Genomic DNA, 102,397 nt, shown 5'->3' with positions numbered 1-102,397 from the left:
AACATCTGTGAAACTGTCACCCAGCTAAAGAACTAGAAATCATGAGTCATGTGCTTCTCTGATTTCCACCTCCCTGCTTCCTCTCTAAAAGTCACCTCTGAGTTTTGTCTTTACTTCTCCTTTGTCTTTTATAAAATTGTGCACGTGTTTGTGTGTGTGTGTGTGTGTATACATAATACATTGGTCAGCTTTGCATGGTGGTGGTTCCTTTCCAACTTTATAGAAATAGTATCTTAGTATACAGTTATTTTCTGATTTTATTTTTCATTCAGTATTTTGGTTTGACTTATCCATATCATTACTTATTGTGTTTTATTCTTTTTCACCGTTGTATAGTATTCCATCATGTGCCTATGCCACAATTTATTTGCCCATCTCTCTTGATGGACATTTGGGTTATTTGCATCTATATTATATAGAATAATAATAGCATAGAATAGCAGTGGTGCTATGAAGAGTCTTTCATATGTCTCCTAGTACATATTTTAAATTTCTCTAGGTTATGTACATATAGAAGTACTCAAGTATGGATGTCTTTAAGTTGAAATTATGTTAAGAATTCGTCTTGTATCCTGAAATCATAAAGACAGTCTCCTAAATGTTATTCTAAAAGCTTAAAAACTTTGCCTTTCCTTTCTGAGTCACCTGGAGCAACTTTAAGGTGGTTGTTATCTATATTTGGAATGAGGTAGAGATCAACGTCCACTTTTTCCCCCCAATTGATCTAAATGTCTCCTGTGTCCTACATCAAGTTTTCATTTATATCCAGATCTGTTCCATTAAATAACTTATCTATCTCTGTGGAAATGCTGCATGTTCTTGATTATTTGTCTTTTTAAATTTTAATACTTGGGGAGGCAAGTCCTCTTACGTTGTTATTCATCAAGATTGTCTTAAGTTATTATAGAAGTTACTTCATCAAACTCCTGGGAAAATCACTTGGGACTGCCTTGAATCCATAGATCATTTTGAATATCTACATCTTTACAATTTAGTGTCTTCTAGTCCATACATGGGAGAAGGCGATGGCACTCTACTCCAGTACTCTTGCCTGGAAAATCCCATGGCGGGAGGAGCCTGGTAGGCTGCAGTCCATGGGGTCGTGAAGAGTTGGACACGACTGAGCGACTTCCCTTTCGCTTTTCATTTTCATGCACTGGAGAAGGAAATGGCAACCCACTCCAGTGCTCTTGCCTGCAGAATCCCAGGGACGGAGGAGCCTGGTGGGCTGCCGTCTATGGGGTCGCACAGAGTCGGACACGACTGAAGCGACTTAGCAGCAGCAGCAGTCCATACATGATGTATCACTTCTTTAGGCTGTCTTTTCTAAGTTTCTTTCCATAAGATACAACAGATACTTGGTCACATGTATTTCTAAGTATCTTTAATTTTGCTTTCATACAAAATTTGATGGCATTCTGTGTGTCTGTGTGTGTGATAAAATGTACAAAATAAAACTTTTATACTTTTAACAGATTTTAGGTGTACAGGTCTGTGGCAATGGTATTACCATTTTTCAGTGACATTTTCTCACTGTTGTTGCTGGTATATAAAATGCAGTTGATTTTCATGTACTCTGATTATACCTAGATTTCCTACTAAACTCATTAATTTTAATACCTTTTACATACTTCTGGATTTTTCTATATAATCCTCCTAACTGCAAATAATAGCAATTTGCTTTCTCCTTTCCAATATTCATAGCTTTCATTTCTGTTTCTTGTCTTACTGTACAGGAACTATGGTATAATACTGAATAGAAACTTAAGCAAAAGGACCAAAACATAAGCAAAAGAAGATTAAGACCTTTTATTTTGTTAAAATTAAGAGTTTTTGTTCATCAGATGATAACACAAAGAAAATGAAAAGAGAAGCCACATTCTGGGAAGAAGGTATCTACTATGGCTATTACCAGGGACACCTAAAAATCAATAAGTAAACAACAGTCAAATAGGAATTTAAAAAAGGTAAAATACATCAACAGACATACTGAAGAAGATTCGTGACTGGCCAGTAAAATATGAGATAATATTCAATTGTATTAATAATCAAAAAGTGAAAATTTAGGGCACATATGACATTTTTAGACTCAATGGCAAAATTTTAAACTTGTATTAGTTACAATACCAATTGACCAATTGAGGGTATGAGCAATGGGAGCTTTCAAATACTTGATAATGGTGGTAGTGAAAATTGATAAAATCACTTTGGAAACACAGTAAAGATGAAGATTACCAAATTTCATGACTTTTGAATGCATAACCTAGATTGTCAAACCTAGAGAAATCTCTGAGTGCCTCAGGAGACAGGTATCAAAATATTCACAGAAAAATTATTTATAATAACACAACAAGAAGCAGAAACTAGAAACCACTCAAATATCAATCAAGAGAAGAAGGGATACATTGCAGCATATTCTCACTGAGAAATACTGCACTGAAAATTAAGGAAACACATGGAATTAACCACAGAATCAGAATATTAAGTGAAAAAATCAAGTGGCAAAAAGATATTAAAAATATTACACTGTTTATATAAAGTTCCTATGGTTTAGGAATTTGCACACCTTTTAAAACTATTAAGAAAGCAAGAATGAGTAATCATAAAACTCAGGATTACCATTCTTTGCACTGGGATGGGAGAGATTAGAAATGGGGTTAGAAAAGTACATAAAAGAATCTTTGAGACGTCCATGGTGGTCCAGCAGCTAAGACTCCACACTGCCAATTCAGGGGTTACAAGTTGGATCTATGATCAGGAAACTAAGATTTCACATGCCATGTGGCAATGCCAAAAAAAAAAAAAAAAGACCTTCCAATTTTGCCTTTGATATCAATTTCTCAAATTCTCCTTGGTGGTCATTTTATGATTATGCTTAATAATTTATGTAAATGGAAATGGCAACCCACTCCAGTATTCTTGCCTGGAAAATTCCATGGACAGAGGAGTCTGGTGGGCTACAGTCCATGGGATGGCAAAGAGTCAAGCACGACTGAGCAACTAGCACGTGTAAGTTTATTAAATTTTTATTTTGAAATAAATGTAGACATTCAGAAAAACTGTAAAATTTCTACAGAGCATTCCTGAATACGCTGTCCAGCTTCCCCTAATATTATTCTCTTGCATAACCACTGTACAATAATCAACTAATAAATTAATAATCATACATTATTAGCGAACTACAGATGGTGTGGGGTAGGCAGAATTTTAGCAGTTTTTCCCACCTTCCATCCAACAATATTCCCATTCCCTGGTTATTTAAACACTAATTGTAAGTACTGCTGTGAAGGGATTTTCAGGTCTAATTAAAGTTCCACATTAGCTGACTTTAAGAAACAGGGATTACCGGACTCAAATAAGAGCCCTTAAAAGCAGAAGCTTTCTCTGGCTGATGGAAGAAAGCAGAAGGAGAAGTCCTACAGATCGAGGGTATTAGAAGGACTAGCCTCAGCAATGCTGCTGCCTTAATCTGAAGGAACTGAGGGTGATCCCTGGCTGACAGCAAGGAAACAGGAATCTAGGATCTACGGTCAGGAGGAACTGGATTCTTGCAATAACAGGAAAGAGTTTGGAAGCCGATGCTCCCCGAATGCTCCAGATAAAAGCCTAAGCTGGACAATTCCTTAACTTCTGCATTGTGAGATTAAGGAGAGACTCAGTCAAGCCCATGCAGGTTTCCGACCTATAGAATTGCCAGATAAAAATTTGTATTGTTTTAAGCTTCTAAACTTGTACGTGGTAATTTGTTACAGTGGAGAAGGAAATGGCAACCCACTCCAGTATTCTTGCCTGGAAAATCCCATGTACAGAGGAGCCTGGCAGGCTACAGTTCATGGGATTAGAAGAGTCAGACAGGACTGCGAGACTGAGCAACAGTTTGTCACACAGCAACAGAAAACAAATAGCCTTTGTATTGTATCTATTTATCTACTAATGTCCTTTTCTGTTGTAAAGTCTCACACTGCATTTAGTTGTCATGTCTCATTAGTTGCCCCCAATCTGTAATATTTTGTCAATCTTTGCTTGTCCTTCATGGTGTTGACAGTCTTGAAAAGTCTGTCAATTCTTCAAGAAAAAATATTTTTTTTAAATTGCAATTTGAGTTTCTCTGATGTCTTCTCGGGGTTAGACTGAGTTATGCATTTTGGAATGGGATATGATAGCAGCAATGTAACCTTGCCAGTGCAGTCTATCAATAGTTTATCAGTTCACGTCAACATGTCACATTACTGCTAATTTTGACTGCTTAGCTGAGATGGTGTCTGGTGGATTTCATTGTAAAGTTATTATTTTTCTCCATAATTAATAAATATCTTAGGGGAGATACTTTGAAATTATGCCACTATCCTATTTCTTAAGGTTTGCTCACTAATTTTAGCATTAATTGGTGGATCTTGTCTGCAGCAATTATTCTAATAGTGGTTTTCTATTCCCTGTATTCCTTCTATGCTTATTAATTAGAATTCTTCTGTAAGAGCTATCCTTTCCCCCTTATTTGCTTATTCAATTATTTATTTATGTAAGTATTGACTCATTATTTTACTTTAAAGGCTGTATAATACTATTGTTATTTATTTTGTTGCTCAAACTATTCCCCCTTTGGTCCCTGGGAGATCTTTCAGCTAGACTCCTGTGTCCTTTTGGCAAGTCCCTATCATTTTAAAAGTACTTTGCTGCTGCTGCTGCTAAGTCGCTTCAGTCGTGTCCGACTCTGTGCGACCCCATAGACGGCAGCCCACCAGGCTCCCCCGTCCCTGGGATTCTCAAGGCAAGAACACTGGAGTGGGTTGCCGTTTCCTTCTCCAATGCATGAAAGTGAAAAGTGAAAGTGAAGTCACTCAGTCGTGTCCGACTCTTCGAGACCCCATAGACTGCAGCCCACCAGGCTCCTCCGTCCATGGGATTTTCCAGGCAAGAGTACTGGAGTGGGGTGCCATTGCCTTCTCCGCAAGTTTCTCTAGGCTCATGTATTATTTTTATTTCTGCAGCCCTAGAATCAATGACTTCTCTGTGGAGTCCTGGTTCCTTTTATTGGGGACTGATATTTAGTAACTAAAATGTTGGTAAAGTTAATGGGGTGTCATTGGCTCTCTCAGCAGACAAAACTTAGAAATACAAGTATACATAGCAACCATACATACCAACCAATGCCTATACACATATCTATATCTAATTCTGCTATATTGTACCTCTCTCTCTCTATATATATGTATACACTGTAAATCAATTATACTTCAATAAAATACATATGTACATGTATATGTAAGATAATACCATGAGATGAAAAACAGAAAAAATCTGACAAGAATTGAAAGAATGAGGAGAAAAATAAAATTATATAATTTTAAAACATAAAAATAGAAAGGAATCAAACCACTACTATAGAAATCTGAATTATGGTTGGAGAAAATAGGCTTGAGAAGTTTTACAGAAAGTAAAGGAAAAACAGAAACATGACACTAAAGAATAAATATGGAAATGATCAGAGATCCAATAAATAACTAGTTAGCAATGCTAAGGAAGAAAACAGACAAAGTGAAAGTGAAAAGTTGCTCAGTCTTATCTGACTCTTTGCAACTATATAGTCCATGGAATTCTCTAGGTCAGAATACTGGAGTGGGTAGCCTTCCCCTTCTCCAGAGGATCTTCCCAACCCAGGAATCAAACCAGGGTCTCCTGCATTGCAGGCAGATTCTTTACCAACTCAGCTATGAGGGAAACCTAATAAATATTGAAATGATCAGAGATCCAATAAATAACTAATTAGCAATGCTAAGGAAGAAAACAAAGCTTAACATAAATTTAAAACAAAATTTCAAAATCAAAAGAAAGACTGTCTCTGCAAGGAACAACGTGTTTCACGTATTTATTTAATAAGATAGTCACTGGTTACTACGTGGGAGGCATTGTTCCAGTTGTTAAGAATACATCAGCAAACACACACAAGTATCACTGCCTTAATGCTTTTACATTTTAGTGGAGGGAGACAAACAATGAATAAAACAAGTAGGTTATGTATGTCAGATTAAGGAGAAAAATAAAGCAGGGAGGAGAAGAAATAACAGGGGTGAGCATGATATCCAGTTTCAAGTAAGAGTGGCCCAGAAAGGTCTTACTGGGAAAATTACATGCAAGGAAGGCTATGAAGGATTCTAGAAATGAAGGAGCAAACCATGCGGGGGAAGAGCGTTCCAGGAAGAGTGAACAACAAGTATAAAGGACTCTGAGATGGGAACCTGCCTGGTCCCAACTAGGAACAACCAACCTAACGTTCAAGAAAGAGTTCTAGGCTAGAGAAATTTGGTACTCTTCAGGCTATAGATGATATTTAAAACCCTAAGACGTATCAAGAGAGTGAGTATAGGAAAAGAAGGTCAAAGGCTGGGTCTTGAAATATTTGAAAGCTGTTAAGGCAGAACCAGGCAAGAAGATGGGAGTGACCAGAGACAAAAAACGTAACAAAAATGCAGTTTCCTGAGAACCAAGTGAAGAAAGTGTATCAAGGAAGAAAGTCAAAGTCACAGTCACTCAGTTGTGTCCCCCTCTTCGCAACCCCATGCACTGTATCGTCCACGGAATTCTCCAGGCTGAAGTGGATCCCCTTCTCCAGAGGATCTTTCCAACCCAGGGATGGAACGCAGGTTTTCCACGTTGCAGGCGGATTCTTTACCAACTGAGCCGCCAGGGAAGCCCATCAAGGAAGAGGGAACAGCCAACTACTGCTGATGGTTTGATTTAGATGGGGTCTGAGAACTGCCCATTAGACTGATTCTAGAAAAATCAAAGACTTAAAGACGTAGCCTAAATAATTATCTAAATTTCAAAGATGAAGAAAAGCTCTTCTAAGGATCAGTCTTTTCCATCACAGTTATACGATGCTGAAGGAAAGTAGGGCTATAGTTACAGTGTTCCTGACTCAATAGTTCTTCATCTACTGAAGTTTTACCTTAGATAAGTGATGGAATATATAGACTCGGGAAACCACTCAAGGTTCCTTCTAAAAAAAATCTTGAAAATTTATTCTTCTAACTGAAAGATGATTAAAAAACACAACACTGTCAATTATTTCTAAATAATGTGATGATTATTTTTTTAAAAAAATTTATTTTGCTGCACTGCATCTTCGCTGCAGCATGCCGACCCTTAGCTGTCCTCATGTGGGATCTAGTCTCCTTACCAGGGACTGAATGCAGCCCCCTGGTTGGGAACCCAGAGTCTCAGGGTAGAGAGTAGATTGTCCCAGTTGTACCAGTTTTAAGGACAAAAGCTCAGTGCTTAAGGGCAATGATTCTTTAAAGAGGGTAGTGATTATCACTCAAATTGTTCTCTGGCCTTGTCTCAGACTCATGCCTAAATCTCAAAGGACTTTCTCAGAATAAAAATGGAAAGGTCTGTTTTATTAAAAACTCTGAGTGACACTGGGACCTCGGTGATATAGTATGACAAAAGGAAAATTATTCTTGAAAATCCACAGCAACTTCAACATGGGCTGGCACGTGCCACTACCGGTCAGGGACTGAAGACAGCACCTTCAGCACAAATGCTCAAGTCCTCTGGACTGGTCTTACTCGGCGCTTCACATGGAAATGACTACATCAGGGCCAGGGATGCGCTCAGGAAAATGGGTACAACTCACGATGGCAGAGAGGTCAGTGAGTAGGTGGGAAACACTTTCAAGTCTCTTCCTCGAACAGTTGAGAAGGACTTTGAAGGAAGGCGCATCATTCAACAGATTGGGCAGAGTCTGTCAGACTCAGTGTGTGTCAGCTATTATAACCTAGTCTGACTACCAAGTTGATAGCACCTGAAAAATATGAATTATACACCTATACATTTTCCTTCAGCCTCTGAAGTTTGCTATTGGCATTAACTATTGAACAAATAACATGTATTTAAGGGAACACTTGGCAATTTTTTTTGTTTTATTTTTGAAATAATTATAGATTCACAGTAAGTTTTAAAAGAAGTACCAAGAGGTGCCAGAAACTCTTCACCCAGTTTCTACCATTGGTAACGTCTTAATAATTGTAACAAAGTCAGGAAATTGACATTGGTACAATCCATAAATCTCACTCAGATTTTACTGGTTTTACATGCACTGTGTGTGTCTAAAGCTCGATGCCATTTTATCATGTGTAGGTTTGTACAACCTCACAATCAAGACTTGCACCATCACCACAAACATCCCCCCTGCTATCCTCCCTTATAGTCACACCCGTCTCCTTCTCCTTCTGTATCTTCCCTCACCACCACCCTGCCGTCCCCCTTCTAACCCTTGGCAACCAGTAATCTGCTGTCTATCTCTGTCATTTTGTCATTTTGAGACTGTTATATAAATGGAATCAGACAGTTTATAGCCTTTTAAGTTTAGCTTTATTTCACTCAGTATAATTTCACGTTTGTATTTTAGTGTATATATGTCAGCAATTATGATTCTGTATTTGTCAGGGGATAAAATGATATTAAAATGTCTCCCTCCTAGATTCATCAAATGGCTGGTCTTATCTCTGACTTAAATTGGGATCTTTTTATTTTTCTATCTTAAGTATTATATTTATATCTTAAGTAATCTTACCTATAAACATGAATAGGGTAATGTGTGTGTGCTAAGTTGCTTCAGTCATGTCAGACTCTGTGACCCCATGGACCACAGTCTGCAGGCTCCTTTGTCCATGGGATACTCCAGGCAAGAGTACTGGAGAGGGCTGCCATGCCCTTCTCCAGGGGATCTTCCCCATCCAGGCATCGAATCCACGCCTCTTATATATGTCTCCTGCAGAGAGGCCCTTTCTTTAGCACCAGCGCCACGTGGGAGGCCCAAGCAGGGTAATAACGTAGGTTAAATGTTAACTCCACTGCATACTGCAATGTTTTAAGGCAAATGTTCAAAGGTTACATTTTGTCCAAACATTATAATTGAGGGAGTAGGGAGTCTCATTTGATGAAAGTGTTTCAGGGCACTTTCTTACAATAAAAATTAGAATAAAAACAAAAGAAGGTAAAGTGTTAGAAAATTTAAACTAAATTATTTTAACTGTCTTACTTTTCAAAAGTATAGAGCAATTAGCAAATAAAGACTGTGTTATCCTCTTCATCATCAGGAAGCCAGTATACAGAACATATAGCTCTTTATGTCAAGCCAGGTCACGTGGGTGATTATCTGATTGTTCCAGAAACTCAGAAACTTGTTAGGCCACAGCTTTCTAATGCCATATGGATTACAGGAATAGCTAGTATTCTAAAAGTGGTCATAGAAGAACTAAATTCTATTCTATATATTGCTTTTGAATCAGAGAAACTCACAAACCTATGGCACTCAATCCATGAAAAATCTTTTAAACTTACGACCAAGAGGCAGGGGAGGGGGCAAGGTTTCACCTTGTGTTCTGTCCTGAGTTCTTTTCTTACTATCTAGGCTTCTGTTGTAAAACTGGATGTGAGTGGTCTAGGAAATGCCATACAGCTCTGTTCATTTCAGTCAAGTACACTTTACACTGGAGACCTTTCAGAGTTATTGTTGGTACTATGGACAGGGAGTGTGAGACAGACTTCACATTTATTTTTTAATCCTGAAATCTGCTAGCTATCATAAGGCATTGGCTAAGAGAAATACAACTTTTAAAAGTATAAACTGGTTCAGCTTTTGGGAATAATTTTGTCAATATCTATGAATCTGAGAATGCTTATGCCTTTTGTCCTGCAATTCTGCTTCTAGGAATCTATTCCTTGATACAATCATATACAAGCAAAGATGCTCATACACATATGATGTTCTTTGCAGTACTGTTAATTATTTTGAATAATTAGAAACAAGGTAAATTTCCACTATTTTGGAAAAGCTTAAATAAAATTATGGCACATGAAACTGAAATAATAGGCAGTATTAAAAAGAATTAAGTAGATGAGAAAAATCTCTAGGATTTTTAAGTGGAAAAAGGAAAAAATGGTGAGGGTCTTGGAAGTATGCATGCACAACTGTTAAGTGGCTATCATGGGCAGGGGTAGCTTGTGAAGAAAAATAATAACTTTTTATATTTAATATTGTTTTGAATTTTCCAAAATGAGCATGTATGTATATTATTACTTGCATAGCTTAAAAAAAATCAAGGCAATTTTATCAACAGAATATATCCCTCAAACAACAGGAAGACCTCATCAGCTACTTATCTTGCTGGTATTTTTAATACCCATCTGGCAATGTAGGGTGGCAATGTTTACAACTGCAACTTCATATTTAGATTTAACATAAGAATCAAAGTATATTTGACCTTTTGAAAAGTGGGATTTAGGTTAGATACAGTATTTTTAAAATGACCTTTCTTAATAAGATACCTGAGCTATTCAAAAATTGTGTTTTGTCAACAAACAAATAATACACTAAGGGAGGAATGCATGCAACCGTCAAGACTGGAACCTGATTTTCTTGGTCAGCCCTGCAGTGCTCGGCAAATAGTAAGCAACAAATATTGACTGAACGATGGGTGAATCAACCGTTTAAATCTTTTCAGTAGCACCCACTTTTTAAAAAGCAGGATAGTAGCAAGGATAGATGATGGAGCTTCTAGTTACTGGCTTTTCAAATGAGGCTGAGAAGGAGCTGTCCCCTCTTTCTACCCAGGAAGTTAAGAATTTGGTGGAGGACAGTGTTCAGTGGCTCACGTCTTGGCGATCTGTGAATCGAAAAATCATTCAATTTCAGAACCAAACAGAATATGAGGGGAAACAACTGAGTTGCCACTAGTTATACTCTTATAATTTTGCTCAGACTAAAAGGAAAGGGTTTCGGTGGGTGTCAAACTGTCGGCAAATCACTTATGTCTAAATTTTCATCTGAAAAACGAGAATAAGCACTTTCATAGGTTTCTGTTGTTTATTTTTTAATAGGGAAAATGTGTAAACTTTAATAAAATGCTACCAATATAGTGGCCATTCCATACAGTGCAATGAATGTTTCCTATAAATTTAATGTCAGACTGAGTGGAAAAGCACTCAGCGACTAAAGCTGTATATTCTCAAAGTTCGGGGTAATCTCATTCACCTCTTTCATCTTCATCCCAACCTCATCTACCGAGCCGGTGCGGGTCACCAGGCGGACGACCGGCGCTTCCCTGGGCTGCCAGGCCGGGGGAAGACCACAGCCGGCGCCTGGCCTCGGTGCTCGGGGCCGAGCCGACAGTCTCGCCCACCCGGGGCAATTTCGCGGCGGTTCTGGGGCTCTCGTGGGACACTCCTACCTACTGTCCGGAGTCGGGTCCCCAACGTTTTCCCCGCTGGTAGAGGGAGGTGTCCAAGCTAGGGAGCCCCGGGGCGGAGAAGCCGGAAGGCAGGCGAAGCCCGCGGGGGCACGGGGCGGAGGGCGGGTGGGAGGCGGAGAAGCGGGAAGCACAAGGCGCGCGCTCCCGCGAGCACAGGCGGCGGGCGGGGACGGGGGGCGCGCGCCGGGGCGGGGCACCCGGAGGCGGGGTCTCTAGGGCGGCAGCAGGAAGAGGGCGCCCTGGAGCCGAGCCGGAGGGCGGCTGAGGGCGGGGCCCAGGGAGGGCGTCGACGCTGAGGGGCGGGGTGAGGCGAGGCGGGGACGCGCTCGGGGGGTGGGGAAGGCGGGGGCGCGGCGGTGGCGGGAGCGTCCCTGGTCTCCGCCCCTGTTTCCCACTCTCTCTCCACCTCCGACCGGCCCGGGCTCCGGAGAGGCGCCGTTTGCCGGTTCCCGGAGCCGCCCTGTTGCCGCCGCCTCCTTCCTCCGCTCGCGGTGAGCCCCTCAGTCCCCGCACTGTGCTCGCCTCCGTCTGGGCCATGGATGGGTAAGTGCTCGGCGGCGCGGTGGTCACCGGGCTGCGCTCGTCCTCTTTTCCGCAGCTCTCGGCCGGACGCGCCGGAGCTGGGAAGCCGGGCGCGGCGCCGGCGACCAGAGGAGCGGCCCCGGCCGAGCCCGACGGCGGGGCTTCCGGGCGCCTCCTTTGGGGAGCCCCGAATCGCGGAGAGGCGGCCCGCTGCAGCCTCTCTTTCCCCCTCGGAGCGCCCCCCGACCCCGTTCTGCCGCCCCTGTACACCCTCGCCCCGGGAAGCGGCGGAAAGCCCGGTGCAGCGCCCGGGTTCCGAGGTCCGCCCTCCGCCCGAGAGTCGGGGGAGCCCGGCCCGGCCTCCCGACACTTCCTCTCAGAAAATGGTGCGCGGCGCTGGGGGAGGCGGAGGCGGCGCTCGGGGCGGGCGTCCTCCCGCTCGGGGAGTTGGTGTTTACCGGTGAGGTGGGGCGAGCGCTGGAGCTTCCCCTGGCGGGGAGACGAGTGGCGGCGGAGTGGCGGACGGCGAGGGCACGCGGCGGTAAACGTCTGGGCGGCGACCCGGTCCCGGAGCCGGGCCCCACGCGGTCTCCGGGCTTGTGCTGGGAGCTGGTTACGATTACGGTACTCCGGGCGTCTGGACTCGGTGAACGGGGATGCGTCCCCTTACCAGCCCCACCTCCGCCCCCAAGGAACTTCGTGAATTCCCTGCGCTGTATGCAAAAAAAAAAAAAAAGTGCGATTTTCCGGGCACTTTGAAACGCTCTAAAAGTGAATGAAGTCTGTGGCCAAAATAAAGATTTGGGATCATCGGTGTAAATATTTCTCTGGGGACCCAGGCTCCTTGGGTGGGACCAAACCAATATTTGAATGATTAAGAAAATAACTAGATTAAGATCTTAGTGAATTAGTTGAAGATCCTAGTCCGTCAAGGTTAAAAAAAAAAATCTCCTGCTGTCTTAGAGCCTGCAGATCCACTTACTTATTTTCATTATGCACTTGAGATTTTGGTTGCCTGTTACTTGATTTTGATGGCAAGATTTCTGTAAACCTTTTGGTTGTAGAATATATGGAACTTGCATGTACAGTAAAATCACGTATATGTTGCCATGTAGTTGACTGTTGTCATGCTGTGTTAAAGACCTTCCTGTGTAAAAGGATCTTCGAACAATTTTTCCCTTCATTAGATTTCATTTATCCTAGTTTTATAAATTATAAGTATATTTGAATGCAGATTGCACACTATTACAGACGTTAGGCAGAGTGCAGTTTTAGATTTCGCTTATTGTGATGTTCTCAAGTATTTTTAAGATTTAACTGAAGCTGTTTTTATTGTTTAATTGAAGCTTTTCTGAGAGCATTGTTCAAAACTCATTTTACTTCACCTTTTTTCAACTACACTTTCTATGGGTGCAAAATTTTGCTATCTTAAGTATTTGTGTGAGTATGCCAGTATTTCAGTTGAGGAAGGCTGTGAAAGTAGTATTTCATTATGTGTAGTGAATTGTCTGGACTAGTGGTTTGACGTGAGACGTGGAAGCAGGCTAGCTTTTTGTATTGGAAACTTTACAGTGTTATAAAGAGGACTCTTGGATTATGCATCTTGGCTGTTAAACTCTTGAGCAACTGTGAAGTGCAAACTTACTCTTTTGGGTAGTGTTTAAGAAATTAACTTTTTCTTCCTCCTAAATGTGGTTTGAAAGCTAAGAATGAGTTTATTGGTTTAAGTATATGAGGCAATAAGAAATACTGAAAGGTAAGTTCATTTGGGAGTTCAAGTAGAAGCATGCTCTTTGTATCCAGACCAATACTGTGGTATACCTTACACAATCTAATTTTTTATGTGCAGATGTCAGAGATATCACATTTAAATTTAAAACAAACCAAATTCGAGTTTCCAAAGTGTATAAGAAAAATTTTTAATCTATATCGTTATTGTTTAAAACAAATTTGCATCATTAGACAAATATAAATTTATTTCTAGTAAGTAATGATATAGGTTATTAACAATATATAGAATTTTATTAGAGCTTTCTTTTAGAAGATATTGAGACAAACTTAATTGAAAACAGTTTCTTTTGGGTTAGAAGAGATAGATTTTTGTTTGGCAGAACTATATAGGGTTTTTTACATCTTGATGTTAAGGGATATGGTTTTTAACTCAGTGAGCTTATGCTTTCAGGAAGCTAATTAAATTTCTACATTTTTCCATAGCCTGAAAAAAGGTCCTTTTTCATTATTTTGGATAGTTAAAAAGACAACAAACCTCCAGTCAACATATCTTTCTAGTTCCACCTCAGATGCCAACTGTCCTTGTGTGTGTGTATGTGTGTGTATGTTCATTTCTTTCTGAGGTAATTTAATCACAGACATGGTGTGGTAGGACTTTTTTAAAAGCAAATCTTTGACAATTTTGATGTCTTAAGTTTGGTGTTTGTAATTATTTCAGTTCTAAGGCTGTCTTAGCTATATTTTGGTGAGCCATTTGGGTGGTGGATGCAAATTTTCAAGATATTTTCTATTTCTATAAAATCCACTCACTGATTTTGTTTCATTTAAAACTTGAAGTATGGTTACTCATGCCAGTGATTTAAAAGAATGAACTTTGGTGATTATAAGGCTTGGCTGGATTTGTTAAATAGAGGTGAATGGATAAACCCATTTTCATTTTACTGAAACAATTATTTTTCTAAATCCTGAAAGCAAATTTGATTTATTGTTTCTTACATTGCTGTTGAAGCTTTGCTTTTACACTCTGTTGGCTAGACTGTCCCATCGCTTTTCTTTGTACTAACATTTCACAACTTGTCACATTCTTATTTTTATTATTTATTATAATATTTTTCTTTTTTCTTTATCTTATCTCTGTCTTTTAAAAACTTGTTTCTAACTTTGTTTTCCATTTTCTCTTTTTACTTTTTCCATACAGTGTTGTTACAGATCTTATAGCAGTCGGTTTAAAGGTAGGAGTCTTTTAATATCCTTCCATAAGCATTTAAAAATCTTAGTTTTGGCATTTTTTTTCCAATGGTGAAATCATCTCACCTGTTCATAAAATTACCTGTTTTACTGTATGGTAATAATCTTTAGTCTTTATTTAGCTCCACCATTAGTAGATCTGTAGGTTTTATGTGTGTATAAAAAGTGGTGACAATATTAGCTTGTTTCTATAAAATGTGAACAAAAAGTTTCACTTGAACTGTCAGTGTATTTGTTTTTGTCTTGTTTTAACAGTTACATGTAACCTTGGCTCTGATTTATTTTCCTGTCATGTCCCTCCTTTTATCTTCTCTTGGATACATTTCTGAGTAATAAAATAAAAATAGCAGCTAAAGTTTCTTCAGTTCCTATTATATGCAAGCTGCTTTACATATATCTCACTAATCATTAAAATATTTATTCAAATTAGGTATTAATATTCCCATTTTAGAGATGAAAAAAATAGGTTCAGAAAGTTTATGTTTAAGGCATGGTGCCTCGGAGTTCAAACCCATGTCTTTGTGGTTCCAAAACCAGACTTTTTTTTTTCCTTTATTTTTACCTCACTGCCAGTAATGAGGAGGGTACTGCCTACAAGATGAACAGCAGGAGAGCTGGATTATTAATATTTTACAATAATGATTCTTCTAAGTTACACGTCATTTCAGTTTTATCAAAGTCGTTTCATTTATTGGATTCTGAAATATAAATCAAGTTCGTTAATATGAGACTGTTAAAATATAGATGGAAGTTTAAGATTTCTTTTTAGCAATTTGGTATTTGATATACCTGAATTGAAAATCTAGTTCTAAAGGCCACTGACAGTTCAGATTACTGTAAAAAATAGAAACAGTTCATGTGTACATTGCATGTGTTTTATGTAAAGCTGTTCTGCTTTCTGTCCATCAGCTCTTGCTAACCATTTCAGTACTTTTGCATTTGGGCTTATTAGATCTGATGGTGGTGCTCATATTCTTAAAACATCTAAAGATATAAGCATACATATAGTGAACAGCGTTTTAGTTAACAATAGGTTGCTCAAGATAAGCGTAATTGGGAACTACTATTTATATTGTCTTTTGAAGTTGAATGGTGTTAGCTTACTTTAACAAACTTTGAATGTATTTTATGAGTTGAAAATAAATGGAGAAGCCGCTTTTGGTGGGATATACATTTTTTTTTGGTAGATCCTTAGGTCAGTTTGTTTGGGAGTGAATACTCCTAGATTAGAAACTGCAGGCTTACATTTTTGATCCCTTTTGGTGTTTCGGTAGGGGCCTATGAAGGAAGGGATATTTAAAGTGAGCGTTGCTTTGGTCTTAACAGAAATGTAATTTGTGATTCTAGAGTTCATCTGGGAAAAATGAATACATGAGACATTTTAAAAATTTACCACTTGGGAATTGAGGAGTTATGCTTGAAGGACTGGCATGCCTGTTTTGTTGTGGGGAAAATATATATCTTGATGATAAATAAAAGAAAAATTTATATGCAGGGCGCAAGGGACTAGATTTGAATATACAATTTGGATTTCTGAGTACCTGTGTTGCAGCAAGCACTTTGGAAAGAAAGATCAAATCCTACTATGAAGAAAAGATGAGCTGATTAGTTGGTTCACCAGGCAGTACTGGAAATGTCTGTAAAATTATTCATTATATGAAGAACATTCTCATAAGGTTGTTCTGCTGCTTTCTTGGATCCCATCCAAGGAAGTTTAGCTACCAAGTAATAGGCCAATAAGGCTCATATTTCCTCTAAATTTTATAAACCAAAATTAGCGAATTTAAAATAAGTCCTTCAAGAATGTCTGTTACTTTTTTTTTTTTTTTTTTTAATTTGCTCTCTGAATATGGTGACACAGGAAAGAGTTTTAACCAGTTAAAGAGTGGATTTCAGGTGGTACTCTGTCAGTTGCTTTCCTGGATGCAGGAAAGTAATATGCATCTTATTTTAGGGACTTGAAAATACCCTTAAATATGAAATCCATTATCTTAGAGAAAGAAAACTAAATTGTTTTTAGAGATTAAGTGACTCACTGGAATGTGTCATGAGGGCAGGAATTTTTGATATTTCCTTCACTACTGTGTTTCCAGTGTCTGGCACATACTAAGCTCTCAGAAATGCTTGATGAATGATGAGTGGATGCCAGATTCTCACACAGCCAATTAGGTGGCAAACTTATACTGGAACCCAAGCCTCCTAATTTTGCTGGTGTTTCTTCTAATAGGTATATACCATGGTGAGAGAGGATTAAGTTCATTTTTTAGATTGGGATTTTCTTGAAGATGGCTAAACATTTTCAGGCAGCTTATGTGTGCCATGTTTGAGATTTACTTATACCTAGTTGTGTACCCTGGATGTTCTTTGCAAGATACCAATTTTTGAAGTGAAGTGAAGCCGCTTAGTCGTGTCTGACTCTTCACGACCCCACAGACTGTAGCCTACCAGGTTCCTCCATCCATGGGATTTTCCAGGCAAGAATACTGAAGTGGGTTGCCATTTTCCTTCTCCAGGAGATCTTCCCGACCCAGGGATTGAACCCAGGTCTTCCACATTGTAGGCAGACCTTTACCATCTGAGCCACCAGAGAAGCTCAATTTTTGAGCCTTGTCTAAATTAGGCAAGGAAATTACTTCTCAGAAAATGCTTGCTTTATTTCCCTTCTTTTTTTAGTTTTCTGAAATGCTTTTTAAAACATCAAGAAGGGATTGCTGTTCTTAATTTTCAATTCTTTTAAATAAAGAACGAACCAGGTGGTTATGAGTGATACTGAATGTTTCAAAAACTTTATTATACCAGATAAAGCATCACCACTGTGGGTAACAAAGCTTTTAATGTGTGTACCTAAGTATATTTTAAATTTCCAGTTCATACTTTAATTATTACTACCTAGTTTATCTTAAATATTTTTCATATTCCTAGATAATTTTTCAGGATACTATTATAGCTGTTAAATGATTTTCTAAAATGATAATCTTGCGTATCAACCATATTAGGGATTTTCTGGTTTGTCTTTCTATTTTAAAATGATTCCATGAGTGTAGAAAAACAAGTTTAGGAAGGATTATAATAGGCTTCTAATAATTATCATTGCCTGTCACCATATAGGAAAGAACAATGCATCGTATTTAAATTAATTTTTTTTAACTTGACTCTGAATTAGAAATTAACCTAAATTAATTTTGAAGATCAATTTTCTGTTTGCTCCACCAGGAGTTAGCAGACTACATACAGCCTGTGGACCAAATCCAGCTTGCCGCCTGTTTTTGTAAATAGTTTTAGTGGAACACCGCCATGAGATAGTTTTAGTGGAACACCGCCATGCTCGTTAGTTTGCATATTGTCTGGGTACTTTGATACAATGACAGAGGGGTTAGATCAGCCACCGTATGACACCAAATTCTAAAAGATTTACTTTCTGACCCTTTGGACAAAAAAAATTCATCTGCTACTTGTTGTGCTTCAACTACAGAAAATACTGAAGGCCAGGAATTTTTTTTTTCTTTTAAACTGAACTTAATTTACATAGAGTGAAATGCACGGATCTTAAGGGTACAGTGCAGTAAATTTGACAAACTTATCCCCCTGTTTCCTGTTGCCCTCTTCCAGACCCAGTCTAGGCAACTCTTTTGATTTCTGTCACCACAGATTAATTTTGCATGTTTTGAACTTCATATAAATGGAATAAAATATTCATGCGGCGTATATACAGTATGATCTTCCCTGATGGCCCAGTGGTAAACAGTCTGCCAGCCTATGCAGGAGACTCAGGTTCCATCCCTGGGTCGGGAAGATCCCCTGGAGAAGGAAATGGCAACCCACTCCAGTGTTCTTGCCTAGAAAATGTCTTGGACAAAGGAGCCTGAAGGGCTATAGTCCAAGGGGTCGCAGAAGAGTTGGACATGACTTAGTGCTAAAACAAAGATACACAGCATAAGCTCTTTGATGTCTGGCTTTTACTCGGCAAAATGGATTTTTAGATTTATTGATATCTATGTTTTATGTATCAGTATGTTTTTCTTCTTTCTTAATGAGAGTATTCCATTGTGTGAATATGTCATGATATTTAAAAATCCATCCTCATGTTGATAGGCATTTAGATTCTTTTCAAATTGGAGCTATTACGAATAAAGCTACTATAATAAACATTTGTGTATGTCTTTGCGTAGATGTTTGTTTCATTGTACACCATGCCTCAGAGTAAAACTGGGTGTGTGTATATTTAACTTGGTTATTTTGCAAAATGTTGCACCACTTTACATTCTGACCAGCTTTGTATTACAGTTCAGGTTGCTTCACGTCCTTGCCAAGACTTTACTGTTAGCCATGCTAGTAAGTATAACTAGAAGGGCCAGTAGTGTCTTACTGTAGTTTTAATTTCCATTGACCTGATGCCGGGTAGTAGTGTGTACCCTTCCATGTGCTTTTTAGCCATTCACTCACCTTCTTTTATGAATGTTAACTTTTTTGCTCGTTCCTTTAAAGTGGATTTCTTATAGACCACATACAGTTAGGTCTTTTTTTTTTTAAACCCACTCTGAACAGTGTCTTTTAATTGGTATATGTAGACCATTACCTTTCATACTTCAAGGGATGATTAAGAGGGGTGAATTAATAAGTATCTTCACTGACTTGTTCTTTGTTTTTATTTTTTCTCCTCTCATTTTTTTTGCCTTCTCTGGTTTTAGTTGAGCATTTTCTGTGATTCCTTTATCTCCTTGTAGTCTCTCCTCATAAGGAAAGGAAGACTACTGAAGAAGGAATTAGTGAAGGTATTTTATACTTCTTATTCTTAATTTATCTAAAAGATTTTATTTAAAGTAATAGTAACAATATATTGGGTGATTATAGCATTTAGTCTCTCATAGTTTAAAAGCATTTTTAGTGGTTGCAGTCTGCATTTACAACTTTAAGTCCACCTCCAAATAATACTATACTGCTTCATGTGTAGTGCAGGTAGCTTAAACAGTGAAAGTGAAATCACTCGGTCGTGTCCGATTCTTTGTGACCCCATGGACTGTAGCCTACCAGGCTCCTCCATCCATGGGATTTTCCAGGCAAGAATACCAGAGTGGCTTGCCATTTCCTTCTCCAGGAGATCTTCCCCACCCAGGGATCGAACCTGGGTCTCCCACATTGTAGACAGATGCTTTACCATCTGAGCCACCAGGGAAGCTTAAACAGAGCATTCCCAATTTGTCCTTCCAGTCCGTTAGGACATTGTTATCTTTCCTTTTCTAAAAAAGTATTTATGTGTTTGGATCTTCATTGCTGAGTGGGATTTTCTGTAGTTGTGGTGAGTGGGGGCTGCTCTCCACTTGTGTTGCAGGGACCTCTTATTGCGGCGGCTCCTCTTGTTGGAAAGCACAGGTTCTAGGCGTACACGCTTCCGTAGTTGTGTCTCCCGGGCTCTAGAGGCTCAGTAGTGGTGGAGTGTGGTCTTAGTTGTCCCATGGCATATGGGATCTTCCCAGACCAAGGGTGGAACCCATGTCTCCTGCATTGGCAAGTGGATTCTTCACCACTGGGCCATCAAAGAAGCCCTCATCTTTCATTTTACTTAATTATATGCTGTAATCACCCAATATATTGTTACTGTTATTACTTTAAATAAAGTCTTTTAGATAAATTAAGAATAAGAAGTATAAAATACCTTCACTAATTCCTTCTTCAGTAGTCTTCCTTTCCTTATGTAGGTCTGAGTTCTGATCTGTTTAATTTTTCTTCTTCCCAAAGACCTTCTTTTAATATTTTTTTGCAGAGGGGGTCTACTAACAGTACATTTCCTTGGTTTTTGTGTGAGGAAGTCTTTTTCTTCTTTACTCTTCATATAGAAATTCTAGATTGGTGTTTTTTTCTTTTTTTCCTTCTCTATTAACACTTTAAATATTCCACTTTTCTTTCCTCTTTCTTCCATGGTTCTGATGAGAAAGTAACCTCTGTAATTCTTATCCTTACTTCTCTGTTAAGTAAGATGTTTTCCTCTTTTTTTTTTTCCTCCAATATTTTCTCTTTGTTTTTGGTTTTCTGCAGTTTGAATGATACGCTGAAGTACGTATTTTTTGGCATTATCCTGTTGGTGTTCTCTGAGATCCTGGTTTTGTGGTTTGGTGTCTATCATTGATTATAGAAAGCTCTTAGTCATTCATTATTTTCAGATTTTTTTTTTCTTCACTCTCTCCTTTTCTTTCTGCACCACCCCCCATTCTTTTTTTCTTCTTGCATTTCAGTTTGGGAGGTTTCTATTGGAATTAACCTTCAAGCTCATAATTCTTCCTCAGCCATGTCAGTCTGTTGATGAGAATTATATAAGATTGGTATTATTTCTTTCTTAAATGTTCAATAGAATTAATCAGTGTAGAATTAATCAGTGTAGCTATCTGTGGATGATTTTCTTTGTGGGAAGGTTTCTAATTATGAATTCAGCTTTAAAAATAGATATTGAGCTACTCAGGTTTTTTTCTTTCTTTAGTTATATCCCACAGAATTTGGTATACTGGGTTTTAATTTTTACTTAGTATAAAGTATTTTCTACTCTTCCTGTGATTCTCTTTTTACCTATGATTATTTATAAGTACATGATTTAACTTCTGAATATTTGGGAGTTTAATTTCTAAATATTTGGTTTCCAACCCAAATCTTGGAATTTCTACTTTTTTAAAAAAAAATGCTGCTTTGAGTAGAGAAAATGCTCTGTACCGTTTCAGCCCTTTACATTTCCTGAGATTTGTTCTAATGTCAAGCTATGGTCTGTCTTTGTGAATGTTCTATGTAGACTTGAAAAAATGTATAGTTTACTTTTGTTGGGTGTAGTGCCTCCTTATAAATGTTGGTAGGATAAACTGGTTGAAGTTGCAAGTCTTCTGTAATCTTCCTGATTTTCTTTCTCTTCTGTTCATTATCAAAAGAAGAGAGGGATATTGGAATTTTCATCCACAGTTGTGGTTTTCTTAAATTTTTTCTATAGTTCTGTCCGTTTTTGCTTTATATATTTTAAAGTTCAATTACTCTAGTGGTAAAGAACCCACCTGCCAATGCAGGAGACGTAAGAGGCCTGGGTTGGGAAGATCCCCTGGAGGGAGGGCATGGAAACCCACTCCAGTATTCTTGCCTGGAGCATGGACAGAGAAGCCTGGCAGGCTCCAGTCCATGGGGTCACACAGATTTGGACATGACTGAAGCAAAGATGCATTCACATTTAGGAATGTTATATTTTCTTGATGAATTAACCTTTTAAAAAATCATTTGTGATATACATCTTTACCTAGTAATAGTTCCTGTCCCCAAATCTACTTTGTCTTATAGTAATAAAGTCATTCTAGTTGTTCCATTTTTCTTAGGATTAATATTTGTGTGGTATATCTTTTCTTCCTGTTCCCCCTTTTTTTCCCTTTTAATTTGTCTGTTTTTAAGATAGATTAAAGGGTGGATGAACCAGAGATAGTAAGGAGCAAGATGGTAGTCTTAAATCTGCTTGAAGGATTAGTTTCCAAAAGACTGGCTTCTCTTGCTTTCTCTGATGAAAATGAGCTACCTTATGGAGAGGCCCGTTTACAGACTGAACCCTGCCAGCAATCACTGGAGTGAATGCGGAAGCAGGGCCTCCGTTTCCTCTGTTGAGCCTTGAGATATTCTAGTCTGTGAGAGACCCTGAACCAGAGAATGGAACTAAGCCATGCCTAGATTCCTGGCTCTCAGAAATTGAGTTTAAAAAAAAAATTTTTTTTTTTTTTTTTTTTTGAGAACTTGCCTAGTGGTCCAGTGGTTTAAACTCTGTGCTCCCAATGCAGGGGGCAAGGGTTTGATCCTTGGTCACAGAACTAAGATCTCGCATGCCACATACCAAAAATAAAAAGAAAAAAATTTAAAAACTTTAAGTTACTAGATTTTGGGATAATTTGTTAGGTATCCATGTATACCTAATATAACTAACTACCAGTAGTGAATAAATATTGAAAGATGAGTAATAAAATAGCTTATTAATGTCTAAGGTTTCCCTGGTGGCTTAGTGGTAAAGAATCTGCCTGTAGTGCAGGAGACACAGGTTCAATCCCTGGATTGGAAAGATCCCCTGGAGGAGGGCATGGCAATCCACCTCAGTATTCTTGCCTGGAGAATCCCATGAACAGAGGAGCCTGGCAGGCCACAAACCATAGGTCATAAAGAATTGGACATGACTGAAACAACTTAAAATGCACGCAAGATTATAAAAAATGCAAGTGCTTTTTTGGTTGTAAATCACTGTGCATATGACTTTTTATATTACCGCATTCTCTCTTCTCTGATAGCTTACTGTAGTTTGTACATATGATTTTTACTTTATATTTTCTTTTTTCTTATTGTACTGATGTGGTGAATTTCATTGATACCTTATTTTTTAAAACTTGAATACAAACTTACAGAAAGGTTGCAGAGTACTATTAAAAAAAACTTATATAATCATTAACCAGGCAATTCACATTTGCTCCATTGTTTTTTCATTTATAGTCTTTTCTCTATATATATCTATATGTTACTTTCTGCAGATACATGTATATCTATTTTCCTTTTTTATCCTTCTGAATCATCATTTGGTTAGCATGATTTTCAGCCCAGCTCTCCACTATATTAAGTTATTAATTTTCCCTTCTTAATTGTATGTCAAGGAGATTCCTTGCAACTTCATTGATATATTATTTTACTTTATTCTTTAACCCCTAAATACTTTAGAGTATATCATCTAAAAACAAAGACATTTGACATTACTGTAGCATAATTATCAAAATCTGGAAATTAATCTGAAGTGTTGCTTCAGTCTTTTTGACTCATGATATTTACATTTTAAAAGAATATAGGCATGTTATTGTGTAGGATATCCCATACTTTGAGTGTATATGTTTCTTTTAACTAGATTTAAGTGAATACCACAGAAGCTATGTTGTTCTTAGTGTATTTTTTCAGAAGGCAAAGGATGTTGATTTGTCCTGTTACTTGTAATGTGTTAACTTTGATCGCTTTAGGTTGTATTTGCCAGATTTTCCACTGTAAATTTACTGTTTCTCTCTTTGCAACTAGTTAGTATTTTGGGGAGTGATACTTTGAGGCCACACTAATATTATTTTAATTCTCAAGCTTTAACATACTGGTTTTAACATCTATTTTGATGATTCTTGCCTGAAATTGTTATTACAATGATAGTTGTAAAGTGATGATTTTCTAATTTTACTTTTGGAATCAAGATTTCATTCACTAGCTGCTTCAAATGAACTGAGAAACTCTCATTCTTTTGCTGTTTTGTGGAATAAATGTTTTCTTACCTCACTTGTGAAGTCATCTGGACCTGGATCAGTAGTGGGGAGTAGGGATGTCTTTGTATATTATCTCACTATCTTTAATCCTTATGGTCAATTCAGATACTTTATTCCTCTCACACTAATTTTGGGATTTGGATTTGCTCTGTTGTTTTGTTTTTTTTTTCAGTCAGATTATTAACTCACATATTTTAAAATCTGCTGTTTCCTCATAAATGTATTTTCAACTATAAATTTATCTTTTAAGTGCTAAAGGTGGATCCCACAAGTTTTCGATTTGTGTTTTTCATTTTCATTATATCCAAATGTTTGTTTGTTTTCCTTATGATTTCAAAAATTTTATTTATTTATTTTTAAAGTACAGTTGAGTTACAGTGTTGTGTTTGTGATGCACAGCAAAGTGATTCATTTACATATATATGTATATTTATATATGTGTACATATATCCTCTTTTTCAGATTGTTTTCCATTATAGTTTATTACAAGATATTCCCTGAGCTGTACAGTAGTTTATCTATTTTATATATATATATATATATAGCAATTTGTATCTGCTTATTCCAAACTCTTAATTTATCCCTCCCTCTTTTACCTTTGATAACCTATGTCTGTTTGATAACAAACCTAAGTTTGTTTCCTATGTCTCTGAATCTGTTTCTGTTTTGTGCATAAGTTCATTTATATCATATTTGAGATTCCACATGGAAGTGATATCGTATGATACTTCTGTTTCTCTTTCTGACTTCCTTCGTTTAATACGGTAATCTGTAGGTCCATCTGTGTTACTGCAGATGGATAATTTCATTCTTTTTTAAGTGGCTGAGTAATATTCATGTGTGTGTGTATCTTACAACTTCTTTATCCACTCATCTGTTGATGGACATTTAGATTGTGCCCACCTCTTGGCTATTGTAAATAGGACTGCTAGGAACATTGTGGTACATGTATCATTTTGGAAAAGTTGCCATTTTAACTCCAGGATTATTTAGTAGCTTTAAAAGTTTAGTTGTCAAACATTAGCTATTCTTTTCTTATCATTTCTAATTTTATTATAGAAACCATAGTATGTTCAGTATATTCCTTTGAATTGTATTGAAACTTCTTTTATGAACTAAAATGGGAATTGGCAACTATTGTCCAAGGACTAAACAGGGCTCACTGCCATCTATATTTATACATCCTTTACTAAAATGGTCTTTATACTTCCAAGTGCTTGAAAGAAATCCAATGATTAATATTTTGTAACAGGTGAAAAATAGATAAGATTCAAATCTCAGTGTCTATAAATAAAATTATATTGAAACACAGCCATGCTCATTCATTTTCACATTGTCTGTGATTGCTTTTGTGAATTGTGACAGAGACTGTATGGCCTACAAAGTCTAAAATATCTTACTATTGGCCCTTTACATATAAAGTTTGCCAATCTGGCACAGTGTCTGTTTTTATAAATGTTTATTCTTAGCTGGCTGTCTGGTTCTGCATTCAGTGTATCTGTTAGCTCACGTTATTGATTGTTTTATTTGTTTTTTCTGGTCATATTTTATGTGTTTAGTCTATTGGTTTCTAAGAGAAATATATTAAAATTTCAATTCAGCTGTTGATTTGTCTTTTTTCACTTATATTTCATCAAGGCTTTCCTTTCATTAGTTTGGTTCCAGAGATTCACACATCCCCTTAGCTTCTGCAGCTTCTCCATGGTTGGAGATGGGAGTTAACAGTTTATGCTAACTTCAGACTTCCAACTAACTTATTGCTTAATACAGAGAATGCAAAGGACAGTGGTAGTCTCCGGCTTCAGACCCACCTGTTTATCACCTAGTACAGCAAGTACAAAGCATTATAACTTAGATATGTTATTGTGAAATTTTAGAATTCCACGGGTGGAGAGATGATTCAGAAAACTTCCAGGCAGAGGAAGAAAAGAAGTCAGTTTTAAAGAAATGAATGTCAGACTGGCATCTAATACTGTATGCTAGATGAAAATGGGACTGTGTTTACAATTTTCTTAAGAAAAGTAATTTTTAACCCAGAATTCTTTACTGTCAAATGATTAATTATGAGGATAGGGTTTTTAGACATGCATGGACCCATAAAGTTTAACTTGGTGTCTACCGTCATTTAGGTAGTTATTTAAGGTTGCAGCAAAATAATGTGAACCAAGGACACGGAAGACAGAAGTTCAGGAAAAAGTTAAGTCAACCCAGATGAAAATGAAAAGAAGGCTTAAGTTAATGACTGTTCAGAAGTCCTAGAAAGCAGTCATTCAAGATTGAAGCAAGAGAAAAGAGGCTTTTAGGTGGGAGATCTTAGGAAGGAAAGTGAGAACTATATAGAATGAGTGGTATCATGAAAGGTTTGGGGAAAATTTGATGATATAAAGGATAATAGTGTCAGAAAAGTAAATACAGTTTTAAAATGTCATGGGAAGCAAAATGAATGAATGAGTGAATGAATGAATAAATAAACAAAGATGTCTAACTGTGAACCAAATTAGAATATATTGTGGTGTTAAGAAATTGATAGAGTGTAATACAGAATCCGTTTAATCTTGATTCTGAGAACAGTGTTTTTCAAGTGGTTCTAAGGTTGTGACGTTAGACATGGAGAGTAAGAAGCTAAGTGTGCCAGGATTATGTTTCCTTGTACAGTATTTACATAGTAATAAAAATATAAATATTGTTTATTGATACTCAATTTCGAGTCATCCTTTGGACAGGACAGAAATGGGCAAAGCCAAGAATGCTATTGTTGGAGGGCAGAATATAACAACTATATCAATAAAAGTAAAAGTGAAGCTGACAGAGAGGGAAGGAAGGGGAGGAACAGGTTACTAGTCCCAAAAGCTTTCTTTCAAAATGGAGAATCAAGAGATAATGTCACCTGTGTTCAATTCCTGGTCAAGGAATTAAGATCCCACATGCTGTGCAGCACGGCCAAAATAAAAAAAATCGAAAAGAATGAATGTATGTATAACTGAATCACTTTGCTGTACACCTGAAACTAACACAACATTGTAACTCAACTATACTCCAATAAAATTAAAATGTTTTTAAATAATAAAAAATAAGAGAATAAGATCTAACATTTCAAAATACATACAAAAAGAGATAACGTCAAGTTGACAAGCAATAAAGATATGTTTAGTATTTAAAGTTCAAAGATACTTAAACAAGAATTAAAACTAATAGCATGTATTTCAAACATTGAGAGAACAGAAAAGGGAGGAATTTTAGAGATAAATTCTTAAGGTTTCATATTAGAGGTCAGTCAGTTTATTTTCAAGTTGATAACTTATAACTAGTAATATAAACATGTTGTCTACTAGTGTTGTAGTGGCAACCATTAGAATAAGAACTGTTTAAAGACTGGGTTTGAGTGCTGAGATCTGCTTTTACCATATAAACTCTTTTGTAATATTTGTTCTAGTACACATATTTGATAAAAGTAAAAATTAAATTCATAAAACAAAAGAACAGAAGTATTTCAACAAATTCAACTGTGTACGTGTGGAGAACTCTTATTCAGTGTTGCCCCTCTTCTTGTCTTTTCCATAAAGACAACAATTTTATTAGCTTTTTCTTTACCCTTCCAATACCTTTCTAATGCATATATAGGGCTTCCCTGGTGGCTCAGACAGTAAAGAATCTGCCTGTAATGCAGGAGACCTGAGTTCCATGCCTGGGTCAGGAAGATCCCCTGGAGAAAGGAATGGCTACCCCACCAGTATTCTTGCCTGGAGAATCCCATGAACAGAAGAGCCTGGTGGGCCACAGTCTATGGGGTCGCAAAGAGTCAGACATGACTGAGCAACTAACACTGCACCAGAGACAACTATCCATATTTTTTCTTCCTCTTCTAATACATTATCAGTAATCTCAGATATGCAGATGACACCACCCTTATGGCAGAAGGTGAAGAGGAAACTGGAGAGGAACTGAAGAGCCTCTTGATGAAGGTGAAAGGGGAGAGTGAAAAAGGTGGCTTAAAACTCAACATTCAAAAAAACTAAGATCATGGCATCCAGTCACATCACTTGATGGCAAATAGCTGGGGAAACAATGGAAACAGTGATACACTTTATTTCATTATTTTTCTTTCTTTCCAAAACTTGGCCTGTCTGTTGTAGTTTTAATCTAATTATACAGAAGAACAAACCTATGGTGTTAACTATAAGCTAATACCTTAGAGCAAACCTAGTACCTAATAAAAAAAGATAGTTCTAGTATCATGGAAAATAATGAGTTTTTTTGATAGCTTATTTTTTATGATCATAGTACCTTGATAGACGAAAATAAATATCTTATTCTTGAATTTCACATGCATTTAGGTATGATCTGAAATTTAACCATAAGCTAATTAATGGTTTATTTTCAGAATCTTCCTTACCTGTTATTTTATTGGCTGATTTGCAGTTGTGTGGATTGCCTTTTGTCATATTAATAATCTCACTTTAATGCTAAACAGAACCACTTCCCATCAAATTGATAATAAAACACTTTGTTTGTGGTGCTTAATTGCAGTATTCCTTTGCTTTGTTGGCCCTGTGTATTTAATTATTCTTAAGCAGGAGAGAGCTTCAATAATTGATACTTGAGGCAGTAAAGCTGATTGGTGTGTTGACTTAACCAGAAAGCTAACAAGTCCGCAGAAAAACTGTTGCACTTTTATAAATTTACTGTGTGTTTCTAAGGAGACTGTTGAGCAAGTATTGTTCCTGCTCCACCCTCACCCCATGATGTCTTCATTATTTGATTTGTTAAAGCCTTTTTGTTTAATGCTAATTTGTTTACCTGTGGTACAGTCATTTTTCTTTCACTTTTTAACTTTTTTTTTTTAACAGTTTTCTGCTGTTGATCATCTGCAGTCACTCATCCAAATAAGCTTTCCATCATTTATTTAGAGTCTTCATTCTGCTTATCTTCTCTTCATCTCGCAAACTATAATGTCTCACCACAGCTGGCACAGAGTGCTGTGCTTAGTCGCTCAGCCATTTCCGACTCTCTGCGACTCCGCAGACTAGCCCACCAGGCTCCTCTGACTATGGGGATTCTCCAGGCAAGAAGATTGGAGTAGATTGCCATGCCCTCCTCCAGAGGAACTTCCAAACCCAGGGATCGAACCCAGGTCTCCCGCATTGCAGGGCAGATTCTTTACTGTCAGAGTCACCAGGGAAGCCCCAGCAGAGAGTGAGGTGGAGCAAAATATGCCACCCTCAAATAGGCCATTTTGGTGTGTTGATTATTTTGAATTAAAGTTACTTAAGAAACAGATGATGCAAGCATACTGACCCTCCTTTGTCTCCCTGAAAGCAGGAAATAAATCTTCCAAGTGAAAGTATCCTCCTTACATTAGTACAAGGAGGGTAGAAGTCATCTTTATCACCAGAGATAGGAAATTCAAGGCAGAGAAGGCTGATTAAGCCCCAGGCCATTTGTTTTGTCAGAGTTCCACAAATAATTGTTTTCTTTGTCTAAAAGGCATAAAAATTGCATGCTCTGGTCACTTCTTAAAGTCTCATATCTTCATGAGTTCCTGTATGTATGAAATTAAATTTTGTTTCTCTCCTGTTAATCTGTCTTGCGTCAGTTGAATTTTTAGACCAGCCAAAGAACCTAGAAGAGAAGAAGGCAAACGTTTTCCTCCCTTACAAGACAGTCAGTTTTACCTAGGTCTGCATTGCTCTTCCTTAACTATAATGGAAAATTAGTTTTCAGACACTTAGGATATAAATATTAAGCATAATTTTCATAAATACTTTTTGTTTTTTGTGAAGTAGTCTGTTAATTACAGGCAGTGATTCCCCACCCCCCACCCCCAGGAGAAAGAATTGATGTCAAGGAAAGAATAGTTGTTTAGTGAACTGATTGTGTTTTTGTCACTTTTTACAAAGCTTACAAAGTAATATGACTTGGGATTTGAGCTTTATAATGTCTTAAAACCTTTATTTTCTATGATTTGAAAATGAATTTTGGGGAGCAAAAAAGCTTAGCTAGTAAATTTTGATTATCGGTATATTTTTTATGACTGCATTTTCAAATGTAAGCTCTTTTTGCTATCTTTGTCTTTTATCATATCCTGAAATCATTAGGGTCAAAAGTTATCAGTTTTTTAAAGTGTCAAAATTATTTGAGATACGCGTTGTTTATTCTGTAAAATGAATAGTAACCCCCTCTCTGCTATTTCCAAGTATAAAACTTTGGAATCAAATATTTTAATTTTTCTTATTGTATAATAAGACATAAAAATAGCATTCCAGCATTTCATTGGATCCTATAGGGTTTGCTTTACTTATGCATTATTTTAGATTATTGTTATTACTACTATTACATTATTATTACTACTCTTTTAAAAAATGCTTCTTGTTACTATTAGAAGATCTAGTAGAATTATCAAACTTAAATGCTTTTATTTTGAAGACTAATGTTCACCATTTCCTTTTATAGTTTATATTTCGTGTAGAAACATGATATATAACAGTTAAGATGTTTCATTAATTTACTTAATATGCCATATAAATTTATCTTTTTGTAAATATTTGACTAGTAGATCACATTTTTGGACTAAATTTGTCTTTTACAGTTAGAAATCTAAATGGTGATTTAAAGGTGAAGAATAAAGTTTTAAAAAATCCTTCAAATGAATAGTTTTAATATATTTGCTCTATTGATTCATCATTTATCCATGAGAGGAATTAGGCCAACAGTCAAGTTAGGGAACAGGCTTCCCTGGTGGCTCAAATGGTATAGAATCTGCCTGCAGTGCAGGAGACCCAGTTTGGATCCCTGGGTCGGGAAGATCCCCTGGAGAAGGAAATGGCAACCCACTCCAGTGTTCTTGCCTTGAACATAGACAGAGGACCCTGGTGCACTGCAGTCCATGGCGTCACAGACATGAGTCAGACATGATTTAGCGACTAAACTACAAAACAGCAATTCTATGTAGCATGACCAGCAACTCTGTGTTAAGCATACTTGATTGCTCTGGAGGCTAATCTTAGAATTCACTCTCCAGCCCCTCCAGCCATGTAGTCAACCTTGCCTGTAATACTGTCTGGTGACTCAAATCCCCTCAAGTTTAAAAAAAAAAAAAAGACACTTTCTCAGGCATAACTTTACCAGGGATTTAGAGATTACCTCCTAGAAGGAGAGGGCAAAAACCAGACCTCTCTTTGAACAAGGTTAGATTCTTTATTACACAGACTGTGAGCCAAACTGAGTAATATTAAAATTGTGGCGGTCATGTGCCAATTCCAACAATATTTGAAGAACCCTTTGGAAATAGCTCATCTGGTAAAGAATCCACCTGCAATGCAGGAGACTGGTTTGATTCCTGGATTGGGAAGATCCGCTGGAGAAGGGATAGGCTACACACAGCAGTATTCTTGGGCTTCCCTTGTGGCTCAGCTGGTAAAGAATCCACCTGTGGTTCAGGAGACCTGGGTTCGATCCCTGGGTTGGGAATGACTACCCATTCCAGTATTCTGGCCTGGAGAATTCCATGGACTGTATAGTCCATGGAGTTGCAAAGATTCAGACACAACTGAGTGACTTTCACTTTTACTGTAGAAGCAAAAATGCATCTTAGTAGTCATTTGTAGTATATTAGTAACTTGAAGTTACTATATATTGTTAAACAGAAGTTTGAGATTTCTTACAGTTTTACCTTCACTCAAAAAGAAAAGATTGTCTCTTTTACTTCTGAATATTTATTCTATGGATAGAAGAAAATATTGTATTCTAAATGCAGCATAATTTTGGGGATCAATAACTTACATGTGGTGCTAATATTGAGTAGTAGGGAAATAGTAGGCAATTACAGAATTTAAGAATTCATTAAATAATTATGATGGAGACTAACAATGTGACAAAAACTTATCAGTTAAAAAGATTACAGAGAAACATAGATTCATATTATAACTTTGTACAGTGTGTATTAGGATAACACAACTATGAAAATGATCTAGCTAATTAACATTTATATATTTTCCTGATATAATTGGATAAGTATGCAAAAATGTTTAAATGAAGATGATTATAGTGAAAAATTTGACCTCCTGTTTTTTTCCTAAACAGATATCATCAGTGTGCTGAAGGAAAGTTCTAGTGCCACATTGTTTATTCTTCTTATGTCCTACTCTTGCCATCTCATGGACTGTAGCCCACCAGGCTCCTCTGTCTATGGGATTTTCCAGGCAAGAATACTGGAGTGGTTGGCCATTTCCTTTTCCAGGGCATCTTCCTGACCCAGGGATTGAACCCGGGTCTCTTGCACTTCAGGCAGGTTCTTTACTGACTGAGCTACCAGGGAAGCCCCTCTTATTCTCAAAGGTTAATTACAAATGGAACTTTATTAAATCTCTTTTGCAGTCCTTTCCATTTTGATTTTGTCAAAATCCAGTCTTTTATCAATTTATCTGACAGGGAATTTGCTTTTTGTTGGTATCAAAAAGTTTGCATTTCTTTTTAAAACTTTAGAAAGTTTCCTTTATTGAAAGAATATTTTTACCTTTAAGGGATTGCTATTCACTACTAATTACATTGTGTATGTATAACTAGATCTCCCCCATGGCTCAGCAGTAAAGAATCCACCTGCCAAGCAGGAGACATGGGTTTGATTCCTGGGTCGGGAGGATCAGGAAATTCTCTACTGCTGTCGGGGGCCAGGTTTCGATCTCTGGTCAGAGAACTAAGATCTCACAAGTGGTGACATGTGGCCAAAAACATTGACTGAGAGCTGAACAAATTACCATTTGAAATAGGTTGGTTTTAAATTTATACATGTTGCTTATTGTCATTCCTATATATAAATGTTTTAATCTTGGTAATAGACCTCATGGTTACAATGAAAAGGCTAGGCCCGCTCACTTACCTTTTAGCTTTGATAATTCAACTTTGAAATTGGTCAAGCTCTTACCTGAAAAAAAGTCTAAATTACTTAAAAGAGTAGTTATTTAAGAAATAATACACAATAAAGACCATTTAAGGAATAATGGAAGAAAAATCACTTATTTAAAGGATTTGGCCAATATAGAAATAAATTACATCTTTTTGTTCAACTTTTAAGAATATATGTATACAATATATATATCATGAAAAAGTATATATATATTTTTATATATATGTCTGAAAAAGGGAGTGCTGCACAAATTATTCACATGCAAATGCTTAAAAACATACTAAAAAACTTAACATGCTTAATATACCAATTGTGTTTAAAATACACTAAATATACTTAAAAGTATACTGCAAAAATAATAATTAGGATACAACCCCTGAATATGGTTTTTGGTACTTCAGCTGTAACATCTCAGAGGGTTTGATCAAAAAAGGTTATAGGATTATGCTCCCAATTATGTGATGGCAGTTCTTTTTTTTATTGTTAACAACCATGTAGATGTGCAATAATTTTCCTTTACTGTTCTCTTCCAGCCTTTAGATGTTATGATTCTTGAGGTGTTCTCCTTAAATGCCGTGATAATCAGATTTAAGTAATAGTACTAGCTTTTAAAATTTTTAGTAGTAAATTTATGGATCATTATCAGAGACTCATTTTTATTAACACAATATTGCTCTTGCTTTTCAGCGGGGGTCTGATGAGCTTCTTTCTTCTGGCATCATTAACGGACCTTTTACCATGAACAATTCCACTCCTTCTGCAGGTGTATACGGTGAGTTTTCATTTTTTTTTTTTCAAAATTTGAGAATTTTCTTCCCTGGGTTTCAAACATTTTTTCCACAGTGTTCTTATTTTGCTCATCTTATAACATCAAGTGCTACTATTTATAACAAAAACTAAAATCTGTGGCAGTGAAGTTCATATAGATGAAGTTACTAGTTACAGCACCCTTAAATTTCAAGGATTAATTTGGATCTAATTTTTGACTGGCATTCTTTGTTACATAATTGTGATAAATTATCAATAAGTTGGTGATCTAGAACTATTGAGTAAAAGAGCTAGATTTAAAAGCTTGCACTGAATGATGATGACTTTAGAGGTATTAAAACTAAGTTAAAATTTTATAAACTCACATGATTTTAAAACTAAATGTTCTTGAAATTTGAGGACTGTAAAATGAATTGGAGGAGTGAAGTACTGAAGAGATAGCAAGGGAGTTAGGAGGCTATTGCTGTACAGGAAATCCTGGTAAGGGAGGAAGATTTCTACTGTAGCAGTAGCAGTTGTGATGGAGAGAATTAGAGAACATAGGTGAAATTGATGGTAATTGGTGATTAGTTGAATGTTTGAATAAGGAATTCCACTGATGATTTTCAGATTTTAGATTTGGATAATTGTGTAGCTGAATTGTAGTGCCTTCATTTATTTTAGAAAATACAGAAAAAATAGGGTTGGACAACATAGCATGTTCAGATTTCATACATTGATTTGAGGTTCCTCTGGGAACATCCAGGTGGAAGTGTCAGGTAGGTAGTGGGTTCTTCTGGTTTCAGCGTCGTAAGAGACATTTGGAAATCTATATCACAGCCACTTAACAGTGGAAGCCATGAGAGTAGAGAGTCTCAGAAAAGACGAGATTTTTTTTATCCAAAGGTTTTTGGAGTTACAGGAAGTTAGAGAAGAGTGGACCTCACCTTCTAGACACTGATGTTTGGAAGAGTGAACAACCTTTCTGTGAGAACCCCTATAAGAGAAGTGACAGTTAAGAGAAAAATGAAAAGAAAATTCAGTGAAGAGATTAAAAGTATATGAGAATTGGTCAGCCATGGACCATTACTCTAGAAGATTCGTTGGTGGGGCAGCAACAGGGGGTTTGTTCTTGTGAAAGTGTGAACAGTAGATAATAGGAGCAGGAGACTGAAAGCGCTCTCAAATTTGACTTGGCTTCAGAATCATCTGAGTGTTAAAGCACATTTGCAGAGTTCATCGTCAGAATTGCTAGGCCAGTAGGTCCAGGATGGGTCCTGATAATTTTGCATTTCCACAAGTTCCAGGAATGATGATGCTGACATTTGAGGAGCCACACTTAAAGAGAATTACTGAATGAAGGAAATAACTAGAATTTGAAGTTCTAAAATCTGATTATCCTCTTGATCTGTTAGACTTTTAAGGAGAATTTGGCTCTTACTCCTAGAGCTAGGTACATCTAGGCGGGGGGTGGGGGGGGTGGGACACGTGTTTGCTTTTAACTTTAAAACCGAGGTCAGTTTGTCTGATCATATTTATAAACTACTGGAACAGATGACCAGAAAGACTGACATCTGGATTGATTGATTACTTAGGAAAAGAAAGATGTATGAGCTGTGAGTTTATCTGGCAGCAGTAGTCTGCTCTGTTTTGTCTTTATGTTTTGAATTTCCTCTTGTATCCCGTTTCATTCTAGGTTCAGTGTTTTTAGGTTGACAGTTATTTTCTCTTAGTACTTTGCAGGTACTGTTTTATTATTCTTTTAGCCTCTGTTGTTGAGAAGCCTTTTGTCAGCCTATGTTATTATTGTGTAGATAGAATTAATTCTCTGTAGTTGTTCTAACAGTTTTCTCTTTAATTTTGTTCTGTGTCTCTAGCTATGTCTGGGTGTGGATCGCTGGTTCTCTGAGGGTTCACTAAAATAGCTTGGGAAACTTTGAAGAAAATACAGATACCTTGACCTACTCCACACCAATTCTGAAATTGCTGGTTGGGGAAGGAGAGGCCTAGGTACTGTTTTTAAAGCTTCTTAGCTGATACATGTCGGAGAAGGCAATGGCACCCCACTCCAGTACTCTTGCCTGGAAAATCCCATGGACAGAGGAGCCTGGTGGGCTGCAGTCCATGGGGTCACGAAGAGTCAGACACGACGGAGCGACTTCACTTTCACTTTTCACTTTCATACTTTGGAGAAGGAAATGGCAACCCACTCCAGTGTTCTTGCCTGGAGAATCCCAGGGAAGGTAGAGCCTGATGGGCTGTCGTCTTTGGGGTCGCAGAGTCGGACACGACTGAAGCGACTTAGCAGCAGCAGCAGCTGATACATGTAAGGTGCAGCCAGGGTTGAAGACCATTGCTGCAGACTTACTTTAATTTATCCTGCTTAGTAGTGACCCCAACTTTCCACAGAATTGCCTCCTTCTGGAACTCCAGTTAGACATGTTTTGGGCCACCTCATTTAGTCCTGCATTTGTTTAACCTCTTGCATTCATTGTCACCTACTTCTCCTTAAAGTCCTGTATTTTGGATAATTTCCTTGAAATGGTTTTCTGATTCACTCAGTGTTCAGCTTTGTCTGGTATGCTGTTTAATCCTTCTGTTGAGTATTTGATTTCAAGGCATATATTTTTCATTTTTCTGTGTCCATTTGATGCGTTTTTTTAAAGACCACCTAGTTTTGTTTTTTTAATATCGTGTTCTTTTTTTATGGTCACTATTGTTTTTTCCCCTAATTTTTTAATTATTTAAAACAATTTTTATAGTCTCAGATTTTACAATTATGGAGTTCTTAGGGGTGCTAATATTCCTGGGGTTTGTATCAGCTAATCTTTGCTTATGGTATATTATTTTTACTTGATTCATAATTTTTGGTTATGAGATAAACTTCAACTAAATTCTATTTTTCCTTCTGTGAGAATCTTTTGTGTTTGCTCTGCTAGATTTGCTAGGGTAGAAACGGCAACCCACTCCAGTATTCTTGCCTGGAAAACTCCATGGACAGAGGAGCCTGGCGGGCTGTAGTATATGGACTTGCACAGAGTCAGACACAGCCAAGCGTGCACACGTAGCACAGTATAGTCCTGCTAACGCACCCTAATGTGTATGCTAATATATTGCTTTGGGGATTCATACCAGAAGACAAGAGAAAGTAAAAATCTGGGTATTTACATTTCTCCATTCAGATCTCTGAACAGACATATACTTCCTTGTTCAATACCTGTGGTAGATGGAAAATTTCTAATTTTACTTTGCCTTTTACTGAAAGGGGGCCTCCTAAGGGGCTGGCATGTTGGTACCTAAAAATTTTGCTTCTATTTTTTAGGTCACCTATACATTAAAAATACTTTTGTAATACTTAATTCAATATTTGCAATTCTCTAAAAATTTCAAAAACTAAAGATTATGTTACTCTTAATTCTTGACTTCTTTGAATAAATATTTCTGATTGATTTTGAACAAATTTTATTGGAAAGTTTCTAGGGCTCATTTAAAGAGTTTAATCCCATTGTAAGATACTTAAGTAGTTCTTCAAAGACATAAATAATTTTAAAAATCACATTAATAATGGGTTGCTAAAGGAAAGCCATGTATAGTACTGTGTTGAAAGATCTTTTTGTATACTGTCTTCATCACAAAATTTTTGTAGTTTCAGTTTAGTTAAGTCACTCGGTCATGTCCAACTTTGTGCACCCCCGTGGACTGCAGCACGCCAGGCCTCCCTGTCCATCACCAACTCCCAGAATATACTCAAACTCATGTGCATCAAGTCGGTGATGCCATCCAGCCATCTCATCCTCTGTCATCCCCTTCTTTTCCCACCTTCGATCTTTTTCAGTTTTTCCCAGCATCAGGGTCTTTTCAAATGAGTCAGTTCTTTGCATCAGGTGGCCAAAATATTGGAGTTCCAGCTTCAGCATCAGTCCTTCCAATGAATATTCAGGACTGATTTCCTTTAGGATGGACTAATTGGATCTTGCTGTCCAAGGGACTTTAAAAGTCTTCTCCAACACCACAGTTCAAAAGCATCAATTCTTCGGCACTCAGCTTTCTGTATAGTCCAACTCTCACATCCATACATGACCACTGGAAAAACCGTAGCCTTGACTAGACGGACTTTTGTTGGCAAAGTAATGTCTCTGCTTTTTAATATGCTATCTAGCTTGGTCGTAGCTTTTCTTCCAGGGAGCAAGCATCTTTTAATTTCATGGCTGCAGTCACCATCTGCAGTGATTTTGGAACCCAAGAAAATAAAGTCTGTCACTGTTTCCACTGTTTCCCCATCTACTTGCCATGAAGTGATGGAACTAGATGCTTTGATCTTAGTTTTCTGAATGTTGAGTTTTAAACCAACTTTTTCACTCTCTTTTACTTTCTTCAAGAGGCTCTTTAGTTCCTCTTCGCTTTCTGCCATAAGGGTGGTGTCATCTGCATATCTTAGGTTATTGTTATTTCTCCTGGCAATCTTGATTCCAGCTTGTGCTTCCTGCAGCCCAGCATTTCTCATGATGTACTCTGCATGTAAGTTGAATAAGCAGGGTGACAATATACAGCCTTGATGTACTCCTTTTCCTATTAGGAACCAGTCTGTTCCATGTCCAGTTCTAACTGTTCCTTCCTGACCTGCATACAGATTTCTGAAGAGGCAGGTCAAGTGGTTTGGTATTCCTGTCTCTTTAGGAAACACAGTTTGTTGTGATCCTGTCAGTGAAAGGAATCCAGCTTGAACATCTGGAAGTTCACAGTTCATGTACTCTTGAAGCCTGGCTTGGAGAATTTTGAGCATTACTTTGCTAGTGGATGAGATGAATGCAATTGTGCAATAGTTTGAGGATTCTTTGGCATTGCCTTTTTTGGGATTGAAATGAAAACTGACCTTTTCCAGTCCTGTGGCCACTGCTGAGTTTTCCAAATTTGCTGGCATGTCGAATGCAGCATTTTCACAGCATCATCGGATTTGAAATAGCTCAACTGGAATTCCATCTCCTCCACTAGCTTTGTTTGTAGTGATGCTTCCCTAAGGCCCACTTGACTTCACATTCCAGGATGTCTGGCTCTGTAGACAAATGTTTTACACTTGTCTACATAAATCATATGCTTTGCCTTCTAAATGTAATCTTACGATGATGGCAGAGACTATTTATTGTGTGCCCCAATACTTTCTGTTTTCTTAAGCAACAGAGCACTAATTTTTATCAGGGCATGTTGTCACCCAGATTAAATGACTGCTTGTCTAGTCTTCTTATAGCTAGGTGTGTTCATGTGATTGAGTGCTGTCTAACAAGATATAAGTGGAAGTGTTACATTTCTACATGGGTTTTCCTCTATTATCTTTCTGCCTATAGGAGTACTAGTTTCCATCTGTGAGAAAAATGCTCCAGAAATCTGCCTTTGAATTTATTGCTGAATATTAAGCCATACATGCCTGACCAGTAGGGGTGATATTTCAGCTCTACCATAAAGACTATTCTAAACCCACCCTAAAAAGACTTAAAAACAAGCTATAAAACAATTAGCTGATCTGAAAGTAACTTTTTTCCAGAAAGGAGTTTGGCACTTTAAAGGAATGAAACAAATACTGGTGCTCACAGTGTTGAGCATTCAACCAAAAATTGCCAGACATGGAATGAACCACAAAATTGTGACCTGTAGCTAGAAGAAAAATCAGTCAACAGAAACAGGTCTAAAAAATGACAGATGATGAAATTAGCAGATTTGGACTTTGGAATAGTTACTAAAGTATGGGAAAGGATTTAAAGGAAAATACCAACAAGGAGAAAATAAAAATCAAATGTAACTTCTAGAGATAAAAATATAGCATCTAAAAAGAAACAGGTATGGCTTTAACAGCACTAATACTCTATAAAAGAAATAGTCAGTGAATTTAAAGTCAACAGTAGAAACTAAACACAGACCCAAAAAAAACTGAAAAAAAAAAAAAAATCAGAGCCTTAGTAACCTGTAGAACAAAGTAAAGTGGTTCTAAACATATGTATATTTGAAGTCCCAGAAAAGATGGGGGTTGGGAAACCAATATGTCTAAAGAAATAATGACTGAAAATATTCCAAATTTGGTGGAAACTGTAAACCCACATATCCAAGAAGTTCAATGAACCACAGGCAGGATAAATACAGTGGAAACCACACCAAGGCTCGTCATAATCAAATTGCTGAAAACCAGGAATGCGGAACAAATCTTAAAAGTAGCCAGAAGGAAAAAAGTCACATTTTTCAGAGAAACAAAGATAAGAGTAACGAGAGTTCTTGCCCCCAAATGGTGCAAATCAGAAGACAATGGAGAAACATCTTCAAAGTACTGAAGATAAATAATAATCAGACCGAAATTCTATGTTCAGTTAAAATATTTTTCAAAAATAAAAGTTAAAGCTTTTTTGAGGCACACAAAAGCTGAGAACATTTGTTAGTAACAGACTTAAATTTTATGAAATGGAAAAGGAAATTCCTCAGACTTGAGGAAAGTGATACCAGGTGGAAATTTGGGTCTACACAAAGTGGTAAATATGTGGATATGTGACTTTTCTTCCTCATGTTTTTGGTTAAGTTCAAAGATAATTGAGGGATTCTGGAAAGGTGGTAGAGTAAGAAGCACCAGCAGTCTTTCTACCTAAATGACAATTGGGCTGGCAGAATCTGCCTGTAACTAATTTGGAACTCTGGAGTCTTTTGAAGGCCTGCGAGTTCCAGGGGAAGACTTGGAAGGTAAACTGTGGTTAATTATGGTCAATTTTAGCTCTCAGCACAGTAGCAGCTACCATCCCTCACCCTCAGTCACATGGCAGGCAGCTGTGTGAGTTCCAGAGCAGCTTACAAATAGGAGCCAGGGTGGGCAAAAGCTTCAAGGATCTGTGCTCTGATTGCTCCTTCTGATCACATAGATGCGAAGAGGCAGGCAGCCATTCTTCTTGCATCTCTCCCTTTGGTCAGCACCTCTCACCCCCAGTACATGTGACTTTCAGAGGATATAAAGGGTTGGTGTTTTCTACACCTTCCTCCCCTTCATTTTCCTTCCCCTACCCCCTTTTGGGAAGCAAATATTAAAGACTAGGACATTAAAAAAACAACTGCATCTACAGAGAAAATTAGAAAGTATTAGTGCATGCCCAGGAAAAGGCTCAGAAGACACTTGAGAGGGACTTAAATTTACACCTCAAGCTTATTCTTGGCATAGAGACAGTCCAAAAGAATCAGAAAAACAATAACACAGACAAGAAAACCCTGAGAAAAGGGAAGAATCTGATTTCCAGCATTACCACAATACCAAATTTGATGAAAAATATGAATATAAACATCTAAGAACCTTTATGAACTCCAGGTAAGATGAATTTGATGAGACCCACACTGAGACACATTTGAAACCAAACTTTTGGAAGTCAGAGATAAAGAGAAAATCCAAAAAGCATTGCGAGAGAATCGACTCATCGCATGCAAGGGATCCTTAATAAGAATATGAGCAGATTTCTCTTCAGGAACTTGGACAAAAGTCAGTGGGCCAATATATTCAAAGTTCTAAAAGAATGTAACTGTTAACCAAGTATCCTATGTTTGGTAAATTTGTCCTTCAAATGTGAGAGAGAAATTAAGACATTCCCAGATGAGTAAAAACTGAAAAAGTTTATTACTTAACTAGATCTGCCCTGTAAGAAATATTCAGAGGGGTCCCTTGGGGTGAAATGAAAAGACAGTAGACAGTAGCTCAAAGCCATTTATTTGAGGAAGTAAAGATCTCAGTGAATGCCACTGTAAAAGCCTATATCATTCAAACAGTGGTTTGTAATCCACTTTTTCTTCTCTGCAGATTTAAGGGCCTAATACACTTTTTTTTTATTATTAATCTAAAGTTCTTAAGTGACTTGGTTTGTAATTCCACATTTTGTTTTCTACATAATTTAGGAGACTAATAACATTTAAATGAATTGTTAGTTTGTTTTTCTGGGCACACATTGTTTAAAGATCTATTTTTTGTGGTAATAGTGGAAAGAGGTGGGGACAGATCTATAAAGGAGCAGAGTTTTTGTATGTTATTGAAGTTAAGCCGGACTAAATTCAAATTAGAGTGTTATAACTTTAGGATGTTGAAAGTAATCCCCATGGTAACCATAAAGAAAATAGCTATCTAATATGCTCAAAAAGAAATGAGAAAGAATACTTAGAGTAGACAGAATCTTAGAGCGAGAGAGTAGAATGGTGGTTGCTAGGGACTGGAAGAAGAGGGTTTAGGGAGCTTCATTTAATGGATATAGAATTTCAGTTTTATCAACACAAGGTGAAAAGTGTTATGGAAATGAATGGTTGTGATAGTTGCACATTATGAATGTATTTAACATCACTGCATTCTGTGTTTAAAAATAGTGATTTTATGTGTATTATACCATAGTAAAAAATTTTTGAAAAAAACTCTAGAGTGCTCTCTATGGAAAGCTCCATAAGATACAAGTGATTAAAACAAGATGCAAAAAGGAAAAAAGGTAATTGATTATTTAAAGCAAGATAAAATTAATATAGTTGGGGGGGTTGTAGCAAATGTGAAAAGTACAATATATGACAGTAATACAAAGAATATGTATGATAAGAGAAACAGATGTATACTTTGAAAAGTTCTTACATAATACCTATGTATTATAGTATTATTTTAAGGTAGACTGGGGTAAGTTAAAGAAACTTATTGTTGATTAAACTCCAGAGTAATCACTTAAAAAAAACTAACCAAAAAAGTAAACATAATTGAAAACCAGAGGTTATCTGCCATTTATGTGCATGCTTTATGTGTGATGTATTATGTTTTCTTGATAAATTGATCCCTTTATCATTATGAAGTGTCTTTCTTTATCCCTGGTGATATTTCTTTTCCTGAAGTCTACTTTGATATTAGTACAGCCACTTTATCTTTCTTATGATTAGTGTTTACATATTTCTCTTTACTCGTCTTTTTAGCTTTAACCTGAGATTTTTATATTTAAAATGAGTTTCTTATTCACACCATATAATTGAATTTTGCTTTTATCCAGACTGTTGTAACTTCTGCCTTTGAATGGGAATCTTTATGCCATTTTCACTTTATATAATTATTGATATGGTTGGGTTTAAGTTTGTCATCTTGCTATTTGTTTTCTATTTATATTCATTCTGTTTCTGCTTTCTGTCCTGGTTTTCTTAAGATTATTTTTTATATTCTATTTTATTTATCATTTATTACTTTGTATTCCATATATTTATTTATATTTCTTGATACATATATATATTTTTCACCTAATTGTAGAGCTTCAGAATACATAATACTAACAACTAAATAAAGAAATAGAAAAATCCACAATTATAGCTGGAGATTTCAATACTCCTCTCTCAGTAATTGATAGCCCAGTACATAAAAATTAGTAAGGATACAGAACAGGGTTAGCAAATTCTCCTGTTGGCCAGATCCATTCCAGTTGCTCATTTTTGTATTGCCCATGAACTGAGACTGATTTTTACATAAAAAAATAAACTATATACCTCATATTATTCCATTAAAAAATTTTTTTATTGTTATTTTTTGACCCTATGGCACAGCATGTGGGATCTTAGTTCCTCAACCAAGGATTGACCTGGAGACCCCTACCTTGAAAGCATGGAATCTTAACCAGTGAACCACCAGGGAAGTCCCTGATTTTTACACTTTAAATGGTGAAAAACACAAAGAATATTTTGTTATGATTGTGAAACTTACATGAAATTAAATTTCATTGTCTGTATATAAAGTTTTATTTGAACACAGTCGTGCCTACTTGTTTACATCTTACCTCTGACTGCTTTCATTTTATAACTGCAGAGATGAATAGCTGGGTCAGAGCCTGTATGGCCCATGAAGTCTAAAATATTTATGTGACCCTTTAAAAGAAGTCTGTAGGTCCTCTAATACTGAAGTTTTCAGTACTCTCAACCAGCTTGACCTAATTGACAATGGAATAGTCTCCCCAGCACTATCAGGATACATGCTCAGGTTCACATGAAGTGGTCTGCGAGGTAGACTATATGCTGGGTTCTTAAATAGGTCTCAGTTAAATATGAGTGCATTAAAATTAGGTATTAGAGTTATATTAGAACTAGAAATTTTAAAAAATAATACTCAAATATTTGAGAAGAAATCTCCAATTGCTTAGGAAAAGAAACTATACATATACAGGTATACATATACATATATCCCCTCCTTCTTGAACCTGTCTCCCATCTCCCTCCACATCCCACCCCTCCATGTTGACACAAAGCCCCTGTTTGAGTTTCCTGAGAAATACAGCAAATTCCCATTGGCTATCTATTTTACATATGGTAATATAAGTTTCCATGTTACTCTCTCCATACATCTAACCCTCTCCTCCCCTATGTATATATGTATACATACATATATATGTCTATCTATGGCTGATTCATGTTGAGGTTTGACAGAAAACAACAAAATTCTGTAAAGCAATTATCCTTCAATTAAAAAATAAATTTGGGGTTCCTCCTTCCCTAAGATGGCAGCAGCTGAAGACGAGTTACTGCTCCCGCGGCTCCCCGAGCTGTTCGAAACCAGCAAGCAGCTTTTGGATGAAGTGGAAATCGCAGCTGAACCCACCAGCTCCCAAATAATCCAAGATAAGGTGTTCAAGGGACTGGATCTCCTGAAGAAGGCTGCTGAAATGTTGTCACAGCTTGACTTGTTCAGCCAAAATGAAGATTTGGAGGAGATCGCGTCCACTGACCTGAAATACCTGATGGTGCCAGCATTTCAAGGAGCGTTCACCATGAAACAAGTCAGTCCCAGCAAGCGTCTAGATCATTTGCAGTGGGCTCGAGAACACTTCTTAAACTTCTTAACTCAGTGCCAGTACTATCACGTGGCAAAGTTTGAGCTGCCCAAAACCAAGACCAACTTAGCTGGAAATAACACTGCTAATTCCTCCATGGCCTATCCTAGCATCATTGCTATGGCATCTCAGAGACAGGCTAAAAAAGAGAGATACAAGCAGAAGAAGGAGGTGGAGCATAGGTTGTCTGCACTGAAATCTGCTGTGGAAAGTGGTCAAGCAGATGACGAGCATGTTCGTGAATATTACCTCCTTCACCTTCGAAGGTGGATTGGTATCAGCTTAGAAGAGATTGAGAGCATTGACCAGGAGATAAAGATCTTGAGAGAAAAAGACTCCACACATGAGGCATCAACTTCTCAGTCATCTCATCAGGACAGGCCTCCAATGAAACCGTTTGTTCTCACTCAGAACATGGCCCAAGCCAAAGTATTTGGAGCTGGTTATCCAAGTCTGGCATCTATGACAGTGAATGACTGGTATGAACAGCATCGGAAATTTGGAGCGTTACCAGATCAGGGAATAGCCACGACAATGTCAGAGTTCAAAAGGGCAGCTCAGCAACAAGAAGATCAGGAGCATGAGGAGGAAGAGGATGATGAGCAGGCAGTGTGCAGAGCTCGCGAGTGGGATGACTGGAAGGACACCCATCCTAGAGGCTATGGCAACCGGCAGAACATGGGTTAGCCTCCCCACAACGAGACAGGACAACAGGGGCTTACGTCTTCCCCGCCAAGGACAATAGTGCTGTCTCCCCCTCCCTGCCTTTCTGCTTCAGCTCTGTACAACGAAGGCAGAGATGCTTAGTCTTGCTTAGCATTCAATAAAATGTCAAGCAATGAAGTGTGTATTTGTACCCTAAATGATAAGCCAGAAATCTTGTTTTGGCATTAATCATTCTCATCATGATACATTTTAATTTTCTTAAGTGGAAAGAAAAGAGGACTGAGAAATGGCTCTGTATAATCAATCAGTGGTTGTATGAATTATCTTTAAAAAAAAAAAAAAGGTCCCTTCTATCACATGTGCCTGTGCAGAAAATAAATAAAACAATTAAAAAAAAAAGTAACATATAATCCATAGATCAAATAAGAAAACACCACGGAAATTAGAAGATATTTTGAAGTGAATTAAAAGGAAAACATGGCTTACTAAAGTTTATAGGATTCAGCTAGAGCTGTTCTTAGGAGAAAATTTACATCTTTAAATGTTTTATTAGAAAAGGAGAAAATGTGTAAAATGAATAAGCTTCTAAGTGTAGCATAAGAAGGACAAATTAAACCCCAAGTAAATAGAGGAATGAAGAAAATGAGGATAATGAAAGCAGTAGCTGCTTTTTAATAGATCAGTAAAATTAATAAACTTCTAAGTAGACAGAAAAAGAAGGTAAGTTACCAGTATCAAGAAGGATCCTGTAGACATTAAAGAGGTACTTTTATGGACTGAATACTGGAGTGGATTGCCATGTCCTCCTGCAGGGGATCTTCCCGACCCAGGGATTGAACCTGTGTCTCTTTGGTCTCCTGCATTGGCAGGTGGGTTCTTTACCACTGATGCCACCTGGGAAGACCTGGAGAAGTTATTTGAAATCCTAAAAGATAATGCTTTTAAAGTGCTGCATTGAATATGCCAGCAAATTTGGAAAACTCAGCAGTGGCCACAGGACTGGAAAAGCTGTTTTCATTTCAATCCCAGAGAAAGGCAATGCCAAAAAATTTTCAGACTACTGCACAATTGCACTCATCTCACCCATTAGCAAAGTAATGCTCAAAATTCTCCAAGCCAGGCTTCAACAGTACATGAACTGTGAACTTCCAGATGTTCAAGGTGGATTTAGGAAAGGCAGAGGAACCAGAGATCAAATTGCTGACATTTGCTGGATCATCAAAAAAGCAAGAATGAAGTTGCCCAATCGTGTCTGATCTTTGCAATACTATGGAATGTGGCCTACCAGGCTCCTCCATCCATGGAATTTTCCAGGCAAGAGAACTGGAGTGGGTTGCCATTTCCTTCTCCAGGGGATCTTCCCAACCCAGGAATCAAACCCGAGTCTCCCACACTGCAGGCAGACTCTAACGTCTGAGCCACCAGGAAAGCACCCAAAGTTGTGCCTTGCTCCCCTCCCTCCTGTTTCACCATTAATAGGAAGAGACTAAGTTAGGGCCCACTCTGTTTCTTGAAGGGCAAGGAAACCACCTCATCACCAAATGGTTCTAACAGAAAGGGAAAGTGAAGTGAAAGTGAAAGTCGCTCAGTCATGTCCAACTCTCTGCAACCTCATGGACTATATACAGTCCGTGGAATTCTCCAGGCCAAAACACCGGAGTGGGTAGCCTTTCCCTTCTCCAGGGGATCTTCCCAACCCAGGGATCGAACCCAGGTTTCCCACATTGAGGGTGGATTCTTTACCAGCTGAGCCACCAGGGAAACCTGTGTGGATAACAACGAACTGTGGAAAATTCTTCAAAAGATGGGAATACCAGAACACCTTACCTGCCTTCTGAGAAATCTGTATGCAGGTCAAGTAGCAACAGTTGCAACTGGACATGAAACAATGGACTGATTTCAAACTGGGAAAGGAGTACATCAAGGCTGTATATTGTCACCCTGCTTATTTAACTTATATGCAGAGCACATCATGTGAAATGCAGGGCTGGATGAAGCACAAGCTGGAATCAAGATTGCTAGGAGAAATATCAGTAACCTCAGATATATAGATGATGCCATCCTTATGGCAGAAAGCAGAGAGGAACAAAAGAGCTTCTTGATGAAAGTGAAAGAGGAGAGTGAAAAATCTGACCTAAAACTCATTCAAAAACCTAAGATCATGGTATCTGGTCCCATCACTTCATGGCAGATAGATGGGGAGACAGTGGAAACAGTGAGAGACTTTATTTACTTGAGCTCCCAAATCACTGCAGATGGTGACTGCAGCCATGAAATTAAAAGACGCTCGCTCCTTGGAAGAAAAGTTATGACCAACCTAGATAGCATATTAAAAACAGAGACATTGCTGTGCCAACAATCCATCTAGTCAAAGCTATGGTTTTTCCAATGGTCATGTATGGATTTGAGAGTTGGATTGTAAAGAAAGCTGAGCGCCAAAGAATTGATGCTTTTGAACTGTGGTGTTGGAGAAGACTCTTGAGAGTCCCTTGGACTACAAAGAGGTCAAACCAGCCCATCCTAAAGGAAATCAGTCCTGAATATTCATTGGAAGGACTGATGCTGAAGCTCCAGTACTTTGGCCACCTGATGCGAAGAGCTGACTCATTAGAAAAGACCTGATGCTGGGAAAGATTGAAGGCAGGAGGAGAAGGGGAAGACAGTGGATGAGATGGTTGGATGGCATCACCGACTCGATGGACATGAGTTTGAGTGAACTCCAGGAGTTGGTGATGGACAGGGAAGCCTGGCGTGCTGCAATCCATGAGGTCACAAAAGAGTCAGACATGATTGAGCAACTGAACTGATGGGATGAATGTTTGTATACCCCTAAAATTCATATGTTTAAGCTCTTATCCCCAGAGTCTTTGGAGATGGGCCCTTTGGAATGGGGTTCACAAAGGGATTAGTGTCTTTTTAAGAAGAGAGCTTGCTTTTTCCTTCCACCCTGCCATGTGAGGACCATGTGAAAAGGTGGCTGTCTATAAGGCAGGAAAAGAGTCCTCACTAGAAAGTGACAATGCTGACCCTTGATTTTGGACTTCTATTCTCCAAAACTGTGAGAAAGTAAATTTTTATTATTTAAATCACCCTGTCGTATTTTGTCATGGTATCCTGACCAGGTTAAGATGGATCTCAGATGAATACTATGAACAGTTTTAAGCCAGGAAATTTAGATGAAGTGGACAAATTGCTTGAAAAACATAAGTACAAAAGAAATAGAAAACTGGCTTCCCTAGTGGCTCAGACAGTAAAGAGTCTGCCTGCAGTGTTGGAGACCTGGGTTTGATCCCTGAGTTGGAAAGATCCCCTGGAGAAAGGAATGGCTACCTACTCCAGTATTCTTGCCTTGGAGAATTCCATGGACAAGGGATGGGCAAGCTTCCATCCGTGATGTTGCTAAAGTCAAACACAACTTAGTGACTAACACAAATAGCCCTATGCCTGTTTTAAAAATCAAATTGGTAATTTAAAAATTCAGGTGAAGTTTTCTTTTTTGTGGTCATATGAGTCATTTGTCAAAGGTTGTCAAACTGCATTTAAAATGTAGGTGGGTTTTACCGTATCTAAAATCTGCCCTAATAAAGTTAAATTTTAAAAAAGATCCATATTTCTAGGATAGTTTTTTTGGTAGATCCCTTCACTTTTGAGATGGGAATATATGAATTTTTTAAAAACCTCTTCCACTTTTATCTTTGGAACATGATTAATATAAGTAGCCATTCAGTTCAGTTCAGTTCAGTCGCTCAGTCGTGTCCGACTCTTTGCGACCCCATGAACTGCAGCACGCCAGGCCTCCCTGTCCATCACCAACTCCCGGAGTCCACCCAGACCCATGTCCATCGAGCTGGTGATGCCATCCAACCATCTCATCCTCTGTCATCCCTTTCTCCCCCTGCCCTCAATCTTTGCCAGCATCAGGGTCTTTTGTAATGAGTCAGCTCTTCACATCAGGTGGCCAAAGTATTGGAGTTTCGGCTTCAACATCAGTCCTTCCAATGAAGACCCAGGACTGATCTCCTTTAGGGTGGACTAGTTGGATCTCCTTGCAGTCCAAGGGACTCTCCAAGAGTCTTCTCCAACACCACAGTTCAGAAGCATCAATTCTTTGGCACTCAGCTTTCTTTATAGTCCAACTCTCACATCCATACATGACCACTGGAAAAACCATAGCCTTGACTAGACGAACCTTTGTTGGCAAAGTAATGTCTCTGCTTTTTAATATGCTGTCTAGGTTGGTCATAACTTTCCTTCCAAAGAGTAAGCGTCTTTTAATTTCATGGCTGCAGTCACCATCTGCAGTGATTTTGGAGCCCCAAAAAATAAAGTCAGCCACTGTTTCCCCATCTATTTGCCATGAAGTGATGGGACCGGATGCCATGATCTTCATTTTCTGAATGTTGAGCTTTAAGCCAACTTTTTCACTCTCTCCTTTCACTTTCATCAAGAGGCTCTTTAGCCTTTAGCCTCTTAGTTTAGTTCTTCTTCACTTTCTGCCATAAGGGTGGTGTCATCTGCATATCTGAGGTTGTTGATATTTCTCCCGGCAATCTTGATTCCAGCTTGTGCTTCCTCCAGCCCAGCATTTCTCATGATGTAAGTTAAATAAGCAGGGTGACAATATACAGCCTTGCTGTACTCCTTTTCCTGTTTGGAACCAGTCTGTTGTTCCCTGTCCAGTTCTAACTTTTGCTTCCTGACCTTCATACAGGTTTCTCAAGAGGCAGGTCAGGTGGTCTGGTATGCGCATCTCTTTCAGAATTGTCCACAGTTTATTGTGATCCACACAGTCAAAGGCTTTGGCGTAGTCAATAAAGCAGAAATAGATGTTTTTCTGGAACTCTCTTGCTTTTTCGATGATCCAGTGGATGTTGGCAATTTGAACTCTGGTTCCTCTGCCTTTTCAGCTTGAACATCTGGAAGTTCACGGTTCACATATTGCTGAAGCCTGGCTTGGAGAATTTTGAGCATTACTTTACTAGCGTGTGAGATGAGTACAATTGTGCAGTAGTTTGAGCATTCTTTGGCATTGCCTCTCTTAGGGATTGGAATGAAAACCGAACTTTTCCAGTCCTGTGGCCACTGCTGAGTTTTCCAAATTTGCTGGCATATTGAGTGCTGCACTTTCACAGCATTGTCTTTCAGGATTTGCAATAGCTCCAACTGGAATTCCATCACCTCCACTAGTTTTGTTCGTAGTGATGCTTCCTAAGGCCCACTTGACTTCACATTCCAGGATATCTGGCTCTAGGTGAGTGATCACACCATCGTGATTATTTGGGTTGTGACGATCTTTTTTGTACAGTTCTTCTGTGTATTCTTGCCACCTCTTCTTAATATCTTCTGCTTCTGTTAGGTCCCTACCATTTCTGTCCTTTATCGAGCCCATCTTTGCATGAAATGTTCCCTTGGTATCTCTAATTTTCTTGAAATCTGTAGTCTTCAGGAAGCCATTCGGTAGCCATTCACGAAGTTTCTATCCAAAAGTACAAGATTTATTCAAGTTAAGTATTTTGAATGCTTATTTTCATAATACAGTTTTCAGAAAGTCTTTAATCTTTCATATAGAGAATAATTTGTCAAAGTTGCATATTCAATACAGTAGAATTTCCTTGTTTCCTCCTTAATTAAATTATGATTCCCTATATGCTTATATATGCCTTTCCATTTTTAAATTGTTATATTTATCAAGTCTTTATAACCTTTTTTGGGTCATCTAGATGAGTAGTTCTTTAGGTTTTTAGATTTCACAGTCTAATAAAATTTTGAATTAATTTTGAGCAATGTGTTAATTTTGCAAAGTTAGGACATCAAGAGGAAAAAAGCCACTGTTGTCTACAGTTTTCATTTTAGCACCAAAAAAAGTAGAAAGAAAATACTTTCCAGGTAAAATAAGCTCTCTTAAGAAAATCAAGACATATGTTGTTGATCTCTTTGTAGTGGACATTACATCTAGCATTTAAATATTAATGTTGCTGCTGCTGCTAAATCGCTTCAGTCGTGTCCAACTCTCTGGGACCCCATAGACGGCAGCCCATCAGGCTCCTCTGTCCCTGGGATTCTCCAGGCAAGAATACTGGAGTGGGTTGCCATTTCCTTCTCCAATGCATCCATGCATGCTAAGTCGCTTCAGTCGTGTCCGACTCTGTGCGACCCTATGGACAGCAGCCCCCAGGCTTCTCTGTCCATAGGATTCTCTAAGCAAGAATACTGGAGTGGGTTGCCATTTCCTTCTCCAAAAGAAAAGGATGAGCAGTATCTTATTAAAGATGGTATTCTTATACAAATCAAGTTCCCAAATGTGTTTCATACCAGTGTCCTGAATATTGGAGGAATAAAAGAAAGACCTCACATTTAGATGAAAACAAATGATCTGGAACTGGTTGCTAATATGTTACCAAACAAAAACTAGTTACCTCATTAGAATGATTCTCTAACAAGAGAACCAAAGGCAGAGAAAATATGCTAACATTGCAAAGAATCCTGCATTTAGGTTATATATGAGGATGAGTGGCTTAAATGAGAAGGTTGCTTAATTTGGGGTTAGATATTGTGAGATCTTTTTGACATCTCTAGACATAGGCTGGATTATAAACTGTATATCTTGCTGTGATATAATTTAATTTTCCAAATACTCATACTACAATTTCCAAGTACTGTTGTTATACTCATTTTATAGGAAATGAATATAAGGCTCAGTTATATCAGAACAAGATGTCTGATTTTGTAGGCCATGCTTTTAACATAGCAGAGACTTTTATAACACAGAAGAACTAAAAACTTGAATTGGTTATGTATATACTTCTTGATAAAAAGTTTGTCACGATTGGTTTTTATTTGATAGTGCAGTTCAGGTTCAAGTAGCTTGTGTAGGTATTCATTTTATTTCACACGTGGTTTTGCAGAGATTATGAACACCTCAGTTAAAGAAATAACCTTCTTAATGTTCATTCATTTATTTTGGATTATTCTGGATAAACTTCTAAAAGCCTTTGCTCCTTAGGATGGTTTTCTAGTCTTTTAACACCTTATGCTGGTTAAGAATGTACAAGGTTGTGATATTTTTGTCTAGCCATCTAGGCTTACAGAGAGGGGAAGTGCAAAAAGGCACTTTATACTTTTCCAGGAGGTGATAGTTTAGCATTTAATTTAGTGACAGTATTATCACTATAATACTGTATACTGACAGTATAATCCTCATAAATCTGCATATATTCTGAAAATTTATTGTCATCATCAAGTTGCTTAGTTTTTTTTCTAGGGATGGTAACACACTTTGAGATTTTTGTGATTAAAAAGTTACCTTTAAACTTAAGTTTGAATCATGCTCTTTTCACTTCCTAGCTGTGTACAAAAATTATTTAATCTCTGATCTGTTAAATCTCTTAATCTCTTCCATCTGTTAAAGTTAATAAGATGTAATTTAATGTATTTTTATATGTCAACTCCAGTGAGGCAGTGTAAATGAAAACAGCATGAAAAGTAGAAATTAAGGATCTTTTTAAGTAGTTGGAAGCTTGTCAGGGTTTTTAGAACAGGATAATGACATGACATATACATTTAGGATGATAAGATGTTAGATCTTAGTGGAAGTGGAGGGAGTGAGACTAGAGGAAGGCAGAGTAGAAGTTATCGTAGATCATAGGGATCATAGGTGAGGTGACATTGAGAGTCGAGATGAAAGTGGAATCAGTTATTTTGGAGGGAAAAATCAGTGTTTCATGATGATTCATGAGGAAGGAGAAGGAATCTTTTTGACTCCCAGAAATTAAATACATGATTTCCAATAAGTATTTGTTGATTATTTTCCACACACTGTCCTAGGCATTTGCTATATACAGGCACAGACCTGTAAGGACCTCTTGGAATTGATAGTATTGGTAGGATGTTGCCTGCATTCATGAACATAGAGAATTTGGGAGCAAGTGCTAGTTTTGGTATTAAGTCAACCTGTTTACCTGTAAGCAAGTGGTGTTCTCTGCCATAGGAACGGGTACAAAATATTGCCAAGACTTTTATGTGGTCCTCATGAAATTTGTTTATTTAGGGTCACAGACATATGACTGTTTTTTTAGTGTTTTAGAAATTTTTCTAGTATTTAGAAAAATGGTAATCTCAGGTGTTTGGAAAGATTATATTTTTCTTCTAATAGTGCTAAGTATGGTGAAGTGAGGTCGCTCAGTCATGTCCGACCCTTTGCGACCCCGTGGACTGTAGCCCACCAGGCTCCTCTGTCCATGGGATTCTCCAGGCAAGAATACTGGAGTGGGTTGCCATGCATTGCTCCAGGGGATCTTCCCGACCCAGGGATCGAACCCAGGTCTCCCACATTGCAGGCAGATGCTTTAACCTCTGCTGCTGCTGCTGCTGCTAAGTTGCTTCCGACTTCCGTGGGATTTTCCAGGCAAGAATACTGGAGTGGGTTGCCATTTCCTTGAGCCAGTATTAAAAAAACAACACTATAATGAAACTTTGGCTTTTAGATAATTTGCATTTAGTCTTACGTGGTGCTATTTCTGGGGAAGAAAAAAACCTTCCTGAGTCTTATGTACATAAATTTGACTACTTGTTACAGGCTTGTCAATTCTAGTTACTGTCAGTGTTAAAACATAAGCTTTAAATAAAATTTGGCTATAAACTGGCATACTGGATTACAACAGTGGTTCTCATACTTTAGGTTGCTTCAGAATCGTCTAGAGAGCTTGTAAAAACACAGGTTGCTGGGATGTTTCTGATTCAGTAGGTCTGAAATAGGGCTTAAAATTTGCATTTCCAAAAGGTAATGATACTTACGTTAAGAGCTGCCTATTATATCATAAAGAATAGGATTATCCTAAGGAAATCACAGTTTAGCTTCTGAAAGTACTTTAAAAAGTGAATTGGCAAAAATTGTATAATGCCTGAGAAATAAACTTACTTTCATAAATGTGCATCTCAAATTTAAATCCTTGTAGGGTGTGATAAACATGAAATTTTTATTACCATCTATCCTAAAAATTTTTATTCTGTTTAATTAGTAACAGGACAAACTAGAAAAGCATCTTTTAAGATACATTGAAGATAATATAAGTATTGTTTTCTATTCATAACAAATAGTTTCCCATTTAGAGGTTTTTGGTACCTCAACATATGTAATTCATATCCAGCACTTTTGCTTGAAGTTAAAAATCCAAGTTCAGTTTTAAAAAAAATACACCTGCAGTGAAAAATTTTAAAAAACCCACTCATTGAAAAGTGGATGGTTTTGTTTTCAACTGTCTTCTACTCTTCTCCCATCAGCCCCGTAGTTCCTGAATTTCAAAACCTGAAACGCTTGGAAGATCAAATGTGATGATATGGTTAATGTAGTATGTCAACCCAAATTAGTTTCAGTAATTAAAAAACAAATCTTGTATTTTTTAGCTAATGGGAATGACAACAAGAAATTTAAAGGAGATAGACCTCTCTGTTCGCCTTCCCGTGTTCTCCATCTTCGCAAAATTCCAAGTGATGTCACCGAAGCAGAGGTCATATCATTAGGTCTACCGTTTGGCAAAGTAACTAATCTTTTGATGTTGAAAGGAAAAAGCCAGGTATGTAAGTTTTAAAGATTGACCCACAATTATTATTTCTGGGTGTTAGTGAGAAAAAAAAAAAACAAAACACTTTGTTTTTAAGGGAATGCCCTGGTAGTCCAGTGGTTAGGACTCTGTGCTTTCACTGCCAAGCGTGCAGGCTCAATCCCTGCTGGGGGAACTAAGATCCTGCAAAGTGCCGCCAAAATTTAAAAAATGAAAGCTTTTTATTTTCTTGAACTTTTTTTCTAAATTTTATTCTATTTACATAGCTTTTAAAAATAGAACTTTTTAATGACAGGAAGCAATAAATAAAAATATTATATAGGAAACAGGATTCTCTCTTATTTATTATCTTGACCAAACATATTTTACATTCTTAATTACAAAATGGTTTATGAAAATATCCTGTGATTATCAGAAGAGATCAGATTGTTTACCATCCAAGATTGGATAATGATGTCTGATTCAGACCCCTATCTTTAGTAAACTATTTATTTAAATTAACAGCCTTGTTTAAGGTAGTTGAGGTTGTTAAGAACTGGAGAAGTTAAATAGTATGTCTTAGTATTCAGTCCTTGTGTTTATACATTTTTCTTACATCTTTTAGAGGTAGTGTAGGCACTTGGATCTTAATTTTCTTTACAGATGCCACTATTGAGACTAGTATGGTTCGCAGAGTTTGAAAAGAGCCAACACAACCACGTCTAATGGCTGTCTGATGTCTAACAGGCACGTGTTACATACTTATTATGTTTCATGTAGTATATCCTATATCTTATGTCAAATAACTGAGAGGCAGCAGGCAGTGTCACAGTTTCCTTTGTTTCTGCTATTGGTTCTAGGTTTATATTTTTCTGTAGTGCTGATTGCTGTTAATTGCTTGTCTTTTGATCCTAAATCCTGTTCAGAAAATACCTTGTTAGTAATTTACTTCAGCAAGAGATTCTGATGTGAGTCACTATAGTAGTACTTGTCGGCATAATCATTCCATGGTTCTTGGGAGTGTTGAGGATAGAGTAAGGGTTATTTTCACCAGCCTTTCTGTGGGTAGTGATTTTTTATTTTCTCTTCATCCTACATTATGGAGGTTGATCCTTGGCTGGATACTTTGGGAAAACATAAATAATTCTTTTACTGGACTCCATGTGGAAAATTTTATTTTTACATATGAATTTTTAGGTTGTATATACATATAGGAATGATTTCCTGACTAGAATCACAATATCCAAAGACATTGTTCAGCCTTTCCTTTGTGTGACGTTGCAGGAGTCTCAACATTTAGTAGGGAGTTTGCAGGAAGAGACTCTCCCCATATGGTGAATATTATTAGAATACAGTTTACAAATTCTTTGTTGAAAAGATGACTTTAAAAAACCAGATAGTTAAGAAATACTGCCATAGCTATTTTTGTTACCTTGATCATTTTTATCTACTTCTCTTAGAAATATTAGAAAAACTGTATTACTTATACAATTGGATAGCAGCTTTAAAGTGTATCACAGACATTTGTACCTTTTAAATACTGTAAATGACTTAAAATCTGTTTTATTCCTCGAAGATAGTGATTTGGATCATGAGTTCTTCCTGTACTTTAAATTGGAAGTGTTCTTAGAGGTAGTCAGGGCTCAGAACTGTTAGTATATGTTTTATCTTCTTAACCATTGAGACAGGGTGATAAAATCTGCCACCTTAAAGATCTGTAAGTATCCGATTCCTGTCACATAAGTTAATGGGAATCATGACAGTGAGGAGAAGCCATAAACAGAATAAGACATGAATACTAAGGAGCTTCTTCCATCTCAGTTCTTTTTAGTTTTCAAGTAGCTAATATCAGTACAGTGATTACCAATAGCCAAAAAAGGTCACTTGAATGACCCAAATCAAATCAATATTGACTTAATGTAGGATGTTCTCCCATTTCCCTAATTTGTACAATTGAGCCTTGGCACATGAATGTTCTAATTACATTCATAAAAAGGCAAAGGAGAACAGATCATTGGAGAAATTTTTAGGAAGAAACTGAACGCATCTATTTATAGTAGTGATGCACATACTTATTTTTGCTTTTTTAGTTGTTTCTAAATTTTAGAAGAAACAGAAGTAAGAAGACCAAAAACCACACAGAGTCATTTAATCAACTGTCAATTTCCCAATCCCAAATCCTTTATTGAACCCAACTTTTGTCAAATATGTTTTCAGTAACTATCAGTGATAGAGTTTGAAACGAAAGTCTTTTCATCCCCTTGAGGGTAATATGACTTCTGTTAAGAATGCATCAGTTTTAGATCAGCTAGAATGACAAAATAGTTCTTAGCTGCCTTTCAAAAACAGGAGCTTTCACTTTACTTTCTTGTGTTTATTGCAGGCTTTCTTAGAAATGGCTTCTGAGGAAGCTGCTGTTACTATGGTGAATTATTACACTCCTGTTACTCCTCACCTTCGAAGCCAGCCTGTTTTTATTCAGTATTCCAATCACAGAGAACTTAAGACTGACAATCTGCCTAATCAAGCTGTAAGTATTAATGTCATTTATAAAAATAGTTTTAAGAATACATGATATAATAACTAAGTTTCTATTTTTAAGTGGAAAAAAAATCATGTGTTTTTCTTCATCATGAGATGCTCTATTGATAAAGATTGTATATATAAATTCTTATCCAAAGACTCCAATAAGAAAGCACTGCCATTTGAAACTGTGTTTGAGGATATGGCCTTAGAAATGGCAGGCAATCAGTTTTCCCTTGAAACTGTTTCCATAAGCGGGGAAAAAGTACATTGTTAATGTCTCTTAAAATTTCAGATCTAAAGGAACTATGGAAGTCAATCCTTTCTTTTTATAGAATATGTAACAAAGGCATTGAGAAGTTGAGTGGTGATCCTATTGTTATAATAAGAATTTATATAAATATGTTCATTATATGATTTTAACTCTCCAAGATAAATGTGGAATATAGAATATGAACATTTCTTACCATACTGAAACTTTTTTGTCTTTCCAGGTTGATTTTTTAAGTAGTTAAAATAGTAATTTGAAGTAATTTAAGGGTAGGAAAAATTTATCCATGAAGCAAGTACATTTTATTTTATTTATTTTTTTTTTAGCAAGTACATTTAAAAAAATAGGTTTTATATTATGCTGAGAGCATTGTTTGGCCCTGATAGTCTCACCCTAGGCAAAAGAACTCCTTCAGCTCTTTGTTTCTGTGTTGAAAGTCATTATAATACAAGCTGCTGAATTTAAATTATAGTTTTCCACATTTTTAAAAACAATGACATTTCCTGCATCCAATCCTTAACTTATTCTAAGACATATTAATGACATACAATAAATTATCTAAACTTGAGTAAATGAAATGTTAGATATTTTTAAATATATAAAATTTTTAAAGTAAAACATTGCCTTGTAAGTAGGATACATGCTTATGGTAAAACATTCAGACAATCCAGAAAAATAAAAAACAAAAGACAATCCAGCTACCTAGGTATAACTGATTAACATTTTGCAAACATTTTACTGTGTACCCTTCTCTATTCAGGTTTTGTCTATGTATGTAATTTTACACCAGTGGACTCCTAATGTTTTAAGAGCTATTATTTTTTCTCTACAGTAGGTCAGTGATGTTTCATGAGAAGAAATACACAATTACTTCATACTTTTTATTTTACTTTTTATTACGTCATCATTTTTAAATGATTGCATAATACTTGCTTCAAAAGGACAGCCATAATTTATCTAGTTTCTTGTTAATAGACATTGAGATTGTTTGCAATGTTATGCTTTTACAAATAGTACTATAGTAGCATTCTTATATATCTTGGCACAGTTGCGGCATTATCTTATAGTTTTTGTTTCTGGCAACAGAATTGCTGGTACTTAGCCTATGTATGTTTTATGTTTTGATATACATTGCAGTATTGCTTTCTGTAAAGATTATTTGCTGATTCAGGGTGCCACTGATAATATATGAGCAAGCGATTTTCCTGTCCATTTTTGTTAATATGATAGTTAACAAATTATATCTTATTATTTTACTTACTTTTATGTAATAACTTGTGACGTATTTACAGTGATTTCTGTTAATGCAGTTTTCCTCCCCATTTTTTCATTTGTGATAAAATACGTATATGAGATTTACCATTTTAATCATTTTTAAGTGTATGATTCAGTGGCATTCCCTGGTGGCTCAGACAGTAAAGAATTTGCCTGAAATGAAGGGGACTTAATTCACTCTCGGGTCGGGAAGATACTCTGGAGAAGCAAATGGCTACCCACTCCAGTAATCTTACCAGGAGAATTCCATGGAGAGAGGAGCTTGGTGGGCTACAGTCTGTGGGGTTGCAAAGAGTCAGAAATTACTAAGCTAGTGAATAACACTTCAGTGGCATTAAATACACTCACATTGCCCAACCTAGCACCACCATCCATCTCCAGGACTTTTTCCTCTTCCCAGACTGAAACTCTGTACCCATTAAATACTGACTCCTCATTTCCCCCTACCCCCACTGGCAGCTGCCATTCTGTTTTCCGTCTCTGGATTTTGTTTGCTAATTCAGTTTTTAAATTATTTTTATGTAAGAGTCAAGTCTCTTAAGTTGTGTTGTGATCTCTGACATGGGTACCATACTCATAAAAACCCAGTATAGCAAGATTAAAAAGTTTTTTCTACCTATATTTTCTTATACGTTAATGTTTTGGTTGTCTTTATTTTAGTGTTTAAATCTTTGTTAAGACTGTTTTGTGGGTGGAGAGGGAGGCTAGGGTCTTTCACTTACTCCACTGACCAGTTTCTCTTTTGTTGTGGTTGAGTAGCCCATGTATTATCCACTCATGTAAAACTTGTCCTTTGTCATGTTCTACTTTTCTTTCTGTACACAGGCTTTGCCTACTTAGAACATGCATAAATATACTTGTTAGACATGACTGCACATTTTGCTTGCGTGACCTCCATCTGCCCTCACGTGTGTGCTGCTCACGTGGTATGCAGTCTGTGTCTAATCTGGATTGCCTTTTGGATTCCGTTCTGTTCCGTTCCTGTTTCAGTGTCCCTGTGGCTTAACCTACTGTAGGGCAAAGCTCAATTCTTTCCCCTCTCTGTTGAGAAATTAAATGGATAATAGGTTTTGTTTATTTCTCAGGATATATTAGAATTATTTTGATAACTCCTAACACCCCCAAAACACAGTTGAATTGGGTTGATTTTATAGATTAATATGGAGATAGTTAACATATCTATATCGCTAACTAATCCTTTTGAGGAGGAAGTTATATTTTATTTCCTATCTCTCAGTAGAATTTTCAGTTCTCTTTTGTATAAGTCATGCAGTTTTGTCATTAGCGTGATTCCTAATTATGTTTAAGTCTTGAAGAAGAAACAAACAAGTTAATAAAACTCTTAAAGACTGGATTATTCTAAAGGGAAACGGTGAGAAATCCCAGTTGCTTGGCAACCAAAGCCAGCCCAAATGACCTAGTTTATTCTTAGATAGCCTTGATTTCTTCCCAGTACCCTTGCCATTTTGTTACTTTTGTCCATTTTTTGCATTGACTTTTGATAAAATAATGGTTTTCTTTTATTCAGAGTCCTACAGAAAAGCTGAAGTCAAAATTGAAGGTACCTGTTTACATACATATTAATGAGAGGTACCAGATGTTTTTTATTCTGACAGCCCTCAGAAGCTGATAAATTACTGTTTCATTCTCTTTTCTTCTCTGAATAGCAAGATATCCCAAAACATACTTATGGACATACTTAGCAGAGGGCCAGGTGAATATCAACTATTTCCCTCCCTTGCTTTAAACTAAAATTGGAGCTAAAAACTTTAGATGGTATTTTTGAGGTGCAGCATTTGAGAAATGGTTGTATTAGTAGCAGTCATTTTTGTATAGACAGTTTTTCTTGGTCTTGTAGGTAGAAATTTATAAATTTGCAAAATAATGACCACGGAAAATTTTTTCCTTAAAATATTTCCCCCAGAATCATCAAACTGAACATTTAAAGATCTGTGAATTTTGTTGTATATTCATTTCTATCTCAACTTTAGAAATACCTTCTTTATATTTTCTTCTACTGCTGCTGCTAAGTCACTTCAGTCGTGTCCAACTATGTGCAACCCCATAGACGGCAGCCCACCAGGCTCCCTCATCCTTGGGATTCTCCAGGCAAGAACGCTGGAGTGGGTTGCCATATTTTCTAGGCATATTTAAATTTTACATGAAGTATATATACGTTCCCAACCTCAATAAGTATTTGTTGGTTTTTCCATCACAATACTGCTATTTCCTTTACTACTAGTTAATGTAACCATTCCAGAGGGTTTGTGGCTGAAATGTTGAAAAATTATCTCCCATAATAAGAATTCTGCTGCCTTGTAATGTTTAGCATCAGATACACAGAAAATATGTCTTCTTTGTACCTGAACTGTCTCTTCATATTAAGAAGACATTTCTTTTTTCTCCCCCTCCCTTTTCTTTTGTCCTCAGTGAAGCATGTCCCTCTACTTTTCATTTTCTTCCTTCAGTATTTTTGCCTAATTAAAAATTGAAACTAGAGTTACTTATTAAACAAATCTTTCTCAGATTTTTATTGTCAAAATAATTTTTTTTGCATGCCTGCTATGCGGAGACTTGTACTCAATGCTCTGTGAAGTACTAATGCGGAGTATATTGACAACTGTAGAATGATTAAAACAATATATACCATATCTTCTCATATTTCTGCAACATGATGTCTTTTATGCCAAAGAAGAAGGAGTGGAGGAAGAGAAACAGCAACAATAGCAACAATAACTGTAATATAGCAGTAGTAAGCATACATATAGAATTATTTAATAAAAAGAATTGATTGAATGATTGGTAGATAAGGAAGTAGAGTCAGTGAGGTTGGGAATTCCCTGGCGGTTCAGTGCTTAGGACTCCACACTTAGTACTAAGATCCCACAAGCCACACAGTGTAGCCAAAAAGGTTACATTTACTTTCAGTTATTCAGGCTTAGTTTTGATAGGATGATTAAATCTTGAATAATGGTTCCTTTTTCTCTCCTGATGTGAGAGAAAAAGGAACCATTACTCCACTGAGAGCCTCACTGTGTTGATGTTTTTTCCTGAACATTCTAAAGTTGTGAGTAACTGCTCGCTGGTTGTTCAGTAGGTTTAATATGGTAACTGCTCGCTTGTTGTTCTTTAGTCACTAAGTCGTGTCCAACTCTGTTGCGATCCTGTGGACTGTAGCCCGCCACGCTCCTCCATCCATGGGATTCCCCAGGCAAGAATACTGAAGTGTATTGCCATGCCCTCCTCCAGGGGATCTTCCCTGCCCAGGGATTGAACCCAAATCTCCTGCACTGGCATGTGAATTCTTTACCACTGAGCCACCTGGGAACCCCTCAGCTGCTAGCTAAATGTGAATAAATTTAAATAAATTAAAAATAAAAAATTCAGTTCCTCAGTTGCACTAGGTACATTTCAAGTGCTCACCAGCCACCAGTGACTAATATCCAATATATTGTAGATGTTGAATATTTTCATTATCACAGGAAATTCTATTGAACAGTGCTGTCTTCCATGTCTCTACTCAACCTTTCGTGTGTGTGTGTGTGTGTGTGTGCGCGCGCATGCGAGAGCAGTTGATACAGATACAATAACTACTTTAATGTTCTTGTTTGCTAATTCTAATCCCTGTGTTAATTGAGTCTTTTTTGAATGACCTCCAAACCTCATCATTGCCTATTTAAAGGCTTTAAGTGGGACTGTGAGCCAATTTTCAAATTTAAAAGCAGTACAACCCTGTTTTCCAAATAACATCTTCCTGGAGAGCCCAGTATAAAATAAGATAAACTGCTACGTGTGAAGCAGAATTGGGGTGCTCAGTATCACACACTTGACTTTACAGGCGCATATGTATTTAATGATATATTCAAATTATTCATATATTGTTCTCAGAGATGATTTGGAAACTGAACATTTGGCAGTTCGAGTATTACTTGATACATAAACGTCTTTATATGGCATAAAAATGTTGTTAAACGGTTTAAAAAAGAGTTGTATGTAAGTACAAAAGTGGAAGTTGTTCAGTTATTAAGCATACAGAAAAGACTGCCACTTTTCAGAAAGACGTTTATTTTAATGTTATTTTTCATAACAAAATGTTAAAAAGCTAGTCATCCCACTTTTGAAAGGTGGTATAATAAATAGTAAACTAAAATTAAAGTCATGAAAACAAAATAAATGTTAATATAAAATAACAAAGAACTGTGACACAATACTATGATCTTTAAAATTTCAAGTGAATATAAGATGTAGAAATGAAAGAATCTGCATTAAAGTGGTGGGATGTTTTTTCATTTTTTGGCATAAACATTTTATTCATTATCACTATTGTTAGGAAATTATAAGTACAGAACACAAGATTGATTAAACTTGCATTTGATTTCACTAATTATTAGCTTAATTATCAACCATGCTTTTTTCCTCTTCAGTTTCCCCTTTTCACTTGAATAATTGTTTTAAATTTTGAGGCAGTCAAAAAATTTTTAAAAAGAGTCGTAAATATAATACGAAGACATTCTGATTACTTTGAGGCATTTGGGGAAAAACTATTAATCTGGCCTGTCTTCATTGGCCAAACTTGTAGTGTGCATTTCCTTCAAAGAAGGATATTCTTTTACAAACCAGAATACACTGGTCAAAATCAGGAAATTAACACTGATGTATTACTTCCCTCCAACCCTCAGCCCGGATTCAAGTTTTGCCAGTTGTCCCGGTGATGTTTGTTCTAGCAGAATAAGCATTATTCAGAGTTGCATGTTCCATTTAGAAATCATATCTTCTAGTCTCCCTTTATCTGAAACAGTTAAGTTCTTTTTCTTTTTTTTTTTTGCTTTCATAACCTTGATACTTTTGAAAATTATGGGCTACTCATCTACTAGGCTATCCCTCAATTTGAGTTTGTCTGATGTTTCCTTGTGATAAGATTCAGTGTATGCAGCTTTGACAGGAACATCACAGAAGTAATGCTCTTTTCTTCTCATTTCATCATATCAGGTGGTACATAATACTTTCAATTTGCTGCGTTGCTGATGGTGTGCTCTTTGATCACTTGATTTGACTGCTGTTTGCCTGGCTTCTCTAGTATAAAGTTATGACTTACAAAGGGGGAAAGAAGAGTATTTGACGGGAGGTACTTTAGCAGTGTAAATAGACTGTTCCTTATCAATTGTCAATTTTTATCAGCCTGTGGACTTGCAGGTTTCCTGTTTTATCTGATGGGTTTTTATTTGTTACAATCACTATTTTGGTTCTCAAATAATGCCAGTGGGAGCCCCTTTCAAGCTGTCTTCTGTGTCCTTTTGGCTTGCTTCTGTTGTTCTTTGAAAACTGTTTTGCATTCTGATACAAAACAACAACAGGAAAACCCCACAAAACTGGAAATGTACACTCATCTTATGCTTTCCTGCTCCAGTTTTAGACCTAGACATTTTTTAGAGCACCCTGGTTCCTTTTAATAGAGCATCATATTTAGAAACTTTTCTGCCTTCCTTTTCTTGGGTTCTGACATCTCATACCAGTCTGCCCCTCCGTTGAACTCTCTCCCTACTCGAATTATCTTTACTACATTGGCTACCTATTCCCTGCGGCTGCTTTTGTTAGTTGCTAAGTAGTGTCCAACTCTTTTGTGACCCCATAGACTGTAGCCCGCCAGACTCCTCTGTCCATGGGATTTCCCAGGCAAGAATACTGGAGGAGTGGGTAGCTATTCTCTTCTCCAGAGGATCTTCCCGACCCAGGGATTGAACCCACGTCTCCTGCATTGCAGGTGGATTCTTTAACAGTGAGCCACAGGGGAAGCACCCAATTCTCTGTGGCCCTCTTCTTGACTCTCCCTGAGCTCTGATAATCCTGGCTAGGCTGCTCTCCTCTGGATAGCTTTCTTACCCTTGTTATGCTCCCCAGGTTCTGACAGCCGGCAGTGAGCCACCCACTCACAGATGCCTTGCTTACCTTGTTCGGGCTCAGGTTCCCCTTGCCAGGCAGATGGATGCCTTCCTCTTTTTGCTCAGGCTCTGATGCTTCATGCCAGGATGCCCTCCCTGCCCCACTCTGAACCACCACAGCTCTTCCATGTTTATGCCTATCATATGCCACCCAGAGGTTTTAGAACTCAGTTGTTCAGAGAGGAAAAAAGAAGAGGGATTTGAGTGATTTTTTTTAAAGTGGTCTTTAATGTTACTTTCACATTGCTTTCTTCCCTTTTGTCATTAAAAAATTAGGATATGAAAGTTGTATACAAGTTTTCTTTTTTTGGCTATAGTTTTTTCATTTATTCAAGTAAATTTAAGCAACTCTATTAAATATTGTGTCACTGTGATAAGAACACAAGACTTTTGATTCTTGACTGATTACAATATTAGGATATATACATCCAGAGAAAGTTCAACAGATATGTATATTTTTATTTAACCATAGTACTTCATATTAATTTACATCAACTAAGGATTGTATAATGTGTCTGTGTAACCACAAGTTCTCGTTTTGGATTGTTACATAGAGAGCCCAAGCTGCACTGCAGGCTGTCAGTACGGTCCAGTCAGGAAGTCTGGCCCTTCCTGGAGCGCCTACCAATGAAGGCACAATCCTACCTGGGCAGAGCCCTGTGCTCCGAATAATTATTGAAAACCTCTTTTATCCTGTTACCCTGGAAGTTCTTCATCAGGTAAGGAGGAACACTCTTAACGAAAGCAGAGTCAAATACGACCTCTGTAACTTTTAATGTTTTCCGTCTTTAGTTTTTCAGGTTGTTGATTCTGGTTAATATATTTACTTAAATAATAAAAGTCTTCAGCATCCTGTTTCATGCAAGGAATAGTGTCAGTTAGAGATAGTTTTTGAAAGCCTCCTTTTTCTAACCTAAATACTTGATTTAAAAAGGTGTGTAAGAATTCTGTGTTTTTATACCTAAGCATGAAAATGAACAAAGCATAGATTCCTATAAAGAAAAAATTGGTACTAGTTATTTCTGAGAAAGTAACGTCAATATAGAAAACAACAAATTTATTTCTATAGATTCCTCCATACATTTGAGCACTTTTATTTTTAAAACTTTAAAAGGAAGATGTGAGTAACTTCACATGTAGTATGGAAGTATCAAATTAAATACTGACTCTCAACATAACTTTCATAGACTATCCATTACTATGTCTAAACCGTCTTGATAAGAGGCAGTGTACCACATCATGGCCTACTGTGAAGAGATGGAATTTAAGGCAAGATCTGTCACCTAGTTATTACATAATTTTGTAATGAATAAAACTAAATCTCCGATAATTGTTGAGTATTGTAAAGAATAATTGAAGAACCAGTCAGAATTCAAGCCTCCTGATGCCAGCTCTAGTATTCCATTTCATTATACTTAACCTATATATAAAAATTATTTTAAAACACTGAAACATATGCTTATTTTCACATTTATGTCTCAATATATATAATATTAAACAGCATAACCCTAGGCCAATTTAGAATCATTTTAACTGTTTTCTAAAACTTTGGGTTTGTACTACTGAATGAAGAGTCATGGGGAGTCGTATGTGTGCACTTATATCTAAGAATTGACATGTATCCTCTCCTCACATTTTACAAATAAGGGAACTGGGGACCTTAGAAGTTGTTACTTTCCCCACTGTCATTGTACCAACTGGTGATAAGAGCTCAGATACATTTCCTTATATGGTTCATGTTGGGCTCCCTGATGGCTCAGACAGTAAAGAATCCACATGCAGTGCGGGAGACCTGGGTTCGATCCCTGGGTTGGAAAGATCCCCGGGAGGAGGACATGGCAACCCACTTCAATATTCTTGCCTGGAGAATCCCCATTGACAGAGGAGCCTGGTGGGCTACAGTCCATGGGGTCGCAAAGAATTGGACATGACTGAATGACTATGCACAGCCCGTGGTTCACATGCTGTGCATGTAAATATCAGAATATACCACTTATTATGCCTACTCTATTCCCTATAATAGTTTCCTGAGTACCATTTTCTAAATATGTATGTTTGTGAAGCATGTCCTGTGGAGGGCTTTAGCAGTGGTATTCATAGCCACTGTTGTTTCCTAAAAGGGTTCAGCAGTTACTTAATTGATTGGCTTCTTTGTCCTGATGAATTTTCATTTTTTCTGTTTATCCCACCAAGTAGCATCGAGCTCTCTGTGATCCATCAGCGTTTTTTGTTTGCTTTTGCTCCTGTAACACTGTAGCTGCTGCTGCTAACTTCTGTTGCTTCACAAAAGATGTTATTGCACCTGTGGCTCAACATTGCTATCAGTCAGCAGTGAACTTAGCCCAGGTTGCGTGGTCCTGTTTTGTTATTCCATTTGTCACTTCGCTGAGACCAGTAACAAACCTTGTTTCTTTCCCTAAAGATCATGGGTCCTTCAAGTGAAGTATTTCTGAGTCTTCAATGGTAACCATTGGGATAGGACTCTCAGCCCTTTAGTTATATCGGTCTCTTGTTTAATCCTCCGTCACACTGCTGCTGCTGCTGCTGCTAAGTCGCTTCAGTCGTGTCTGACTCTGTGCAACCCCAGAGACGGCAGCCTACCAGGCTCCCCGTCCCTGGGATTCTCCAGGCAAGAACACTGGAGTGGGTTGCCATTTCCTTCTCCAATGCATGAAAGTGAAAAGTGAAAGTGAAGTCGCTCAGTCGTGTCTGACTCTTAGCGACCCCATGGACTGCTGCCTACCAGGCTCCTCCATCCATGGGATTCTCCAGGCAAGAGTACTGGAGTGGGGTGCCATTGCCTTCTCCGTCCGTCACACTACTGTTGGAAAAAGCAAAATTCCTTACCAGGGCCCTTAATGCCCCCATATCAAGACCTCTCACTGTCTCTGTAACCTCACGTCCTGACTGTTCTGCTTATTTAGCACCCTGGCTTTTCTGGCTCTTTGACCCTCTTCCTCTTACCCTTCTTATTTCTGTCTTAGTCCGTTTCTGTCTTCTGTTTCTTAGGCCTAGCCACTTAGCTGAATCTACATCATTCCGTTTTCAGCTCAAATTCACCTCCTCAGAGTGTCTTTCTCTAATTACATTAACTAAGCCCTTACCCCTGGCACTCTATTCCATTAGCCGATTTAAGTATAGTATAGCAAAGTAATAAAGGATACAGTTTCTAGAGCTGGTTTGAACCCTAGCTCCACCACTTACTACCTCCATAACCTTGGGCAAGAAACTTGCTGCTTTTATGTCTTTTTCTTATTTATATGATGGGGATGAAGATGGTATCTCTTTTATACATTTGTTATGAGGATTTCATGGGTTGATGCATTTAAAGCACTTAAAGCAGTGCCTGTTACATAGTAAGCGCTCAAGAAATGATGGCTGTACTTACTGGATTCTAGTAAGAAGCTGGCATTTGCTTTGTAAGAAACAGATCCTTGCTCTTGTGGCCTCTGGGTAAGATGTAAGTAATAGTGTGAAATGTGATAAATATTGTGATTGGGAAATACATGGAGTTGGTTGTACATGTTATAATTAGCAAATTTTTCTGTATTCTCTGCTGAAGAGTTGACGTTAGCTAAACTGCTAACATCTGTGGAAGCTAGTGTTTTTCCTTTAACTCATGGTAGGGGAATTAAGAGTGACTGAGATGGGAATGGTGCTATTTCAGAAGTATTTACAATATGAAGACATTTGAGCAGAAGCCTGAAGAATGTGAGGGTGTTAAATTATGTGTATAAGTGGCAGAAAGAACAGCAAGTGCAAAGTCCGTAAAATGGAAGTGTGCTTAATGTATTCAAATATCAGAAAAAAGACTGTCATTGGATATAAAAAAATACGAAAGCTATGACTGATAGGCTCAGAGAAGAGCCTTTATAATCTTTACACTGAGTGAAATAGGAATCCATGGGGGGTTTTGAGCAGAGGAGTGAGACGACAGGCTGAATGTTTTAACAGAATTGCTCTTGTTTGCTATGTTAAGAATGAACTATAGGCATAAGTGATGGAGAAAGAAACGGCAACCCACTCCAGTATCCTTGCCTGGAGAATTCCATGGACAGAGGAGCCTGGCGGGCTAGTCCATGGCGTCGCAAAGAGTCAGACACGACTAAGTGACTAACACACACACAGGCATAAGTGAAGGCTCTTAGCACAGTCCAGTGAGAGGTGGTGGCAACCAGGTGGGGTGTGGGCACTGGAAGTGGTGATTACATGGCATAAGTGAAGGCTCTTAGCACAGTCCAGTGAGAGGTGGTGGCAACCCAGGTGGGGATGTGGGCACTGGAAGTGGTGATTACATGGCATAAGTGAAGGCTCTTAGCACAGTCCAGTGAGAGGTGGTGGTAACCCAGGTGGGGTGTGGGCACTGGAAGTGGTGATTACATATGTATTTGGAAAGATGTGCTGATGGGATGAGTAGATGTGAGATATAAAGAGAAAGAGAGTAACCGTCAATGCTTTCCAGATTGTGGATGTGAACTTCTGGTAAAGCAGAGCCATCTTATACTAGATAGTAAAGACTGAGGGGGGGAAAGATGTGGGGCAAGGGTGGGAGATAGGGGAGGAATCAAGAGTATATTTTCAACTTAAATTGGAGATACCTGTTAGACATCCAATGGGAGGTATTGAAGAAACATTTGGGAAATAAGTCTGTATTGAGCGTAAAAATTCAGGACTGGAAAATTGGTGATCATTTGCGTATTATTGGCACTTAAGGCTGTGGGATTGAATGGCATCACTTAGTATTTGTAGGTAAAGAAGGCATTCATCAACTGATCCATTATGTAAACTCAGCCCTGCATTCTAAAAAATTTCTTTGTCTACTAACGGAGTAAGGCAAAACAGTATTTTTTTGGAATTTATTACATTGAAGTACCATCATGTATGGTGTTAGTTATGTCCAACAGAGGTCCAATAGATGAGTCTCTTCAGGATGAAAGACAGATAAGTCCTTTTTGAATTGAAGTATAAAGATAAATAGCTTGCAAAAATCAATTATTACCGTATCAAATAAAAGAATCGACACTAGTAATATAAAATTCTAATTAAAAAAAAGTACTTATTTATTTCTTTTGGACTGCAGGGTCTCCATTGCTCTGTGGGCTTTTCTCTGGTTGTGGCAAGCAGGGAGTACTGTGGAACTGCAGTGTGCGGCCTTCTCATTGCAGTGGCTTCTCCTCTTGTGGAGTGCGGGCTCTGGGCTGTATGGGCTTCAGTAGTTGCAGCCCTTGGGCTCAGTAGTTGTGGTTCCCAGGCTCTAGGGCACAGCTTTAATAGTTACGGCAAACAGATTTGGTTATTCACAGTGTGTGGGGTCTTCCCGGATCAGGGATCGAACCTGTGTCTCCTGCATTGGCAGGCAGAGTCTTTAGCACTGAGCCACCGGGGAAGCCTCCAAATTCTAATTTTTAAGTCACCTTTTTTGTTGCCTACAAAAACTATTGTAAACAAATTGTAGCTAATGTGCCTGCTATTTTAGAAATTTCTAGTATGAATAATGCTTTTTTCAAGTGAATACTAGTGAACATTTTCAGTTTCTGGCAAGTTCTCTTTATTAATCTTCATCACCCTGAAGATTAATGTTACCAGAATCTGATCTCTTGTATTTTATTAGTCCCATTTTGAAGTCTGAAAAGATTAAAATGCACAAGACGTATCAAGAGTTGAGTCTCTGTGTATTTGAATTTATGACAGCAAAGTATATTTATTAGGGAAGTTGTCAAAGACCTTGTAATCAATAAAAATATATATGAAACTTTCCTAAATATTGATCTTTTGAAGCCAAATCTATTTAAAAATAAGTGTTTTGATAATTATAAAAAGTTGTTAAAAATCACACTTAAGGCATTGCTGAATTCCCTGATATTGGTGTTTGCTTACTTTAATAATATCAGATTGATCTTTGTAGCTCCTCAGTAAATACAGTCCAGGAAGCTCTAGAGAACATGGTTAACCAGATGAGTACATTTATATTCTCTTAGCACATTCAGATGAAAATTATATAGCCAAACACATCTGCCAGGGAGGATATGCTTCAGGCTCTTGTTCAAATTAAATAAGAGAAAGGGATCTAAACATTAACAAAATCTGAAGATTAAGTGATATTTAACTAGGTCCTATAGCATAATATAGTATAAAAATCCCAAATTTTAGAGCAAACTATATGTTCTTGTTACTTCTTTAACAAGATAGTTTACATAAGAAATGTTTATCATTTTAAAATTTGCGTGTTGCAGTTATTCTTCACTCAGGTCTCAGAGTGTAATTTTCTTATCAATTAAAAGTGAACTTTTACTCTGTGCCTCTTATGTGCCAGGAATTGTAGTCAATGCTAACGAAATGACCAAGACAAGCAATATACCTCCAAGGAACTTTCAGTCTAATTAAAGGAGACATATATAGACAAATGTATAATACAGTATAAGTAAAACAACGAGGCCAGGAAGGGGATAAAAATATTTGGTAAAGAAAATGGACTCTATTGAGGTTTGGGTGGGGCTAAGAATTTTCTGGTGGCATTATTGCCTGAGCTGAGTTTTGAAAGAGAATAAATGAAAATTTCCTAGACATTATATAAAGAGATACAGGAACAGGGGAAAAGTCACATATATAGGCATAGAAGTCTGAAACCGCTTGGTGTATCGGAGAACTACTGTAGTTGTTGATGTAAATAGTGTGGATGAGTCTTACAGATAAGTCTGTATTGAGACTGTAACCATAACACACACACACACACACATTTTGAAGTTATTTATTGATTTCTCTGGCTGCGCTGCGGCACATGGGGTATTTCATCGTGGTGCATGGGCTCAGTAGTTGCGGCTGCAGACTCTCTAGGTGTGGCACATGGGCTTGGTTGCTCCACAGCATATGGGATCTTCTTAGTTTCCTGACCAGGGGAACGTAGGGATCAAACCTTGCAGGGCAGATTGTTAACCACTGGACCACAAGGGAAGTCCATGGTATTATTTTATAAACTTTATTCTCTAGGATATGAGGGTGTATTTAGGAAGTACTTATTATAAGACCAAACCTTTCATTAAAAGAGCAAAACAAAAATTTCCTAGTGTTTTTCAAAATAGAGTTATATGAGGGATTAAGGTCTTAACATTTTGAACCCTGAAGTATGACCATAATGAAATTAACTATATATTTTTTTAAACATCTTAAATTTCAATAGAGAGCCTTCAGACTACATCTTTAAGATTGGAATTTTCTGGTGATCCTTTCCAAGACAAATTAGTTTCACGAGTCTTGTTGATCTCTTATAAGAATTGTTTGACTCTCTTCAGTGGTATAAAGAATCCGCCTGCCAATATAGAAGACAGGTTCAATCCCAGGGTCGAGAAGGTCCCCTGGAGAAGGAAATGGCAACCCACTCCAGGATTCTTGCCTGGGAAATCCCATGGACAGAGGAACCTGGCAGGCTAGAGTGCATGGGGTCGTAAGAGTTGGACACCACTTAGTAACTAAACAACAACAAGGTTCCTCATAAAAGTGGAGTCACTCATCATTTGCTGTTTTGAGACTGGCTTATTTCACAGAACAGCGTCTTCAGGGTTCATCGGTATTGTAGCATGTGTGAGAATTTCCTCCCTTTTTAAAGCTGAATAATATTCCATTATATGTATACACCACATTTTGTTTATTCATTCATCTGTGTATGGACACGAGTTGCCATTGAGCGTCTTTTCATGTGCTTGTTGCTATTTGATTGTCTTCTTTGGAGAAGTGAAATGAAAGTCCTCAGTTGTGTCCGACTCTTTGCAACCCCGTGGACTGTCCATGGAATTCTCCAGGCCAGAATACTGGAGTGAATAGCCTTTTCCTTCTCCAGGGGATCTTCCCAACCCAGGGATCGAAGCCAGGTCTCCCACATTGCAGGAGGATTCTTTACCAGCTGAGCTATCAGGAAAGCCCTTTTTTTGGAGAAAGTTCTTTTCAAATCCTTTGCCTGTTTTTTAAATTGGGTTTTTGTTGTTTTTGACTTGTAGGACTTCTTTTCATATTTCTGTAGATTACCTCTTATCAGATAAATGATTTGAGAATATTGTCTCTGATTTTGTGCGTTGCCTTTTCAATCCTGTTGATAGTCTTGGTGAACATGGGTTTTAATTTTGATGTAGTTGAATTTTTCTATTTTATCTTTTGTTGCCTGTCCTCTAGGATAGTTATTCATGATCATTCTTTCTGATAATAAAAAAGCAGGATATTTGCCTATTAAGGAAACACATACATAGTGTGTAATGACAGCAAATTCTTACCAGCATAGGGAATACTTAGGTTTAAGAAGCAAGACACGTTTCTGTCTTATGAAAAAACAAATGTAAAATGAGACGTCAGAGGAAAGCATAATGCATTGTAGGAACCCTGGCCGTGAACTTCTGTGCTGGGGAAGTAGAACAAGTGTTGTAAGAGCATTGGTGACCAGAGCTCTGTAGGAACCTTCCCCTCATTCTGTTAATTCCTCTTCTCCAAAGACTTGAGAGAGGCCTTCCTGGAGCACCCTTGCACCTTTCCAACTTGCATCACGCTCATCCCTTTCCCTTTTATTTAAAACAAAATACTTTTGTATGACCAGGTATTGTTATTTATTTGCTTATTTATTGTCTTGTCTTTCCTTGCAAGAGCAGAGACTCCTTTCTTTCTTTCTACCTTCCTTCTGATTTTCTAGGTGTTTTTTCCTGTTACTGGTTTCTTGTTTAAATCTATAATTGAGAATACACATTGTATGATTTTTATTATTTTAAATTTAAGTGTGCTTTATGACTCAGAATATGTCTATCTTGGTGTTCATGCGTATTCTGCTGTTATTGGATATATTATTCTATAAATGTCAATTAGATCCAACCCTTCTCCCCTTTGGTACGTTTGTTCACAGTCTCAATACAGACTTATACAGACTTATCCATAAGTCTGTATTGGAGGGATATTAAAGTCTCCAACAACAATAGTGTTTTTGTAGTTCTAACAGCTTTTTTTCTTAAGTATTTTGGTTCTTTTTTGTTACACACATACATTTTAAAGATTGTTCTGTCTTCTTGGATAAATGACTCCCATTATCTTATATAGCATCCCTCATTATCCCTGATAATTTTTCTTCAGAGGTCAGCCTTGTAAGAAATGAATATAGCTCTGCCAGCTTTTCTTAAAAATTAGTGTTAGCATGGTGTATCTTTCTCTCTCTTTAGCTTAAGTCCTTATATTTAAAGTGGATTTCTCCCCAATAACCTAGAGTTGGGTCTTGCATGTACTTTTTAAAAAGCCCACTCTTAACAGTTATGTATTTTAATTAGCGTATTAAGAACATTGGCATTTAAAGCGACTTTTTTATATATCTGCCAAGATATACCTGGACATGTATCTGCCAACTTGATAACTGTTTCCTACTTAACTGCACTTGTTTGTGGTTTCCTCCCCCGTTCTCTTTCTCTTTTCTAGTTTTTCTCCCGTTTCACATTTTGTTTTCTTACTAGAATTCTTTAGAGCATTTTTAGTTTACAAAACACTTTGAGCAGAATATGTATGCCTCCTTCCCCCACAGACGTACTGTTTCCCCTGTTATCAAGATCTGGCATTAGTGTGGTGCTGTTGTTTAAAATTGATGAACCAGTGCTGAGATTCTTGTTTCTACTTTGTTCACTCCTGACTTTTTTCAGAGCTTACAACGATTCTCTATGACTATTTGATGAATTAATAGAGCATTGGACATTTTGTGCTTCATTTTGTTGAATATTTTGTAGTTTTCTTTCTACAAAAGTTTCAGGAAATAGATGCTGATTCTCGGGCTGAAATAGTCGATCTGTGTGTGACTCTTCCATCTCTAGGCATACGCTTTGCAACACCACTATCTCATAGCGCTAATTAATCCCTGTTGTGACCTTCTGTTTCAGTACTGTGCAATTGTGACAAGTTACAAAATAGGTTAAATATTTAGTTCCTATTGTATGTCAGGCACTGTTTTAAGCCATGTATGGGTGTTAGAACATGAACATCTTAGGCCTGATTTAAGTAATTTTGGTACCAGTAGTTTTAATAAAGGATATTCTTTTCATTTAAAACTGAGGTTTATGAATCAAGTTGTATTTATAAGGATAAGTTAGCTAAATTTTTCCCTTAAATTTAACCTAATGTGAACTTTTTTCCAGATATTTTCTAAATTTGGCACAGTCTTAAAGATTATCACCTTTACAAAGAATAATCAGTTTCAAGCCTTGCTTCAGTATGCTGACCCATTGAATGCACATTATGCCAAAATGGTAATTATGATCTTTGTTTCATTTTTCACTTGTTATTATAGTCACTTTAGTGATACCAAAGGTCATCATGTCTTCTCCTGTGCTATAGTTTACTATGTTTTTTTTTTTAATTGTAATAAAATATACAAACTAATTTATCATTTTTAAATGTACTGTTCCTTTTGCTCTTTTTATAGTCTAAAAACTACTTCTTTCTTCATATGAAATGGTTTCAAATCCCTTATCATTTCTTATGTTTCTGGGACTCATTTCTGTTTGTCATATTTGAAGTCCAGAGTTGCACAAAGTTCTCCTGATATAATCTAACTAATAGAATAGAATTATCTTTGCTCTAGTGCCCTCATTTACTTCTATTAAGTGAGCCAAAGATTGATTGATTTCTGTATTTTTGCAACCGTATTCACTGTTGAATCTCATTGAGCTCTAAATTGACAGACATTAACTCTTAGGAAATATGCTGCTTTCAATTCATACTGTCTTGTTTTTGGCACACAAGTGCTTGTCTTTTGACAAAACATAAAACTTCACGTTCAGTTTGGTTATGTTTGATCCATCTCCTACTGAGATCTATCCCTAACTCCAATTCTATCTTGTATCAGTGTCTGAAGCATTTCTAATTTTTCCCGAAGATGGAGACTGAGGTGGGCACACTGTGCGTGTCACGTAGTGTCTGGCTCTTGACTAGGAATGACCGTGGTATTTGCTGCGTCCTCTACCTGCATGTATTGTTCTGTACCTTTACGATGGCATACTCGTCAGTAATGGTTATGATAAGTAAGCGTTTTTTAGTACACGTATTTTTTGTGTTTTAGTTTCTGATATCTATTTTTTGTAAATTCAAGAGTTTGTGGAAGTCATTAGTAGCTATAAATATCCCTTCGGAAGATCTTTATCATTGTGAAAGAAGAGATTGCTAATTTTTGGTCTTGTATCTACTCTGACTTAAAACTTCCCTCAATCTTGTTACTCAAAGAAAATAAATTTACAACAACAACAAAAAAAAGTGGTTGATACTGTTTCACATATTGTGGTTCTGACAAGTACCATTTACAAAGACTTTATATCATCTTAACCTATATAAACTACACTAATATAAATTAAGATGAAATGTTAAATATATTTAAACATTTTAAAATAATCATAATCATAATTAGTAGTGTACAATAATGTATTATAGTTTTTCAAGCTTATACATTTCTCCTCTTCCACTTATCTTACCATGGATAAAATAGAAATTTTCACTTTACCAAAGAAAAAACTGAGAAATAGAGTTTTCATTTTCTCTCTTAGGCTCACACAGTTAGTGATAAAGGTAAAAGGAAATACAATTCTTTGGCTTTTAGTTTAGTCCTCTCTGCTTTATGCCTGATTGCCACTTTTTGTCAAAGTAGAGGCTACTTGATTTATTGTTGTCTTGCAAAACATCAGTCCCTTTCTTACATGCTTTAGGCTCTGGATGGCCAGAATATCTATAATGCATGCTGCACTCTGCGTATTGACTTCTCCAAGCTCACCAGCCTTAATGTGAAATATAATAATGACAAAAGCAGAGACTTCACTCGCTTAGACCTTCCCACTGGTGATGGCCAGCCATCCCTTGAACCCCCTATGGCTGCTGCTTTTGGTGAGTAGTTCTGTTTTGGGTCGTAGAACAAGTTTTCTGAAGTTACAAGTTTAATTTGTTAATCCATATATGTCAGATGATTTCTTCTTGGATTCTCTCAGGGTTTCAGGAGAAAAAGGAGACTCATGGAACAAAAATGTCTTCATTAACTGAATCTTAATATTAGTAGATTCTATTAGTTGTCAAAAACAAGTGGATACCTAAAATTGAATTTATTTTCTACCATTAATTAAAGAATATTGCTCATTCTTTATAAACCATACAACCATTTGTCTGGATTTAATAGTCTTATATATTACCATTGGTTTAAACAAGTTGATTTATAGCCAGCAGAATATTGACCTAAGTGCTCTTGAGAGAAATACTTCTCCTTTTTAAAGTAGTGATATTTTAAAACAAGGGCCTGAATTGGTAGTATGTTCTTTCTTTATTCAGAGAAGAGGATTTTGTTTTTTAAACATCAGAACTTTTCGTCATTACGCTAAATTTGTGTGAAATTGCATTTTTGCACTAATAAGAATACAATCTTCTGCATTACTCATGCTAATGTTGCTTTGAAGAGCTTCCTTCTTTTATTTAAGATCAGGTCTCAGTAATCTAAACTTTTGAAGTAAACCTTTATGTAAAAGGAAAAGTAGTGAATAGCCTAGTTGAATATATCACTAGGTTAATGTACTTTGTGGCTTTGCAGCACTCAAATGTGGTTTATTATTTAGATAAGGTATTAAATTTTATTACCCTTTGTGATTGATTTTTCTTTGCCAGATGACACCATAAAATATTAATTGAGACTTTAAGTGGTATTTAGTTTATCTTCATTTTACAGGTGAGAAAAAAGAATCCTTAGCCAAATAGTTGTCCAAATTTTCTAGAAAACAGTAAATTTAAAATAAAAGCTTTTTATTATTTATAACTGAAAAAAGTCAAGTGGATTGTTCAGTTCATGTCCCTGAATTGTTAAAGTTTCTGTTTTAGTCTAACCAAGTTTTTGTGTTTTATACATTTGGCCTTCCATGTCTACAGGTTTGGCATCTGTGGATTCAACAAACCGCAGATCAAAAATAATTGGAGAAAAAAAAAAGCTTCATAAAGTTCCAAAAAGCAAAATTTGAATTTGCCTTGTACCAGCAACTATTTACATAGCATTACATTGTCTTTACAACTATTTACATAGCATTTACAACATATTAGGTATTATAAGCAATTTAGAGATGATTTCAAGTATTCAGGAGGATGTGCAGAGATTATATGCACATACTGTGTGCCATTTTATAAAGGGACTTGAGCATCCTTGAGGGGGCTGGGAGTGTCCTGGAACCATCCCTTGTAGATACTGAAGGGGGCTGTATTTGTTATCAGCCTCTACTCATATGTACAACTTGGCAGAGCCAAAGGTCTTTGTAATTAGCATTTTAATAGCAAGTGATAGGAACTGGGGCTGTCATTCAAGTTTGCCAAAGCTTGGCTATCAGGTGCAGAACTGCACATATTCCAGTAATTGAATACATACTGTTGGTGTAATTGATGTTCTGCATTGTGGGAGGAGGACACTTTAAAAATACAATTAAGAATTTTGGTTTCTGAATATAAAATATCAAAATGTTGCTGTCCTTTCTTATTGTGTTAATAAGTCCTTTGTCATTGCAAATAGTATGTACATTGTAAGATAAGTAATTTATCAAACAGAGAACAATACCTTTAGGTGTTGTATGAAACTTTACTCTGCCTCTCACAAATATTTGACATGGTTCACTATTCCCTCTTTTTTTTTCTCTTGGCTTTGAAAATGCTACACTTCCAGGTCTCTGTTCCTTACTTACCTAGCTGTTCTTTCTTTTAAAGATTACCCTTTCAGGTTCTTAGAGCTAAGTTGTAAGCATTCTGGGGTCTTCCTGATCTGTTTTAGAGATATTATATTATATTATATTATATTATATTATATTAATAGAAAAGCTTGTAAAAATATGTGAATATAGTTTTTTAATTTTTTTTTTTCATGAAATGTTTAACATTATTCTACTAATTTCATTTAGTTAGTTATGGCTGTGCTAGCTGCAGCGAGCCAGAGTCTGCTCTCTAGCTGGGGTGGATCCCCTTGTTGCAGAGCATGAGCTCTAGGGCGTGTGGGCTTCAGTAGTTGTGACTCTTGGGTTCTAGAGCACAGACTCAATAGTTGTGTCCCACGGGCTTAGTTGTTCCATGACATGTGGGACCTTCCTATATCAAAGATCCTCCTGCATTGGCAGGCAGATTCTTTACCACTGAGCCACCAAGGAAGCCCCTGAGTACAGTTTTAAATATCCATATTACCCAGATTAAGAAATAAAATGTATACACATACTGTGGAAGCACCATTTGTACCCCTCTTGTTTATTGTGTTCCCATTCTCCTGCTCCAATATATCTGTAGTCTCAAATTTTTGATGGTAGTCCTGCTTTTGCTTTTTTGCTTTTCTCCTGTGGTTTGGTTTTGTTTTTTTTACTACTCATTATGCAGCCCTAAGTGCTAGAGATTTTTCTCCTATATTTAGAAGTTTATTTAAATGGAAGCAAACTGTTTTCCTTTTTGATTCATCTATGTTCACATATATGGCTCTTGCTTATCCATTTTCAACACTGTCGAGTGTATAGATTTCCACTGTATGAATATATTATAGTTGGTTTATCTGTGCTACTACTGATAGACATTTGGGTTATTTTAGTTTGAGGCCATTATGAACAGTGCTGCTTTGAAATTTTCCTAATTATCATGAGGTTAAACTTATGTTTGTTGGCCATTCTTTATGAATTTTCTGTTAATTCTTTTGCCTGTTTTTATATTTAGTTTCTTGTCATTTCTTGTTTATTTGTAGGAATTCTTTAATATCCTAGACACTAGTCTTTTTGTTGGTTTTATGTGTTGCAAATAGTTTCTATCAGTTTTGGCTTTTTGGTTCATTCTCTTCATGGTATTTTTATATGGCCGAATTTACTTGCCATACCCTTTATGTTTGTGTTTTTGTGTCATGTTTTAAAAAATCCTTTGTTACTTTGACATTATAAATATAAACACTTAGAAATTTTAAAGTGTGTAGTATTTTAGTGACTATTGCAGTATTTCAAGTTACAGAAATAGTTGAAAGAATCTCCTGCATCCTTCAGATTCTCTGATTATTAACATCACACCACATTTACTTTATCATCTCTCTTTGTGTGTGTGGTATTTTTTTCTTCCTCTGAGTCATTGGAAAATAAGTTGCAGTAAAAAGAAAAAAATAAGTTGCAGGCATGATGTCCCTTCTAAATACTCATTGTATATTTTCTAAGAACAAGGACATTCTTATGTAAATAACAAAATCAGAAAATTAACATTCATATGATACCATTATCTAATCCATAGATCTTTTAAAAATTTTGCCAGTTGTGAAAATAATGTTCTTTATGAGAAAATGTTTTTCTAGTAGGGATCCAAACCAGTATCAGGTTAATTTATTTGTCATGTCTTGTGGAGGCCTTTAATTTGAAACATTTCCTCATTCTTTGTCTTTTATGACCTTTAAGTTTTTGAAGAGTTCAGGGTTGAGTATTTAATAGAATGTATCCCAATATGTGTGTCTGGGTTTTTGGCTGAAATAATGTTGTGTCTTTCTCGTTTCATTACATCAGGATTGCTGCCAGTTTATCCTATTCGTGGTGATGTTAACTTTGATCACTTAAGGTGGTTTCTTCCAGTGGTCTTACTTTTTTCCTCTTTATAATTAAAAACACTTTTTTGTAGGGAAGATATGTTGAGACTATATAAACAGCCTGTTTCTTACCACTTTTCACCCTTTAGTTGTTTTTTTCTTTTTAAAGATTTTTATTTGATGTGATCCATTTTAAAAGTTTTTATTGATTGTTACAATATTGATTCCGTTTTATGCTTTGGATTTTTGGACACGAGGCACGTGGGTTCTTAGCTCCCCAATCAGGGACTGAACTTGGATTGCTTGCATTGGGAGATGAAGTCTTAACCACTGGACCTCCAGGGAAGTCCTTCACACTTCAGCTTTAATATCCATTGCCTAAAATAGTTGTCACCGTGATGGTTGTTGCTGTATTGGTGATTTGCTAATTTCATCTTTCCTCCTGATTTGATAGCTGGGGTTTTATTATAAAGGACTTTTTTTACCACTCCATTCATTCATCCATTTTTACTGCATTTATGTGAATGTAAGTTTATAATGTGCTACTTTCTATTTACATGGTATAGTGTGATCGCTGGGATAAGTGATACTTACCCCATTGCATCATTTTACTATTACTGTCTATATTCATTATACTGTGCATTGGCTCTGTATGACTTATTTACTATTCATTCTACTTATTTTTTCACATTAATATGCACTTGTAAATTCTTATTATATGGGCAGTAATTTCATATTATTGTTTTTCATTTTATGTTCAAACTATCCCAGATTTGGCCAGTGGGAGCCCTTTCATACAAGTTTCTGTGGCCTTTTGACGTGTCCTCATCATTGTATGCATACTTCATTACTTTCTGGCAGAAGATGTGTCAAATCTTCTTTACTTTCCCTGCCTTAGCATTGCAGTCAGCCATTTCTCCAATGAGCCCTGGTTCCCTTTAGTGGAAATCAGTATTAAGGCACTATATATATATGCTCATTGATAATACGGTATCATTGCTTCTAGAAACTTTAAGTGGATGTGTATGTGTACTTCATATATTTCTCTGTGTGTGTTTTTTAAAAAACACTGATACTTCCAATTCTAATTGAGCACTGATACTTCCAATTTAACTGGTACTTCCGATTCTCATTGAGCACCGTTTTTCATATTGTGCTTCCTTTCTTCAGGAATGAGAGATCTAGTTTCCATTGGCCTCAACATATTTACCCGTTTGCTCAATCCTATAATACACAGAAAGTTTCAGAATTGTTAACACATACCATTAACTGGAGGTTAATATTTGCATAAGTAGTTTTCTGGGCATTGCTCCAGTGGTCTATTTATTATTTTTGTCATTACCGGAAGTCTCAGTGTCTGACAGAGTTAAGTCTCTTATTCTTCAAGAGGATCTTGGCAGTTCTTGACCATTTACACTTAGAAATTTTAGGATCAGCTTTTCAAGTCCTCAAAGGGGGAAAAAAGCACTCTTAGGGTTTTGATTAGATTATATTGACTTTATAAATCACTTAGAAGACAATTGACATCTTTACAATAGAGTCTTCCAGGTTTTGAACATTGTGCACCTCTCCATTTGTGTATTCTTTAATGTCTTTGGGTAAAGTTTGACGACTTTTCCCTGTGAAAGTATGTTTACATATGTTTGTTAGAGTTATTCCTAAGAGCTATACTTTTAAGGTTCTAATTCTCAACCAGTCTTTTTGATCTGTGTAATTTTGGGCAAATTGCTTAACTGCTCTGTACTTCTGTCTTTTTATATGTGAGATGAACATAATAATACTTAACTGGTAAGAGTTGTGATGAATATTACATGTGCTAATGTACGTAAGAGCTTAGAATGATGCAGTGTAAATTTTAGCCATCATTTGGTTTTCATAGTGTTGCTAATATACAAATGCAGTGTTGTTGTTTCTTGATTTCATACTCAACTTTTATTAACTCCTTTCTCTAAATATTCTAATTTTTTTCTCTTTACTTTAATAAGATGCATTGAACTTCTAAAATTTATGTAGAAATGGAAAAGTATCTAGAAGAGTGAAAGGAAATAAATGCAAGACTTAACATAAAGTGCAGTAATCAAACGACTTTGACAGTGTTGAAAAGATAGATATATAAATCAGTAGAGAAGCATATAGAGTCTAAAATTCACCCACATATATAGGATGAGTTGATTTTGAGCAAAATTGCCAGTGTAAAAATTCAATAAAGGAGAATCTTCCAACAAGTAGTTTTTGGACAGGTGGATATCCATATTGGAAAAAATAAATTTTGATTAGTATCTCACACCATACTGACAGATTGACTTGAAATGGATCTTAGACCTGTCTGTAAACTTAAACCTAAAAAACTCCTAGAATAAAACATAGGAAGGGGGACTTCCCTGGCGGTCTAGCAGCTAAGGCTCAGTGTGCTTCCACTGCAGGGGACACGAGTTTAATCCCTGGTCAGGGAATTGGAATCCCACATGCTATGCAGTGTGACATGGCCAAAACAAAACCAATAAATAAGTCTATAAGGCAAGCTTATAGACTTGAAGAAAACAAATTAGTTACATCAAGGTATACAGGGAATTCCCAGCTCAATAATAAGAAAACAAATCATTAAAAATGGGCACAAGATTTGAAAAAATATTTTACAAAAGATGGTATATGAGTGGCAATAAACACATGAAAAGATGCTCAGCATCCCTAGTCATCAGCAAAATGGAAATTAAAATTACCATAATATATTATTACATACCCTTTAGAAGCATCTTAATTTGGTGGATTGTTGTCTTTTACTGGTCCTAGAAGTGATCTTTCCACATATGCCATCTTCACACTGTTTCTTTTCTTAGTTTTTGGAATTTTGACTAGACCTGTTAAATTTTCTTACTCTGATCTGAGTATCTTAAACTTTCTGTCCTGTTTTTTCCTTTATCTCTCCGAGCTGCATCTTGAATAATTCCTTAAGGCCTTTCATTTTATTAATGATCTCTTCAGCTTTGTCTAATATGTTGTTAAACTTGTCTGATAATTTTAAATTTGAGTAATTGTGCTTTTTATTTCTAGAAATTTTATTCTTTTTTTAAGTATCATCTGCCTTGTAGATACTTTTCAGCATAGCTTTTATTTTTCCAAACATACTATTTAGAATCCTCATCTGATAATTCCAATGTCTGAAGTCTTTGCAGTTATTTTTCTGCAGTTAGATATTTCTTTTTCTACTTTCTTCTTTTTGAGTTATTCACTTACTTGGGAAATAACTTGTGAGACTTCTTAGTCTCAAGATGGTATGTTCTTCCAGAAAGAATTTACTTGTTTGCAACATCAAAGGATCTGTGTCTGGGACCATTTCAATCTAAATCCATAATTTTGTTAATTTTCCCTTGAATTCCTAAGAAATGTGAATTTAGGCTGAAAATTTGCATGAGAGCTTACTTTTGGTTAGACCTTTTCAGAACTTATTTTGTCTCTTCTCTGTTAGACACAAAGTCAACTTTCCTTGTAGTCTTCTGAAGGCAGGGGGAGTAGGTAATGGAATGGGTTATTTTAGGTTTATACTGTTGGATTAATGTCATGGATGTCTCCTGTTGACTTCCTTCCTCTTGGGCTAACATTGGGATTTGCATCTTGTCCATTAAGCGTGAGGATGATAAAACCAAAGCTGTTTGATAGAGTTAGGTTTTTAGCCAGGTTACTCTTAATCATCTTGTTGGCTGTTAGGTTTTTTTGGTTTTTTTTAAAAGATCTTTTTACTGTTCATTGGACATATCTGCCACAAGGTTGGTCTTTAGTCTGCTACTATATCCACATTTTTAAAAAACAATAATTGGACCTCTTTTCCATAATATATATTGTTTGTAATGTTTTAAATGTCTCTGTATTTTGTCTAGTGACTCATAATTTATATAATAATTCTCCAATTTAGACATTAAGCTTGTTTCTTTAGGGTTTGCTACTATAAACAATAGCACTGAGAAACACTGAAACATTGATAAACTGATTTCATAGATAAAAATGTTATCTATTTGTATTCCCTTAATTGCTATTGGTAATACATTTTCCAAATGTAAAATACCTGTGATATAGCTATTCAAATCTTAAACCTTTTCCTTTAAAGTTTGTGTAAACCAATGTCTAACAGGTTAATTTGCTAAAATGTTTCTGTTCCTGCTTACTTGAGGAATGTAGATTTATGGAAACTTTACAAATGTTTCTTTTGTCAAATATTAACAAATGTTCTTGTACTTGGAAACAGTTATTTAAAATTTGGCCCTGGAACAGTTTGCCAGTTCTTTCATTTATTGCTGTTTAATGTTCAAAGAGAGTTAATATCAAAAATGTTCCTCATTTCTCTCAAACCTACTGCATATCTTCTGCCTCATACCGCACCCCCCCCCCATAACCACTTGTATTAGACTTGTTTTGTTTTAAAAGTACCTCCCTTCCCTTTCTGACAAATCTGTGATTTACAGTAATTAACGTTTATTCCTCTCACATAACTGACACTTAAACAACTGTGAATCAACTTTTGCAAACTTCCCTCACATGTCTTTTAGATCGAGGGTCCAAGCTGAAGGTGTCACTCCATTTGAGACGTGGCATTCTTATGGCAGAGGGTGAAAGAAATCAGAGAACTGGTGTAAACCCATAATGCTTCTTAACGCTTCTGTATAGCAGTCTATGTCATGACTGTCTGTGTGTTCCTATCATGTGAGTGCGTGGTGTTGCCTACAGATGTATGTTCTGCAGGAGACACTGCAAGTCACATAACTAGCCAGAGTTAGATGGAAGGGTCAAGTGAATACTTGACAACCATATTTCTTCTTTCGTTTAACTTCCCAGTGTAAATTTTCATAATAACTCATATCCATATTGAAGTGTCTCTGGTAAGTCTCCCTCTATGCCTTAAAATAGTTATTTGTTCTGAAAATGAATCATTTTACCTATGAGCTTCAGCCTACTTGAATATAGGTTTAGCAAGGGCAGAGATTCTTGTATGTGTTACTCAGTGCTTCCTTAGCGCCAGAGGGGTGCTTGCCTCCTAATGTGCTTTCAGTGATATTTCTCTTATTTCATCACTCTGTCCGTTCTCATTTTTGTGTCTTCATTTATTGTCAGTTCTCTCTGCTAGCTCTGTCCCTGAAGTCTCTTTATAACTATGTTTTCTTGAATTATTTTAATAAGTCATAGCACATATTTAACAAATTCTGTTAAATAATTCTCTTTAATGAAGAGAATAAACTTACGTGATCTTTTAACTTCTCTGGAAAATTCAGCCTACATACTTCCTATAAATATGCATATCACCCTATCATTAAAAAAAAAAACACCAAATCCCTCCCTTTGACTCATACAGTCTAGCTTCTCACTATTGCTCTAAACTATTGCTTCCCGTTTATGTTTCTCACTCTCCCTGACTTTCACTGAACCCTCTCCCTGAAATTCCGTCTCTGGATCCTGAGGGACTGTGATTCATTGTTTTGTTTTCTGAGGCTGTTCTCTGTCTCTTTTCCTTAGAATGCTCATCTTCCACTTAAGTGTCCTGATACTCCCAGGCTCTCTTTTTAGCTTCCTTCATTTCTTGTCTTGTGCCCTAAATTTTTAGTGGAGTTCTTCTTCATATGGCTTTTACATTTATTTCTATATAGATGATTTACAAATCTGTATCTTGTAATAGTTAGAAATTCCGAGTTTACCCCCTCATTTCCACTTGTGGCATTGCCATTTGAATGTCTTAGTATCACCTCGACCTTAATTTGTCCTAAATCAAATTGTTTTCTTAGTAATAATGATTCCACCATTTAGAGCTAACTCCTGTATTTGTTGATGGTGCACAGTCGCCAGGCTTCTAAATGGAGAAGGAATATCAGCCTTTGTTTGGCATCTGGTACACACTAAGCACTGCTTTTCACTTAATGTCCAGCTCAAGTTTTACTTCCTGAGAAGCCTTCAGACAGTCCCAGAGAGTCTTTGCAATCCCTTCTTCTTAGACCACTTGCAGTATATTTGTATTTAAACCTCTAGATCCTCAGCATGTGAATCTTCTGTAATTCATAATTTTAGTTTGTAAAGCCTCTCAAAGGCAAGGATTTTTATTTCATATTTCTTTTTATCAGCACAGTACCCCAGCAGTACAGTATCGTTTAGTGAATATTTGATGATTTTTACATAGAAACAGTGCTCTAAATAAGGGCAGGAATATCAACCTAAATAACAAAACCAGATAAACTAAAACTAAGTAGCAAACTAATAACTCAGAATGAAATACTAATAACATTCTAGCTGTAGTCTTGAACCTTGAACCCAGTTGAAAGGGATTAGCCTCCAGAAGTGGCAGAGGCTCTTATACAACACAGCAAGGATCATCTGTTGGACAAATCTTTACTCCGTGTTAGAATCTCTTTGTCAACAATATACTCTCATATGGCCATTTTATTGTGTTGATAACCATCTTTATAGAAGGTAGTGTATTTATTTCAGCTTCTCTTCCCCATTAGGTGCACCAGGAATCATTTCCTCACCATATGCAGGGGCTGCTGGATTTGCCCCCGCTATTGGATTTCCTCAAGCTACAGGTGACTCTTTTAAAGATGAAGTTGAAATGATTTCTTAATGATGATTTATATATTCTAGAACTTATCAAAATGAAAGATATGACCATGTTTGAAGGATTTACCAAAAAAGCATTACGTATATCAATCATGGAAGTGGCTCATGGACAATAGACGATTGTACAGCTTCCTTGTGTTTATAAATAATTCTCTCTGGTTTCATTCTCAACACTAAAATTCTATTATCTGTTCTGCATCATTTATACTTGTCATTGGCCCAGATAACTATAGGTTGACTATATTAAATAACCTTAGGTTTATCTCTTTGGTTATTATATAAAATAGATGAGCTGCTTGCTGATAAGCAGCTCAATTACATGTTAAACAGACTTCTGTCTTACTTATCTTTGTGTCCTTCTGCCTTTAATGACATTCAGTACTTATTATGCAGACAGCAAACATTTGAATGAATAAACATTGACTATTTTATCTGTAAGTACTTTTTAAAAAAAAATTAATGGGTTTGGAAGATTACTATAGAGGATATGCATGCTGTTTTATTTCAGAAAAAAAATACATGTATACACATTTTTTTCTTCAGCTAATGAAAATAATTAAGAGAGAGAACAATCAGTTAATACTTTGATAATGACTCTAACTCTTCCAAATAATAAAATGAATTTGATAATAAGAAAAAATACTTTATGGTTTTGTGCTGAAAGAAAATAATTGAGGTGGATGGTTGGAAGAGTGATGCAGTGTTAAGTCTAGTCTACATACTACCTTTATAGCGTCCAGCTGATCTGTGAATAGAACTATCTTAAACTGCAGCATAGCTACTTTCTGACAATGATCTTAGTATCCTCCCTTTCTAAGTCTGGGAATTGTAACTCTTCTCTTCAGGAGAGAGGATGAAGTTAACTAAAAAGAAAGTGATTTAAAAGGTTGAGATTTATTTTTTAGGATATTTGGTCGTTTTAAGACATTTTAACATATGTTTAATTAGTGAGTGATCTTATCTATCTCATTAAAATGAAGGCATTATACATTGTGTTTATGTATTTGAAGATCCCAAGAGTTACACATTTGGAGGTAGTGATATATGGTTTCCTTCATTTTAGATATTTTTTTGACATGCTGTATCTGTAAGACACTGTAGTAGATGGTAAAAAAGAGGAAAAAACTGCATAAAGAGGGCTCCTGAGTTGATAAGGCTTTCCAGGTGTGATAGGGGGTGTATGCACACACATGATTTGTGATGAAGTGGCCAGACTCTATTATAAGGAATTTTGAACTTAAAGAATCAATACCTTAAAGAATTGGCTCATTTTACATCAGTTTGGAATTTTATCTTATATAGTTTTTAAGCTGAGAATACAAATGGTTGGACCTTATGAGGAAGTGTAGTGTTTTATGTATTGTATGTAGTGTCAATATTCCAGTATCATAGGGCTTTCAGTAGCTTCTGCAGTATCTAAGGGAATAGAGAGCTCTGAAAATTCTTGCTCCAAAAGCATATTGAATTCCATAAATTTGTTGTTGATGGTAATAATGTTTTACAAGGTTACAAAATGTTTTTTTCCCCATGCAGAATATATGTATACAGTTTACCTGTTTTAGATGTACAGCCCAGTGATTTTTTAATAAATTTACAGAGATGTACAGTCATTACCACAGTCCAGTTTTAGAACATGCATTACTACCTAGCTTGCATATATGTGACTTCTGCTGAAGGGCTTTTAAAATGTATATATATAAACACACACACACACACACACACACATATATGATTTAATGGTAGAAGTCAATATAAAAATTCATCTGCTTTAGAGAAATGTATTGGAATATATCTATTTCAAGAAATAGAAGGAGTACTGGTAGTTATAGACCCTTTTAAAAAACCTCATGGCTTTAAGACTGGTGAATTTGGTTGGTCTGCAAAGTGTTATATAAATAATAGAGTATTAAGTATGATAATGTCAACAAATGAGAAGCTCTACCTCCAGAGTCTGGATTGACCTTTGTTATCCTTAGGGTAGCTTTGAAGCATTTTCTTCTCTATTTTTGCTTTTTCATTCATTTGTTTTCTTAAGTCTCATCAAGTGTTCCAATTCTCCAGATAACTAGAATGCAAAATGCTTTTGCTGTTTCATAAAGGTCTGTCAGTCCCAGCTGGACTAGGTCCCGGAGCGCTTGGTCCCCTCGCAATCACCTCCTCCGCTGTCACTGGAAGAATGGCCATTCCTGGGGCTGGTGGGATGCCAGGAAATTCCGTTCTGCTTGTCACCAATCTTAATCCTGATGTGAGTTGGAAAGTATCATACGTAAAAAGTCTTTCAGGAGGAAATACTGTACCTTCTGACTTCGAGTTGAATTCAAATGGAAATGTTTAAGAATTTGTATTAAAGTTCATCACTAATATATATAAAGAAGCATGTAAAAAAGCAACACTTTAAACACAGTCAACTCTCGTTTTTACAAGTAAACTTTTAAAAATTTTTAGTTAAATGAGACCCTTACATTTTGTGTTCTCCTTTTCAAACAGCTTATCACGCCACATGGACTTTTTATACTATTTGGTAAGTAATTTCTTTTGCTTTGCTGTTTTTAGTTTTTTTTTTTTAAGTTAGCTATGATGTGAATTGAGCCCATTGCATCATTCAGTAATACTTACTACTGCTGTGTGCCGATTAGAGTGAGGATAGAATAACAAGGAACATTTGTTAAGTGGTTATAGATACAACAATGTTTTATAAAAAGGGAAATATAGGTTGTAATAAGAACATACAGCTGGAAGACCTAACCTTGCTGAGGGAATCAAAGGTGATGTACAGAGAAATGATAGTTAAGCTGACTTGTGAGAAATGAAGAAGTGTTACGTTAGCCAGGCAGAAAGGGAGGGCGAATGTCCATTCACAGATACTGGCAGGGAGAGACAGAGCTCTTGGAACATGGAAATAAGGAAACTCAGTGGAGAGTATAAGGGAGAGACTTGTTGAAGCTGGACAGACGAATAGGGAGCAAGGCCATTAAGAGCTTTGTGAACTATATTAAGGAACTTGGTTTTTAACCTAAGAACAATGGGAATCCATAATGAGATTGAGATTTTAAAAATAATCCCTAGACTTTTTGATAGTGTACCTCTCTCAGTTAAAAAATATTTAACATGTACTCCTAATCTATATATGATTAATTAATCATAAATTTCATCAATCTTTTACTGTACTCTGTATGTATAGTTTTATATTACAAACAGAAATACAAGAACCATGAAGTAAGCAATGTTTAATATTTTAAAGATTTTTATTAATGAAAGTTTTTTAAATAAAAATCTTGTTAACATTTAGTGAGAAATAAGATTTAATATGCTTCATTATTTTCAAAAATCTTTTTCACTTTGAATCAGTATTCCAAAATCTGATTCTAAATTCACTTTATTTTTGTACTTGATGGTTGTCAAAACTGAAAAAGATACCTCATAAGGATACACGAGGAAATTCCCTGGCCGTCCAGTGGTTAGGACTCAGTGCTTCACTGCTAGGTTCTGGGTCCAGTCTCTGGGTGGGTAACTGAGCTCCCGCAAGTCACGTGACATGGCCAAGAAAACATTTTAATTGAAAAATATAAAAATGTGATATGAATGAAAGTGTTGCATTGTTGCTATACTAATTAAGATACTAGTTTTTTGGTCTAATCCACTAAATTTTGATGTATTTTACTTGGAAAAAGTTCCATGTTTCCTCTTGTTAAATTAGTTGATTTTGAAATCTATTGTATTAGAATAATGGGGCTAAAACTCACTAATCTTCATTTGAAAAAATTTTTAATAGAAATCGTTTCAAAAAAGTGGATAATAGGTTTTTTTTTTTTACAGTGTCTTTCAGATATAATTTACAGCCATACAATTCACTAACTTAGGTATACAACTCAGTGATTTTTAGTCAGTGTACAGAGTTGTGCAGCCATCACCAGAGTTCAATTTGAGAACATCTCTGTCACCCCACAGAGATACTTCATACTCAGGTGCAGTTTCTATAATAGTTTTAATTCATGATACATTTATATGATTATCAGTAACAAAATCATATGTTCATGCTAATTTTCATATGTCTCTTTAGTAGCCAGAGCACATTTCTTTCCAAAAATAGTTAATTTCTCACTAATTTAGAAAAAAATTACCCTCAGCTTGAAATACAAATTGTATGTTATTTTTTAAAGGCTATTTATTTTGGCCAAGAGGGACAGGGAAGCCTGATGTGTTGCAGTCCATGGGGGTGCAAAGAGTTGGACACTACTGAGCAACTGAGCAACAATATTTCAGCCACTTGTCATTTCTGAAAAGGACAGCAAATTTGGGATACTTACATATATATATATATATATTTTTTAGCTACTGTTTATCTCTCAGTTTAGTTGCTTGTAGGGGCTTGCCCATGAGATAACCAGTTCTCCTATGTGCGCCCTGAAGATTGTCGTAGTTGTTCTCTCATCCTGTTACACAGTATGGTAATGGTGCTGCTGTTTAAGGATCTTATTTTTATGATATTGGTGGTACCCTGTTCCACATGAACTGCAATATATTTTAGCACACTAAATGGAAAAAGATGAGGAAATGTCCTTCACACTGTAGAAAATTTCCATCTATAATTTCTTGTATATGTTTAAAATTAGTAAAATGTAGTTTTTCACATTGGTTTATATAAACAAATCAGGATAAATAACAGTTTATTATCCTCTCGGGCTTCCCCGATAGTTCAGTTGATAAAGAATCCACCTGCAGTGCAGGAGACCCTTGTTTGATTCCTGGTTCGGGAGATCCACTGGAGAAGAGATAGGCTATCCACTCCAGTATTCTCCATAGGGTTACAAAGAGTTGGACACAACTGAGCGACTTTCACTTTCAATCCTCCCACACCCCAGTGAATCATTTTGTCTGCTTTTTGGGATGTGGGACCCACTTTGGGGAACACTAGTATAGAAAAATTGGATGTAATGAGATCAGTTTGGAGGCTATTGTGATTGTCCAGTTGTGAAATAGTGATAATAGCTTGGATGGTAGGGAGGATGGGGAAAGTGGACAAATGTGAGAGGTATTTAGGCCATAGAATCAATGAGTACTGGTAGTTGATAGGATGTAAGAACTTAGGGAAAGGAATAGGTCAAAAGATGACTCCCAGGTGTCTGACCAGAGCAAATACATGCATGATGATACTGTTTATCAAGAGAGTTCATGAACATAGGAGGGGACAAAAAGGGGAGATGAGTCGATTCGGAATATATTAAATTTGAAGTATTTATGGGACATCCACGTGAAGGGATTAATAAATCTAAAATATAGATACAAATTTGGGAGCATATATATGAAATTGCTCAGGGAAAGCATATAGCATGAGAAAAGAAGCTTTCTTTAAATATATTGGTAAAATTAATTGAACACTACAGTCAACACTAAAAAACTGTTTTGTCTTTTTAATTAGGAGTATATGGTGATGTACATCGAGTGAAGATAATGTTTAATAAGAAAGAAAACGCATTGGTTCAGATGGCAGATGCAAATCAAGCTCAACTAGGTACTAGTGATTAATAATAGTCCTTATTATATGTACATATTATATGCTCCTTTTGTATGTGAATTTTCCTATGAAGTAAACTTACGGCTTAAGTAGAAGGAGTTCCTCTTTATGTCAGTGTCTGCACTATTATTTGGATCTGCTTACATTTTAAGATTTTAAAATGTTTATAACTCTTTGAAGTGCATTTATCTGTTTGAACATATCATTGATGTTTAGAGCTTTGACTCTAGGATTTTTCCATTAGCTTTAAACTAATAAACATGACTTGTTTTCTTTCGTTTGCGTGTTTGTTTTCCTTTTAAGTTTTCTAGAACTGTTGCTTAAAAGTTCATAATGATAGTGCAAGAAAGTGTCATTTTGCTATCTCACCATTCATTATTATAGTGGCTGTTGAAATATACTAGTCAGATATTTATTTTAAAAAGCTTTACTTGAGATTAATTTATTCAGTAGCCATTTCCTGAGCTCGTGTTATATTTCAGGCATTCTGAAACGTTTTAGCACTCTGCTAGGAAAATAGGTATTTTTTGTTGTATTGCATTTCTTTATGGTAAAACCAACTCATTTAATATATTTTCATATGTAAGAGTTTTTAAATTTAAAACTATTTAAGCCCTCAAACTGACAATATAATTTTAAATGACTAAATAAAAAGAATTATGATAGTTTTACAGAGACTCTACCTTAATACCCAGGATTTCCTTATTTTCTTCTTATGCACCAGCAATGAATCATCTGAGCGGTCAAAGACTTTATGGGAAAGTGCTTCGTGCTACACTGTCCAAGCATCAGGCGGTTCAGCTTCCTCGAGAGGGACAAGAAGACCAAGGTCTGACTAAGGATTTTAGCAATAGTCCTTTGCATCGCTTTAAAAAACCTGGCTCTAAAAACTTCCAGAATATTTTTCCCCCGTCAGCTACTCTGCATCTTTCCAACATCCCGTATGTATCTTAATTTGTTACTATTCATTTCAATGATAAATAATCTAGAGTATATGGTTTGGGGAGATAAAAACTGAAATTATTGTTAACGTAGTAGTAGAAATTCACTGATTTCTTGTCAGATGATTTATTTGCCATCATGTCTTAAGAAATTTATCTAAACTTACACTCCAAAAGTAAAGGTAGCAGTGTTTAAAATTTTTCTTTCCAAACAGGGAATTAGCAACTAGTTACCTTTCAGTTATAGAAGGGCAAAATTACATTTATGCAGAGATATTCCATTGGTACAGACTTATTCATCCTTCTGTAGAAGTGAAGACCTTTCAGCAACCAGCATAGCAAAATCAAATAATTTATGTTTTTAAGAATTTGGTAAGCTTCCCAGGTGGCTCAGTGGTAAAGAATCTGCTTGCCAGTGCAGGAGGCACAGGAGACATAAGTTCAACCCCTGGGTTGGAAAGATCCCCTAGAGTAGAAAATGGCAGCGTTCTCCAGTATTCTTGCCTGGAAAATGCCATGGACAGAGAAGCCTGGTTGTCTACAGCTCATGGGGTTACAAAGAGTCAGAGGCACGCAAGAATTTGGTAAAACTGAATTCTCTGTTTTTTAACCTACAAGCCACATATATATCTAAAAGCTAGAAATTATTTTCTTATAACCAGTCTGTAGTAACCAGTGTTGTAGCAGACTTGTTCTTCAGTCATCATCTAGCTTAGAGATTGACAGACTACAGCCCATGGGTCAAATCCACCTGTAAGGCCCATGAGCTAAGATCAGTTTTTACATTTTCAGTGGTTGGGGAAAAACAAAAGAATAATATTTCGTGATTTGAGAAAACTGCATAAAATTTCACCTTCCATGAGAAAAGTTTCAGAGAACACAGCCACATTTATTGATTTATGTATTAGCTATGGGTGCTTTTGAGCCAATACGACAAAGCTGAATTGTTAGAATAGAGACTGTATGGTCATCAAAGCCTAAGAAATGTAAAACTGGAAATCCCAGTTTTAATTTGTGAAATCCTTGACCAAAAAAGATGACAGTTTTATATAACATGGAGGAGGATAGCTTTGGAAAGAAAGGGTAAAAGCTGGGGGGTATAGTTGTATGCCAGCATGTGTGTGAAAAGTTAAAAGGGAATGGAAAAGGGTACAGTTCTGGGACATTTCTGAAAATGAGAATGGCCGTTGAATGGGAACAAAAAATAATTGTTTAAAATACTGTTGAATGCCCAGGCTCCTCACTAGTCTCCAGTTAGGCACATGGAGAAACTTTGCATCTGAATTGGGCAGTGGCTCAAGCCTTATGCCTTCCAGGCAACAGGAGGAGTCGCTTTAGAAAAGAAAACTCAATTATGTGCGTCTAGAAATTTAGCACCTCATTACTACAGAATGAGGGAGAGAGGCAACATATTTAAAGACTAAAGCAGGCTCCCTCTTAAGGACATTTATCCAGGAGCTGGTTTCAGGTTGTATCCTACACTGGACATGTAGGTAGGAGAAAGAATGTTAATGTATTTTTTAACCATCTACCAAGTATCGGGCACTGTGCTGGTGTCTTACATGCATTACCTCATCTAATCTCCATAATAATCTTTTTAAAATTGTGGTTAAATACATAGCCATTTTAACCACTTTTGAGTGTGTGTTTCAGTGTACACTCACATTATATACTTTCATAGTGTTCAACCATCACGTGTATCCATCTGTAAATCCTTGTCATCATCTCAAATTGAAGCTCTGTATCCATTAGACAGTATCTCTCTGTTTCTCTCTACCCTGTCCTTGGTATCCACCATTCTGTGTTCTGTCTTAGCAGTTTATCCATAATAACCCTTGGAGTAAAGGTTGTTAGTTTCATTTTAACACTGAAAGTGAGAGGCTCAGATTAAGTAACTTACTCAGGAGTGACATACCAGGTGAACATGAATTCGAATCTCTCTCCTAGCAGAGCCAGTTGTTGTTCTGTAAGACCATCCTTGCTGGTAGTTGTGAAATGACGAAGAGTCTACTTTTAGTCCATTGACTGTCATGTGGTAGACCACTGTATTAGTTGTCCACTGCTGTGCAACAGATCACTCCAAAACCTAAAGCTTAACACAGTAGTAGATGTTCTTTATCTCAAACTGTTACTGTGAGTCAGGAATCCAGAAGTGGTTTAGGTTTTGGCTGATTCTCTCACAAAATAGCATCTGAAGGCTGTAATGGGGTTAGAGTCCACTTCCAAAGTGGCTCCTTCATATGCTTAGTCAGTTCCTTGCCACAAAGACCTGTGCATAGGGCTACTTGACTGTCTTCATGAAAAGGCAGCTGGTTTCTTCCTGAGCTAATCATTCAAGAAAGGGCAAGGTGGAAATCACAGTGTCTCTAAGCCTCAGAAGTCACGTGTCATTTCTGTAATACCCTGAGGGTTACAGAGGACATCCTTATTCTGTATGGGAGAGGAGTACCCAAAGGGTATAAATACTAGGAGGCAAGTGTAATTGGGGGCTACTTTTGAATATAATTGGCGCATATACATGTTTGTAATTATCCTGAATGTAATTGAAAAGGTACTGGATTAGTACTAAAAATACACTGGACTAGTAGTGGACTATAGAAGACAAATCAGAGCTAGGGAAGGGGCTTGGAAGTACTGCTGCTAAGTCGCTTCAGTCGTGTCTGACTCTGTGCAACCCCATAGACGGCAGCCCACCAGGCTCCCCCATCCCTGGGATTCTCCAGGCAAGAACACTGGAGTGGGTTGCCATTTCCTTCTCCAATGCATGAAAGTGAAAAGTGAAAGTGAAGTCGCTCAGTCGTGTCCAACTCTTAGCGACCCCATGGACTGCAGCCTACCAGGCTGCTCCGTCCATGGGATTTTTTTCCAGGCAAGAGTACTAGAGGGGGTGCCGCTGCCTTCTCCATTGGAAGTACTAGTTAGGTACTAAAGCCGTATGGGTAATAATCCCATTGAAAGAGTAAATATAGAAAGATTTTCTTGTTCTTTAGGTACTGCCCATGTCTTACGCAAAAGAATTGAGACAACATTCCATTGTCTGAAGACATGCATGCATCAATCTTGAACATCTTTTTTTTTTTTTTTTTTCTTTTGCGACTCTATGGAAAACCCACCAGGCTCCTCTGACCATTGGATTTTCCAAGCAAGAATACTGGAGTGGGTTGCTCTTTCCTCCTCCAGGGGATCTTCCCAACCCAGGGATCAAACCCAAGTCTCCTGCATCTTCTGCATTGCAGGCAGATTTTTCACCACTAAGCCATTGCGGAAGCCCAACCTTGAAGGTCTTTAAGGGCACTTGCAAATCATGTCTTCATTGCATGGCTTTATGCTCTTTGTAATGTGAGGTATTCTAGAGACCTGATGATGTCAGGAATTAATCATTGCTTCATTTGAAAATTAGGGATAAGATAGTTGACTGTCTCTGTGATGATGTTTTCACAGCCCCTCTGTTACAGTAGATGACCTGAAGAATCTTTTCACAGAAGCTGGATGTTCAGTGAAGGCTTTTAAATTCTTCCAGTAAGTCCATTCTCTTAAAAAATACATGATTTGCAAATGTTTATGGTAATTTAATGAAATCTTCTAGGGTTGGGGAAGAGGTTTGTAGGCAAAATTAATTCTGTGTACTTTTTCTGTTTCTTCTGCCACTTTAGGAAAGATCGCAAAATGGCACTCATTCAGTTGGGATCTGTGGAAGAAGCAATCCAGGCCCTCATTGAGCTTCATAACCATGACCTTGGAGAAAATCATCACCTCAGAGTTTCCTTCTCAAAATCTACAATCTGACTTTTCTTTGAATTTTTCTCCTAAGACTGAACCATAATTTCAGTAAAACCTTCAGACATAGACTGAAGCAGCTCAAGACCAATTTTGCCTCTTTTTCAAAAATAACTCTTTCTGACTTTGATGTTAAAGTATATTAAAAAAAATCAAGGGATGTTCTCTTTTCCCATTTCTCCCCTCTGCCAGTACGTCATCAGAGGTGTGTTTTTCCTTTGTACCATTGTTTCTAAAATGAAAATAATCTTCAGGAAAAATTTTTTTTCCAATAATTTAATTCCCTGTATTAAATTGGATTTCAAGAGGACAGACTCTTTTAATTTGGGTCCAGATCAGCCTTATACAACATTTCTAAACTCCTTTGTACTTTGAAAAATTTAAACATACAGACTTTTAAAATTACTTGGCATAAGTAATTTAAATGACCTATAACCAAGTTTTTAACTTTATGATTCAGAAGTTTGAGTCCTGTAGGAAACTATGTTCTCTTATAAGTTATAACAGTTATTTGGCATATATTGATACTTATTATACATAAATGGGGTTGTATTGGAAGCAAATTGATAAACTTGCATGTTTTCTTTCAATTATTTTTTTCCCACTGTAAGACACTCCTTTGCATATCTTTAACTTTTTAAAACTATTTGGAGAATGAAATGTCTCAATTGTCTCCAGGGAAATTACATGGAATCCAACCAGGATCTATTAAGGGTCAGAATAATTCATTTTATTTGGGAAAATCATGGTTTAAATTTCACAGTGACAGTTGCCTAGTAATATGATCTTGGAAAATTTAAAAAGAAAAATAATCCTACTTATAAACTACTTTTTTACAGTTGTTTTCAGAAAAAAAAAGTTTACAGTCTTAAGGAAAATATTCAGGTCTATTATATGGTTTGACAGATTTTTTAAAAGTTATTTTTGGTAAAGTCTTCTTTTAGAAAAAAAATTAATCTCAAGGGTTTTTTGTACCACTATAATCTCTAATACTTATTCAGAATTACTGTGTATTTACTTAATTTCCTATTATGTGCCTTATTATGTGCTTATGATATAATAGGTTAGAGTTTTATCTAAGTATCTTAAAAGCTATATTGTCGGCTTGTTGAGCATTTGTTTTTTCTTTTCCTTGTTTTGGCAAGAATTTTAAAGTTGTTTTTTTTTTTTTTAATTGCAGTTTTAAGTGATTTTTCAAGAAGTAATAGTTTCTATTCAAATTTTTGGTGCTTTGGTGTAGAGGTGGGGTGGGGAAGGGTTAAATGGTTTGGGGAATAACTCAGTGCACACCTGTAGGCCTCTTCATATTGTGACCAGCAGTGGTCATTGCAGTTATAGCATACCAGTTGGGGGCTATAAAATGCAGTCTCCGTTTCTGGATCTTGTCTAATCTTTATCCATTAGAATTTGTCTCAGGATTGCTTGGTTTTTGTCATATACTCAAGTGAGAACTTGCTTTTCTTGGCTAATGAAGCTGAGTACTGAGTGAGTGCCCACATAGGTGGTGTATGAGGAGTGGGCTCTTTCTCATACTCTGTCCCTCTCTCTCTCTAGTTGAACGTAAGCATACGTTTTAATGTTGTTTCAGTGACTGTATAATGTAAAACTGTTTCTTTTAAATTAGATACTTGGCATTGATTACTTATTCCTTCAGTGCTTGAGTAGATTTTTTAAAGCAGAATTTGTTAAAAGGGTCGTTTTTGTCTATTCCTTTTTCACTTTTCTCAGATTCTCAGAGTGGCTCATCTCACCTTTTAGAAGAATATCTCAATCTCGTATTATATTCCAGCTATTAAATTAAACAGGAAAGTTTTAACAAAAACAATTTTGCAAAAATATTCGGAGAATACAAAAGACATTCTGGATTGTTCAAAAGCAAAATTCCCTCAACGCTGAGCAGCAATTAGTCGGTAGAAAATGAAGGACACTAAATTGAGATCTTTCGAATGGATCAGTTTTAGTATTGGCTGATCGGTATAATCATTTATCTAGTTTTTTTTTTCACTTATGAAATATATTTTTACCAAAACACTGAGTAAGAGGGAAGGGAGAAAAACCAATTTCTTTAAGAAATCACTCCAAGTTTGCTTCAATTTTTCCTTCTTTACAAGCACTATTGTAATTTTCAGTTATATTTTAAATTGGAATTTTTTTTTCTTTTTGAGTTAGGAATTACTGTGTAGTTTCAATTCATGATTCTCATAACATTCAGTGTAAGTGTAGCAGAATTGTAGCAGAAGGGAGATCATAAATGGTGTTGAATGTAATTTTGAAGTAGGAAATGGCCTTTATATTTGAGAGAGAACATTTGAATCCTTTTCAGGGCTTTGTGTGTGTATGTGTATGTGTGTATAGATGAGTGTATATACATACATACACTCCTCTAATGTTGTACATACATATGTACATTACATGCATCTTAAATTATTGACCAAAAACATTAATCAAATTAAGATTTGGAAAAGTGAGATATTCTTATTTAAAACAGTGTGTTCAAAACCATCAATTTGTGTCTAAAATTAGCTGTAGCACATGGATGTTGTCCATATTGGGCTCTTTGCTCTTTGAATTATAGAGGTCTACAGTATTTGTGTTGACATAGTTTCTGTAAAAAGATTTAAAAATATCAGGGCAGTGAAAAAACTAGATCTTTGTATTTTTTGTTTTGGCATGCAATTAGTTGATATCTGCTAAGCAATGTTTTGTTGTTGTTGAGCTGTCGTAGTATCCTATTTTAAAGTTTATTTACTTTATTTCCAGGAGAATTGTCTTATTTTTGGAGGTGTCTGACTTTGACACAAATTATATATATTCAGGACTTTTAAAAATAGCAGTACAAAATGAATAACCAACAAAAACCCATAGTATGAAACTCTGAGAAAAAAATAGCAGTACACATTAAACGGTAGCAATTTATGCCAAAAAGTTTTACTTTGAGATTTAAATAACTTGCATAGTAGTAAATTGTGTTTTGTGTGAGATACAAATAGGAAAATAAGCTTAATAATTTGATAACTTCCTGGAAAGTATCAGAATTGCCCAGTAGTTCCTACAGAATGCAGTAAATTCTTTGTTTAAGGCTAAGTTGTGATGTTAGTTGCAGTAATGTTTCTGATTTTGTTGTTGAAAGTTGGCAAATCTCACAGTTTTTAGAGACACAGTTTTTGCCTGCCTGATTCCTTATGGAAGCAGTGTTTCTTTGGCTCCACCTAGTATGGTCATCATAGGTTCTGCTTCAGTTGATTAGAAGTAGTGCCCATGAATGTCTCTGTTCAGTTTTATATAAACTTTTGGAAACTTCCATGTTATTAAGCAGGCAGGTTATGCACTGATTGTATTATCATGTAATTCCCCTTCTGTTCCCACTAAATATTTTTTGGACGAAAGATGACAAGCTCAAAAGTATGTGTCCCCTGCCCGCAGTGAGTCACTTAAAAACCCTGTTTGCCAAGTTGTCAGGCTATCTCTCAGAAAAACTAGTGTGTATTGCTATTTTTAAAACCAAAAAGACAGCATGACTATGGGTAAAAGCGTTCTTAACCTTTCCTTTGTCTTGATCTGTTATTAACAAGAATAAAACTGCCAGACTTAAAATAATCTACTATTGTGCTGAAAAGAAATACCATTAGATTGCACAAAACTTTTCCCTTAAAGAAAATGTAATTCAGCTGTCTCTTAATTCAGCTGTGTTATTATTTAGAAGACTATTTGCAGTCTTTTTTCAGAGCAAATTTTAACAGCTAGTTGTGAATAGTTTAAAAAATAGAAAATTACTAAAATATCAGTTTGGGGGGTTTTATAGAGGGAGAAGAACGAAAGAAACAGGACCAAAGTGTATGTGCCTTCTTCAGTAGTCTTAATTGATCTTTCTTCCTAATGAGGTTTAGGTGGTAGTATCAACATTCTGGTTTTCAGGAAATGCATACTATATAATTTTAAAAGAATGTTATCCCACAGACCATTCTTTCAAGGAAACAGTTGTAACTGTAAAATGAAGTCTCAGTTATGCTTTTTGCCTTCCTCACATAATATTCATAGCATGTGCAGGCCCAAGAACAGAGCTGCTCGGAGTCTTTGTGGTAGTCATCTTCATTTCTGTAACCTGAGGCATGTGTTCCAGAGAACAGGGGTATTTTTCTGGCCCAGTGACCTTGGTGATAATAGTCATGGTTGAAAGCTGCTTATGGCAAGCTGAAATCAGCACTGTAAACAGATTTTTGTTGTTGTTGTTTTTAGGTTATTTTTAGTTCTTGAATCTGTGTAGTAGTTGTAATAATAAATATTTAAATAACTATTTTTGATGTCATTTAAAAAATCATACTCTGGCCTTTCTTCCCTTTACCATTGATACCCAGATCTTTAAAAAATTCATCCCACATCCAAAAAGTACTAATTATAAAGATTGCTAACCAAGCAGAGTTTTGCATCAAAATGTCACCTCATTGCTCTGACCAAAGACTGACTGTTCTGGTTTTGACTCCTTTCTGTTAAGCATTTTTTCCCAAGCTCCTTTCTGAAAGAAGACGCAGTGCAAAGCGGCCTTTACTTTCTATTTCCTATCGGTGAATAGACTACTTAGAGAAAATGGGAGTTTAAATGTGAACAGAATGGATTAGATGATAAGGGTTCGATGGGCATTTTCAGTACTGTATTTAAGGAAAAAAAAAAATAGCACAGCTAGGAGCCTCTGACATTGTCTTGTGTTTTATGTGGTCTGTTCATAAAATTCCCTTTTTCAGTTTGTAAGAATGTTCATCTAACAGAAGTAAATGCTGTAAATATTTGTAACAACATTTTTTTAAACCAGGCCAAAAAAGGGGGGAAAAAAGCGGTTTTAGGGAACAAGTTGACATACAAAGTGGTTTTATATAAAACATCAATTGTCTTGTATATTTTGATAAGCTGCAGTACCAGCTTTCATTTGTAACACAGTTTGTGGCTTTGGAAGAAAAGGATTCTGTGATTGTTGAAGTGAATCATGTTATAAATGCAAAGAGATGATAAAATATTAAAAAACATATTTTCTAAGTGCGTAGTGCATGGTTAATTAAAGCTTCTGTACACTACAGTATATTCCATTTTCGTTCAGTTTGTATATTTGCTGACTATTGATATCTCTACTCTTTTCCTAACAAGTATAGCATTGTAGCATGCCTTTTAATAAATGTCATGACATCTGTACTCTCTTAAAATATTTCTGTGTTCTTGTCTGTACTTTGGGTTTTCCCTTGTCTTACCTGTAATTCTAATGATGTCATATTTTCTTTTCTTTCTCATAAC

The 102,397-nt window shown here is 36.6% G+C and overlaps 1 protein-coding gene and 1 pseudogene across 12 annotated transcripts; both read left to right on the top strand.

Moving 5' to 3' along the window:
- Window positions 1-11,590: 11,590 nt before the first annotated feature.
- On the top strand, window positions 11,591-45,376 carry LOC147367812 (immunoglobulin-binding protein 1 pseudogene; annotated as a pseudogene). Of its 3 annotated transcripts, none has more exons than XR_015132140.1 (4): window positions 11,591-11,798; window positions 32,123-32,241; window positions 33,633-33,717; window positions 44,201-45,376. The product of XR_015132140.1 is annotated as an immunoglobulin-binding protein 1 pseudogene, transcript variant X3 (transcript). The 3 variants fall into 3 exon arrangements; XR_015132139.1 differs by lacking the exon at window positions 32,123-32,241 and adding an exon at window positions 14,707-14,740; XR_015132138.1 differs by lacking the exon at window positions 32,123-32,241.
- On the top strand, window positions 11,591-102,145 carry PTBP3 (polypyrimidine tract binding protein 3). 9 transcript variants are annotated; one of them, XM_086315971.1, is made up of 15 exons: window positions 11,591-11,798; window positions 32,123-32,241; window positions 33,633-33,717; window positions 54,602-54,771; window positions 57,122-57,268; window positions 65,301-65,465; window positions 74,892-75,002; window positions 76,452-76,626; window positions 86,773-86,850; window positions 88,984-89,129; window positions 89,372-89,405; window positions 92,304-92,396; window positions 93,124-93,340; window positions 96,782-96,859; window positions 96,994-102,145. In XM_086315971.1, exons 1-15 carry the CDS (start codon window positions 11,795-11,797, stop codon window positions 97,124-97,126), a joined length of 1,755 nt encoding a protein of 584 aa, XP_086172097.1. In that variant the 5' UTR covers window positions 11,591-11,794; the 3' UTR covers window positions 97,127-102,145. The 9 variants fall into 9 exon arrangements, with proteins under 9 accessions (XP_086172097.1, XP_086172099.1, XP_086172101.1 ...); XM_086315973.1 differs by lacking the exon at window positions 32,123-32,241 and adding an exon at window positions 14,707-14,740; XM_086315975.1 differs by lacking the exon at window positions 32,123-32,241.
- Window positions 102,146-102,397: the final 252 nt, after the last annotated feature.

The sequence above is a fragment of the Bos grunniens genome, chromosome 8, assembly GCF_055505025.1.
Source record: "Bos grunniens cultivar Pamir isolate PY7600 chromosome 8, Bosgru_T2T1.0, whole genome shotgun sequence".
NCBI lineage: Eukaryota > Metazoa > Chordata > Mammalia > Artiodactyla > Bovidae > Bos > Bos grunniens.
This window is presented reverse-complemented; position numbering and strand designations above follow the sequence as displayed.

Excerpts from the sequence above, each read along its gene's own strand:
- PTBP3 (XM_086315971.1), top strand. Across the intron at positions 33,718-54,601 it reads TCCTTCTGCAGGTGTATACG|CTAATGGGAATGACAACAAG; the intron begins GTGAGTTTTCAT and ends TGTATTTTTTAG. Across the intron at positions 93,341-96,781 it reads CTGCATCTTTCCAACATCCC|CCCCTCTGTTACAGTAGATG; the intron begins GTATGTATCTTA and ends ATGTTTTCACAG.